Raw genomic sequence first — 144179 nt, 5'->3', positions numbered from 1 at the left:
GTCATTGGCATTATTGACAGATAATTGACTCACTGGTATAGGGTTGTCAAGGTGAGGTGCAGAATGAGAAGAGTTGTAGGGAAAGTCTGAGTCTCCAAGGGGAGTGGAACCTTGCAGGTGGAACCAGCCAGGGTGAGTGAGGTAGGCAGTAGCAGCTGCCACGTTAATAAGTATTAATCAGCGGTGCATTCCCCTACCTCACCAGCCCATCTCCAGCCGTCACTTCTAAACTCCACCAGAGTAGAAACAGGGAGCTGGGGTTTGATCAGAGCCAGCAGGGCCGCACTGTGTCACTTTGTAAGGTGACTGTAAGGTCACTTTGTAAGGTCACTTTGTAACATGACAGTACATGTTGAAGGTCCATCCTTGTGGACATGGCATCTCCCCACCCCCGCCCTGTGCTCCATAGCGCTGCGGTCCAATGGATACACCATGCAAGTCCCACATGTCAGTTTCAATTCTCAAGTTTACAAAAAGTGGAAAGAAACAAGTGAACTTACAAAGAGTAGTTATTGAAACACTATGATCCTGCCATCAAGAAAGACACCAGAGGGGCAGAATAGAAAATGTAGAAATAAATCTATGTGTATATCATCAACTGATCTTTCATAAAGGTGCCAAGAACAATATGAAGAAAAGACAGTCTCTTCAACAAATGGTGCTGGGAAAACCCGATATCTACTTAGAGAAGAAGGAAAGAGGAATCCTATCTCAGACCACACAAAGGCCTGAAATTCTAAAACTCCTTGCAAAGCAACATAGGAGGGAATCCTCAGACTTTGAGCTGGACAGTGATTTCTTAGACAGGACACCAGAGCACACACAACAAAAGCAAAGGGACAAGTGGGGCCTCATCAGGCTAAAAAGCTTTGGACTGAACAGCAAAGGAAACAATGAGCAGAGTGAAAAGAGCCTACAGAATGGCTGTAAATATTTGCAAGCAATATATCTGGTAAAGAATGATAGTCAATATATATAAGGAACCCTTACACCTCGATAGCAAAAAAATAATAAATAACTATTTGGAAAGGGATTTGAGTGGATATTTCACCAAAGAAGACACACAAATGACCAACAGATATATGAAAAGGGTTTCACATAACAAATCATCAGGAAAACGCAAATAAAATGATGATGAAATATCACTTCCCTGGGGGTGGTGGCACACACCTGTAATCCCAGCACTTGGAAGGCTGAAAATAATATATGTGCGTGAAAATCACCTTTGTTTTGTTAATATGGTTTATATTAAAAAGATAAACATTGTCAAAAACACAGAAAAATGAGAAGCCTAACACATTGTTGATAGCAATGCAAAGTAATGTAAGCGATGTAGAATATAGTTTGGAGGCTTCTCAATAAATCAAAAATAGATTGCCATATGATGCCGCAATCCTACTTGAGGAGTATATACCTCCCTAAATTGGATTTAAGATCTTAAAGAGATAACTACATTTCTATGCTTATTGCAGTATTATTGACAGTAGCTAAAATATGGAACAGTCCAAGTGTCCACTGGTAGATTAATAAAGATGTAAATATATGTTATGTAACTCATATACAGTATATGCTTTCCATATATATATAAACATACATCTATATATATATATAAACATACATCTATATACATTTACGTATGTGGAATATTAGGCTTAATAAAGGAAGTCTTTCCCTTTGTGACAATATAATTGGACCTGTAAGATATTCTAGTAACTGAAATAAACCCAGTCACAGAATGGCAAATTGTATATGAATTTACTTATATGAGGTCAAATTACAGAAACAGAGAACAGAGCAGTGGTTACCAGGAACTGGAGAAAGGGGAAATCAGGGGTTTTTTAATTGGTAACCTATTTCAGTTATGCCAAAAAAAAAAAATAAGTTATAGAGCTCAGCTCTACAACATAGTGCCTGTTGTCAACAGTACTGTGTCACACTGTCAAAACGTGTTTAAAAGGTAGATCTCTTGGAAGTGTTTTTACCACAAAAAGTGGGGTGGGAGGTTACACAAACAAAATTGTTAAAGTCATGGCAAGTCTGTTAGCTCATGTGTGGAGGTGGATTCGTGAGTGTGTGTGTATGCCCAACCTCATCAAATTGTGTGCAGTAGCCAGGTACACTGGAAAACATCTGGACTCTCAGCTACCTGGGAGGCTGAGGCAGGAGGAGCACAAGTTTAAAGCCTGCACAACATCGTGAGAGCGTGTTTCAAAAAGAAAAATTAAAAAGTGTTGGGGACATAGCTCAGTGGTGCAGAACGTGCCCCATATGCAGAAGGCCTCTAATTCAGTGCCCAGTATTCACTTCTATAAGAAATAGCTTAAATACGTGCAATTTTTGTATATTACATTTCAAGAAAAGTGTTTCAATTTTAAAAGTGAGTTAATGGTAACATTTTATATTTAACCTATCATATCCAAAAATTATCATTTTATTATATAATTAACATAAAAATTGTTAGATATAGTGGATGCTCAAGTTATGACTGGCCTGACATAATAACTTGGGTTATAACTGAAATTTTAATTGTAGCTTTTGACCAAAGCCCTGAGTTATGACTTGAATGCCGGCTGTTTGTGTTTCCAGATGGTCTCAGGTATAGATTTAACCCTTCCAGCTTTCTGGAAGGAGTACTACAACATCCTTTCCTGCATGGGGTTAATTGAGAAATCCTGGGCCAGGTCTCACTAAGGACACTGAAATCTCCTGTACACAGGAGAGAGACTTTGAAGGTTCTCCATTGACAAGTCAAGTTACAATCAGCCCTTGGGAAGGAAAGGAGTTCATAAGTCCAGAGCCCACTGTATTTTATGGTACTTTTTTGGATGCTAACCCTGGCAATCTGATGCCTACTTTATACTTAAAGCCATGCCAGTTCTAACCAGCTGACTTCAGAAGCTCAGCAGCCACATGGGTTCACAGCTGCTGTCTTGACCAGTGCAGCTGCACAGCCTCCGTCGAGCACAGGCACAGGGGTGCTCTGCTTTAGAGAACTCTGCTTCTAGTAATTCATCGAGCTATGGGGAAATCAGAACTGTGTTCCTTACCAAGAAAGAACATTTGATGAAGAGTATTAAATACCCTGGGTCAGGTGGCTCACAGCCTTGTAGGACCACAGGTCCCTGGCAATATGCTGACATACAGCAAAATATATGGACTCTCGGGCCCCATCTCATCCACATTGAATCAGGATCTTGGACCTAGTCTGGAAATCTGTATTTCTAAAGCATTTGTGACAACAGGTCTTACTATGGTGATACATGGTTCCTGTTATTAATGGAGGAAATTGAATCCCAGAGAGAATAAATGACTCACTCGTGGTGTGCTGATTAGGGGTCACAGAGCCATGAAACCTCTGTTTGACTCCCACACTGTCATACCTGCTGCTGACTGTCGAGGCAACCAGCTCTGGCCACAAAATACATATTGGTGTGTGACAGGTACTCTGGTAGACTCCAGAACAGTCGATGTAGCTTTCCAAGAAGGCAAAATGTTTATTCTATATTGGAGAAGGAAGGATGGATTTTTTTATTCCTCTAATCCAGCCTTGCCACAGCCCAGGAGTGATCTCTTGTTCAAACACTTAGAAACTAATCATATGATAAACATAACAGGTCAAATGACACTCATGACTCATCATTAGCAGGGAGCATAGCCTTGGGACCTGTTCTTGTTACCTGTGCAGCAACATGCAAGCACATATCGATTGGAAAGTTCAGAGCAAATGCCTTAGAGAAGTTCCAGTCCCAGGGAAAAGCTGGCCAAATTGCCCACTCTGGCCACGTGCTGAAATGTTTTTCCGACTGAAGTGTGATACAGAAACTAGTACAGATCGAGCAGCAGCAGTGCCGTAAACATCCTGATGACAATGGGAGCAAACATCTGGGCGGAGGCCCAATCAGTTCAGCACATGTGCTCAAGCTTTGGCTGCAGTGCAAGACGAGCGGATGCTGGGGAGAAGGCAGCTGCAGCACAGCTGGACTCGGAGGCATGTGATAGCGTGACTTGCAAATCACGCTTGAAAAATTCATTCTACTAAACTTGGACGTGAACACAGTCACATGGGCCTCAATCAGCTCACACTCTGCAGCCAGGAGGGAGAACAAAACGCTACTGGGCTAATAAGAGGCACTAGGTTGGATGTGGCTGTCTTTCAAGGAAGGAATGACACAGGAAATGAGTTATATTTGGAACTGACCCTAGGTTTAGAATGATGGATTGAGTAGCAAGAGAGTTTGCCTGACAGATGTGTGAATGTATTCTTTCAGCAAGGAGGCATTTGTGAAGGTCTTGATCACTGTGTTTAACCCTAAAGGCTATGCTGGCATCTGCTCTTAGTCTAGCACTTCAGGTCTGCAAAGAGCCTTCCATTCACTTTCACTTCATAGACAAGTTAATGAGACGCAGTGAGCGCACACTGGATATGTGTGTGTGCACATAACAGAAACATCTTCATGTGTGCATGCAATATAGTTATTGCATGCATTCATAGTACATGTAATGTCACGTTCATATATATTTATAGTATTATAGGCATGCATTCAACAACTTCTTATTGAGCAATTATTATGGGATACTGTATCAGTACAAAATGAAGGTGCTGATCTTGCTGGAGTAATCATGGAATTCAGTGTATCTGGGAAGAAAACACTTTAAAAAAAACTATATATATATATGACTAGTCAAGAAGAAATGCTATGAGAGAAACTATAGAGCAACAGGAATGTATAAGAAGGGGCATTAGCATCCTGGGCCTTAGCATCCTCCCTTCAGAGGGAGTCTGGAAGCTGAGTTGTCTAGAAGAGCAGCTGTTTTCTGGAATCTATGCACTGTGAGAATCTGAAAATGTTAAACACTAATGCTGAGGGTTTTATCAGGTTCAGACGAGGAGGAATGTCTTTCAAAAATTATCAGTCTCACTAAGTTAAATCATGATTCCAATCTAAATAAAAGGAGGTGAGGTGAGAGTGTAGTGGGCTTCATAGAGGATGTAAGGCGCTGAAGAGCTGACCTCTGGGGACGGAGTGGCCTCCCACTGGCTTTTCTCTCTTGAAGCACACAGAGATGACAGCATGAAGTGCAGAGCTAAGATGCGGCTCTCCGAGCTATCCCACCTTTAAAGTTTTCTTTTCTCTTCTCTCCTTTCTTTCTTTCTTTGCTGCCTCTCTTCCCTCCATCCACTTTATTTCTCACTCTTACAGATTAGTACCTGCTAATCTACCAACCTTAATTATAAATACCTGTTATTTTCATGTTAAGCAGTTATCAATTATCTTCTATGACCTGAAATTCCAAAATACACATCTAACATTGCAAAACTTTTATTAGATGGTTTATGTAAGCTTTTATTTATATTTATACACACACACTATATACAAAGGATTGCTTCTATTTGCTGTCATCACATAGTTTTCTAGAGCTGTCCATTTGACAAGTGTCACAGAAGTTCTAGAAGCTTACCCTGCCTCTATAAATTAGTCTTGAGGGTCTTTTTTCTTAAGCCAACAATAGCATAAATACAGCGTTATAAACTGATTTTTTTTTCAAAAACAGACACTTGCAATTCTGTGGTAGTGGTTTTTAGGCACAGCAGGGACTCCATGGCCCTGGTTGCTCAAAATCAGCAGTGTCTGGGAGGTGAGGACATCAGCAATTTGGCAGAGAGAAAAATAAAAGCCAGTGAAACCCAAGTGAAGTTTCAACACAGTGACTGCCTTGGAACCCACTTGGAGGTTAACTTGCTCTTGTTTCTGCAGTGTGGCTTTGCTGGGGGAAATTTGTACTCCAGTTCTAGGAGTACAAGGTTCCCACTCCAATAAAACAGTGATAAGACGCCCTGGAGGGTTGCAGGCCAGCCTGGCAGTGGGAGCAGGGTCAGATCATATCATGGGAACGGGCTGGGATCTTACATCTTACATCGCCTTGGTGCTGACTGCTTTCCATTTGCCAACAGTGGGGCGTTTGTTCTCGTTGTTAAATAATTAAATAGGCAGTTTGTATTTATTTAACATACAGACTGTAGCCAAGTCCTGCTGACAGCTATCAAAATAACCCCACATTTCCTAGCCCAGAATGGCTCAGAAGGCGGCTCCCTGGCTGCAGGGGCAGCGCTGCAGAGTCCAACTCTTCTCCAAGTCTCAGAACACCTTTTTTCATCACTTCAAACAATAAATCAGTTCACAGCATGTGATCCAAAAACAACAGCCCAGTTTTATTGGATGAGATTCCATTCTCTGAGGCACTTCCCACTACCAGGGCTGAGCTGTCTTGAAACTATGCATGTCCCTTGGTAGAAAAAAAATTGCAAATTTTCCTCACTTGCGCTTATCCATTTAGAAAATGTGAATTTTGGACCAAACGAAGAAAGCAAAAAGGATGATGAGCTGGAGTAGAAAGTTGGAAGTTGGGGAGAACTCAGCCAATCCAGAAGTCAGGGTAGAAAAATATTTAAACACTACTGGATGTGTCTGCACAGCTTTAGAACTATACAGGATAAAGAAGCACTAGAGACCATCTTCTGAAATGGCCAACAGAGGACAGGAAAGGCAGCCGAAGACAGCATCCTCTTAACCAGTGGACGGCATACTGAGAGAAACACTGGTACTAGTTATATCTTATTTGTGCTTCACCTTGACACAGGCACATACAATGTCATTGGTGGTGACACAGCCCAGAGCCCTCCTGAGGGGCCTGAAGCTCATGCTTATGCAAAGTACAGCATTTAGGCTGTGCTCAAGAGGCACAATCAGAAGCCCAGCTTAAGACAAAAAGGTGACTTTCCCTGCCCTATTTGGCTACCCACAGCCAGCATAGTGAAATATGTGGGCACCGCTGTACCACATCCCTCTATTTCTGATATTTCCATCAAGTGGTCACCAAAGGATGAACCTGGTAGGAAGCAAGCAGAGGAGGATGCAAGAGGAAAAATCCAAGGAGAAGAAGAAAAATAACTTACTTAGTCCACTTTTTCACTGTGGGAAATGCCAGACACCTACAATTTAAAGGAGGAGAGGTTTAATTTGGGTCACGTTTTACAGGGATTCAGTCCAACATGTTTCAAGGCAGGAGCTTTATGGTGGAAAGGATGATAGAGTAAAGACCCTTCATGGTGGGCTGGAAGTGGAGCAAGCAAAATGCCAGAGAGGAAGAGCCGAAGGGCCAGAGAATGGCCCCCGAGGCCATGCCCTCCACTGACCTCCCAGACAGCCCCAGAAGTTTGTTCCACGGATACCCCAGGCAGATCCCCAAAACAATCAAGTCTACATTCCACCCTAACTTAACTCTTGCCCATCTCCTTATTTTTCTCTGGCCTCTTAACCCATCTCTAATGTGCCACCTACCTTGGAATGGCCCTACAGGTGACAGATACCATTAGATGCCTCTGTCACCCTTAAGAAAACTAAACATTCATGGGTCAAATGGCCCTCCCTTGTCAAGTTAGTTTGGCAACACTGTAAAAGATTAAAACTGAGGTCATTAAAACCGTTCACATGTGTCAAAAGAAGGCCACTTCTCAGAGTGGCACAAGTGCTTCCGCTAAAGTATTGTGTCTGCTGCCTGAGGCCACTCTTCTATTATCCGTGAGTTTTAAACAGGCTGAATTCGGTTCCTTCATCTGTGAAATGGGTTGGTATTGTTTGTCTTCATCATAGTATTGTCCTGAGGACTGAGAAGAAAAGTGGGAATGAAAGTGTTCTGTGCTCTGTTTTTCCTCATTAGTCATTCTATTCACCAACCTTAAAACACCACTAAATGCATTGCTACCACTTCTGGAGATAGAAACTGGGGATCCAACTTCAGAAGGCAGAATTGTTGTTTTAAAAGTCATCATCCTGCCCTTCTGTTTCTCACTGGTAAAAGTAGGAAGTGGTTCTATGTGACCATCAAGGTTTTTTCCAACTTTTAAAAAATGTCCATCATAACGTCTCGATCTACTTGGGAATGAGAGGCAACGTCTAAGTCACTCTCTGCTTAGTGTCAGTTAGCTCACCATGCAAGCACGTATTCTGGGTTTGGATGTCTCAGAAGCTGGGCCAGAGGTCTTGGCATGTTTTCAAAGCATAGTAAAATGGGCATGAAAGCTGAGAGTGGTGAATCCCACTAATCCCAGCATCCTGGGAGGCTGAAGCAGGAAGATCATAAGTTTGAGCCCAGACTGAACAACTTAATGACTTAGTAAGAACCTATCCCAAAAAGTAACTCAGTACGAAAGCCCCAAGTTCAACTTCAATAAGGTGGGGGTGGGGGGCGACAGAGGGCTGTATTGCACCTGCTTGTGATCTGAGGACTCATTCCTTGCAATTGTCCAGCTATTCACAGCCAAGATACACTTTTGACCATAGTCTAAATGTTCCTTGATTGCAGTCTAAAGACTTTCTGCAGAAACCTCCCTCCAGTATGTCACCTATGCTGCTGTCACCTGTTTGCTAGACAAGAAGCAAGTGACTACTGCCCCAAGCAATGGAGTTACTACACTGCTGACTTCCGGCCAGCCCTTTGTCTCTCCACATCTTATGTCTTCTCTACCCGCTGCCCCATCTGCTGGCTCTCCCTATATTCTTCTCTATCATTCTTTTTCTTCCCTACCACTCTCTCTTCTTTCCATCTTTGTCTCTTACTAGACCTCAGCTGAGGGCAGATCATGTTTTCCATACAACTGAGTTTCCATCAGGATCAAGACAACCAACTTCACTCCAATTTTCCATCCCTTCTTTCTCCCTGTCCTACTCCACTTCTTTCTCAAGAAGGCCTTGGGGACTCTGTCTAAACTGCAACTAAATCCAATTAACAAAGAAACCAATGGCTCAAGCCACAGCCCCATAATATATTACACTCCAGCCCAGTATCAAACAGGTCACAGAACCAAACAACAAGCCTTATTAGAATATAACATTTTTATTCCCTATGCAGACTTGGCATCTGTAATATAGACTGGACAAGGGAAAAGGAAAACAAATTTCAAGTTAGAGTTTATTGAAAAACAAGATTGGGAGAAAGAGCAAGTCAATATGAACACGGAGTGAAATGAGCTGGAGAAGCCCCGAGGATGTGGAGGAGTCCATGGGAGCTATGGAGTGATACAGGCACAGAAAAGAGTCGGAGAGAGAAAAACGGGTGTGGGAAGTGTTGCTGGGTCGTCAGATTCTTATAACTTTAAGACATTTAAATCAGAGGCTGAATTCCTTCTTGATTACTTTTCTGTTTGATCCATAAATCTTTGACTATAAATCTCTCCAGAACCTGAGACACATGGACCAAGGAAGCCCATGGGTGATGCAGGAGCCACACAGGTCACCAATGGAACTTCAGAGCTCTCGCTAGATGGAGTTTAGACCACTGAGGTTTCGAAGGTGGCACATCTCAAGACACCCTCCACCAGTGTGCAGACTGCATCTGTCTTGGCAGAAATGGAGCCAGCTAGATGGCAGCTCTGTGCGTTTGCTGCTTGACGCATCCTTCTGCCTCTGAGAAGAATGCCTGCTTCTGGGTCTACCTGAAGCTGTAGGAGACTGTCAAAGATGTAAAGCTCTGTAATCGAGTGAAATGCTGAAAGTAAGCAGAGTCAGTAATAGAGGAAGAATTGCCTCCCTCTGTGGTCAAATGGCACTCTGAAATCCAAATAATGTTGGTCTTTAAGGCAGAATCTGTAATTGTGTTCAATATTACCATCTGTTCAGCTTGATAATAAAACAGGTTACTCCTTAGACAGCCTGGAGTCATTAGGGAAAGTCTTGCTCTGCAGGGTAAAATTCTTCTTTGGAATAATAATATTTTATATTTGTATACCCAAGATTTCAAAGCATTTTAAAATAGTTTGGGGTGAAAAAATGTAATGTTTCATAAATTAAATTATATACATATCAATACCTTGCCTAGGTATTGAATTATTCCATGGAAGTTATGCTGATATCTAATTTTATCTCACACTATAAAAGCATCATTATTAATATCCTTTACAGAAAGAAAAATATTCGTTATGCTTGGCAGTGTGGTAAGTGTTTTACAAGTATTATTTCATTTAATCTTATGAATCTAGTTCAAAATCTAATCCTATTCCAAGATGATTCTATCAAGACAAGTACTAGCTTTATCCTTTTTTAAATGGATGAAGTAAATTAGTTTCAGGGAGCTTTTCTGTTGTCACATGGCTAATAGAAATAATGGGGTGCCTTTTCGTGGCACTGGCCAATTAGCAGTTTTCTGGTAATCAGTTTTGTTTTCAACTGTCGTGTGCATGCTCTTAGATCATGAAGAGACAGTCTTTTTAATTCTGGAATTGTGTGTCTAGAATCTTTGCCAAGTCCTGATTTGTGCCAAATGCCCTATTACCCCTCAATACCCTATAAGTAAAGAAAATTCAAGGGTAATTTTTTTAATATAGCAATCCATGATCCTTCTCACCTGCCAGCTGGTTCTCTAGACTTACAACCATAGAGCACATGATGGCCAAAAACTTTAGGATTTGAAGATGTAACACATCGTCTTTCCCCTGGATTGTTGCAGTAACTTTCTAATCGATCTCCTTGTGTCTAGTTTTGTCTTTCTACAATGTTGACTGAGCATTTAGAATGATTGTCTTAAAGTGTAAAACCAAGTTAACTTCCATGCTTATAATTACCCAGGGGTTCTTTAGAATAAAGACCATGGCTGCACCCTCTGGTTGATGTACTCTGGCTTCCAATCTTCCGAGCTCATCATTGGCCATCTCTTCCTGGTCCACTCCAATCCTGCCAGACTCACACAGACAGGTCCTAATGCCAAGTTCCTTGTGCCTTTGAACCATGACCTCCTGCTGAAGTCTGTTACACTAGTCATCTCCCAAATGCCTCCACCAATTTCTCAGGCCCCAGCTGTTGTCACTGGTCTTACACAGTCACTCTCCACACATGCAAATACCTGTACTCACACATCACATCAAAATTACATCTTTTCTTCGTTTTCCCCTAGCACTCTGCATTTTCTCTATTTATAATGTTCTGCTTTTTGCATACTTTTTTGTCTAATGAGTGGACTGTGAGATTCATGAGGGATAGCTATGTATTTCTTTGTTCACTATTTCATTTCTAGTGCCTGAGGCATTGACTGACTTTATTAGATGACAATGAGAAATATTCAATAAGGATGGTTTTCTAAGTTTAGTCCCTTACCTACCACTTAATTGCTATGCAACCTTCTGAAGCACATTTAACTTCATCTTCAAGTCCCTGTCTTTTCATCTGTTAAAAGAAGCTCATGGTACCAATATCATAGGACCTATAGAGAACATATCTGAAAATGTAGATAAAATGGTTGATATACCAGTGAATTGTATATTGCAACATTTCAAACTTTAAATTCATTATAATCTCTCTAGAGCAAAGGGTATTTTCTCCAGTCTACTGGGCTCAACTTGCACAAACTTTGGACAGTATGTGGGCAATTTCCACAGTTAAAATCTGGGCTCCCAGCCCAGGATACTCAGAGGTTGATCAGAGTGAAACAGGCTTGGCTTGTCCCCTGAGGACTGTATCAGTCCCTCCACTGAGCCAGGATGCTTATATTGCTCATTTCTGCTCCATAAAAAAAGCTACCTCCTGTTTGACTTTTTGTCAACTTTCCTAACTTCTTCTCTCCCAAAGCACCACGCCAAAGGGAAAGCCACAAGACTCTGTGTATCCATAGAGCACATGCCCTGTGATTATTTTAAGTGATGAAGCAATTTAAAAGCTTCTGTAGGCACCTACAACACACAGTTCTCATCTATATGCCAAGTAGATACCCTTCTCTGAACTGCTCCAGATATTTGGAAGGAAAGGCTACGTCTGATGCTGCTTAGAACCTTTCCCAGGAGTTTGATGTTGGCTCCGTCTTCTTGGTGACCTGCGTGTAAACAGCAGTACTATCAGCAACTATGTTAGGACAAAGGCCAGAATGTACGCAGGTCACTGACAGAGAAAAGGTCAGGGTGGATGGGAGTCACCCATGCAGCCAAAGTCTAGAGTACATATCTTTTTCTGACTTCTTTGACTTATCACTAAGCAGACTGGTGACCCAGGCATTGCTTGATTGGAACCTCTGGAAATTTCCCAACCCCCTCCAGAACTTTGAGGTAGACAGGGTTGCTCCAAGAAGACTAGATTCATGGCCTTTTGATTTTCCATGGGTTGATCTCTGAATTAAGAAAGTACTCCCGGTGGTATTCCAAAGACAATGGCCACTACTTGGTCCCACCTGGTAGGGAAAGGGTGGAGAGAGTTTTCCAGTTTGAAGAAGAGCCCCAGAGACTGTCAGCGGGAATCCTGCTTTCTTTTTCATCAAGTTAAATGACAACAGGGCCACTCCATTCTCCAAGTCACTCCCTGCCCCAGGTCCCCCGGCCCTGTCTCTTGTTTGGGCCACTAGCATAGACTCCTAAGTGGATTCCCTGTCTCTGATGTGGCCTGCTGATCCTCATCACCCCCAAGTCATTCCCCACATTCACCCAGAGTGATCTTTCTGAGGCAAATCTAATCACAACTTCCTGTCTGAAGCACTGTTGTTATCCCCCAGGGTCCCGTGATATAGCCCATAGTGAGCCCCGCCATAAGACCTGCCTCTCCTCTCACTGCCGCCCACCTCCCATTGTCCAGCCTTGCTGTTCTTCAGCAGCTCCCCAATAGGCTACCCTCTCCCGGGGTGCTGGATCTTCACACATCCAAGTCATTACTGTGTTTTCAAAGGATTCGCCTTCCACTCCTACACTGTACCTAACACTGCAAGACTAAGGCAGAATTTTCTCTTTGAGGAGCTCATAGCCACTAAGACAGATGCATGAACAAAAGATCACTGCTCCAATGTAATAGAGGAGAAAATGAACCCATGTAATAGGCTAACCAGGGAGGAATTAAAGAAGGCTTCACATGAAAGGAAGCAAAGGATTATCAGTAACAAGAGCTCATGTTTATTGGACCTGTCCTTAGCTCCGTGCTAAGTACTTCACTAAGTTTATTTTATACAGTTTTAAAATGGCCCTAGGAGAAAGACATTATCAGAAAGGAGTGAATAATGGTAGAGTTCACGAGTAAACTTCAGTTCAAACCCTGTCACCACCACTTAAAACTTTGTAACCTTGGGCATATTACTGAAGTCCTAAGGCATTCATCTTCAAAGTGAGACAAATTTTTTTAAGCATCAGTATTTCTTATGCTTTTAAAAGTAGAAAAATATATGTAAAAACTGCAAGTGGTACCTGGCACTTAGCAAATGTGTATTAGAAGTTGCCTACTATTAATATTTTTCTTGGCTTACAGAGAGGTAACTTTCCCAAGGTCTCACAGCTAAGAAATGCCAAAGCCTGAATTCAAACCGGACCTGTCAGACTCAGAAACCAGCCTCTAAACCAGAATGTTTCTCTTGAGTCGGAACAATGGATACAACTTTGTGATGAGTATTTGAAAGTATTTCTCAGAATAGGAATCAGAAAGAAAAGCAAAGCTTGCATTAACAGGGCACCAGCCTGGGAAAAGATATTTGGAACTGAGATCTGAACAACAGTGCATCCTGCCTAGAGAAAAACGTGCTGAGGCTGTTGGAGAGCAGGCTGGGGTCCACTGGCAAGGAGCAATGGACACTAAGCCTGAGGCTGCCCGGGGGAAGCTGGGGCAGCCTGAAGAGCACAGGAGCAGCTCTGCTCCCTCCTGTGGTCTCTCACCCAGACTGGTGCTGCGGGGATCTGCCCTGCCTGTGAAAGGAGCCGCTCACTGAACACCAGCCTGAGAACACCTGACTGCAAAGGAGCCTCTCTCTGCTGCTCCTGCTGGCTCTAACAGGAGCTGGAGGGATGCATTAAAACAGCAGAGCTGAGAACCCATTCAGCAAACTTTAATTGCTCCAAAGGAACAGTTATGGTACATATACATAAAAGACTATAATTATCTGCTAACCCGATAAAACAACTTTCAAAGGGCCCACAAAGACCTATTTACCAAATGTGTAATCTGTAATTACAAATCATCTGTTGGGCAATCAATAGAGGTTTGAAACCATTACGTGGAAGTTTATGTGCTTCTTGGGGAGACAGTTTTCCTGAATTCTTTCATGTTTGTTTTTAAATTGAACATATAAAGGAAAAGTTGGTCATAAAGTGAGCTGCCCACTGCTGTGGGGCTCATACCGGGATTTAATATATGAACTCTGGTGAGTTTACTGATAGAGATTATGATGTTGAGAATTGTTCCTAATGACAATATGTTTGGACCTTAAAAACTGTGAGACCATACTAACAAAATACACCTTATCCAGGAAACCAGAATGTGAAGTCTAGGGCAGTAGAGTGGCCCGAATTGGGCTCCTATGAACTGGTTTGTTTCATACAGTCATTAATTCAGTCAGAAGGTATTATAATTGGATGCCCATTTCGTGCTGAGACCTGGATTTATAAGGGACAAGATAGACGAGAGAAGACGTTTCAAAGGATAAATCTGCTGAAATCTGCTGAAATCCTCTTCCGAATGAGCTTGGAAAATTCTGATGGAAGTTGGAATGAAGTAAGCAAGCTATATGTAAATAATAATATCAAAGACTGATGGTTACTACTGAGAAACTAAAGAAATAATTACTCTTCCTAGATAGTAACCTCTAGTCCACATAATTACTCTGCAGAGGACCTCATATATATAGGTGATCACAGAAGAACTCTTAGAGGATGTGACTTTTTAGCAGAGCACAATTAATAAGAAAGATCCAGTACCATACAGACTGGTAGTGGGGCTGCCACTTTAAAAGCAAACAGAAGGCCAGTGTGGCTGGGGCATCAGCTGCAAACAGGTACGAGATTATCGCCAAGAGGCAGGCAGGGAGCCCCTCATCGAGGGATTGGTAGGGATGGTGGAGTTTGAGTTTCATTTTCAATGCAATGGGAGTAGACCTGAGGGATAGCTGGAAGGCGACTGCAGTAATCCAGATGAGAAGGGTGCAGCCTTTCACGGCATCTCTGCTCTGGAGATGGCCAGAGCGGAACCGTTTGGGACCTGTTTTGGCTTCTGAACCCACATGACTCCACGAGGGACTTGGAAGAAGGTGACACATGGAAGACGAATGCTGAGACTTTGAGCTGAAACACTGAGTGACTGATAGAGGCGTTCACTGAAATGGGGCAAGACAGGCGAGGGGCAGCTCTGTTTGAAACTGAGTTGAATATCACTGTTGGGTATCTAAATCAATGCCTAACAGTGGCACTGAGCGACTTAAAGCAGAGGGGAGAAGTCAAGGCTGGAGACTCACCCTTACTGAAAATTATCTTCATTTTAGGAAAAGTAAAACTTAGCTTTTGCTCTGTGGGCACCTGTACCCTCTGACGGCTCCCACGATGTGACCTCTCTGACTTGTCAGCCACATGCAGGACCGACTGGTCTTATTGCTTAAACCTCCAGCTACACTTCTTTCTCTCCGCTTCTCAGAGTTGCAGCGCTTCTTCCTGCCTCCCGCACACTTTATCTTTTCCCAGACATTCTCATAAAGCAACATGTAGCACAATCACTTCTCAGGAAAGCGCTTCTGAACCCCAAGACAGTCCATGCACGATAACTGGTTTTTCATCACTACGACAAAGCAATGCTAAAAATTAAAGTGATGAAGGGTTTTATTTGCCTCACAGTCTGGGAAGCTTCGTGGTCAGTTGGCCCTCTTGCTTTCAGGCCTCTGGCAAAGTAGCACATCATGGTATGAACATGTAGTGGAAGAAACCTGTTTACCTGACAGTGGCTGAGAAGCAACGGGAGAGAAGAAGGAGCTCGGGTCCCAGTATCCCTCTCAAGGGCACACTCACGATAACTTTGTCCCACTAGGTCAACCTCCCGGTAACACCACTGTCTGGCAACCAAGCTCTCAACAAATGGACAAACTGGGCATGGTGGTGCACACCTGTAAGCCAGCACTTGGGAATTTGAGGCAGGAGAATCTCTGTAAGTTCAAGGCTAGCCTGGACTATGTAGGAGTTCAAGGCCAGCCTGAGCTACATAGTAAGATCCTGTCTCCAGAAAAAATAAAGGCACTTGGAGGACACATGTATAAACTGTAGCACCATATATCTCTAAACCATGTGTTTACCACTCCTTTTCTGTGTTATATTTCATAATCAAATTTGGAATGTGTAAGGTGACACATGGATAATTAGAAAATATATGTTAATAGGGGTGACTGATAAATATCAAGAATAATAAGTATCTGCTGAATGAGTCACACATGGTTGAAGACTAGACAGGTGGATGGTTTTATTATCAGGATCATTTGAGGAAAGTTATTCAACTTTAATCATCTTCTACCAAACTGCACAAACTTTTTTTCTTTTGGTATTTGGGATTGAACTCAGGACCTCACGCTTGCCAGGCAGGCACTGTGCTGCTTGAGCTGTATCCCCAGCCCTGATCATCTTCTACCAAAACTTACAAATTTATAGTGAAACTATCTATTTTGGGGGGATAGTAAAAGGTTAAAGAAAAGGTGTCTTGCCAGTTTAAAAATAAGACCTGTGTAAGTCAGTATATTTTTAAATGCAGAGAAAATACCAAAGCATCATGCAGTTGATAGTCATAACCATCCCATCATACCCAATCTTGTCTTACAGTTTCCAACAACTGGAAGAAAGTCGTTTTCTTAGTGTTGTAAACAAGTTCATGCCAACAGATTTCCAGTATGCTCCATTCTGTTTTTATTCATTCACTTTTAGGAAATGGGAACTGTTGAAAATGCCTGAAATGTTACCAGTGTAGAGGGGTCAGGAATGTCCTAAGCAGTCTTCAAACAACCATATAATTAATCTCAAAGCAGAAGTTAGAACAGCTGAGTAGTGAATTTTTCCTTGCAGTATGCCTGTTGCTTCTTTTATTGATGGCCAAGAGACATGAGACCCAATAAAGCCTACATGAGAATCAGTGGGCCATGGGAAAGAAAGTGTTATTTGCCCTGGAGTCAGATGAAAGCAAAGTCCAGCTACCCTACTGGGAAGACCATGTGGAGAGGGATGGCTCGGAGACAGCAAGGAGAGGGAGAGAACAGCCCAGGGATTTCGCCAAGACAGCAGAGTTCAGCCCTCCTGCCTCCCCCACCAAGGCACCAGTAATGTGAAAAGGCCTGTTTGGGAAATCCTAGTCCATCATTCCCTTACAGGACTATTTGCATAGCTGGCATCGTATGTGAAACAGGAGAACTTCTAAGTCAACTCACAAAATCACATGCAATAATAAATTGTTGCTTTTTAAATCTCTGATTTGTGGAGCAATTTGTTCTGCAGCCAGCAATAATCAAATGTACATTGCTACAAAAAGTGGGAAGCATCCTTTACAAAATCCTAAAATATGAAGCTTTGGGACCAAGTGGCAGGTGGAAGCTAGATAGGCCTTTAGAATCCTTCTAATAGAGGCTGGAAGTGAACTGAGGAAATATTTATTGAAATTTACAGAAAAGGCTGCCTATGTTATACAGTTGCAGAAAGTTTACAAAATTGTCACCCATAGTCATAGGGAAGACAGAAAGAGTAATTAGTAGTGTGTCCAATGAAGTTTCCAGCCAAAATGTTAAAAGTATCAAACTTATTTCATCTGGCTGCCTGATAAAAGAGAGAGAGATGAACTGAAGGATGAACCAACTCATTTTCATGCAGAATTCAGGGAATTTTTCAGAATTTAGAAAACTTAAAATAGTCTTTGCAACCTGAAAAAGATTCTTAGATTCAGAAATACTCCTGAGCAAAGATCAAACCCAGGATGTTGCCAGTTAAAAATGGCCTCAGGATAGATTCAGATCCAATATGTGGTTGAAAGACTTTTTATTAAGACCATGAGAAAAATATGAAGTAGTGCCGCATAGACCAGCTAGCCGGATAAAAAAATTTTAAAGACCTTTATTCTTTAGACAAGAAACACCCATAAGTTTTCCAGTATAGGAGAAACAGAAAGAAAGAAATGCTTCCGAGAAATTCACCCGAAGTAAATGGAGGATAAGCTAGAGTTGAATCCATTGCTAATGGCAGTTATATTCTGTCACACCATTTAGAAGAATGCATCAGTTTTTGCACCTGTTAAAGTGCCTAGGACATAGCTGATGTGCGAGAAACACTGTTAAATAAATTAAAATAGGAGTATCTTAAAAACATCTAGGGTACTAACCACATAGGATAGAGCAGCTCATGCAAAGAGCCAGCTTCAAATCAGCACACTGAAGGTGACCTTGTCTTGTTCTGACTGCCTGCAGAAGCAAAAACAAACCTCTAGAATGAAAAACTGACACACCTGAAAGAGGAAACGGATTCACACAGAGGGAAATTTTAACATATCTCTTAGTTATTATGTAAGCAGATTAAATATTAATACAGATATAAAATATTTTAGTATCACTATGAATAAAATTGACCTAAATCATATAGATATAAGTAAATATGAAATTGACACACTTTATGTATATACTAGATCCAAATACATGTACTTTTAAGATGCTCGTGGCACATTTATTTAAAGTGTCTAACTGCTGAACTACAAAGCAAAACTAAAAATCCTTCAAAAGATTGAAATATTTTGGATACATTCTCTGAGCTCTGTGGAATTAACCAAGATATCACAATAAAAATATTCCCAAATGTTTGGAAATGAAATAAAAGACAATGGGAAAAGAAGAGAAAATTAAAATAAAGAAAGCAGAAAATGGAATAATCGAGATAAGACCAGAAATTTATGAAAGAAAAAAATAGGCAACATAAAGAAAAGTTGATTCTTCAGAAAAACTAAAAAAGGCTTATAAACTTATTGATAACCTGATTGAGAAAATGTGAGCCACAATATGAAGATAATTAATATGAAAAATAAAGAACTGATTCATTTTAAATCTAACAGCCACCAAAAATATAATCAAAGGATATCATGAATAATTTTTTGCCAATAAACAAAAATATTTAGATGAACTGGACAAAGAGCTAGAAAAAGACTTCCCCAAAGCCATCCGGGGCTGTGTAGAATGTCTGGATGGTTGTACATCTGTCAAGGTAAGTGCATGCACGGTAAAATCCTCTGACAAAGGGTGGTTTCATCAGGGAAAAAAATTCTTCCACATATTTAAGCTATTTATAAGGAAGACACTGTACCGCTCTTAACACAGACTCTTTTTGAGGATGGAAAGGAAAAGAGAAAATGATTTTAAACTGGTTTTATTAAACCAAAACTAAAGAACAACAACAACAAAATCTTTTGTACTAAATTCTAGCAAACACGTTACAATGCAGGCCAGAGTCTCTCATAAACATGGGTGAAAATTCTAAAAAGAGTATTAATGCTTAATGGGATATAGCTTAATGGCCCGTTGTATTCTCAGCTTCCTCCTCTACCTTAAAAAAGAGTATTGGCAAACTGAATAGGAAAGAAAATGCATCAAGACTAAGCTAGGTTTATTTCAAGAATGTAAAGTTGATTTAACATTTCAAAATCAATAAATATGATTTAGCATGCCAATGGAATAAAGGGAAAATCATATAATCATCTTAATAGAAGCAGAAAATGTACTCCACAAAATTGAACATCACATGTGATAAAAAAAAAAGAAAGAAAGAAAGAAAAGAAAATCAACAACCTCTCAGGAAACTTGAAAGACACACTTTCTCAGTCTGATGAAGAATAATGATAAAAATCCTAGAGAACATTGGGCTTTGCGATCAGAGCATTGTGATAAGAATCACTACTTGTAGTTAACATTATACTGCAGTCCTAGGCAATGCAATACACTTCATGCAATAATGGAAACTGAAAGAATAAAAGAAAATATACTGTGAGATAAGAAACGACACTGTTATTACTTACAGATGACACGATTTGTGTTCAGACCCAAGAAACTGATATATAAATATTTATAAATAATAAGTTAATTTAATGAGATTTTAAATAAAAGAATAGCAAAAGGCATTCACATTTATATATGGCTACCACAAGTAGCAAAAAAAATTAAATATATTTCACAGCTGTCCCAAAGCAATCAAATACTTATGACAGTCCAATAAAAGCTATTTGAAATCCACACACCAAAAGGTATTTATTGGTGCTGGGAGGAATTAAAGAAATTCCAAAGTAAAAATTGTGTGAACTTTCATAAAGCAGAAGATCAATATTATAAAGAGGTCCAACTCTTCTCAAATTGATTTACAGATTTAATGCAAAAGCAATCAAAATTCTAGGAGATATTTTCACTAAAAATCATCAAGGCAATTCTAAATTTTACATGAACTACAAAGACTTACCTTAATCCTCTCAATTAATTAAGAATTCCAAATTAAGAGAACTTTCCTTGCCAAACATCCAAACCTGGAAAGCTCTGGTAATAAAAACTTAATCTTGCGTTAGAACATACAAATCCAACAAAAGAATATAATTGAGAATAAAGAAATACGTCTACACATATTTTAGTAACAATAAAATACTTCATCGTGCCATACCTTATTGATACTAACGTAGCAAAGTAGAACAGAGGGGAGTGGAGTTTTGTTTTTTCAATAAGTGGAGCCACATTAACTGGTATACGTATTTTAAAAAATACTGCTTACCTGTTATCTCACACACCATATACAAAAATCAGTCTCAGATAGATTGTAGTTTTGATACGAAAAGCAAAACACGAAGGATTCTAGAAGATAAAATTTGAAAAGTAAACTATTTCTTAAAACACAAACTGAAATAATCATGAAGCAAGGTTACCATAGTAGACTATCTTAAAACTGGTTTCTCAAAAGATCATTAAGAAAGTGAGAGGACAAGCAACACAGAGGATATTTGCAATATATAAACCAACAAAGAATTCAAATCCAGAACACTTAAAGATTTTTGACAAGTTAAAAGAAAGTCTTAGAAAATTTATCACAGACAATTCAATAAAACAACTCAAAAAAGGTGTGGACAGGAACGTTAGAAACATTAATGACACAATGATCAAGTACTCAAAGAAATAGCCCTCAACTACCTGTTCAAATCACAGTAAGACTGTTCCACAAAGGCTCCAAATTAGCTAAATTTTTAGAAGTATTTTTACAAGTGATAGAGAAATTTGGACCAAGAGGAACTATGGACGTGATTGAAAGTTAATATAGGCATTCTGCAAAAATGTTTGACAATACCCACTAAAGCTAAACATTCATGCCCTGTGGCCCAGCAGTTCCACTTCTCAGAACACACCAGTGGTGGTGAACCTACAAGCATTCATACTGAAACAGGCTGTTTGTTATCACTGAACACTCTAAAAGGTTTGCCATCACTGGAATATACTAACAGAAGCACAAACTCATATTCAAACTGTATGTGCAAACTTGTACACTGCAGTGATGTTTCACCTAGTTCAAGCTTCTATAACAAAGTATTATAAAATAGAAGGTTTAGCCATTAAAAATGTATTCCCTACAGTTCTGGAGGACAGGAAGTCCAAGGTTAAGGTGTTATACCAGGGCGTCAGCCCTGATGAAGGCTCTTTTCTTCAGATGGTGGAGACAGAGCTCTAATCTCTGTCTATTTCTCTAAAGACACTAATCTCATTATAGGAGTTCCTCATCTAAACCTAATGATTTTTCATACACCCTAGCTTCTGTTTCCCTCATTTTGACAGCAGCAGTTTTCCCAAATTTTGAGAGGAGCAGGTATGCAGTGCATAACAGGTATTTTTCTCAATAATCCCAGTCTACCATCTACAATGTCAAGCAATTATAAAATGAAGAGGTTGTGGTATCTCTTAAAATGGAATATTATGCAGCAATGAGAATCAACTACAAGTATATATGGGAAGGACTCTTACAAACATAATATTGAGCTAAAGAAGCCAGACACACCAAAACACAAAGTTTTAAAATAATCCATATTAGCCTATGATGTTTGAAGGCAGTCAATTTCCTGTGATAAAAAGAATGGAGCAGGGAGGGTTATGGATACTGCTGATGTTCTCTTCAGGTATGAACGATGATAATAGGTGTGGGATCATTTTTGTGAAACTAACACAGCTGTCCACTTATTAATTATGCATTTTTCTATACACATACTACGATTCAATTAAAATGTTTAATTAAAAATTACTTTGCCGATGGAGGACAGATGGCCATCTTATGCCTTCAGATGTGCATCTTGAGATAAGCATAACACCTCTTATACAGGAGTCCACCTGGAAAGAAAAATCTGCATCTAACCTCAGGGAAACACCTCTCAAAACCAAAATGCGGAACAGTCCACTAAAAGAGGGGGTGGAAAATCATAGTCTTCAAAAACAATTCTTTTTACATTTATTTTTTTATCTTTTTATCAGTACCGGGGATCGAACTCATGACCGCCAGCTTACAAGGCAGGTGCTTATGCCACTGAGCTAAGTCCCCAGCACCTTTCAAAAATTTTAGTATTGTGGAAGATTAAGACAAGCTGTGGTAACGTTCTAGGTAAAGAGCCTGAGGACTCTGCTGAATTCAGAAGCATACAGAAAGGGAGAAAAGAACATTATAGGACTAACAAACTCAGAGACTGGGGCTTCTGGCCAGTGAACGCTAGTGATTGCTGGTAACCACCAGAAGCTGGGAAGGGCAAGGTGCGTTAGTCTTTCCTAGAGCTCTCAGAGGGATCACAGCCTTACTGATCTCTTGAATTTGTCTGTCAGTCCTTCAAAACTATAAGAAAGACATATTTCTATTGTTTAAGTTAATCAGTTTGTGGTACTTCGTTGTAGAAATCCAAGGAAACTGGATGTAACCGAGGACGTTGGAGACCAATGACATTATGCACCTTGTTCAAGTTCATGCAGCTAGCAGTTAACAGCACCGAAAGTTTAAAAAAAAATCTGTCTGCTCCAAGCTCATCCCGTCAGTTTCTATCTCTGACATCCATCTCTCCTGAGTCATACCTATAATACCCAAATGTCTACCTTAAATTATCATTTGAATGACTTATGGGCATCTCATTGCATGTAAAATTCATGTTCAAACTAAATAGATGATTTTTCCCTCTTCCCCCAGCCTCTCTATCCCATCCTTGTAACTTGTATCACCACTCACCTAATTTTTTTAATTGGGAAAACTAAAGTCACCCTAGATGACCCCAATTCCTTACTTTTAATCCATCAGTAGGTCATGTTCATTTCTCCTCAAACTAAATCTTGAAGCAAACCACCTCTTACTGCCTACACTGTCACCATATTGGTCAAGTCCATGTTATCTCTCAATGTCCTACCCCAGCCTCTGCCTTGCCCTCTGGCCCTGGAGCAATCCATTCTCCACCTCAAAGCCAGAGAGATCTTTCAAAAATATAAATAGGATCACATAACTCCCTATTTACAGTTATTCGGGGACTTCCCATTGCACTAAAATAAAAAAGTGGACTCAGTGATGAATGGACATTTGTGGTTTCTTTGGTTATCTAGAAATCCCTTTTATACCTGGGAAATTCCTTGTCTTTTTGCATTATGATGAGTGATAGACTCTGCTTCCCACTCAGGAATGATTTGTACATTGGCTTTCCCAGGCTTTCTCATCCCCAGGGAGTGGGTACCTGACCACTCAATCAGCTATGTTTGCCTACTATATTGACTTGACTGGGCTCTGGATGTCCAGGTATTGGCTGAACCATACTCTGGGTGTGTCTGTGAAGACATTGTTGGATTAGAGTAACGTTTGAATAGGCAGACTGAATAAAGCAGATTATCTTGACCAATGTGGGTGGGTCTCATCCAATCAGTTGATGGCCTGAATAAAACAAAAGACTTAGTAAGAGATAATTCACTCTCTGTCCTCAATCTGGAGCATTAATCTTTTGCCTGTGGGCTTGGACTTGGACGAGAACTTACGTTACCAACTCTCCTGGTTTTCAGGGCTTTGGAGACTTGGACTGGAACTGTACCATCTGCGCTCCTGGGACTTCAGTCTGCCAGTGCAGATCTTGGGGCTTCTCAGTCTCCATAATCATGTAAGCCAATTTCTTATAATAAATCACACACTTACACACATGGGTGTGTACACACGTACATACACATGCACACATCCTATGTCCTATTGATTCTGTTTCTCTGGAGAGTGCTGCCTAATATACCCAGTATTTAAATCAAACTCTGCTGACTGCAGGGACAGAACTCAGTGCCCAGGGTCCATGCTGGTAGGGTAGAAGCACAAGTACTAGCATTCCAAGTGTCTAGCTGTCACCTCTGTATCCCAGTCTCTTTCCCTCATCTGTCCCTGGCAATCCTGTGGACACCAAAGTTCCTTTCTACTAAGTCCAGGTCCTTTACGAGATCGACTTCGAGACACGGCTCACAGGCCTTATGTGTCCTCACTCTGTGGGTGCTGTACTCCATCCTGGGTTCTCCAAAGCTTCTGCCTCCAATCTTCGACACTGCCTTCTGCCTGCTGGAATGCCCTTCTTGGTCTTTTGTAGCTGCTGCCTCTTGTTTTTCAGACCCCATCTCAAAGGGTTCCTGCTTAGGGAGGACTTCACGACTGCAATTTTGATCAAACCCTTTTCCCACAAAGGTACATTCATGAATGACTCGGTTTTATTTTCTTTAGAGCACTCGGAAGCATCGGAAAGCATGCTGTCTGCACTTGCCTTTGCTTCTGGTCTATCTGCCCCTGAGAAGCTCCCTCAGGAGGGCAGGGCCTGTGATCTTGTTCGCAGCCCAGTCCTGAGCAGCACGGATGTGCAGGAACCATTCACGCAGTGGAGAATGAGGCCCTCTTGGGAGATGCCCTGGCCAGTCTTTCAGGCCTTTCCCTGGCTCGTGCATACTCTTCAGGCTGAGTGTTAATTCCTGACCAAGCTAAACTCCTGAATATTTTCTTTCTGAGGCTCCAGGCTTTATCTTCTTCAGGGTATCAGCAGGAGTGCTTCTCTCTGAGTCAACTACTGCTGCCATTTACACCCTGCAAACTGCTGGAGTCTGACAGTGAAAAGTTAGAAGACCAGAGCTACCATCACCCCCAGCTACTCGTGTCACCCAGGAGTCCTGGCTGTGCTGGCAGCCAGAAAACACCCACTGGCACTTTCCATGGAGAAACAAGAGCAACAGAACAGATTGATTTCCTTGCTCTGGTGCGTGAGAATCCACAGACTACACTTCCTGCTGGAGGGAGGACATGCAGTGAGGGGCTGCGTGCAGGAAGGTAGGGGCTGGCATTTCAGGGTCAGGTGTGGGGGGCGTGTAGTCACAGGGCCGGCTGGGGGGTGGCAGGGGGAGGAAAGCGGGGTACGGGGAGATGAAGAGGAGGAGAAACAGGATGAGAATAGCAGATCTCAGGAAGCTGAAGGGAGAGGACGGAGGGAAGGCGAGGAGGGTGTAGAAAGGTGGATCGAGGGAAAGGGAACAGCGGCAGGGAAGGAAGGAGGAAGGGAAGGAGGTAGAAGAAAGGGGGCGATGCAGAAAAAAGAGAGCATGAGGGCAGCCATGGAGAACAGAAAGAGACGGCAGGCACAAGGGACTATGGCTCCTCTTTAAAACACTTTTTAAATTACCTATTGACAAGTAATAATTGTACATATTTATGGGGTACAAAATGATGTTAGGATTTTTTAATACAATGATCAAGTCAAGACTGGCCGTTTTTTAAAAAATTCTGATCAGAGGAAGTTCCCACAGGGAATTTCTGAACATCTATGTTGTGTGCCCAGATCCCCAGCATGCTCCTGACCTCTCTTACCCTGGGGGCTTCTGTCTGCTGCCCGTGGTAATTAGCAGGACCAGGTGGTGCTGCGCTGTATGCTGGACCTGTTGGAAGCACTTACCTATTCTGTCTCTGGGTGCTTGCAAGCCTGCGAGATGAGATGGGCGATGGAGATACAGAAGTTGAGTAACGTGCCCAAAGCCACACAGGTGATAAAGCAGGGGAGCTGGGAGTCAAGTCCAAGCAGGACATCACCCCAAGCATCACATCCGTCAGCAAATGTTATTGAGGAGCCACTGCAGTTCAGGCACTGTGACAGTTCTTCCAACTCCCCAGGTGAAACTAACTGGCCCCTTCTCAGTCCTCCCAAGATCTTTTGAGGACCTGGGCTCCCTCATAATAAATTACATGGTCTGTCTCCCCCAGGGGACCATATGCTTAAGGATATTGTCTATGCCTCGTTGTCACTATATGGTTGACACGTGGACTCAGAAAATGTGTGTTGGAGAAAACATTATGAGGATTAGCGATTCATTAATATTATTTGCTGTGACTTTGGAGATACAGTCTTAGATTCTAGAATCACATGGCTTTACAAAAAATGTTGAAGCAGCAGATGAGACAGCCAGAAGGGAAACTGTGAGATTGCCTATCTGTGTCCTGATTAATCTACCTCAAACTTTTACATCCCAAGGCAAGATTAAGCAAAATACTTTTTAAAGAAAATGTTTAAACAGTGAGGGATAGCTGGGTAGGAAATGCTACATCATCAGCTGGTGCTTCCCCAGGAGCAGTCCGACCCCAAAGAAATCATCCTCCTGTGACATCTTAGGTTCTGAGCCAGTGGTGGGGCTCCATGCAGCCATCGTTGACATTCACATAAAAGAGGGGACCTCGCTGGGATGACCTGAGAGATACAGGTCATTCCCTGTTCTCAACAGGCCCTGTTTAGTCACAGATTCATGGATCTTAGAGATCAATCCATGCAACAGTTTCAAACTCTTTTTCTTTCTTTGAGTAGTAAAATACCTTTTCCCAACCAAGTGCGTAAACCACAAAATTGTCAGATAGCACTGGTTAACACAAAGCTAGGGACCAAGGTCCCATCCATTCCCATCTTATTTGAAAACCACTGATATCTACAACTATCTCAATTCAAAGACAATAAATCCAATCTCCACCCTGAGTTTAAATGACCTACACAAAGTCACCTGGCTGCTTAGTCCAGCATATTATTGGCGTTAGACAGACACAAATATGTTTGCTAAAAGTAATGATTAAAATAGTACTGTATATGGTAGTATGTGCAATTTCCAGGGCGGTCTCTGAGGTCTACAGACCAAATGCTGTTGTTTATTAGGATCAGCCTAGTACTACATCAGTTGAAAAGTGAAGCCTGGAATTACGCTCTGTGCATTTCTGTAACATTTGACAGGTCTAAAAACTCTTTTGCAGTGTGGCAGTATAATTTGTTGAGAGATTAATTTGGGTGACAGGCAGAAGTTGCCAGAAGAGAGCACATCTCCCTTTTGCAGGCTTCATTTTCTATAACCTGGTTCAGGGGAGGCACGATGATCATTCTCCCAGAGAGAGGAGGCGAGTGAGGATTTGAGCAGGGGCCACAGGGGCATTTGGAGAGGTTCCCTGAGACTCACGAGGAACAGGAGTTTCTTGATGTGGCAAGTAACTGGGACTCACAGCACTACAGCAGTGCAGGGAGGAGCATTCTCAGTGGCAAGGACTGCTGGGTCCCCAGGTGCTCTGATTTCCAGCCAAAAGACCCAGTTGTCCAGCTGGCACGGAAGCATCAGAAGTGCCTGATTTCAAGGGTCATGTATGACTCCTTAATGAGTGTCTCACAGTGGCCGGGGTGGACCCAACACAAAAGCCTCTCCTCCCTACTTGTGTAGGTCCCTGGGGAGGAAAAGAAATCCCGAGACTGGGATTAACCCTCTGGACAGCTGGAATAGGATGAGGGTACATAGCAGACAAAATCTGACTTAGAAAAATAAAAGTGATGTTCCTTTAAAGACAAAAATCATCAGATCCTTAGTGTAGGGGAATCTGATGAGGCAAAGTGTGTCACCTTCCTTGTCTTTCACGTTCGGGCACCATGATATCACGTGTGGTACTCAGGACAGGTGCTGTTATTACTTTCATTGTTGCAGTGAGAGGACTGAATCTTGCAATGGATCAGAGAGTTCCGTAGGCAGGAAGAAGTAGAATCAGAGCTCAGCGCTTACTTTGAATCTCCAGTCTCCTCCTTCCTAGAACTGTTACTTCTAATATTTTTCTCGGAAAAGAAAAGTGCAGTGGATTTGACATACTAGGATAATTTTCTACTTAAAAAAAGAAAACGAATTGTGAGGATTTTTTTCTAATATTGGACCAGAAATTATTTATGTCAAGTCACAAAAAGACTTAAGAATAACATCCTATCCCAGGAATATAAATCAACCATCCTTTCTTCCTTCCTTTCTTTTTTTCTGTGTGTCTGTCTGCAGGGTGTGTATGTGGGGGGAGGATTGAACCCAGGGCCTCACACATCCTAAGAAAGTGTTCTACCACTGAGCTAAGAAAATATGGAATATGCACACAACAAAATACTATTCATTCATAGTGAATGATAAATTTGAGTCGTTGGTAGGAAAGTGGATGTACCTTGAGACCATAATACTAAGTGAAATAAATCATACCCATAAGCATAAATATTGTATGGTTTCTTCTTATATAAGAAACCCAAAGCATAAATAATTAAAAGACCAAAATAAAAGATATCATGAAATAGGAAGATAAATCCTTTGCAAATGGGAAGTACATCCAGAGATATAAGGAAGTGAAGACAGGAGAGCTGTGGAAAGGAAAGAGAATTAAGATGTGTTACACGGGGCTGGGATTTAGCTCAGCAGCATAAGTGCCTGCCTGGCAAGCACAAGGTTAGGACTTCGATCCTTGGTACCAAAAAAAAAAAAAAAAAAAAAAAAAGACATGTAATGTACAGGTAGCAACTCTCTGCAATGAATATAATCAGTATGAACCACAAACATGTATAATAAACATTACAATAATATTTTTTTGAATAGGGTCTCCCTATCAAGGGTAGTTTGGCCTTGAACTCACTGTCTCAGCCTCCAAAGTGTTGAGATTACAGGTATGAAACACCAGGCCCAGTAATAAATATTTTAAAAATAGAGGATCTAGGGATCTTATTCAGTGGCATAAGCACTTGCCTGGCAAGCACAAAGTCGTGAGTTCGATCCCCAGTAACAGAAGAAAAAAAAAATACAGTATAGCATATTGGCTCAGCATTCTCTGCAACCTTCTTTTAGCTCACATGCAGCAGCACAGAATGCTCCACAAGGATGCATTTCTTAGGCTCTTGGGAAGCAAGTTCAGTGCCACCCATCAGGAGTGCTTGCGTGAGGTTCAGAAGGTGGAAGTGGTTGGGCCTTTGCTGTTGGCATCCATGGGCATGAGGACGTGTGTGCCTGCACTGCACTACACCACCTGACCCTTACCTCTGTGAATTTGGAAAGGCAGTAGCAGCAGCCTCAGCCAGAGCAGCTTTCTTACCTTCGCATGGTAGCTGTGAGATGATTTCAAAGCAAACAGCTCCAGTGGGAGCCTCTGACTTCCCTCAGTGCCCAAAAGAGCAGCACCCCTTGTGGGTCTCTGTGGCAGTTTCTCAGGGAGGAATTCTTAGACAGCAAGTCCAGAGCCTACCTTCCAGCTCTTTGAGCCTTGTTATAAGCACCTAATTCCCTCTGTTGAATCCTTCTCTGCTTAAAATACAACAATCGTGGATTTTGCATATATACCTTGAATGTTGCATAAAGTTACATAAAATAATCTAACCCCCTCCCAAGGAAAATGAAATGAGAGTGAAACAAGGAGTCTTGCATAAAATTAGAACAAAATACCTACTATAAAATTATCCTCATTTGCAAAGGATAAGTCACTGTTTGGTTCTAAGCTTTCCAGAGATGTCTACAAGAAAGGGAGAGCAATAATTTGATTCACAAAATCCACTAAGCCAAAACATTTTGATTCATGAAAAAGTACTATATGCTCTGAGACCAGAAAATATTTCTCTTATGAGTCATAAAAGTGCTGTTAATGATAATAATGTAGCAGAAATGATCTGGGTCCAGTAACTCACTGATTGATCAACAACAACAAAAAGAAACAAATGAACTGGTTAGAGCTGAGTAACTGTTTGGGAACAGCAGCACGATATGGACAGAGCTTAAATCTTTTATTTAAATTAATCCTAAGAGTATACATTCACTCCTCAGTCTTTCATTGGAGGGTACTGCTCTTTGTTTGATTAAGGGTCTTCTGGTTTGACTTACAGTACCACCATTTTATATAAATTACACCCACAGTACATCACCTGTGATTTGGAGTTTCTGCTCACTTAAGATGAAGTGTGAAATTAGATAATTTATGAAGCATTTGAGCATCTCTCCTAGGATTTTTTAAATAGTCTTTTCTCCATTTTTTGTAATTATTACTCTCACATATTCTTTGCTAATAACCTTATTTAATTCTTAACCTTTATAAAGTCTTTCTAAGCATTTCCTTTGGTTTATACTGTAATAAGCATGCCAGTCATATTTTTGGAATCATAATATAAATAATTATATAAATATTTCTATTAATCTAATATAAAAATGAAAATATATTCTCATAATAACAAGTTTGAGTAGCATAAAAGTTTGGGAACAAAATTAATTTCAGTGGGCACACAGCTTGGCTGGTGTGAGCACAGAGGCAGCCAAGGTAGAGGTCAGTGGCCCAGAACATTGTGCAAGTTTGGACATCAGTCTTAGGGTTCACAGCAGATGTAGAGGGTGCTGGTTAAAACAAAGATTGTTTGGGTAAACTCACATATTAAGAACTGCACTGTCATACTCAACACGGATTATCTCATCTAGGTTTGCAAATAGTCTATGAGACAGGAGTAGTCTTATAATAGATGAAGTAAACAGGGCTCAGAGAATTTATATAGCTCCCTTAAAGTTTAATGGCTAATACACAACAGAGACAGAATTAAAATTTAAGTCTTCATGTCCCTACTTACCCAACATTAATGTTCATAATAATGTTCATTCTATAATTTCCTCTATCTGGGATGGAAACTGATGGATCACTCCAAAATATAATTTAGCAAAAGCATCTCTGAGATTATGGAATTAACCCATGTGCATAGCTTTATTAGGTTCGTAGGTAGCCCTTGGATTTTAAAGGAGAGGGCAGATGAATTAATTTTTCTTTAGACAACTGTGCATAAGCATTGTTTCTATCAACCAACCTTTTGATGGATTCTGAGTGTCAGAGTGTTAGAGGTTGTACAGCCTGACAAGTACCTGGAGTGCTGCTATTTTCATGGCCGGTTAAGAGCAGGCTAATGCTTTACCGATCAGGCCAAACAGGAGTAAGGATTGATTGACATTCTTGGGAGGAGGGAGGCTACACTCATTGGAGAGCAATTCAAAGGTAAAGTGATAATCTATTGTTATCTGAACAGTGAACATCTCAAGTAACTTCTGTGGTTCGGCTTTATTTTAATCCTAGACAGCCAAACTGTAGAAGCAAGTGCGTGACTGGAAAATAACTCCTTTTCTTTCAATTTCTTTTAAGGACCTAACAAAAGCTAATAATCTTTTAAAATACATTCAGTTAAAAGCAACCCAGGCACACTAATATTCCTTCTATGTTTTTCAGTCCATTTTTACTTATTAAGTACATTATATTTCATATTTAATTGACTTTTAATGAGCACACATATCTCTCCCAGCACCACATCGGGCCCTCTCATATGGAGTTTTTTACTTAATAAACTGAATAAAATCAAATTGCACATTTTTTTATTTTGCTTTTAATCCCAACAAATATATGCTATCGTCTACATTTGGTAGAAATGGATCAAAAAATATAAGATCTTAGACTTCTTACAGTAAATGTGACAAGATTTTATAGGAATGTTAAATTTTTGTCTCACTCACACTATTGGAAATTAAAAGTTTAATTTATGTGTGGTAATTTGGAATGATAATCACAAAACACTGTAAATCAAAAATATGTTACAGAATATGTATAGTACAATCCCATTTCTTTAAATAACATATTTATATATGCACACACATGTAAAAATAGAAAGATGTGAAAAAAAACAAATCGAAGTTAATACTGATTATCTACAGGAGAGCATGAGTTGAACAAATCTCTTCCAAATAAAAGTATAATCAGCCCTCCTCCCATATCTGTAGGTTCTACATTTAGGAATTCAACCAACCAAAGAGAGAAAATATCTTTTAAAAATTGCATCTTTAGCAAGCATGTACAAACATGTTATTTCTCTTGTCATTCTCTACACAATACTGTATAGCAACTATTTGTTTAATATTTGCATTATATTAGGTATTGTAAGTATCCTAGAGATGATTTAAGGTACCCAGGAGAATATGCACAGGTTATATGCAAATACTATACTATTCATATAGGGGGCTTGTGCATCCTCAGGTTTTGGTATCTTTCAGGAGATCCTGGAACCAACTGCCTGCAGATAAGAAGGGATGACTGTATGTTAAATATACATTTAAATTTGCAAATAAGAAAGGACATTTGAAAATAAGAGCCTTCGTGCTGGAGAAAGCTGGAAAAACTAAAGACTCCAAAGGTGTACTTTTTTCCTATTTTACTGTTTGAGTTACTCAGGAGTCTGTAAATGGCTGGGAAATATTCCCAAAAGGCTCCAGAGAATGGAAGCCTTCCAAGAAGAGGAGACATCAGCCATAGTCAGCCACACTGCGGCAGGATGGGATTCCAAGCTGCTAAACTGCAGGGAACTTAGAGTGGTTTCCAAAGGGTAGTGAGTGAAGGGCTAGAGTGTCCCGGGTGGCCGTGGGAGGGGCGGGGCCTGGCAAGCACATTTCTTGCCCCCCCCCCACCCTGTTGCTTCTATCCGCTTGGTTTATTGGCATTTTCAGCCTATGGGATTCAGGAGTAACCATAACAACATAAAGTTAACACTTTCTGATTGCACTAGGAGGGACTTTGGAGTCAAAGTTTACCTCATTTCCTGGAGTCTTCATTTTCTCACCTTGTAAATTCCTGTCTCCTAGGACAGTTGTGAGGAAAGTGGGTAATGGCATTAAATGCTTAGTGCTTAATAAACATTGCTTAAATAAGAGGGGGTCAGCTTAGTGGTAAACAAAAGCACAGGTGAAGGGTGATGGGCTTGGGAATCCTTGCACTGCCCCGTCATCTTTGAATTTCCTCATCACCCTTATATACCATGCACTTCAGAAATCTGGGTAGAAATGTTTCCTACGTGCGCTCTGAGTGTCTATTCCATGTTGGGACTTTTTCTTTTTCTGTCGGTTTGGAAAGACTTCCTGTTTAGCAAGGCCAAGAATCTAAATCCTTGGCCACCTGGGAAGAAAGAAGGGCAAGGGTCTCACGAAGCTACGTCCAGTAGCATCGCGGTGGAAAAGACTCCCTCTTGTGTCTTAGGCCAGATGCAACTGCAAGAGTTTTCCTAAACTCAAATTATCCAGGTCATCTGTCTTGACTGAAATGGGAAAACACACAGAGAAACAATTTGACATAGTGGTTCAGAGTGGTTCAGAGCCTAAACTCTGAAACTAAAACTTCCTGTGTTTATGTCGTGTCTTGGCCACATAGTAGTTCTCTCTATAGTAGTTCTCTATCCCATTAAGTTGTTCTCTCTATCCCTTAGTTTCTTATCAATGTAATAATAACTATTACATATTGTTATAGACAAGATTAGATTATGTCTGGAGAACATGATAAGTACTACATAAGAAGAGCTCTACATCATGTTAGCATACATGATATAGTTCCCCATATCTGTGTTCAATCAGACATAACTAATCAACTATGGCACTTTTTTCTCATGGAACCTGTTTAAAATCTGCTCACTCCATGAAGATGTTAAATGATTAGCAACTCACCAAATGAAAACTATTACCACATCTTATTGTGTTGACTGGAATATCTGACTGGAGCAGGAAAGCAAGTTAATTCTCCCATATTGGTGCTTTATACACACATGCAATATAAATAAAATACACCCAAATTAGGAGCCAATGATACTGTGTGAGAGAGATTTGGCATTTGGGTTAGGCATCATCTTGTACAGACACAAAGTTTTCAGGTGCTCTAGGATGCCTGTTCATACCCTCAGACCAACAGCCATGAAGAAAATCCTCTTGCTTGTCCTCATTTTTCATTTGCAATGGAACAAGAGAAACTGCTAAGCCACAGACCACAAAGAAAAAGGTCAGTCTTACAAAGCACACCGCAGCCTTACTGATGTGCTTGAAAAACCATGCACATTTCAAAGCCAGTCATGGATGGAGACCCACAGGCCAGCCACTAAAGAATGTTTATTTCTACCAGGAGCATTTACCCAAAGGATCCAGCACTTGGGAGGTTAAACCTATCATAGAAGAACCCACATCAGAAAAGCTGCATTTAACCAATAAAAATGGAATCGACAGTGGAGGAGACATATGGGCAACAGCTTGTTAATTTATAACCAACAGTAACAACTGTTGGAGGGACAGAAAGGTGGTGTTTTCACTTACACTGGCGTTGATCTGAAATTCTTGCTTCACCCTGATTAGGGCTTTTCTGTACTCTTCAGATCCACACCCCTTTGTCAGTGGGGGACACTGTTTTAATTGTGAGGCTCAAGTGCACAAGACTGTTCTCTGAAACACAGAGGGAGAGGTGTTCCTGGGAGACAGGGGAAGTTCATATGTTATCCAAAAGACAGCAAGCAGATCATAAACCCATAAAATTAACAGATAGTTCTGGGCTTTCACGTTAGCTTTAATTTCAGTCACAATCTTACCAACATCTTGCAGGCATTGGGAATAAGTAGCAAAGTGGTTGATTTGATTTCATGAGATTTTCTTTGCTGAGAAAATGATAATAAAAGGGTCGTTCATATATCAATTAGACTGATGAAGCTCCTGTTTCAAAAGTAACTGTCTCAGTTACTTTTCTCTCATTGCTGAAACAAAATACTTGATGCCCAAAGTGAAGGAAGAAAAAGTTTATTCAGCTTACACTTTTTGGAGGTTTCAGAACATACTCAACAGGCTCCAAGGTAGGGTGGCATGGCTGAAGGTCAACTGCTCATGTGGCTGCAGCAGATACCACAGGCAACCAGAGATAAAGGGCAAAAGGGAAGGAACACAGAAAGAAGATTCTTTCTGTCCCTTATATTACACGTAGGCCACACCCACTTGGGTGTAGCGCTCACACTCCTAATCTCAGTACTGGACCACGAGTCATTCACAAACTCTAGAAGCCCACCTCCGTGACTGTATGAGGCTTTGTGGGGACATCCAGACTTAAGCTATAACAAGGACCTAGGGTTGGGCTGTGGGTGTAGTCCAGTGGTAGAGAGCTTTCCTGGAATGCAGGAGGCTCTGAGTTCAGTCTCTAGCACTAAAAACCAAGCAAATAAATAAAATCCTAGGATTCAGGGGTCACACTAGAGATTGCCACTAAGTTCCAGTGCTTGTAGCTATCAGGTCTAGGGGAAACCAGCAAGCTTCTCAGCGACAAAAGTTTCTTACATTTAAGTGGAGATAGATAATACCTATCCCCTAGGGTAGGCGTGAGGCTTAAATAAGGTAATATATGCAAAACATTAGATACAGATACATGTATATGGTAGGCATTAAATAAATGATCGCTATCACTGTCACTGATAATTATCAAAACAAGCAACCTATCAATAGCTTATTTGGTCAAAATACCAAGGAAGATCCCAGAGAAAATTATCGAGTTGGTGTGTGGTGTTATAAAAGGCAAATATGCGGTGTAATCTCAGGGAGCAAGAAAGTTAATTAATTAAAATTATTTGAATATTTTAAATAATTGGCATGAGGGAAATATTTAGAATAATAGCAGTGTTCTAAAACTGGGTTGTGGGGATAGTTGCACAACATACAACTGGAATGGTAGATTTTATGGCATGTCATTGAAAATGCTAAAAACTTCTACCTGGACAAGAATTAAAGGGGGATCTGTATAATACAAAGGACAGAAATTATGTTGCATACACATAGAAAGTCAAAAAGAAAGCAAACACAAAAGACACAGAGTAATGGAGGGTGGGATGGAAGGTCTAACATACACTGGAGTCTCAGAAGAAGAAGAGAAACAGAGTAGGGCAGAAGCAATTTAAAAACAACTGAGAACTTTCCAGTACTGATGAAAGACATCAATCCATAGACTCTAGAAGGTCATACAAGATAAAATACAAAGAAATTCATGCTTAAAGATATCATAGTGAAACTTCAAAGATGACGAGAACAGCAATAATGAAAGCCAGAAGACAGTGAATAAATGTGGTGAATTATATAACAACTACTCTGAGTTCCACATCTAGTGAGGACTGTTTTCAAGAATGAAGATGAAATAATTTATATGGCAAAAGCTAAGGGGGTATGCAATCAATTATAGGGCTTCACAAAAGTTCCTCTTCTGTATTTTACTACCACAGATATTGTATGTTTCTCACATTGTGCTAGATCTTGAATATCCAATGTTATGGATTAAAAATTGACGGGCAACTTAACACCAGCTGAATTAAATCAGCATGGTGCTGAGAACAGATGTTCTACCTGAGCAAAGCTGCCAGCATAGAGATGTGGAGAAGAAGAGTGAGCACTGTGGGTTTCTCCAAGTGTTGCTGTTGAGCCACTGGTTCCCCTGGAGGTGCTCATATAGCTTCCCCAGTGTGAGTTTGACCATTGTTATCGGAGGAGCTCGGAACCTTGTTGGTGAGAGTGGCTGTGGGTCACTTTAGGGGAGCTCTGGTTTTACATCAAGCATCGCTTCCTGGCTCCAGAGGGGAAGATGTGTGCTGTTTAATCTCCAGGAGAAACTCGTCATGCTGGCTTTCTGACATATACTCAACTGTTCTTATCGTCGGAGGAGCTTGGGACCTCTGTGTCACTGGGGATGGCTGTGGTACTTTTCGGGACAGTCCTAGTCCTTGTTTTGAGTGTGACTTCTTGGCTCTAGCTAGAATCCTCAACCTACCAGCACAGTCAGTTCCTGCTCTGCTGGCATAGACTTCCTAGCTTCCAGCGCTGACCTTTGGGCCTTCCCAGTGTGGATCCATAAAACAGGCTTGCATGAGTCCTTGTGGGCTCTAGACCTGCATTTGGACTCATGGGAAGCATTGTCATGGGCTCTAGGTTTTCATCTGGACTCAGGCAAGACATCACTGTGGCATCCAGGCCTTTGGCTGAATATTCTGAGTCTTTAGTGTTGTAGGCAGATTTCCCGCACTTTCTTGTGTTAAACTATGGGTGACCATCATAAAATAATATTATAAATTCTGAGTCCTGATTCTAATTTTTCTCCTCACAACTCCTGAATACAATATCCAATGATTAAGTGCAGTCTTTAAATCAAGATATACAGTCTCAAAATGCAAACAATGTGTACCACTTTAGCCAATAAACTAAAGGGCATCAAGTTAAATGTGAATTTCAGATATAATTTAAAACAATGCTATAAAACGGGCACTTTTGAGATCTTTCAAGTTTTTTTTTTTGGTCATTTTCCTTTTTATCGTACCAGGGATCGAACTCACGACTGCCTGCTTGCAAGGCAGGCGCTTATGCTGCTGAGCTAAATCCCCAGCCCAAGATCTTTCAAGTTTTTTGAGAGCTGGTTTTAGTACTCTGATGAGGACCAGGTCACTCAACACAATAAAGAGGTGAGATCTTTAGTTACGAGATGACTTGTGTCTCTCCCAAATTCCTATGTTGAAGTCCTAACTCTAAACGCTGGTATTTCATGATATAACCCTATCTGGATATAAGATCACTACAGAGGTAATTTGTAAAGATGAGGTCATACTGGAGTATTGTGAACCCCTAACCCAGAATGATTGGTTTTCTCATAAAAAGGAGAAAACGGACACAAATACCTGGGGAGAGCACTATGTGAAGGTGAAGGTAGAGACCTACTAGCCAAGAATAGCCAAAGACTGATAATGATCTGCCAGCAATGGAAGAAGGGCCTAAGAAGGACCCATCTGCACACTGATCTCAGCCTCCCAGCCTGCAGAACTCTGAGACCAGCTTCTAGTGGTTGAGTGAAGTACGGAAGCCCTCCAGTAGGCACAAGTTTCCTTTCTAGATGTTCATTGGAAGCCAGATCAGCTTAAGTGGTCCTGAGAGCTCTCCGATGGAACTGGTCCCCCACTGGTGCTGGCTCTGCTGATACTCTCCAAGATCAAGCCTTGGGCAGTACCTTAAGCCCAAGGGTCTCTGCTTGGCAGGTTCAGTTCCACTTCCCACTTCTGGGCCGTGAAGAGTATGTGAAAAAATCCCCTTCCTCCGTGCTCCTCCCCATCCACCCAAACTGTTTTCTTTACTTCCACCGAACATGAGAAGCTGTGTGGGCCTCAGTAACATTTCAGTATTCTTCCTTTCCTTGTCTTCTAGCTTTCCTTGTTGCTGTTTCTCTTGGTCTTTGAAGTTTCACTATGATATGCTTAAGTGTGAATTGCTTAGTATTTTATCTTAAGTCTCTTGAATCTATGGATTAGTGTCTTCAACAATACTGGACCGTTCTCAGGGTCCTGCCAAAGGGAGCCCCCCCCCCCATTTCCTCTCTGCTCTTCTCCCCAAAGCCTCACTTCCAAGCCTGAGTATGCAATGAGCTATCTTTTTAAGCATCTCTTCCCTGGCATTTTCTTTGTCCTGGGGCCATCTTCTCCCAGATGGTTTTCCCTGACTCCCAACTGATGGGATGTTTATTTCTTCAAAAGTACTAATTAAGCACTCAGGAAATACTAATCAACTTCAGGGGCACTGGTAGTAGGGAACACCTGTACCTCAAGAGCATGGCAACTTGGTTATCACTTAAGGATGGCAAGGTAGTCTCTCCTCAGCCAACCCTGGTTGACGTACATGGGCTCCCTAGTCGAAGCTGAGAGTCCCAAGGCACCTAGGCTCAAGGGAGGCACCCTGGAGTGGATGAGTGATGTTTCAGACAGGGAAGTGGGAGGGCCATCAGTGAAAAGAAGAGGCGGGTCTGAATGCAAGTTCTGGCTCTGTGTGCTAGTGAGTGAACACAGGGAAGTCTTAATGAATTTTTCAAGCTCTTGGGCTTTTTGATCTCTGAGCATCTACCAGCGATGGTAAACCTTTTAGATCTTCTAATGATGCAAACAGCCCGCTGCAGCATGTGTACCCTAGGTTGGCCACACTGGAGAGGATTCAAAGGTGAAGCAAAAATAATACCACTGAAACAAGTCTGGGTATAATGTCAGTGGGAAAGAGGACACGAGCCAAAGTAACTACATGGCAGGAATAGTTGTAAGAGTTTAAGCCATGGGAATTCAGAGGCAACTTCCAACTGAGATGATTTCACTGGTCTGGAAAATAGTGTGGTTTGTTGGAAAAGACAATATAGTCAGAGAATGGAAGCAGAAGAGTGTGGGGATAATAATACTCATGGTTCAATGATCCTGGCAGGAGAAGGCTGAAGAAACAAAAGCCTTCAATGATTGGCTAAAACATTAGAACCTTCATAAGAGCACATAATCACTACAGCAAAGTCCTTTCAACACTAGTGCAATACTGTTTGTATTCAAAACAGTAAGAAATAGTATCTGATCATATAATTCTATGTGAGACATGCCAAGATTATTGTTCATCTTTCCTCTTTAAGAAGCTTAATTAACCATAAAGCTACCTTGCTGTTGGTGGTGGTATACTAGGGATTGGCCCCAGGACTTTTGCACCGATCTACATCTCTAGCCCTTTTTAAAGTTTTCATTAGTATACATTTGAAACAACTAATAGTTACACGTTTTAGGGAATTTGTACCTACATATATCTTATTTTTGTTCCATTTACCTCCAATCCCAAGTCTCCAATAAGTTTGCCGTTTTATTTCTTACCATCTCTTTTTCTTTTCAAATTGTTTGAGACAGGATTTCAGTAAGTCACTAAATTGTCCAGGTTGGACTCAAACAGTCTTCCGCCTCCCAGTGCTGTGATGGCAGGTGTGCACAAAGTTACCATTTTTTGAATACTGTGTAGATCTTGAGAGCCTTACACAGTACTGTGATAAACATTACTACTATAGAACTGAGATTTCTAGAATAATGGTAAATGGTAGATAGATCTGTCACCAGAATTTGAATCCACTTTGAGCCTGGACACTAAGCATGCAACTACTCTGCAATGAAAATCTGGGTCAAGGAGGACTGGTAACAGGCTTGTAACTCAAGATCTTACACACACACCCCTAAGTTGTAGTGGGAACATTTGGAGAGAAAGGACTTCACTCTTGTAGTCATTTAGCGTTCCTGTCTGTAACAAAGTAACAGCAACCTCTTGATTGAAATGGGCGTCTGCATTTCCCTGATTTGGCACATCCTTCTACCTACAAGTTCCCCAGGATTATTCATTACAGATCACCTTTTAGCCCCTCTCACTATTTGCAGAGGACACTTCTGTGGGCATAGATGTCACCTCCATAAAAGAGGTTAATGGTGTTGGGGTGCCTAACTCTCTTTATAGGATTATAGGTTTTAAGGTGTGCGGGGGCGGGGGGGAGACTCAGTGTCTGTCCGAATTGCAAAACTCTGGATAGGATCTTCTGGTCCTGTAAGATCCTCCAGTCCCAGGACAGTACCTAACTCTAAGGCACAATGCACCACCCTCCAATATGCGATGGGATTTACCTCTATGTGGAAGCCAGTAAGAAGAAAGATTGAGACCAGAACAGGAATAGTGCACAATGAAATTATTTCTCTTTGAAACCCAAAGCACTAAGAATATAAACCACTTTTTTGGTACTGCTGATGTCAACTCTGGGCATTACTTTATTGCTCCAGGTTAATTTTTGGACAGTCTCTTTTAGGAAACCTGCCATATACATCAGATTGGAACACATGAAAATTGTTATTTTGCCAACAAAAATGATCACCTCCTAAGAATCATCTTAATAACCATAGCTATGTGCAAATCCTCAAAATGTTTACTATTTTTTTCAATTTAAACAAAGACCTTAGGGTATAAAGAATAATAAGATGTAATATATAGTAAAAATTTTAATAAATATTTATTTAATCTTCAAGCATGTAAAACTTAGTATGATTTGATAGTCCTCAACATGTTTTGTATGAACTGGGTACAAAATTTTCTGCAAGGTTGGATGCACTTTAAGAAAGAAAAAATTCTCATTTGATTTATATATTTACATTTTTATTAGAATTCTTCAGAACTGTCAACAACTGGACAACATATCGGGAAAAAAACACATGAAAACACAACAACCTTTAAGCTTGCACCGCTTATATATTTACACATAAAGTTACTGTATATATAAAAAATATTTTTAAGGACTCGTGGGGTTGGGAATATTCAAAAGACATTATTGCTACATTTCAATATTTACAAAAAAGCCACAAAATAATTTCAAACATTAGGCAACTGCAAAAAAAAAATCAGATGTAAAAAAAAATTATAAAAATATAAACTTTCAATAATATCCAAGACAAAACTCTCAATGAAGTGCCCCTGAAGTACCTAGACAACTACAATTAACTTTTCTTACTATAATCAAAGTTAATAGGAACACAAAGGTATTTTTCAGACAAAGTATGGCAAATGGGAACAATCTTTTACATGACAACACAACCCCGAAGCTGTTAACTTTGGAAAGGTGCGAGAGCATCGAACTCCAGTGCAAATGGTCACTTCCAGATGAAGGGAGAAACTGCTCTAAATATGGGCTAAGGATGGGTAACAGGAAACCATGGAGGCAACAGACCTGAATCTTGCAAGACAACACACAAATCTTGCCAAGTACACATTTACCTCTTATATTAGGCAGCAATGAGGAGAGGGGGAGAAAGAAGGTAAGCTACCAAGAATAATATCCAGGCCATGGCCTAAAGCTAACACATCTGTTTCAGTGGATAAAGTCTAGGGAATGGGTACAGCATGTGGAGTATAAATAACAGTGCCTTAGGTGTGCAGGATTGCAGGTAGGCATGCCCCTACGCACTGTCCACTTCTGACAAGTTTCTACGTGAGCTCTTGGTAAGCTATTCTAGGCAGCTATGTGCAGAGACGCAGGACTGACGATGAAAGCCAAGTTACTTCTTAGATACTGAAGGACCTTCTTGGACTCGGGGAAAGGATCCCCTCAAATATGCCTCAACTTGTGCAGGTGTGCGCACACACACACACACACACACACACACACAGACACACACACGCACGCACGCACACACACACCGATATGAGATACTGGCCCAATGTCCAAGACATATCTGTAAAGAAGACTGAATCCAATTAGCTTTTTGCTATTCAAGAATCCAAACTAAGAGAGCACTGCCTCGGCACGCCTGCAGAATCATGTGGTAAATCTGTCATGTCTTCCAACAGCACCAAATTCACGGAGTACAATGCTATTCTGAAGCTGGTAGGCTTCTTCTGGGCAATTGACAGGCCAAGTTCATTGGCTAAAAGGGGACCTTTTTGTTAGGACTATACTTGGCAGTTACAGTCTTTCCTTAAACAAAAAACAGTATTAACTGTTTCCTTCAAATTGTATGGCTCAATCTATTCCTGTACACAGCAGACATAACACCAGGGTTGTACTCAAAAACTAAACCTTGTGGGCTCCCCCTCCAATGTATGAACATGCACAATCTATAGATGAGTATATACAGGTGCTGGGCTAAGGAGGCCTCATCTCCAGTTCAATTCTGAGTAAATTCTATTTAAAAACCAGGCCAGGCATACACAAAAGCTCATACAGTGGTCCAGGTTCAGGGGCACCTTTTTCTTGGCCTAGGTCTCATTCTCAGCATGAAATGTTAGACTTTTTAAACCCAGATTAGGTTTCAATTGTCAATCCTGATGTATCTTCTTATCATCCTGGATCCTGTCTTCAGGCCAAAGGTGAGTACACTTCTCTTTATGCAAATAAAAACCAACCATACTTTTCAAATAGAACTGGAGAAGCAATGGAAAGAAATCTGGGCATCTAGCCCACGCCACCCTCCCTTTGTCTAAATCAGAATATTTTTCTGTTTACAGTAGGAGCTACTTTGCTTTTGGGAATATATACAGTTTGATAGGTTGGTGGCTGATGACAAGGAAAGCATCAGCCACTAAAGTGTGCTCATCAAAACAGGATTACAGTGGGGGGCCCACTACCCTGGCGCAGGATGCAAATGGAAGGAAAACAAAATAACCATCATGGAAGCAAAAAGAATGGGGATCGTTCCCATAGGGGAGATGATCCCGAGTGGTCTTCCTGCTCAGACATCTTCGTGCACAAGGAGAGGCTGTGTGGAGGAGGCACTGCTGCCAACCGAGTTGACCCGCACAGAATGGTCCACCACCACGGGGTTCTCTGGGTTGAGGGTGCAACTGGCCAAGTTGGAGTACATCTGGGAAAACAAGGCCACAGTTACTACAGCAGTCCCTACAATGCAAGGGGCATGCAGAGCTTCAAAACCACAAGCAACAGACAAGGACTTGTGAAGAGAAGTGGTTTACAAGACCTGGGTGGATAAAACCCACATCATAATGTTGAAACAAATACAAGCTTGGCTTTACTCTTTAGTTTCCCCAAGGAAATCAGTTTACATGAGAAGTGGCAGCAAAACATCTGCAAGCCTTGCTCTCAGTTCTGACGGGACCTATTTGGGAACAGGCACTACCTAACCTATTAGAAAGTTTTACAAATCCCTATGGCCAAATGCACCCCAACTGCTGGTGTGATTTGCGGAGAAACTTATGGCTCTTGCAGGGGTGTTCAGTTGGGAAATTAAAGCACTTGGGTGAAAAATACTGTTTCATCTGAAATATAACCTGACACCCTCAGAACAAGCTGTAACCTCGAAGTACAGTATAGTGGTGTGCTGTAAGAAAAGACTTCCTCCAGCACACAGGCTGGGAGGGGGGAAAGAGTAGCTTATAAAAAATCCAAATCAAAGTAAGGATCATTAATTCTTCCTTAAAAGCAGGGGAGGAAATAATGATTTGAGCTTTCATCCCTTACTCCTCAAACCACTGGGAGGGGTCTCCCCACTTCAAACAGCTCCTGCTTCTCTGTGGCTTGTGGGCCTGACAGCTATCGCCATGTGCTGGCTACGCCTGTGTGAACAGGAGGCTGACTCCACCGCGGTAACAAGCTGCCTTTCATTCTGGTTCATAACACAGCAGCCCGCCCGAGGATGAGTGGACCCGACTGGTGAGGGGAGAGCACACCAACCCCATGATCTGCACGCAGGGTGGAGGAGAAGCACAGCGAGCGCTCGTGGGAACTTGTACTTGCAGACTTCTAAGCACAAAGCCTTCCCTCTCCCCCTCCTCATCACACAGCCTTCTCTGCTTGGCTCAGAGCAGGAGGGCTGAACAGAAAAAAACATTCTAGTCACCTCCCCTGAGGCCTAATTTACAACCCAGACCAAGCAAAGAAATGGGGAGACACAGGTCCTCAGTCCCAACTGCTGAGGGTCATGTACCTGGAAGGGAAGGGAGACTGGGGCCCGAGGTACTCACGTGAATGGTGCTATCAGAAATCTGCTTCTCAATGAGCTGGACAATCTGCTTGAATGTTGGCCTTTTGATAGGATCAGCATCCCAGCAAGTTTTCATTATGTCATACCTGCAAAAAGAGAGCCACTGTCATTCCTAGGGACCCATGATCTGTCTTACAGTGCCTGTCCCACAACAACTTTGTGGACACATGAAGTGACACATGCATAATATAAAACAGTGTATGAGATACTGTCAAAGCCTTCTATATTCTTGGCAGAAAGAGATTATGAAAAAAAGAAAAATTACAACAATGACATTTGATCAGGGTGTCAAGAAAAGAATCAAGTGACATTTCAAACTGCACTTGCGAAAACCCTCAACATCTGGGCTTCTGTTTTTAAAAAGAAAACTATAAGGGGAAACGGTTATCAGAAGGAAACTACTCTCATTGGCCCTTACATTTCAGGAGGTGCATGCTCGGGGCTGAGCATCCGGAACCCTTCCTTGATCATCTTGTAGAACTTGGAATCGACCGGCATTCCAGGGTAGGGGCTGCTCCCTGCAGCACAGACAGGTGGCAAATCACAGCCAGAAATTATAAGCAAGCAGGACAGTAATAACAAAGCCAAGAAGATGTCCCGTGTCTAATGAGGGTGTCTTCAGAAAGGATCATTTTACCTAAAGAGAAGAGCTCCCACAGGAAAATCCCATAGGACCAGACATCGCTTTCAAACGTGTACACGCAGTTAAAGATGCTTTCCGGGGCCATCCACTTCACAGGCAGTCGGGCCTAGGAGGAAAGCACACAGGTTCAGCCATGTTAATGCAGAAGCTTCAAAACGTGAATGGGAAACATCCTACACATGTTGTCCCTGCTGCTAGGTTGAGGGTGAGAACTGAGGACAGTTTCACAAGACTTTTATCTACATGACTGCAGAAGAGTCGGCAGCTTCTGAAATGGATGGTTCATGATTATATTACGCTCATGTGTGGCAGCTCATGTCTGTATTCCCTGCACTTGGGAGGCTGAGGCAGGAGGCTTGCCATGAGCTGAAGGCCAACCTGGGCTACACAGTTCAAGACCAGCCTGCACTACAAAGCAAGACCCTGCTTCAAAGAACAAACAAACAAGCAAACAAATGTGGGGACATTAAGTCAGCATATCATAGTGATTAAGAACACAGAAAGCCTGGGCTCAAAAACTGGCCTCAAACAATGTAGACACTTGTTTACTTGCCACTGAATGTACTCTTCCTCTTTCTTAGTAACAGAAAAATGGCCTTCCATAATTAAAACTACATTTCCCATCCTGCTCTGCAGCTAGTTGTAGCCATGTGATTGGAGCACTCAGCTGTATTTGTGGAGGAGATCAAGGCATGTATCCTTCCTTTCCTTCCCTCTGTCTTTCATGTGAAATCCAAAGTATCCCTCACTAGTACACTGAAAATGCCACTTAAATCTTGCTAGATAAGCCTCAGAATCTTCTGCAGAACAAAAATAATACTTCTAGCTCCATGAGTAGTTTTATGGTGTATATGAACTGATGTGGGTAAAAATGCTGAGTACTGCCTGACTCATTAATATTTGAAAAACCAGCCAACATAACTCACTCAGTGGTAGTGGTGATGGTGTCTATTGGGGGTGGTATCGGGACATACACCCAACAGCTGGACTTTGTATTTTCAACTCCTAAAGTCAAGTCAAACTGTCTGTGACTATTCCTAAGAGACTCTCTGGATTTCTGGATATTAATCTACCATAAAAATCCAAATCAATGTTAATCTGTTTAGGATAAAAACTAGGAAGACAGTTTTTTCTAACCTTAAAGTTATTTTAGTAAGCTAAAAAAGTGTAAGCTTTCCAACCTCTATCCCTAAGATTCTGTGCTAAGCTCAATATGGGGCTGTTAGCCTGAAAACTCTAGGTGGCTTGAACTTGGCCTGTATGTACACCTGGAAGGTACAAAATGTCATCCGTATTTTCATTAACTTCTACGGGAGGTCTAGCTTTAAAAAGCAAATTACAGGTAAAGACAGTACTGTGATTTTGTCTACAAAAAGTACAAAGTAGTAAGCACAGATATCTTCAAATCCTATTCCAGTTTTTACAGGTTATCTCAAAACAACATTTACATTCACCACTACTTTGAAATTACAGTAGCTTTTAGAATGATCCTCTGGGTAATAAAGAAGTACATATATTGATGTATCAGCTTTACTTTTTAAAATTTAATAACTGTGATCCAGCATAATCGCTTTTCTTTGTAATCCTAGGTAACAGCGGTGCACACCTCTAATCCCAGCGGGGAGAGGTGAGGCAGGAGAATCACAAGTTTGAGGCCAGCCTGAGTTACATAGGAGAGCAATCTCAGAAACAAAAACAAAAGTGAAAAAAAGCAACAAAAACTACATATTTAACCTCATATTCAGACAAGGGTCCTGTCAGCTTTCTTAGACTGTGAAAGTGTCCATTGCCTAAAACTGTAATACCCTGGGCAGTATGAAACAACATTCAGAGAACCTGAAGATTTCAAATGACTAGGACGGAAAATTAGGGGCAGTAACAAGTTGTGCTCTTTTCCTTGTTCTAACTTGTTTCTTAAATTCTTTACCCAGTAACTTGGGGAGAGTGATGTCTGTGATTGGTTAGTTCAACTGCTAAATCCACAATTTAAAGGTCCGGTAGGTTCTTATCCACCATTGCCAATTACAGTAACAAGTCAGTAAGAAGCTGTGGCAAAACCATTGTGATTTTCTGGATTCAAACAAGGCATTCAGAAAGCATAATAACATGCCTGGTATTATTTGAAGCTCGTGGCATACAGTAGCTGGTTTAAACCTCACAACAACTTAATGAGGCAGGGGCCAGCATTATTCTCAAGAGGAGAAAAAGCAAGATGTAAAGCCATCTGATTAATTCTTGACAAATATCACACAGCCACTAAATGATAAGGTTAGATTTTAACTCAGCAGGACTAAGCCCAGAGGTCTCTACCTCCCTTCTCTCGCCCTTTGCCAGAAGCTAGAGGCTTCTAACTAGAAGACACATTTCCATCTTTCTTTCATTATGGTACCAGAACGGAAAGAAGTTGGTTTTCTCAGCCTGCCCTATGATAATACCTGGGCTGGTCGAGCCTTTTCAGAAATGCGTGCTCAGGTCAGGAGATAAAATCAGCAGTTCTTATATAGAATCATATTGAGCAGAGTTCTACCAACAGAGATACCACAGTGATGGAGAAAATATTACATTACTATAAGGGACATAAAAATCTCCTCCAGGGATACATCTGTACTGTATAAATGGGCCTGAGAAAATAGATATAATATCTAACCATTTCCCATACCAACAGGCTACTTCTTTAAAAACCATGAACTTGCTTTTAGCCCCTTATGACGCATCTCATCTCAGATAAAAATCACTAAAATATACTGTGCCTCAGTCTCTCCTACTATTAAAGTGGAAAGATACTGCATTCTAAAACATAGATTTGCAGGACATAATGAAAAACGGCAATGAAATGAAACATTTTGAAAAAAATTACAATGTTCTACAAATCAATTATTACTTATGAATCTACTCAAAAGCCTCTGTTGATTAGATCCAACATTCTACACAGCTAATTTCAAACATGATCCTTAGATTTCAATCATTTTCACACAGTGTGTCAATCTCCCAAGAATTATCCTGCTGTGACCTTCAGGTCTACATTTGTTACACTTCAGCAAAATCAAGTTCATTGCTATTCTCAAGCTATAATGAAAATTAAGGCTATTTCTGTTTCCTTTACATGCCCTGTAATTACACAATTAGAATTAGGAATTCTAGCATTAGCAAATGCTAGTAGTCGTAATGTTCAGCATTCCATGCAAATTTTGCTGAGGTATACTTAATTTGACTGCTAAAATGCATGATATTTCAAGGTAGGATTTGCATTATGAAAATCATAGAAAACAACTTTTATCAAAATTTGAGGCTCAGAATCCTTTGCAGAACTGTCAGACAGAGAACGGGTACTCACATTTCCTTTAACCACATAATTAGAATCATTCTTGATGTCTCTGGCTAGACCAAAATCGCAAATCTTTGTGATTCGACCATGAGTAAGGAGGATATTTCTGGCTGCCAAGTCTCTGTGAATACACTATTAGGTTGAGGGAGAAAGGAAAAAACCATTTAAATTCATTTTAACTTTCAAAGAATGAAAAGTATTTTTAATTCTGAAAATGTTGTTTTTATCATTACAAAAAAAACACTAAAACTTTTGTTTTAATGTCTAAAGTACTCAAGCACCAAAAATAAAAATCAAAATTACGCCTTGAATGACACATTTCGTCAGGACCCTAATTACTATAATCGCTCTCAAAATCAATTCTAATAAATGCTGCTCCCCTTTCTCAGCAATGCTTTCATTCATAGGAAAATATATTATAGATAGTCAAATTGGAGTTTTTTTCCAAAGGAAAATTTATTTTGCATGCATCTCTTTTTGAGTGTTCTTTGAAAGAGTTCCTAAAATGTCTTCATGACTTCAATTTGACATCTTCCAAGGACACAGGAAAATGGTCTTTATTCCAGCCATCCTATATGCTTTTTTAGTTTGGTAATTGTTTGGAAATGTCACCAGTGACGCTGAAGGGTAAAAGTGTGACCTCATTTACTTCAGTCTGTCCTACTTCCTAAAGAATTCCTCTCAGTCTTCCTAACCCATGCTCCTTGTTGCTTTCATCATTTTCTTCCCATCCTCATCCTTTCCTCCTTATTATTCTCTGCAATGCCCATTTCTTGATATTTTATAAGCCATATGCATTAATATTTAGTGTCTAACATCAATAAAAACCAACTGTATGTTTCTCCATGCATAACTACCATGAGGTACACGCCTGCTTCTGCTGATAAAATGATTATCTATTTTCTAGAAGCATAGCCCATATCCTAAAGCTAAAAGTTTCAAATGAATTCGCTGCATATAAAAGAATATTCATGGAAAGCTCATTTAGACAGGTTTGCACTTTAAAGCTTATAAATTAGAACAGGAATTCCAAAGAGACAGCAGTTGGAACATGAAGAAACTAAATTTCCTCTGCTTTTGGTTACCACACTTCAAAATGACACTCTGCATTCTAACTAGGGCCCTAAAATACTCCGTTCTTTATTAAAAAAGAAAAAAAAAGCCTTCTGAGAATCACTCCCGCTTACATTCTTTGAGGCGAGGAAAGCCATGCCCTTTGCCACCTGATAGGAGAAGCTCAGCAAGTCTTCTAGGTCCAGGGCCAGCTCATCGTCCTCCATGATGGCGGGAGTCACGTCTCTTTCTATGTAGGAGCCTGCTAGGAAGAGAGGGGCTTAGGTAGCAATTAAACCCTGAAGGTTAGTACACCACTGGTAACAACAGTTTCTGAGGTGAACATGCAAGACAATCACCTCCCCAGTGTGGAGGAAAGAAAGTGCTGAATCACACAATCAATAGTCAACATTTTTTTTTTTAAAGTCAACACTCCTGGGCTGGGTCACAAGGCAGAGCGGTGACAACTATTTTTTTTAAAATTACAAACATAGTTAAAATGCTCAGATACAAAAATATATGCTCCGGCCCCAATACCAAGTGGCAAACCCTCAGAGCACTGACCCTTCCTTGGCTTTGCCGCAGAGGGACTCTACTGGGAATGACCTTGTATTCCACAGCACATGACAGAACCTCTGTAAATAATGTTACTCCTCCACGAGCACCTACCTATTCTTGCCGATCTCCTTTTGTCTGCCTTGGTTGGGACGACATAAGACACTCCAGGCTTCATATCCATGTACTCACTGGTACTGTTGTCACTGCTGGGACAGATGAGGTAATCATCAGATCAATACTGATCAGAGCGAGGACGAGGTGGGGAGCTAAGGGGCCCACTACTCTGTCACACAACGGACTGATTTTGAGAAAGCAACATGGTACTGAATGAAGGTTTATAAAACATGTTCTGTAAAACATAAGTTTTTAATATTCACTGTAAAGATCTAATCCCCAGGAACTAGATGTCCTTTCTTGGGGGACTCAGGTTAGAAGTGCTCCGTTTCTAGATCTGGTGGATTTTTAACGAGAAACACAGAGCCAAAGGCATTATTTCATGTTACTCCAAACTCTCAATTAGCCCCCACAGAGACAAGACAAAAGACAAAAGGACAGAGCTTCCAATATGTGCTGAGGGGGAGATCGTTAACATATAGCGACTGATGGAAGGAGGTTTAAAAAAACCAAGTTTGGTTCAGATAAACACCAATAATTTGGATGATTTTCTGAACCATCTGGACCTCTTGAATCTGCAACATTTGGCTGGAGGCTCTTCAAGATTTCTAGTACTTCCTGCTTCTGATTAGCATAGAAACACCATGACAACAACCTCCTTCAGAGTGTGCTGGGAACTCCAAACCCATATGGGATCCCAAAGCACAAAGAACACCATACAGGACTGAACAATTCCGGCCATTATTTTTCAAAGTTAAAGAAAATACACAGAGTGCCAACGTTTGGAAATAACATAACAGGGCTCAAGTCTTCATATACAGAATAGTATGTTTTCAAAGCAAAAGGTAGCTTTTACAGTATTTTACTACCACTATAAAATATTCAATGTTACAGACTAAAAAAATAAAAATAAAAAACTTCACCCAGGGTTTTAAACAAGCCAGAGGCATGAAAAATGGCTTTAAAAAGTAATTGTCCATCAATAATATTCATTGAGGTCTCCTTGTGGGCCTATGTCTAGCAATCAAGAGATGAAGTCTTATCATCTCAAAACAGAGTCAAATTCTTATTTCCTTATTTATTTTGGTCCTGGGCCTCTTATATGCTGAGCTGTGCTCTACCACTGAGCCACATTTCTAGCTTCTAGGGTACATTTTAAAAAGGACTGGGCATGACTATAGTTCCCACAGGAGCAGGTAATCTAGGAAATCGTAAGTGGCAGATATTAACAGCATTCAGGAAAAAAAAAAAAAACATTAGGCAACATGTGGCAGAGAAGGTATCTGTCTACTCCAGTTGTAAACCAATGTAATTCTTTATAAAGAATCTTTACACATCACTCAACCTTAGAAAGCTATCAATGATGAAAGAGATGACAATAAGGCTGAGAACTGTTTTAAAATGCACTAGAATAAAATTGCTATAGTATGATAAACCAAAGGGGAAGCAGGTGTAGAGGAATATTCAGGGCATGACAGCAAAGGTTTCCATGTACCGCAATGTTCATTATTCTTTGCCATTTGGCTACAAGATTTAAAGGACTTCTCTGTAACAACATGACAGCCTTAGCGTCTCTCCTATAAAGATTTTCACTGTGAAGAAGCATACAGAGGCTGGGCATGCTAATGCATGCTGGTAATTCCAGCCCTTAGGAGGCCGAGACACAAACACTGCCATGGTGAGTTTGAGGTGGGTCTGGACTACACAGTGAGACTCTGCCTCAAGATGCACAAAGGACCACGCTTAGCAGGATAAATGTAAATACATGTAAGAACAGAATCACGATAAAAGAAAGAGGTACAGAAGTATCAGATCTCATTGAACTAAGGCTAAGGAGAAAGATTAAACATGTACATTTTAAAAAAGCAAACATCTAACATTTACACCATTTGAATCTTTAAAAACACTATTTGAACTTTCTAAACAGTTAATCACATTTAAATAATTTAATAATTCTGATTTCACACCTAAGAGTACCTTGGTTCATTTTTTAAAGAATCAGCCTTGATTGCAAACCCTTATGACCCCATGAACTGCCTGTCAACAGCTGACTGTTTATGCAAATCAGCCTTACCAGGAAGACTCCTTTGAATGCAAAAGGTTCTTATAAAGTGCTGCTTCTGCCTGGTCTTCCTGCTTTGAGCAAATAAATGAATCACGTTTTCTTCTCAAAAAATTCAAAAGATCACCATAGCAACAATATTCTGTAATGACCAGGGTGGGCCCTACAAGGACGTAAGAAAAGGTTAACAAGAGGTGAGATGCATACTATAGAGAATCCTAGCTCCTGTAAAAATACACAGGTGATCATGACTACTAACATTCAGCTTCAACGACTGTCCCAAAACAATTCTATTAATATCATTTTTAAAAGCAGCATTATACATAGTATAATTAAACAAGAAAGATCCATTTTACCTTTCTTTCCTTTTCTTTTTTTTTGGCGGGGGAGGGTGGCAGAGGTACCAAGAATCAAACTCAGGACCTCGCCCTTGCCAGGCAGGTGCTGAGCCACTGAGCTCCATCCTCGGCTCTCCTTTTTATGGTTCTGGGGATTGAACCGAAGGCCTTCACACTGAGTTGTGTCTTTAGCCCTTTTTAAAAATAGGGTCTTGCTAAGTCACTAATCTGCCTAAGGCCAGCCTCCAACTTGTGATCCTCCTGCCTCAGCCTAAATTCCTAAGCAATATGAATGTTAGGAGCCAGGCAAGAGTACTGATTTTGCAGACAGAAGTTAATGCTTCCAAAGGTTCCTATGTGAATTCTTGATTTACTTCTGTTTATGGCAGGGCTTCACAACTCACTATAACGAATGCTGTTATGGAAATGAAGAGCTCAGACTGCAGCACAGTAGGAAAATCAGCCACATGGATCAGCCAGCTGAGAGGCAGACTAGAAGATGGGCAAAGTCCTGAAACGACCCGTGTTCTGACTGCTTCCAGGAGAAAAGAATGTTGCTTAAAACCTAGTTCTGAAGTGAACAGGCAACTAATTGCCTTGGGTAGAACTTGTCTCAGGAACCATTCATGGTAGGGCTAAGAATCACTTATGGACTTGTCAGGGCTGATTTTATGATGTTATCTAAAGCTGCCAACTTTCCCATGATCTCTCTAGATCTCTAGGAACAACTAACCTTACGCATCTTTATTTCTTTAGACCAAAATGCCTTCTTGAAAACATCAGAGACATCCTCAATGAAGCCTTGACCAAGACTTCAGAATTGGAAATTGATTTTTACAGAACTGAAATGCCTGCTTTGTTTGCTGTGTATCTGAGAAATGTGCAATTTGGGGGGCATATTTTAAATCATGATATGCAAACGAGCATTAACTCTTTATTGACTGTGATCCAGCAATACAAAATGATAAGAAAATTTTTCTGGCTGAGGTGGGACATTGAAGAGATTGAATCTTTTGATATAACATATTTGATAGTAACTAGTCTATGTTCTGAGCTGTTTTTTATAGGATGATAAAAGTAAAATTCATATTCTTCCTTAAACTTCATGTAGTTATCAATTTGGTCACTCACTTATGCTTTCACTATAAATTCTCGAATGTTTTATTGATATATAATACCTGCACTTATTTATGGCATACACTATAATAATATGCTATATATATATATATATATATATATATATATATATATATATATACCCATGTGAAGTGATCAAATCAGGATTGTAATAGGTCAGCACAGAAAGACAAATACATTTTCACTCATTTGTAGAGAAAATAGAATATAGGTCACTAGAGGCTGAGAGGATGGGAATGGACACCAAGGCACACTCAGAGGGAAGGAAGTGGCTGTCACATTCTATAGCACAGTGGGACAATGATCGTCTACAATCATAAGGATATATTTCAAAATTAATAGACTTGAAAGTTTTCTAGAACACAGAAATGATAAAACCTATGTCCTTAAGAACAATGAGGAAAACAAAAGCTAGCAACAGAGAACAAAAATCTGGATAAAAATCTTGCAAGCGGTTTGTCAAAGTATTGTCAACATAATATGAAGCATTCCTTCTGTGGTAACCTGACCTAATTGAAGGCCGTTAGCATGCAACCTCACCTCCAACAGTGCATGCTCCAAGGAGATTCACGATGTTCATATGATTCCCCAGGTAACTCAGGACCTTGAGTTCAGACATGAGGGCTTCTCTTTCCGTTAAGTGGGCACTTGCTAAAGTTGGAAATAGCTTATTTTAGCAAAATAAACCAAATGTGGCAAATGGGTATTAGGCACGTCCTTTAACACAGAGACACTTACGTTTGAGCATCTTGACAGCAACAGTCATGGCTGCATCTGATTTAATTAGGCCATATGCAGTGGCCTCTACAACTTTCCCAAAGGCGCCGGCACCCAAGGTCTTTCCTTTAGAAAAGAGGACAGCACGGTGAGAGGCAGCAGGGGAACTGAAGAACCACTTGTGAAGTTTCAAGCTCTACAAAGGAACTCAGGACAAATGCATTTCCCTGTAATGTTCCTTCTCCCCAACCTATTAATGTCTGTGAAGCTTCACAGCAAACATTTGCTTCAGGTGAAATAGAACAAAGGAAGCCACCAGAGTTCCCTAAAAGCATTGTTCTATGCACACAAAAAGCCTGCACGGAAAGCCCCTGTTTCATACTGACCAAAACTCAGCCTGTTTCTGGGAAACTCCCATTTGTGATCATAAGGAAGTTGTGTTGGGTCTATGTAAACATAATTGTTTCCATTTATCTCCTCGACAACCTTCCACTGCACTTCATACATGGGTTTCTGGGGGAGAAAAAGAAAAGATTTATCACCTTTTAATGATTAATGCTTGGCCATTAGAGCACTCAGGGGAGAGAACAAATCGATGGTTACCTGTAAATATTTGTAGGTGAGAATCATCACAATGATGCACATCATACCAGCTGTGATCACAAAACCAATCAGCAATGGGGTGAACAGGGTGTGGGGATGGGTTTGTTCTAAAATGGAAGAGAAGAGAGAACCACAAATTATTAGCAAGACAGGGTCTTTGGTCCAACCATCTATTCTAAATGGACCCACCTCCCATCTCTCAGCTTATGCAGGATATACTTGGTTACCAGTGACTCTTGCTATTCAAAGGAATCAAACTGAGGCCTTAAGAAGATGGACTGAAAAAGTTTCTGTACTACATAATTTTATTCTGTGTTTCAATGAAAAAAAAATCTGGATGGACTTTCCCCTTCAAAAACCTGCTTTAGACAACACTAAACTTCCTTTATGAACAGTGTGTATTTTGTCCTTATGTTTGCAAAATTTTCTATGTTGCGCATAAATGTCTTTCACAACTAAGAAAAACACTTTCAAAGTATTCTCTTTCATGACCCTGTCTGGAAAAATCAATAATGTACAAAAATGTGAGATTCTCCCTCTCATTACTAAAAAGTTGAGAAAATACTTTTTGCCACAGTCATGCCAACTTGGAAAAAAATAAAAGACCACAAAAAACTGAGCCCTAAAATTTTAAGTGCCATGTTTGTCTTCTAATTTTATACCAATTCATTTAGGATCAGTTAAGTTATGCTAAAAAAACCTAGTTAATCATAAAGCGCATTTTAAGGAAATTGTTTGCTGGCATACTGACATCAAGGTCAGTGTTGATTTTCAGTTACAGTATCTGGCAAAGTCCTAACTCATTTTAAAGAACTGAAATGTACAACTGAATTTAAATTTTAAATTTTTGTAATTATGCTCAAGCATAAGGTAAGTATACGTGATTATTTCTTTCCAACCCTTTTCTAATGGAGACAGTTGTGAATATATATAGAGACACCTACATGTGTGATACACACACATAAAATATATAAAGAAACATATGAAAAGTATAAACTTCATTAACAAGGTAGTACAGAATGAAATTTAGTGACTTTGATGACAGTATGGTGTGATGCAGGTATGACCAGACATGAAATGGCTAATGCTGAAATGGACTTAAGTAATGATTGGCATGACAGATGAAGTCTAATATCCCCTTAAATTGGAGTAAAAAGAAATATACCTTTATTGTTACCTTTAAATGCAAAGTTAAAATAGGCAGAAATCTTGCCCACATCGTTGGAAGCCTTACACTCAACCGTGCCATTGTGCCGGAACATACTGGAATCTACAGAACTCTGAACCAGGAGTTTTCCAAACGGCGGCACAGAGGAGTTTTGAATCTGGACATCCACTGGTTGAACAGAGTTAGAACATCTAGGGACAGAAAAGAACAAGGCAGGCTTACTGCAGGGAAACAAATACGTGACATGCCTTGGATTTAGCATATGTTTACAACAAAGCTAAAGTTTCACGCTCAGTAATAATTCCCTCCTGGCCATCAGAGTCTGAGTACTTCTGTGGCCCTGAGAAAGATACAAAGTCCCGCAGAGGAGAACAAAGAAGGAGAAGCAGTTTTGGAGCTTTGGGTTTGAATCTTGACTTAAACACGCCTATTCTGTGCTGTGTACGCTAAGACTAGGGGGCAAGCTGGCTGTGGTGTTACATGGCCTAGCATCTCACTCTGGGAGGCTGAGGCAGAAGGATCTCAAGTTCAAACCTAGCTTTGGTAACTTAGTGACTTAATGAGATCCTCTTCAAAATTTCGTAAGAGAATACTGAAAATGGGCTAAGGATACAGCTCAGTACCTATGCCCTGCGTTCAATCCCCAATACTGTTAAAAAGTATTATAGGTGCAAAAGTTAAACTTAGACTACACCATGTTCAATGCCTGGCTACTCCCCATTCCCTCCGTAACACCTACAGAACACAGGGTAGTTTTGGCCCTGCCTGTCACCTCTCCACATAGGACAGTCTGCTAAAGGCAGAGACCAGGTATGCGCTCTTCACTAGACCAGCGCAGGCTGGCTCCCGGTTGGCCCTCCATCACATTTGCTGAAGACAGACTGTGACTATGGGGGCTACTTCACTGGGGTCATGGACACCTGTCTCTGATTGCCCTAAAGAAAACATTCTGCTGAACTCCTCCCAAAACAATCCTATGTACCCTCTTCTCCCAAATTATCATAAAAGGATCCAGTCCATGAAAAATAAAATTTCTACTAGAATCCTGATCATTCAGTGATGGTGTTAAAACTGGGCTTCTAAAGCTGGAGCATTAAATAGCATTTAATGGATAAAAATGGCAATGTTGACCCCGTTTTCGTCTTCAGGTAACGTGAAAGGACAATTTAAGGCTTAAGTGTGGACCGTGAGGGAAAAACAGCACAACGCCAGATGTTCTCTGTTCAGGGCCTGGGTACCTAATCAAGGAGAAAACCTTTTTAAAACCCATCGCTTACAAACGCCATATGTATATTGTAATTGTGCGATCATTACTTTTTGGTAACTTGGCAATTAACTTGTGAGGTAATTTTTTCATGATAACTGCAGCCACATTTCCCACACACATTACCTCCTGTGTATAGAATGGAAATCTAATTACTCTGTCCTGGAAAACTGCTTTATCTACCTGCAGGCTAGAAATTGCATGATAAATCCAAAAAGATAACCACCAAAATAGAGAAGTCAGTCAGTAATCATTTTTCAGCAAACAAAATTAATGTCTATCAGGAAAAATATGGTCATTATGCCTCTCTTAAAAAGCCACATGGATTAAAAAAATAATAATCAAAACAAAGCTTTTCATTAAAAATATCTGAAAACACAGTTGAAATTCAGCCGAAGTGCAGGGCTTCCCTTCTGCATTTTAAGCAGTGCCAAAAATAATCATCTCACCTCTGCTCTGTTCCTGGACAAAAATACCAATCTATTGTGGGCTCTGGGAATCCCGCTGCCACACACTGGAGCATGCCATTCGTGAGCCTGTCGTAAGTCAGGATTTCTGGTTTTGCTGCAGGAAAAAAAGAAAAGCAACCATATGTCAGACTGCTGAAAGGCCTCAGAGATTCATGCACTCTTTTTAATCTTTACAACCCCGGGATCTGCCTATGAGATGGAGGGAACATTTGTTAAAAGAGGAGAATCTGATCCAGAAGGGAAAGATAAAGGCAGGCAGACAGTGTCCAGTCAGGAAAGACTTAAAAAGTCACTGCTGTCCTCCATCTGCAGGCAGGGAGGTGGTCCTGGGAAGCAGGGGGCTCAGGACCACCATGTTCTGCTTCCACGGAGCGGGGACCTGCAAGGCGGCTTCAGTCCAGGCTCCAGGATTCCAAACTGCCCTAAAGTGGATCCTGATCAAAGGTTTCCTGCAGTGGGGATTTCAATCATTGTACCTGCAGTGGGATTTCCAGTGACTGTGTGAAGTAGGATGGATGAAATTAGGAGTCGTTAACAAAAAAAGAAAAGCTCTATTCTCTTTTCAAGGGGTCAGAAGGATGATAAAAAAGAAACACCCTGTTGATGGGGAAGCCAAAATACAAAAGAATAAAAACAATATAGGCTTTCAACTCCAAATCCTAATTTCACATACAAAAAACAAACAGAAAATCAGAAGTAGAAACTAGCTCAAGCATTTTATTCATACTTGTATCAAGAGTCTGAACATAATCAGGAAAAACATAAATTGCATCAGCAGGAAGGCTCTAATTTGACATTTCTGTGTAGCTATAATAATGGATATTCAACAAGTTCAACTTCTTGAAATTATTTCTAAAGTGAAAGAGGATGCATTTAAACTACCTGAAGCCTCCTAGGCCTCTGAGGCTGAGTAAAATGACCTGTGCGTGCCCTGCCCCTGAAGGGGCAGCTCTCTCTGCTCCAAGCCTGAGGGCACACCCTGGAGGGTGGTGTGTGGCACACAATCTAAACACCAGCTCCCACACTCATCCATTCCTTGTCACTGATACTCTATTTCCCATGTGTAAAATGGGAAAAATAAAAAGAAGGAAAGAAAGAGCATTCAAAAAATTTGAGAGTAACTCACAGAAATGTAACAATGTATTTATTATTAGTCGTATTGACTCCGTTACTATCCCAAGCAGAGTACCAACAGGGCAGCCTCCCTGGTTAATCAGTTGGCTACAGATAAGTGAAAGAGCCACTTTTACTATTCCCTTCAATGATCTGAAAATTGCTTTTTAAAGATAATATAGCCATGTGGGTGTTTTAACCGGATTAACTGCGAACTCAACATCAATTTCCACTGTAGCTGACCAAAAAATACACACAGTGAGAAAGAAAGACTGATGAATCAGAAGCTTAAGAAGAAGTTTATTTTCCCAAAGAAAGGTAACACTAATGAATGATCCTTTGGAGAATGACCTCTCAGCATTCACCTCCCTAGAGGCAAACCAGTTGGCTGGGACCAGGGTGTCCGCATGCATGACACACCCACCTGTCACTCAACCTGGCCTTGCTGATGGGCAGGCCATTTGGCAAATACACACAAAAGATGACTCTCCAAAGCAATCTCAAGGTAGGAGCATCCTTGAGAGTTTGGATCCAATGCCAGCTTTCACAAATAGAGCAAGAAGACGAGCCATCATCTTGCAAAAGCATCCATCTGGCAAGTTTCATTTAATTATCATGGGCAACTGTGTGATCAGGCTGAAAGTAGGACATAACTCAAAAAAAAAAAAAAAAACACAACAGTGGACTCTTAGGAGAATGCTATTTTTCTGGAGACTGCAGGCACCATACGGTGGGTCTCTCTGACTCACTTTACGAGTCACCTTTTAATCCCAAGTGACCTCTAGTTCTCCAAAGCCAAGCTGGCTGGTCCTTCTCCCCATCCTTATGGTGCTTAGGAACACCTGACACTCAGGTGCCAGTCAGATCCTGGTCTGCCACTTCCTTCTGCCTCTGTGTCAAGGGCAGAAACCTTGCTGATCAGAATTGACTCATGCGCAAAGTTTGACCCCTGGCAGACAGAGGTAAGAGCTACTGAATGTTTACAATCCCCATCAAAAGAAAAAGTCTCTAAGACCCCAAAGGCATTCAAATAGACTCACAAGAAGGGACCTGATGGTGATTTTCCTGAGTAGAAGAATTATTTCCACTATTCTTACAATAGAAATAATAAGAAATCCATAGGTGTTTCTAACCATGTGATTTTTTTTTGAATACTGAAACTAATAATGAGTGAGAAATCTACACATAGAGAGCAGAGCTACATGGACACCAGAATTCAAATGAGATTCAAGTTTATAACACGAATCTATTCAAACCTACTCTCCTGTTGTCACTTATCCTAATGCCCACAGTAACACAAGATGGACTTTACATGAAATTAAATATTAATTTGATAGAATAAAAAACTTTCTAAAGGCTGAAAAAATACCTTACAATATTGAAAGTGGTTTTATCTGGGCAGCAGAGTTATGAATAGTTCCTATTTTATTGTTTTGACTTATTCTCTAATTTTGTTTTAGTCAGTCAACATGTAGACAAAAATCCACCTATAAAACAGTTTAATGAACAATTGAAAGGGTTCAAAATTCCAGTCAATTACATATAGTTTTGGTGATGCGCGCTCTGAGATCCAAGCTGTCTAAGCACTGACACCTGGGAACAGAACATGGCTGGTGACAGTATGGTCTGGCTGGCCTACCTCTGTCTGGGGGCCAGTTAATTGGACGTTATATTTTAAAGCTATCATCTCAGGTGGGTTGTCGCCTGAGGCCAGTGAAGCAGCTTTTGTCCTGATGGGCTTTAGATGACCCCAAATCTTCAATGTGCCTTAAATTAAGAGGAGAGATTACATGCAGGCTAACTGGGTCCTGTTCCCGTAACTTCTGCAAACTGTGGATCTGACCTGACAATGTGCTTTATTCAAAGCAACTTTAAGCAATCCTGATCAGGGCCATGACTAGTGAGAGGCAAGAGAAGCGTGCAGGGTGAACTTTCAGAGGCCACTCACTCTAAGGCCCTTGCAAATTGGCACCTGCAAGTTGGTACCTCCTGAAAATCTGCAACTCTCTTGCCTCACCATGGTCTCAGCCTTGTCCCCATTGGTGGCGGTGTGACACCTCATCTAAGAAGGCTAAATTACACGGATCCAGTGTGGGCTGTACATGACAGGCTGCATTAGGAAAATGTTTTATGCATAAAGAATGAGCTAGGTAGAAATCTGATCCTAACAGAGAAAATCTGCATTTTGTAAGTGCCTCAGTGCACCATGTAAGGCATTAAAAATACATTTTGCTGCTAAAGATACATAACTCTCTGCAGTTCTCCAGGTTAAAGCTGAGCTGCGGTTTCTCAGATATTCTGCAATAAGCAGTATACCGAATGACACATTCCCTAATTCCTCCCAAGTTGGAGGTTTCGATAAGCCTAAGAGGTGCATAAGTTACATATTTTCCTTAGAGATTAAAAAAAAATAGTCTTTTCTCATCTCAAAGCATTGTGGACCTAAGTCCACAGATCAGCTTGTAGTCAGTAATTCTACTGAGAATTTATTGCTTGTACAATTAAAAATTCTAACTGTTCACTGATTTGCCCTGGATTTGTGATCTTAAAAAATACTCCTTTCCCTCACCATCAGGTGCAGGTGGAAGGCAAGAACAAAATGAATTTTAAGAACGTAGCACAGATAACAATAGCTGGCTGCCGAGGGCTGGGAGGAGAAACACACAGAACTATCTGGTTGGGGAGGTCTTGCCTCCATTCATCTCCGGGTGGCAAAGCACTCAGAAGTAGAGCTGTTCTCTCCTCTGGCTCCATCTTAACCATCTCCCGCTACAAAGCACATCTGCCCACACTCTGTAATCAGCAGGACAAAGAACACAGTCTAAGCCTCCAAATAATAAAAGACTAAGCGGAGAGCAATCGGAGAGATGAATTTGGGCTCCTGCGACTCCACGTTTGCTGGTGTGTAACAGAGATGTCACCGCACTTTTCACAGCTTGTCACTATCCTGGTTTTTAGTCTCGGTGAAACCTACATTCTTGCCATAACACTTAAAATAAAGGAATTTAAATCTGCTGAAATTGGGAATGTAAAAATAACTCAAGCTAACTTTTTTACATACTAAAGAAATATTGTATTTTTTTTTTTTAGAAAACCCCCAGAGTGGGTATTTTTGAAACATACTGTATGTTTGCATCCTTAAAGGTATCTAGAAATTAGTATATGGGAGGCTTAACAGAAGTTTAACAAACAAAACAAAATTTCAGCTATGATCTCCTGTACCCAACTATTTCTAACAGAATACCTATTTAAAAAAAAAAAAAAAAAAAAAAAACTACTGTCGTAATGAATAATGTGCGTAACAAGAAGATACGGGTAATCTTTTATGATACAGGAGGAGATGACAATTTCAGGTGAATATTTTAGGTTGGTATGCCATCAAGTCTGCCCTATCATGGAAGTACTAATGTAGCGAGACATTTCTGAACACATGGGCATGCACACGTTCCAGTAGACCTTGACTTACAAATACTGAAACTTGAATTTTATTCTCATGCCTCACAAAATTTATTATTGTTTTTCCCAGTACCCACTGCCAAAACCCTTGGTTTGTGGATCATTCAATATCAGGCAGCAGGATAAATCTCAAGCTTTTCTACCATATACATTTTTAAAAAGTCAGATCACACAGCAGGTAAGGGCTTACAAACCGGGACAGGTCACTTTGTTCCCTAACAGGTTTGGCTTTCAAATAGATTCTCCCCAATTAGCACACCCTCTGAAAGATCAACTTTCTTAGGAGATTATAAAGGAAAAATAATGATACCAATGCTATACTTGGGGAGGGAGGGGTTGTCTAGTTTAGTTCAGAGTTACATCTGTTGGATTTTTCCAAAGAAGAGAATCAAATTTATAGCCCAATTAAGCCACTATGTATTTTTTTCCAATTTTAAACGTCTATAATCAAAGTCAGGCGTGGTTGTGCATGCCTGTAATTCCAGCCCTCAGGAGGCGGAGGCACTAAGATCCCCTTGTATTTGAGGCCAGCCTTGGCAACATAGTGAGACCCTGTCTCAAAACAAAATAAAACAAAAACAAAAAGTCTATAATCATTCTTGCATCCAGTGATTCTCTCTTTATAAGAGGAAAGAGATATTGAGTGTCACACCACAAACAATACTCATAATTCTCAACCAGTTTGAGAACAAAAACTCATTTCAAGTTCAAGAGACAACAGAGTTCAAACACTGCAAGGTATCTCAAATAAATACACATTACCTATAAAAAAACTAATGTGAAAACACAAATGATTATTTTTACGTATTTTGCCATCACACTAAAATCTGAAATTATTTCTTCATTTACAACTGTTGTAAGAGCTGGCATGGCGTGATCATGCATGTATTCGAGGAAGACATAGGAGAACACGAGAGACAATTATAAACTTTCAATAATCATCTGACAGGCTTCTTTTAAAGCTCAGCCACCTCATTTCAAGATCCCACCTCACTCCACAATGTTTCAAAATTGCATCAGCCATGGGCTAACGGAATTATGAAAGATTTACACAATGAGATACCCAAACAACACTGTCACAGCGTGTGTGCTGACGTGGAAAGATGCTCACAGTGCATCTGCGGCTCAACACCTGAAAAAGCAGGTTGTTCTGAAGCACTATCATCACAGTTTTATTAAAAAATGTCTCCAATGGTCTGGAAGGATATACATAATTCGGAAAACTAGTAATGGAAAACCGTTAAATGTAAATAAGCTTCAAGAGTTCAACTTAAAACCCATTTTATTTTTGTTTCAATACATTTTATGAGATTGCTACCCTTCACATCACACTTTTATAATACAAAAACTTTTAATTTAAACACATGTGTACAAAATGTTTGCACACACCAAGCCATGTTCCCGTTAACTGCTGCAGCCGCACAGCAAACTCCTGAAACCAAGTATGTAAGTCAGAAAGAAGCTCTACTTAGTATCAGCCTTATTTAATGGTTAAGAATTCCAAATATATAGTGTGGGGTTAAGTGTAATAGAATCCAGTTAGTGGGAGAAAAACACTTAAAGGCAATGCCTCTTGGGCAAAAGCCCATAGAGAGATGTGTTGAAGTTTCAAAATTTTAGCCTCCAACAGACATACGGCTTGGACATTCATGTTTGAAAAGTCTTAGCATTTAAAAAAAAAAAAGAATGAAACAGAGATAGGGGTGCAGCTCTAAGCTAGAACATGTGCTTTATAGGCATGAAGACCTAGATTCGATATCCAGCACCAGGGAAACACCCACATATATCAACGAGGACACACTAAGAGGTTAAGAGGCAGAAAGACATTTCCAACTTCCAAAGGAGGCCACCAGTTTTAGAAATTCTGCTCTCTTCTTTTTCTTGATGGATACAGTAGCCCAAAGACCCCAAACTGAGCAGGTCCACAAAGCAAGCCAATGATTATTGTTGTCGCCCGGCTAATGTCCCTCAGATTCCAGCCAGGTGGCTGGCAGGAAGTCTGAAGCCATCCTCATGACAGGCTCCCCAGGGCCACTGCCTTCACTTGTGGCAAATGGCAGGACGAGCACATGCTCACTTGCAGGCCATTGTCCACACCGTGACTTCTACCTAGAACTAGCTCAGCCACCCGAAACCGCATTGAACTATAACCAGAAATACATAAACGGCAACCCACGCTTTGCAAACACGGTCAAGGGGGAACTTTGTCATCAAGAGGACTTCTCAAGGTGATGTGTTACTTGGCTGATTTTGGTATGCTGTAGGATCTATAAATAATTGCTAACACCAGGCAGGATGTTCATTATACGAAGCAGTGATTTAGCAATAATACATTATTTAGCATTTCCTTAAATTGTTTCTCAACCCCTCTGTTAACACCATGCCATAATGGAGTGAAATTGGTGACTTTTGAGAGTAAATGTAGTGTAGTCCAGAAGGCATTTGGGGTGCCATGCTAGTACATTTTTAAGTATGTTCTATATAAGACCAATGATGGAAAACACAACCTTTGGCCCTCTATGTCTCCTCTCTATCCCCATAATTTGTGGACCATAGTAGTCTCAACTGACTAAGATGTGTTACTATTATATCTATAAAAACTGGAGAGAATTCTATGTATGATACCTGCATGCCACTTACCACACATTTTAATATACAACACTGACTCGGAAACGCGATCAGATAAATTTGGAAATATCATTTACTGGATCTTTTTAAAATCACACAGATGTTTGAAAAATAATTGATTTACCATATCATTCACAATTTCTATAATTACGTAAATGACTTTAGGATTCACATGGGCATATAAAATTAGAAGCCAAAGTAAATTTGTGAAATATTTATTTTACTGACTGCTATTTAAGACTATACCAATTTAACTATCCTTTATTGTTAGCCTTAATGTACCTTAGATCTGGTAAAAATCTTATTGAACAAATCTGTTGTAACTAAAGAGACAACAGATAACAGATTCCTAACTAAGGAACGTGGGCTAAATGTGGAATCTTAATGATTTTTTTTTTGAGTAGCATTTATAGGAATGTGGAAAATAGTAACGCCTATGAAGAAAGCACTTTTGGGTAAGGTTTTAAAGTTTTTAGAACTCTATCTTCCTCTCGATTTTCTATTTATTTACTTGCTTATTTTGGTATACTTAACAGGGACATGCTACATCAGTTATATCCCTGGCTCTCAATTTTCCTTTGCAAGGGAAACAAATCACCATTTTCAGCAAAGTATAGCAACTTTTAGTATTAAGAATTTGATTTATATATATATATATCTTGGGTAAGCAATTCTAATAATTATTATAACATAAATCAATACAAAGAACCACTGATTGTATTTTGATTTTTTTCATGAAACTTCCCATCACTTTCCAGTGGAAGCTTTATTCAAAGATGGAAGTTTATCCAAGCTCTTGCCCACTAAAACCATTTTGAAAGACACCAAGTTAGTCTAACATAGGACCCATGTAAGTCATGGCGTGGGTAGTTAAAATAGTATCAAAACAGGGCTGGGGATTTAGCTCAGCGGCATAAGGGCCTGCCTTGTAAGCGTGTGGTCATGAGTTCGATCCCTGGTACCAGTAAAAAAAAAAAAAAAAAAAAAAAATAGCATAAAAAGATTTTCAAACTTAACACTTTCCATATTTAATTGCTCTCAACACAAATGGTCAGAGCACAGTATTTTAAAAGTCTTCCACATAAGGGCCTAAAGCCCTCACTCAACCTTAAACATACTTAATATACTGAAATCCATATGTGGAATTTCTTTAAAGCAAATAATTTTTTCAACCACCAGATACTTAACCATTCCAAATCAAGAATGTTCACCAGCATTTCTTACCACAGAATCTATTAAGTGATTATGCATCAGTATCTCTAAGTAGCCTGAATTTCTGCACTTATCCTATGCATTTATTATCTTGGTTTCTATTAATTCTAATTTTCAGAACACAGTTCCTTTTACCCTTGAAGCTAAGCTTTTTTAAATAGAATAAACCATGTAGTGTGCCTATGTATGTTAGTGCCTCAGCTAAATTGATGTAAAAATTGTTCCAAATTCTAAATTTTATAGTAACTCTGGTTTTTAATCTTAAAATTCAACGTAAGAAGTTCTACCTACCCTACAATACTGTTACCTACTAAAAATCAGAAACAAATGAGCCATTACTTTACAAAGTGAGTGAGACAGAGAGACAGTTCATATAAAAACACCACCTTTGTCAAAACACTTGGAAATCCAATATGCTAAGTAAGTGAAATAAATGCCTTCAGTCAGCTTAGTTTTTGTAACGAACTGCTATCGATGGACAGACTTCCTGAAGAGCTTACTCTCGGAGGACAGCGCCTGCTTCCCCCTTATCTGTGTGCCCAGTGTGAGCAGCAGGAGCTCACTGGATGGCTGGGTGGATACTGCAGACCCCGGCCTCAGAATACAGGAGAGGCCTCCTAACTGAGAGCAGTCACTTTAGAAAGTTAATGGCCTGTTTTATCTAATTTCAAACAGGCCAGCAGAAGTGATTAAAACTGATCCTGTCGGATGGCAAATTAGCCTGGTAAGTAAAATGTATAGCAATTTGGGGTGCTGTCAAATGTCTCAAGTCCACAGATCCCATGGTGGCAATAGAAATTCGAAGAAAAGGAGGACTTCTACATATGTCCCTCTGGTCCAGATGCCAGGGAAAGGGAGGCACTTAGCACCTCATGTTACCAAGTCCCCACTGCCTAGCTTCTCCAAGTGAGCTCTAGCAGCAACCACACCTGGATCTACTGTCACTGGCCCCCAGGAGAGAAGGTTTGGAAACAGAGAAGCACCATCTGGAAGGGGAAATTTGGCAGTCATTTTATATTTGTGGTCTCCAAAAAGGTAAGAGGCTCATGTTGTATTTTGTGTGTCTCTGTTGCTTTATTTCACTTTTCTAGTAGCTGGTTTTCACTGTACTTTATGAGTAATGTTGATCCACATGAATTGAGAATCTTGGGGCAAAATGGAAAAGCCGTTGGCAATAGATAGGTAAAGAAGCACAGACTCCACCCAAAATAAAGTTCTCTAAAAACAGCAGGCTTGTTACACTCGGAAGAATACTGATTTGCCTACAGTCTTCTCTTACATCAGTTAAATATTAAGATTTTTGAGAAGCAGATAATTTTGCCCATGAGTAATACACTAAGCTCCTTTGATTAACATCTGAATTAATCTAGAAATATTTGAATTGAGGGCCAATGAGACACCAAATAATCAAAACTATTCAGATAAATTGAAATATTAATTAACATGTTTCACTTGGAAAGGGAAAGTTCTGTGATCAAACGAGTTTGGGATAATACATTCCTCCCCCTGGCTTCTCCAAGGGAAGCATAACACATATCAGTATTAGGGATCCTAGAAAGGGCAATAATTTTTTATAACTATATTTAATTATAGTCATATGATCCTCTTATTACTACATTATTTAGAAAACACCACTTTGGAAATGCTGCTAATGTCAAAACCCTTCTAGATGAACAATCAGAAACTTTTCCAGAGTATCATGAACTGGCTCTTTGCTTCACCTATGCATAAATTTGCCTACCCACCTCACCATCCTACTGAGCTGCCACATCAAATGAGTAAATGACCTAAAAGAAAGTTCATTCTGGGCACAGCCCTTGTTGTCCTATAACCCTCACCCCTGTAGCCCAACAACCAGAAGTGCGAGCCAATTTCCAGTCGTTCTGTAGAGCGTTCAGTGCTGTCTCCCCATCCTCTACCCACCCACTTCCAGCAAAGATTACTGTGCTGCTTCCCTTGAAAATCCCTAGTGTTTCCTACAGGTCTCCCTTGACAGATACGGTTGGTAGGCACCTGCCCTGCCCTTTCTTGGAAATGCAGGGTGAGTAGAATCAGGAGAAAGCTCTGCATTTGGCAAAAGCTCCAGCTGGGGCTCATGCCCACTTGGGCGGGTGCAGACATGTCTCAGAAATTGTAAGAAGTGAGAGATGGGTGGGACCACAGTACTTCGGGACTGTGGGTGCTCCTTGGAACACCCCCCTCCAAATCACCTGCTACTGCACCTACAGTACACAGGGCACTCAGTGATGACCTGCTCTGTGGGATCAATACTGCATCTCTAAGCAGGAGAACCATCAAAACATGAATGGTATCACAGCCTTGAACAAGAAAGCACTGTGACAAAGCACTCGTGTCGGGGCTTTGACAGCCTCTCTTTCCCACCCAATGCCATAACCCAGTTTCTATTCGACACTGAGTTCCCTGTTTCAACAATCAATAATACATCTTCCCTCAAATGACTGTTACTTTATAGTTCTGCTGCTCTTCTGTTTACTTCACAGGGGCCCCCAGAATTTGCACTACTTCTACAAGGTCATGTGGTCAGTGAAATGCAGAACAAGGAATTGGCTTTCCCTTCTAATCGCCAAACCACAAGGTCTTTGTTAAGGTCAAAATTACCATGAAACATTATTTACATAGTACACAAGGCACTCAGTTCTGCAGCTGTTACAAACACTAGCCACAAGGTAAAATAAAAAAATAAATAAATAAAAATCAAGAGATAAGGAGCCCTTCACTTTACTTACTGTTCACGTAAACAGTAAATGTCATGGAAGCATTGACATCAGAGTTAGACACGAAAAATGTGTAAGTGCCTCCTTCGGTCGCTTTTAGCCGGGTTAGATGAAGCTCATTGACATATCTATAAAGAAAGGACAATAAATCAACCCCTGCAGACAGCCTGCTTTTTTCACAGTTTCCACCTGGAAATTGTATGTTTGGAGGAAAATATGATTAATTTAATGTTAACAAAATCTATACTAAGAAATGTGCAATTTGGGACAAATGCCCACCATGTGAGTGAACAGAGTGTAGACAGGCTACCTGACCACTCCGTTCCCTCCCCGCCTGTGCTTTCTGCCACTTGGTTGCCCTGTGACCACCTCCTTCTTTGCCCCATGGTGCTTTCTCCAGCCTCCCTCACACCAGTGCTCTGAACTCACCTGGCCCGCCTGGCTTTGTGCCTCCTACCTGACGATGCCCCTGGCATTCACAAATTCACCATCTTCTCTTGTGTCACCCCCACACCTTGCTTCCTTCAGAGCCACGAGCCCCTGGTTTTCCTCACATACTGTACTTCTCCTCCCAGAGTCTCTTGTAGTATTTGTTATTCATGTGTCTGCTGGTGTGGAGAATGGGCACCGTATGATCCCTGAGCAAATTAATGGTGTGGGCATCGAAGTGGTCATCCCGGGGGGCAGTGCACAGTGGCCTTGCACACTCTTCTGCCATTCCTCATGCCTGGTTACCTATTCTCACCGAGCCACCTGCTGCTTACACACAACCTTCCAATCTCCATCTCTGGAACAGACTTCTCTGTCCTGCGCCTCTGAGCTGCACACGGGCCCCCATCTCCTTGCTACAAGGGGCGGCTATCATGCCTCACTTCACAATCTTCCCCTGACACCACCCATGCAAGTTTAGAGCCATTGGAAACCAGACAGCCTGACCCCTGTAGTCCAAGAGTGACCATGATGGACAGATATAAAAGGATCCGAGGTCACGTGACCCAGGGCCCTACTCGGTGCCCTTCCCTACCAAGTGTCTGGTCTCCTGTTCTGCATAAATTCTTTGCCTCAGAATTCTTATCTCAGCTTCTGCTTGTAAGAGACGCTTCCTACCTAATATACTTCCTGCCTGGACATCTTCACTCAAGATTACCCTGTCAACCTCCAATTTAACAAACTCTAAACTGGCCTCACCATCCTTCTCCGTCTTCTCCTTGTAGGATATGACCTCTTATCATCTAGCCCTTTAAGAGCATTTTTAGTTCTTACCTCCTCTGAACCCCTGGATCACCTGGACACCTCAAATTCCATTCTCTCCCCCACCTAATCCTTAGTCCTTGGCCCAGGATACCATCACTTCTCTCCTATAATCCTCTAGCAGTCAGACAGCTCCTGACCAGAAAAGTACGTGATCTCTCTCTCTCTCCAAGGACCTAATTCTTATCAGTAATTTGCTCTTGGTCAAATTACTTCACCCTTCTATACTTCAGTTTCTTCTCTCAAAAACAGGGAAATAAGAGTGTCTACACATAGGGTTTGTGAGCAGAGACATTACTGAGTAGAATGTGTAAGGGACTTAGAGCCATGCCTGACAGACACAAAAGCACGCAAATACTATCTTTTTATTACAATACTTTGAAGATCAAACGAGAACTCTGATGTAAAAGCTTTTGAGTTCACTGCCCAGCTCAAAGCTACTGTACTTAATGATTTTGTTTATTTTTTTCTCAGAGTTTTAAGAAACAAATAAAAAGTACCAGCTTACTTCTTTCTGTGCAGAGAGTTACTCATCTCACCCTCAATATACGACCACTGCTTTGGGTTATCCTCAGAATTCTAGGAAAAAACTGTCTCTCATTTTACAAATAAGAAAACTTAGGCAGAGACTTTCTTTGTGTGTGTGTGTGTGTGTGTGTGTGTGTGTGTGTATGCAAATATACTCTAGAAACACAGCAAAAGGGAATATATGGATGAGGACTCAAGTCTTCCTTTCTTACCTGGGGGTCTTCTCTTGCACGGAGGGGTGACAGATGTGAATCTGAGAAGGTCAATGACAAGAAGGACACAGGCATAAGCCCCAGGGCAAGGCCCATTCTTACCTGATGTTACTTTCATTCTTAGACTTGGGATAATCGTCCCATTTGTTGGTGGAGGTCCTGTTCATATATATCCACTGATGGTGTCCAGGTTTGGGGTATGCCTCATATTCAACAATCAAATCTATGTTTTCTCCATCATTTACAAATACAGTGGTGTTCATCATGGAGAAGATATTAATGAATCCTTTATCTAATTAAAATAAGACAGAAGCTGTTATCTACTACTATCCTAACCAAAAAAAAAATATACACATATATTATCCCGTTTGGAGTTAAAAGATGAGGGACTGAGACTGCCAGTACTAACTGGCAATAATAACAACTAAGAAAACCCTGACTGGCTATGTTACCGCCCATTTTGCTCGTGGAGACCCACTCTCCTAGTGTGAGTGATGGGCACTGGAAATACTGACTCTCCCATCTCTGAAGCATCATCAACTCTAAGGTCTTCTCAATCCACTATGCCTTAACATTACTAGGTTTAAATGTATTTGGGTTAAACAGCCCAGACTCAGACTCAGTAATAATTGTTTATGTGATTAGAAGGTGTCATAAGTGAAAGAGACATCCTACCTAATAAAGATATTCAAAGAATGTCATTTGATATATGAAGAAAAATATAAACCTTCTGATATCATTTATTACTGAAAACTTAAGACATTTTAACAATCAAACCATACTTTTAACCAAACCAGAGTTGACTCCTGTCTGACTTTTAAAGAGGGGATAGGTTTTGAGGCTTTTGGAAGTACCAGAGTAAAAAAGAAAAAAAAAATGCACAAAAGAGTCAACTACATAAACATTTCCACTTAGTAAAATTAAATAGTATAACAGGGGAAAAAGGACATTAGAATACAGAAGGAAAATTGTTTGGCTAAACTAGTAATTAAAATTATGATACTGAGTTTCACTTATTAAAAATAGCAAAACTAATTTAAAATAAATTCAAGAATCTTGCAAGTATGATAAAAGTAGCACACTGAATTACACACTGTAAAACTGGCAGTTCTTTTAGGAAAGCATTTAGCCATACAGTTTTTTTTATATTATCTATTTTTAAATCGAATCCTGTAATTTCCATTAGAGTGTTTTTAAAAATGGGGTGGATGGAGATGCGTACGGAAAAGTGACGTTTGTACTGTTTACAATTTTTTAACTAACAAAATAAAGAACTGGTTAAATAAATAATACAGAGATGGACACATAATAAAGAGCCTGAAACGGGGCACTAAAATAATTGCCAATATTATTTTTATGTCACTATTTTTAGTGTTTACAAATGCCAACAACTGTCCTAAGCATAATTTTATTTAATACATAATGTGTATCCTTCCAACAATATTGAAAAGTAAAGCTTTAACCTATTTTATAGACAAAGAGGTTATAGATTGAAAACTTCTAATTTGTAGATAGAGCTTATAAGCTCTAACTTATAGATGAAATAAATGGTTTGCATTTGGCTCAAAAGCTACATAGCAGAGACTAGCTTTCACTACAAGTCTGAGACGTCAGGGCTGGCCCCTTCCTACTGTAGCATTTCCTGAAGTCTATATATTTTAGGTGAGAGACAGTAAGAATATAAATAAAATCGTATGTATAATTAAACTCTTACATACAAAAATATAAGCAATGTACCAAAACTCTTAAAGATGGTTATATCAAATTAATGGGATTAGGAAAGAATCTTAACTTTATTTTTTTTCAAACTTTTAATATGAATTATAAAATTATCATTCATTAACAAACAAAATATATGGTTCAACTGTCTTTTTCCCATTGTGCCAATTAAAAAAGGATTTTTCAGGTGAGAATGAAAATCATCCAAATGAAAACTGGAGAAAGATGGAAACTCCCAAACCCGAACATGAATCATAAACAATATACTCTCTACCATTCATTAAGCCAATTAAGGTTAATTTTAAGGAATAAATGTTTCAACCTGCATGATACATAAAATTATTAGGTTCTCAAACTCAGACATTCATAGTACACAATGCAAAATACTCAGGTATTTCAAGTAACATTTTCAGTGAGATTATTTCTTTCACAATAGTCATATATAAATACTTAAGTCCTCCTGATTTTTTTAAACTCTCATTTGCTCAATACAGAATTATGTCTTATAATGGAACACAGCTTCAAATTCATAGCATGTAAAAATTATTAGAACTCTGGATGCTACAAGAAAGAATCAAAGAACTGCACTCAAGTTGTTGTAATATAAAATAGTTTTTCATATACTTCTGCATTAAGAAATTGGTGATATGTTAGCAAGCAATCAATGCAACCTCTTCACCTGCCAGTTTCATGAAATCTGCTGCCTCTTCTCCTTTGCACAGGTGGGAGTGATGAAACTGTGTTTCTCAGAAGAGAGGAATGCGGACAGAGCTAAAGCAGGGTACACTAGAAAGTCCCACTGGCAGAGCCCAGCACTCAAAACTCTGTCAGCTCCTAGCCCCTCTTGTCACAGCTACCAAAAAGGCTGTGTGGGATGATGCACGAAGTTAAAACTCAATCACCTTTTTACTGTCTACATATATCCCATCACAGCACACACATAACTCAGCTATAAATCGTTGTTTTAAAATTATCTGAAAACAAAACAACTCAGGGTGGTCCCCCATCCCTCTTTCCCCATTCTATGTTGTACCCAAACCCTATTCCTAGTCCCTAAATAATACTTTTCTCTTTGTCCCTTCCTGTTCCTGTTCCACCACACCTCACTTTCCAAACAATATAAAACTAGATTCAGATTTCACAGCCACAAGTCTTTCCAGTCACACATTTCTAATTCTTGGAAATTGATGAATGGATTTTTAAAATCCGATTACATACAACAATATGCTCAAAACATCCTTACTAATTGCTTTCTGGAGCTGAAGCTGATATATCAACATGCTCCCTAATCAACTTAGCAAATTAGTGCTCATGGCGTTTAATATTTTAAAAGCATAGCCTTCTATTCAAATTAATAAATGGTTCACAGTCACACTTAGGGACAGAGTAGTACTCTTTCTGTGTGGAGACTCTATAATTGCAAGTGAAACTTGAAATCTTTTCAAGTTCAGTCTGGTGAGATATTTTCCATTAGAACATGGCTTCAGAAACACCAAAACTTTATGAGATTATTGTGGGAAAAATCAGCGCTCTAACACTGCTACATAAATTATTGAAGAAGTTGGAGGAGGAGAAGAGAGATATGAACACATATTGGTAGTTCTAGTACTACTCATGATGGCAAATTTTTCATTACCTTGGAATATTTAATCAAAGCCAAGCACTAAGACTACAGCTGCATTAAAAAGACAGGAAAACAAACATTTAGTGGGATTTTCAGAGTAGGGAAGACAATAATAAACCAATTATGCATACCAGATATGATGGGGTCAGGGGTAGATGATTATGTTTTCATTGATGGTATATAAAATCCATGTCACAATGAGCCTCCTTCCTGAAGGTTTAGGCTACAATCTTTATGGTTGCAGAACAGGGTGAGGGAGAGGGGGACAAAAGGCACTAGATGCCCAGCTCACCCCGTACTAAAAATGCACAAGAGCCAACAAGTGACAAAGGCAGGAAAGCTCTAAACTAAACAATTCAGAGAAACATTTCAGGCCCTGGGCATTTGCGTTCTCTGACAAAGAAAGTCTACAGCCACTTCCAAGCTCAGATCTTTCATCAAGGACCAAAATTTCAGAAAAAGCTCAACTTATACTTGGCGTGATGGGTGGGTGGCACAGAGGAGGAGAGGTTTAACTTCAGTAACACGTTTCTGCTTTTCTCTGTTAAACCAGTACAAGGCGCTTTTGTATGCTAGTGTCATGATAATACTCATTCATTCATTCATTCATTCAGTGATAATAAAATTCTAAGAATCTGTTCTTAGAATTCCATTTGCATAAAAAGGAAACTGTCTAGTAATTTCTTTCACTTTTGCCAGTAATTTATACATTTCCATAGATATTTACCTACTACTTTCAAGGTTGTTGTGACATTTGCTGATCCAAAAGTATTATTGGCGTAACACATGAACACTCCAGAATCATTAACTCTTGTTGGGCTGATTGTCAATGTTTCTTGGCGCTCATAATTGAAGTCACCCCGATGCCAGCTATTACGTTTCACCTGGGCTTTAGTTAGCTGGTTTCAGAAGGAGGAGAAAAAAAAAATCAAAGATTACCATATAATTTATATTCAAGATCTTTCCTAAATTAAAAATAGCAGCAATTAACTTCTTCATATTAGCATTCATTATACATGACTTAAGTAGGAATAAAGCATCATGACAGGCTGTCATTGGAACCCTTCATATTACAGAATTATATTGAAAGATAGTCATTATCAGTGATTACAAAAAGACAGGAACACTAATTTCAACTTCTCTGCAGTATTAGATTTTAGAAGTAACTATATTAAAAAATTACACAATACTGACATTTTATGAGTCAGCATACTTTTATTAACATTTCCTCTTATTTATATCTTTCTGTTGTATATTCCAGTGATGAAAGAAAATACAGTGCTACTAACAATAATATTCATTTTATTAACATTTCTTATCTGCAGAAATGAAAACAGAATCAGACTTTATTCAAATAATTCATAAATTCATCACACCGCTCTTAGAAGGGAGTGCCAAGGTATATAAAACACGTAAGATCAAGCCCCAAAGTATTCGAGCAGTGGCTGATGAGAAAGGACTGTCAGGTTACCCTTGTGGTTTCCTCCCACTCATTATTTGTCCACAGACAAGACAGGAGATTGCTTGCATTTAAAATATTTTTAAAAAGTAATAATAACAAACCACAGCAGAAAAGATTAAAGAATTGAATGAAAATAGCTTTCTGCCTGTTCCAATTTTCTGCAATGTACATGCATTCCTATTATAACGGGAAAACAAAACAATTAAAAAATCAAAGCAAACAGGAGCTGTTACAGACATGAAATGAGACCAAGCACAATGACTTGGGCAGGCTACGGTGGCCCTAATTGGAGGGACTGGAAGCCAGTGTGGTAGTCACAACTTCCTTCTGTAGAGCAACTTGGTAGTGTAACACTCTGTTTATTTCAAGAAAACAATTTAAAAGACAAAACTCTAAGATGTCAACTGCAGTGAAAGCTTGAAATGACCTAAGTGTCTTATCAGGTAGAGATAACAACAAAAATTATGACTATGTGGCAAATAAATGTTAATGTTACATAAGAAGTGGGTGTGGAATGTATCTTAATACTACAACCGTGTGATAAAATATAAAAAAAATTACAAGCAGCATTTATAAAGACAGCAACTTGTGACCACTAAGCACCATGTGACAGCCCACATTGAGTTATGCTCTCAGTATGTTTAAAATGCCCAGATTTTGATGATTTGGTGTTAAAAAAACTAATGCAAAATACCTTATTAAAAGCTTTTATATTAAGTAGAGGATAAAGTAACATTTGGATACACTGGGTCAAGTAAGATATATCATTAAAACAAATTTTACCTTTTTTTTTTTTTGCTTTTTGTAATTGTGACTGGCAAATTGAAAATTACATGTGAGGTTCATTCACATTTTATTTTTGTTACACATTATTACTTTCTACAAAGCTGGGGCTATACCTATTTCTATTTTTTTACTAATGATATTACATTTTTGTAATTGTTTTGGTGGGGAGATTTCATGCAGGGCCTTGCACTTGTTAGGTGGGCACTTACCACTAAGCTACACCCGCAACGCAATTTCTAAAAAACATTTTACATCAAAATGAACATGAATAAATGTTGACTGCTGACCATGAATGAAAAGCAGAGAAACTTGCTTTGCTATAGCTGTGAACTTGTGGGCAGGTCGCACACCATTAGTCTTAGCTTTCGTCCTAGAAGGGTGTAAAGGAACAAGTGTGTCTTTCTAGGCCTTCCGGCAGGCTAAGGATTTGAAGCCACCCCTGAGCTGCCTGTTTAGTTGGCAGAAATCTGTCATTTTGCTGCATAACAAGATCAATAGCTAAAAAGAGGCAACAGCAAAGCCAAGTGACATTTTCTTCCTGGCCCTTCTGAGGTCATTGTTTTTCAGATGTCTCAAAAAGCAGTGACAACGATTAGACAACACACTAAATTCTAAAATGAACTATCTTCCCTCTGCCTCTTTCATGAGGCCAAGAGTCAACAGGGAGGTAAACAAATAGTTAGAGTGGTCAGTGCCAGACCAAATGGCTTGGTCCTAAGCAAAGCAATATCCAGAGCCAAACCAAAAGATCATAATTTAGGATACTGTCAAACTCAGAGTTAAAAGCAAGTAGACTACTAGACTTCAGAACCATTAGAAAAGCTAACCAAGATTAACAAATGTTGAATCAACTTCAAGGTTCTTTTTATACTTAAGTAACTACAATAACCCCAAAACTCACTTTCACCCTATATTTCATGATGAATTAACCTTATTCTAAATGATTGGGATCAAATGTTAGGATTTTTAAGATAATTTAATAGTGCTAACAGTATTCCAAATTAAGCCAAAAATATCAATAAAAAATTCATGGGTGAACGTTGGCCGAGAGCCAGGAGCCCCATCTGTGAGTCACACATCACATATTGTTTGCACGTGATTTGGTTTTCTTTAACCCTTGGCAGTGCACGCTGGGATTTCCCCAAAGAGCTCCCAACACTAAAGGTTTATCTACCAGCGCCAGTGGATTAATTGGGAATGGCATGCAGGGCTCCTGGGAAAAATGGTGCAGAACCAAACCGCCTGGGGCAATTTAATTTCTCATCTCAAAAAGACTAATTTTCAAGTAATACAGAGGCTCCAATGGACACACACAATCTAAATTGTTCTCTCATCTGAAATCACAGATTATAGAAAGCCAATTAATATGGTATTGTTTCCTGTAAAGTTAGCCAAAAATCCATATGGAAGCCATTATGTTTATTACATTATATGATATGAAAACTAAAACTTGTTTCCCTGGGCCACTGGTTTGAAAGAACAAGTCTCTGAGACAAACTATCTTCCCGATCAATGGCAGGCTTGATGTAGCGAGATATCATCCATCACGTCTCCATGAATATCACCACGATGTCTCTGCAGTATGCTAATAGACACAGCTGGTTGGTTTGCAAAGAATCTTTAAATAGGCATGAAATTGCCAATGGTGAAAACAGGGAATGAGGGAGACGAGGAAGAAGAGAAATTAGAGTACTTTTTTCTAATTTATATATATATTTGTAATGAAGAGAAACCAGTGTGACAACTAGCAAGTAGGTGACCAAGACTATCCAAAAAAGATTAAAATTTCACTCAATCAGAATCTTAAGGTGAAAATATTACAGACATTAAGAAAATTTTAAAATCCTATTGTTAATGTAAGTTTAGAGATAGAGAGGGGGGAAAAAACCCTTCAAATAAAACCAAAATAGGCACATGCCTGTAATCCCAGCACTCAGGAGGCTGAGGCAGGAGGATCACTGAGTTTGATGCCAGCCTAGACTACATAGTGATCAGGGCAAGCCTGAACTACAAGTGAGACCCTGTCTCAAAATAAATAAATAAGTAAATAAACCTACCTAACTGAAATTGACCTGGGATGCATCTCAGTTGCACAGTGCTTGTGTAGCATGTGTGAGCCCTGGGTTTAATCCCCAGCACTGCATGCAAACACACACAAGATATGGCTAACATGGTACTAACACACAGTAGTCATTGAATATGCATTTGTTAAATGAGATCGTAAACATGTCTAAATGTTTCAGCTTAAAGATAACTGTCTTATTAATCATAACTATAACAAACAGAAAATCATTAGTAACTTATTCTCAGGTAACCAGCTTCAAAGGAGGGAATCAGAGCCCTACCTTTCCTCAAAAACATCTCAAAAGATGAGGCTATTTTGGAGCGGGGGGAAGACCTTTCTTGTGCATGTCTGAGACTGTTTAGTCTTTGAAATTATGGGGAAGAAAAAGGCCACTCTTTCTACTATTTTAAGTCATCTGGCTTGAGCAGCACAATAGCTTTAACCCAAGCCATTTATTCACGCAGTTAACCATTCTTTTTCCTTAATGTCCCTAATAAAACCATTCAAAGAAACACATTAAGTAGTAACACGAGGCTACCATTCTCTACAATTTTCTCAGAATTTACAACATGACAGCTACCTGTCACTAATGTGGAAGTACGTAATGGGCAAGCGCATCGGAACTCTCCCAGACAACTTCAACTAGACAGACACACCAGTGGGCTCATGCCAGCACACGCTTTCACAGGAAGCCCTCACCGTCTCCCACACAGACACGATACATTAAGACAAACGAAAGAAGTAATCCACTCACCTGACTGTTCTCTTTTATCCACATTGCACCCACGGAACTAGACACATCTTTTATTGTGCATGTCACTGTAAATTCTTCCCCTTCCCTCAGAAGATAGCTGGGTTTAGACACAGACACAACTGGTATAGCTTTGATGGCTGGAATAAAGAGATGCAGAGCTTTAAGAATTGGCTCTATTACCACAGGAAATCTTAACTTGCCGTTTCCCCTTATGATGGTCACAGCTTACTCTGTCATCTTTTAAATAAAACACAAAATGTGGTACAAACCTACTTGTACTATTTGTACATCTGAAGACTTGTATGTATTTAATCCACAATTAAATCACATATCCTATACTGAGTGACGAGGCAGGTATGTCTACATGAAATCATACTGTTTCTGGGAAATACCTTTTTAAAACAGGAAGCCCTGGCATTGTGAAGCAGCTTTATGATTTCGTGGGATCTGACTTATACCTAATTATATTCTTTTAACCAAACAGGCACCTTTCTCACTTGTTACACGAATAGTACCTTGCTCTCTTCTGAAGATCCCAAGTCGGTTTTGTTTTGTTTTTAGTTTTTCTGACAAGACTTCACTATGTAGTTCAGACTGGCCTTGAACTCATTTTCGTAGCTGAGGTTGGCCTCGAACTTGCAGCAATCCTACTAACTCAGCCTCCTGAGTGCTGGGACTACATTTATGCACCACCATACCCAGCTAAAATCCCACGTTTTAAATAATCATGTTTTCCTTAATTTAAAGAAGCATACTTTTTCAAAAGTCTTAATAAAAATTCTACTCCAAATTTGAATGCCAAATGTTATCAAATTAGGTACTTTCAAAATCTAGATCATGTTCAGCTACTGAAATATTGTTTAATATGCCACAACAGTATCCAGGCCCACTGTCACTTGTTACTCTCCTTTTTGATTCTCAACTAGTTTGAGAAGGCATCAAGATTAATGGGCTAGGGGGCTGGGGATTTAGCTCAGCAGCATAAGCGCCTGCCTTGCAAGCAGGCAGTCGTGAGTTCGACCCCCGGTACCCATAAAAAGGAAAAAGACAAAAAAAAATTAATTGGCTAAAGAGAAAAGCCAATTCACATGTCAATACCAAGTTAAAGAATGAGTTAGTAATCCCAGAGACTTAAGAGGCTAAAGCATGAGGATCACAAGTTTCAGCCTCAACAATTTGGAAACTCTGTCTCAAAGACCAAGGGCTGGGAGTGTAGCTCAGTGGCATCTGCTTCGCACATACAAAGACCCGGGTTCCGTCCCCAATAGTGTGGGAGAGAGGGTGGCTCACTTATAGGTTAATTGTTTCAAAAATCAAGTGTGATTAAAGCTTCCTTCCCATTGGGTTCCTCACTGTGCAAACACACGATGCAACCATGTAATGTGAGACGACCCAAGTCAGTGGGTTTATGACCACCCCACGATGGTCTAAATGCGGGTACACAGCCACCTGAAAGTCACTGACCACCACCTGGGTTTGGGAAGCAGCCATCTCTATCTGGCAGTCTGAAGAGCTCAAGAGCCTGGGCCCTGCTTACCTACACGAAGGCTGACCAGTAAGGAGACAGAAAATATCTAGATGAACAGTCTCTGATGCCCAGAAGGAAGGGACCATACCTGCCCTCACTTTCAGGATGAATCTGTCCGACTGTATCAACTTGCCCTTCTGATAGGCAGTGCAGCGTAGACAGAGTCGATGATAGGCACGCTGCACGTTTCTGATGGTGATGCCAGCCTTGGGGTCGGGCACAAACGTGAGGTCTTCGGGGAGAGGCTTCCCATCGCACTCCTTGAGGGAATAATTGGTCACCTCTGGGTCCGTCAGAGGACAGCGGACCAGCGTGTCATTGTCTTCTTTCCCATACAAGGGAAGACCAATAAGGAAAAGTCTGGCAGGATCTATAAACACAGTAAAAATCCGTGGTTTAAATGACTGGTCACAAGCATTTTTAACCAGTTTAAAATGCTGCCCTTTGGGACAGTCAAATCTGTGCAAACAAGAGAAAAAAATGTATCCAGACAGTACTAACAAGTAAGAGTTAACACTTACTAAACACCTCCATGTGTCAGTGACTAAGGTTAGACCCCTACATACATCCTATCTTATTTAATTTTCACAATGTCTCTGTAGTATAGGTTGAGTAGCCTTTTTCAGAAAGGTTTCATATCAGACATTTCAGATTTTGGAATATTTGCATAGACTTTACCAGTTGAGTATCCCTAATCTGAAATCCACAACCCAAAACTTACGTCATGGTGTAGTTGACAATGTTTCAGATTTCAGAGCATTTTGGATTTCAGATTTCTGGATTTGGTATGGTTCAACTTATAACATCCTCACCACATTATGGATAAAGGAACAAATCTCAAAGCAGTGACACTCCTCAGGTGACATACCCTGGAAAATGCTGTGCAGGCCTCAAATTCAAATCTGAATGATTCGAAAGCTTGAACTCTTATCTGAGAATACTTTAGTTCAATAGTCCCCCCCCCCCAGACCCACACACAAAAGGAGCAGCATCCATGAGTGAGCCAGTCTGATGATTCCAGCTGAGGGCACTGGAGGGTTTCACGGTCTCTAACCCCTCTGTGCGGGACCTTTCCCCAGAGCTGCCAGGATCTAGACTGGTTCAGCTCCTGAAGGGACTCTCAACAATTCTGAGCAGGCTTGGCAGTGCAAGTAACATGTCAATCTCCCTCTATTCACATTCCTGCAGAGAAATACACAACATCAGGAAAAGATAATCTCAAGTGCGCAAGACGAGCTGCAAGTCTCCGAAACACCACGGCAGACACCGTGCTCCCCAAACCAGGACTCTTCTGAGTGCAAAGGACAGTTGGATCATTACACCATGACATCAGACCTTGCCAGGAATGGCCCAGCAAATGGGGATGAGCCACACAAAGACAAGCCTATGTATTTCATGGGCACAGTTTGCTGCCACCCGCTCCCTGTGACTGGTAACACAGATGAACGGGGGGGGGGGGGGGGTCCACTGATTGCATTCAAAAATCTGTTTTCAAATTGTCCTTTCCATATGGAAATCAGGTGTCCTAACAAAGTCAAATTTGACATCCTTAAGATACACCTACATTTTATCAATTAATTTTTAAAACAATGACAGAAGTGAAGTATATACCTGTCAGCCTTACTAATTTCCCTGTGAAGAACTTACAATATGATCGTCAAATTATGATTTGAAGCAAGAGTTGCTTACTGTTCAGGCTGCTCATCCTGAGTCATCAGAGTCTATCTCTTACAACAATGGCCTGCTTTCTTCCATGGCTGTGACACAGATTACTTCAGAATCTGAATGTCTTAACGGTAATAATTATGAGTAGACCAAAGTTATATAGCAGTGTGTGCACTCCGTGAACCAGCTGGCTAATTCTGCAATTTTCCTCAGGTATTCCGTTTGCCACCCATCCTAATACGCAGAAGGATTATTTCATTACACCCAGAAATTACAGCACCCAGGCTGCTTCAATAATGATGGAACTGTAGCCCAAAGCGAAGCTATGGCTTATCTGTGTGTCCTTCTTCTCAGTCACCACTTAGGAAAGGACAACTGATAACTTAGGAGTACAGGAGATGTCCTGGCTATCCTCAGGGTCAGCTTATTAACCCCTGATACTGTGAGCTAGAACTTGCATTGTTCTCTCTCTTACAGTTTCCTAAGGCAGAGCGGTGCAGGTCACCTTACCCAAAGACTGCAAGTGAAGAAACATCCAGTACTCATCCATACTACCATGGATAAGGCTTCTCACCTCAGGCCCCTCTTTAATGACAGCCCCAGGCCTGGAACACCCAGGACTTTTATTTCTTCTCCTGTAACTTGGATTTGTCTTTTAAACTTCCAGTAGTTTAGGTTTTAGTCAACCAAAGGACACAGCCCTATCCAGCAAGATAGTAAAAGCACAAACAGATGAGTCACTAAATATGTCAAAGGAAATGAATAGAAAGCCAGCGTACTGTTTCTTTTGTTTTTAAGAGATCACCTTTTTTTTTAAAAGGAAATCAACTCTACAAATAACCTGTGGCAGACAGCAAAGGCCTAGCTGATCAAGATGGTTTGTTTCTGTTTTTCCATTTTACTCCCTAAGAGTGGGCCAAATCTTTTGAAGTGCTGGTCTATTGAGATTTTACAGGACTTTGGCTCCCTGAAGTGTTTTCACTAAGTGAGAATATCTAGAATCTCAAAGCATTAAGATGCCTCTATCCCAAAGGGCATAATTTATTCTCAGGTTTTACTCAGAGCACTTGGACAAACAGACTAAACATACTGTAATCTCGTTAGGAAGAACATCATAGCCTTGCACACCTCCAGCTGTGGTCACACTCACAGCCACTATGCTTCAAAAGCTGGTGGAAACCAATGAAGAAATACTTCACATTTAGGCTTTCTCAACTCAGCCCCCAAAATTTTAACCTAAGGCTTAGTCATCTAATGTCATTCAAAATTAAGAACCAGACACCAAGTCCTCTAAAGCATAGCATCACAGGAAGCAGGCATTTACCTCTAACAAATACATAGATGGAGCTGCTTAAGCCGTCTTTGTTGATGCACGTGTACCTGCCCGTGTGGCTAGCCTCGGCCTTTTCTCTGACCCACTCACTGTCCTTGTTCTCGCTCGTGTGATCCAGGCTCTTGAAAGTCCATCTGACAAAGGCTGGATCCGTGCATGTCAGCCTGATCTGGTCACCAGCGTTGACTATTAACTCTGATTGTGCAGGCACGATGGATGGGGGAGACAGTTCCCCTGGACTCACAGATGGTTGAGAAGAGCCTGCCAAGAAAAATAAGAATCGTGTTGAGTTTGATCTCCTTCCTTGGCAAAATGAAGCATTTCTTCCAATACTGAGTTCCATCTTCTATGCACTCTACAATAAAAATAGGATGAAGCAGCCTTGCTATTTATGGCTGGAGAGGGAATTATATCTAAAGTTCATCTAGAAAAAAAAAATTTTTGCAACCCTTAGTTAATACTCAGGGTCATGGTTTGGTATGCAAGCTGGAACTTGCTGGATAGCACGGCCTTCATAGGGTTAAACATACAAATAGGTCAGCTTTCCATTATGATTATGGGCCACTGTCATGGTGCTGACACGCTGACAACTTAAAAACGAACTCTCATGCTGTGGAAGCAGGAAAAAAAACTATCAGCCAATCACTCTTTTAGCAACAGTGTACATGGCATGACATCTCAGGGTTTTCTTCAAGCTTTATGAATTCACTTATTTCCACCTAATTCTCTTTATGATACAATGTTCATCAAAGGAGAACTACTCACAAATCTCTAAGCAATTAAGACAGAAAACAATCATCCCCTTAATATGATCAAATCATGAGTTACTTGATGGCATATGCTCGCTTTCAAACTCAACAATCTAATGCCTAGATAAGCTTCTTGAATAAGAAACCAGTGTATCTAATTAATAAAGACACACATTGTAGATGCTGAGTATAAAACTTGAACCTTTGAAAGTTTACAGAACAAAGCATTTATTCATGCAGATACAAGCATGCATCCGTGTATTTGAATATCTGCAAAAGCACTGTGCTAGGTGCAAGGGAAAGTACATGCAGGTGACACATGATCATTACACACTTCAGAGCTTCAAAAACAAACTACTTAGAATAACTGAATTAACAAACTCCTCTAGAATAATGGAATTAGAGCTGTAAATTTAAACTGAATGAAAAGAAGTGTTCTGCACCTTGACCATAACAGGAGACAAAGCAGAAGGAGGAGGTGGCTCGAGGAGAAGGCTGGCACTGAGCTGGGCATGTGAGGCCTTCTGAGCTAAAAGAACCAGCATGGTTGGCAGCCAGGGCTCCTTGAGGAGGCTAGGAGAGGTAGGATGGAATGGAAACAGATTGTCCAGAGCTTTGCACATCTGGGTGTGATACCTGCAATGTACCAGAGGCCATGCAGACTCAACACATGCTCCCATCCAAGAAAAGGCATGGGCATGCACCACTCTGCAAGCAAGGTGATAAATTAAAGAGTATGATGACACTGTCATAAAAAGAACCTGCTAAGGGCTATAAGTTTTAGTGGAATAAAAAACCCAGAAGGCTGACTCACAGATGATTTGGTGAAGGGGCAGAAGAAAAGGTTCCTGGGGGAGAAAGCACAGGGCAACAGCACAACAGAATTCCTGAGAGGCTTTCAATTGCTTCCATAGGATTATCCAGAAAATGGGTTGACATGGTGGCACATCCGTGTAATCCCAATGTTCAGGAGGCTGAGGCCGAAGAACAGTGTGAATTTGAGGCCAGCCTGACTACACAGTGAGCTCAAGACCAGCATAAACTATACAGGTAGGCCTGATATCAAAAAATTAAATTAAATTAAAAATACAGAAAAAGTAAAAAAAAGGGTTCATGTGTATGGGACTTGTGGCCCCTTCTACACACCTACACCAGCCTGGAGAAAGACTGACTTGAGTTCTTAGGCATAGCAAAAGCCATTTAAGCCAAGTGAAAAAAGGCACAGATGGGGCAAAGAGCATGGGTATAAAAACTGCAAGAATAAGCCTCACGCTGGCCATGACAAGTTCAGGATAGCAGAGGCTGAGGACACAGTGTGACCCAAAAAGGACTGGGACAGGGCGGCACAGCCCTGATAGCACCTGGTATGGGCTAGATGAACGGACTTAGTGGATTGCTTTCGACCTGAAACTCAGATGGTCATAGCACAGGGATGAGTTTGAAGTTTAAAAGAAAAAGAAATGACCGAATCATTGAAGAAAAAAAAGCAAGCACCAACTTCAAAGGGCTCTAGGTTGTACTAGTGAAGAGCAATCAGGAAAAGAATCACAAGAGAATTTATAAAGAGGACCATTAAAAGGAGGGAGGGAGCCAAGGAAGACCAGACATCAGAAAGCTGCAGACAAGGGGACGGTCCCGAGGTAGGTGCCAGAACAAGTGCCCTCCCCGACACAGGGACCGCTGGGAATCCAAGAGCACAGTTCAGGGGCGTGAAAATTTCTTTTTGCTCCAGAGTTAAAGGTTCCAAGTGCAGACCTCTCCTTGGATGCCGATAGCACTGGAAGAAAGAAAAAAATGTGTTGCCAAACAAAGCTGAAAGATAAGAAAACAGAACTGCCCACATGAGAGAGGTTAGAAGGAAGGGACAGGGTCCACCCAAAAGTGCTTAACAGAAGGTTGGCATTGTTTCCTGCACAAGAGTACAGAGATGACCAGTCTCATTTCCTGTTTATTATCCAAATACTTCACACCTAGAGGCACTGATATAGCCCCATTGTGTCAAGCAAAGTACACCTGAGACAAAGAGACTCCCAAGCAGCCTTGATTTGCTGAAAATAATAAGGTCAGTTATAATCATTAAATGTTATTAAGTAGCAACGAGGTGAGAAGTGCTGTAAGGTGAAACAATCTGTGTCCACCAGGCTTTGCATCTAAGTGGAGCAGCCAGAATCAGGACACACAGCGGCTAGGATTATTCCCAGAGCTGTATAGAGCAGTAAATGTTGAAAACAGAATCAGCGACCAATCAAGATGCTACTACTGCATTCCCATTATCCAGCCCTCTTTACAAAGCAGCGGTTCAAACTGAGTCTGCTCCTAATATTGTTCATAAATTTGATCCAAAGTTCTCAAAGGACTTATATTGCAATATATTTCAATCATTCAGTTTTCTCATGAGTTGATCTTATGATGTACGTGGGACATACACAGGTAAAGCACTTTAGCAGACTAAGTATGTGTGGTTCTTGAATTAAGACTGTCTAGATTTGCATCCTGGCTGTGCCCCTTACTAATTCTGGGCCAAGTGACTACTCAGTTCTGAACTAGGTTCTCCCTGTAAAAAGTGGGGGTGGCAGCAGCCCCTGCTTTATAAGGCTTCTGTGCAAAGCACTAGAACTTGCTTGGATACACAGTGAATATATAACACATACTACACAACTTACGCTAGAAACAGAACCTCTTATCGGCCCCACAAATCAGCTTGGACTCCCCACTTCCTGTTTCTGCGAAGGGCTCCCAGGTTGGCTCACACGCTCCTGGGCCACTTCTTCCCACAACAGCAAACCCTGGCCATCTTTCCTAGGGAGCCTGCACTGCATGCCCCAGGTTCCTTTCCTCCTGCTGCCTTACCCAGACAAGCCTGCCCATCTCAGAGGGAGAGAATAACCCACCTCAAGCACTTCCCTGCAGCCCACCTCCTAACCTGAGATCCATAACCTCAGAGCTCTTTACCACTCTGGGCCAGCATCAAAGCGTATAACGGTTGCAGCAGTGTCAGCAGCAAACACTGGCCTTGTGGATGGCTTGAAAAGCACTTCATGGGATTCCTTGACAGCTGTTTTCCTCAGACCCAGCCCTCCCTCTCCTGGCCTAACCAGCTAAGAGTCCTGAGAGCATGCTTCACCCCTGCCTGCCATGGCCGAGGCACACGTTCTCCACCAGTCCCCTTCCTGTCACAGGACAGCACGGCGGGAACCCTCCAGGTCATGACGACCAGCCCTCCCTCCCTAAATCGTTCCAGCATGTCAACCACACCACCTACTACCATCCTGACGCTCAACAGTAGACCTAGTTCATCCAGTTTAGTTCATCCTAGTTCATCATCTAGTTCACCTCATTTTATTTGGTAATAAAATAATTACCACCAGGAGCATGCAAGGTTTTAGTTTCAAAACTGTTAAGTTCAAACTTCAAACTTATACTATAAAATAAAAATAGTTTTATTAGGATGGGACTCTGTGTAATGTGTATTCCCTTGTTTCCAAATTATCTCAAATGTTGTTATAAAGTTCTTGCAATTAGGATAAATGTGGCAATTAATCAAAGGGAGGAGACAGGTTGATTGATTGGTTCGCATTAAAGGGATAACTTTCAAAAGGTAAATTAACTGATATTTGAAACTGCTGTGAAATACATTAAGAAATGGATCTTGCCACACATGGTGGTACATGCCTATAATCCAAGCACACAGGAGGCTGAGGCAGGAGGATTGTTATAAATTTGAGGCCAGCCTAGACTATACAGTGAATTCAAGGCCAGCCTGAACTACATTGTAAGACCCTGTCTCAGACATCTTCCCATCAGAGGAAGAGGAAGAAGAAAGGAGCAGGAGGAGGAAGAATTGTATCTGATGCACAGTAAGGCCCCAATAAATGTTTGTTGAATTGTATTTTACCTACCTTAAGAGTTGTGTTAGTAAATGTATTCTCTTAATTACAGTTAGCCACATTTGTTTAAAAGTTGTTTTCAGTCATGCATGATGGTGCACGCCTATAATCCCAGCACTCTGGGAAACTGAGGCAGAAGGATCAGAAGCTAGAGCCAAACCTGGTCAATTTAGTGAATTAGCAAGTCCTTGTCTTAAGTTTTTTAAAAATCCCAGAATATAGCTCGGTAGGCCCTGGGGGCTCAATCTCCAATACAAAAAAGCCCAGTTATTTTTGTTCCCCAAATGTATGTTAACAGAAAACTACATGACAAGACCCCACACACAGCCACTATAGGGACAGATTCCTGTAATGAACACTTGACTAGGAAATCCAGGAATATTCAGCAAGTACTTATCTTGGTGCTCTGCTAAGGTGTTGAACTTCCAAGACAGTCCCTCCTCACCAAGAACAGAGAGAGAGTCCTTCAACAAAGGGAAGTACTAATGAACACTCAATGATATAGACTTTAAAAAGCAATGTCTAAGGCCAGGGGTTTAGCTCAGTGGCACAAGCACCTGCTTGGCAAGCACGAGTCCTGAGTTCGATCTCTAGTACCAAAAAAAAAAAAAGGAATATCCACATGTCTGTTGCTCACAGATTCTTCAGGCACTTGCAGGATCTATTATTTGTATAAAATTAAACTATACTCAAGAATTCAAGAGACTCAGACAAATACTTGGGTACGAATAGTCATAGCAGCACTACTGACAATACCCAGAAAGTGTCTATAAACCCAGATATCCGACAACAGAGAAATGGGTGAGTCAAAGATGATCACCACGTGCAATGCAGTACTACAGAGACACTGATACACACTGCAGCACAGAATAATCTAGCAACTATTGTGCTAAGTCAAGCAAGCCAGACAAGAACATTGACTGGTCCTGTGTACAGGTATCTAGAAGAGGGTTAATTCACAGATGCAAAATAGAATTGATCTAACTGGGGCTGAACGGCAGAGAGTTAGTGCTTAATGGGTGGCATTTCTGTTTGGGATGGTGAAAAATTCCAAAAATGGATAGTAGTGACAATTGTGCATAAATATACTTAATTCAGTATTGTACATTCTATCACAAATCACTGTCTTTGCTAAATAGGGTCTTGCTAGATCAGGTTGATGTTGAACTCACTATGTAGCCCAGGCTGGCACTGAACTCATGATGATCCTTCTGACTCAACCTCCCAGGTACTGGGATTACAGCGCCATAAATCTTTTAAACTCAACAATTTTTCAAGGCCTAAAGCCTGCAACCCTCCCCAATTGCCCTGACTCTTTCACAACTGAGTGGTCCCAGCTCCAGAGAAGCCTCTGTGACTCCTCCAGAGATGTTTTAAATCACATTAAAACATTATGTGTGGAGTCCGGGCTGGCCAGGAGGCCCCGCCTCTGGGCAAGCAGCCCCGCCCCCAGAGCCCCACGGGCCTGGGCGTGTCCAGAGCCGCACGGCATGCTGGGAAGCCGGCGCACGGTGGCCATTTTGTCTTGTCAGCTCATCTGTGGAGAAGGCTCTTAGGTCTGAGGGAGGGCTGAAGGGGTGGGTGACTGTGTCACAGGGGTTTGCGTTGGCGGGACTGAAACCTCACCCCAGATGAGAAGCGCAGCAAGGGGCTGCGGGACTACAGCAGCGTCCCTGTGAAAAATTCATGATGAAGATTTAAGAAGACAATATGAAAAGAGTTCCTCTTTTATGAAAGTTGGCTATGAGAAAGATTTTTTTTGCAATACTTACAGTTTACTTGCAGAACACAGAATCAGACAGGGCCATGCTTGGCATTATCTCAAAACCAGCAGTCCTCTGGGGCAACTGGCACAACAGGCAAAAATGAGGAAAAAATTAAGGTTGTAACAGATAAAACGGATGTGCTCCTGCGTTAGGATTTGAAGGAAAGGTAGAAGACAACCAGAGAATGATGAAATCAGTTGAACAACTAACAGAAAAAAGAGAATTGCTTAGATCCACAAACTCAACTATTGAAAGTTTCATTGTCCAAGAAAAACAAATGGAAGTTTGTGAAGTGTGTGAAGCCTTATTGGTAGTAGGAGATGCCCAGTCCTGGGTAGATGATCATTTGATGGGAAAACAATATGTGGGCTATGCCAAAATCAGAGCTACTGTAGAATTAAAAGAAAAAGAACTGAAGAAACTCATCAGGATGAGCATCTAAAAAATGAGAAGCAAGAAAGAGAAAAAAAATGGGAGAGAAAGCAAAAGAAAAAAAGACGAAGAGGAGCAGAGAGAAACAACGAACTTGTGATAAAGAAGTTGTTCATGAAGTAGACACTCAAGCCGAGCGTCTAACTGGAAATACAGCAGGTCTCAAGACCACAGAAAACCACTACCTAGGGAAAGAAGGTGAAGCAGAAGTAGAAATCAGCAGAGAAGCAGAAGCTATGTCAGGTCACAAAGAAAACATAGATCTCGAAGTTGGGATTGAAGAAGGTCAAAAGCAGGGAGCAAAAGCTGGGACAGAGAACAAGATCGAATCCTAGGAGAAAGCAGAAAAGAGGAGATGATCTGAGGATTAAAAAAGCAAAAGTAGTGGGAAGTCCAGGAATTGAGAAAACAGTGAAGACACAAACTCTGAATGGAACCTAAGTGATACTAAGAATCAGGTCCACGGAAGCAGTGAAGACATTAAATCTGCAGGTGACACTCAGTCCAGTTAAAACTGATCTAATAAGACCTTAGATCAGATAGAGGACTACTGTTTGAAAATTTGAAGTATACTGAAAACAGCAGATCAACATTAAAACGAGGTAAAAGAAAGTTATAGGGGCACTGAAAAATTATAAAGCTCAAATAGCTATGTTTTGTTTTTTAATTAAAAATTAATTCAGAACTGGTGTCACCTACCAGGTTTCAGAACATGTGTTAATAAGTATATATGCTCTGAAAACTTAGATCCTGTATCATATTTTTTAAAGACTTTATAAGAAATACTACCTAAACATGTGGCTTACTCAGTGTTTTAATTGTAAGTTTCCATTCCTGGACTTTGCTAACAGGATTAAATGTTAGTATTCTTCAGACTAAATGGGATTCCATTTTTACAATTCTGCTAAATTTAGCTTTTGGGTTTAGAAGTGAAAATAAACTATCTCCTGTTACAGAAATAAATAAATAAAACATTATTTGTATAACCTGTGATTATTTTTAGTTGTCCCATATAGTTGTGCTTGAGGGCACAAACCACATCTTCCTTCCACATCACCTTATACCAAGCAGGCACTGATAAAATTTCTAACTTAGAATGGAAGGAGCTGGAAGCTCTCAGTCTCAAACTTCAAGACCAAGGAAGGATATGAGCCACATCTTTCCTCTTGTACTCATACCAGGTTTTATTTCCAAACCTGTTAATACAAGTTGAGTTTGATACATTACACATAAATAGCATGTAGAAAGTATACGCTATGCAAATCGACAAAAATGAGTGTGGGGGGAGCTAAGGACTGACTAAGGCTAAATGGTTGACATCACCATAAAATTCTACATAGAACCCAATGTGAGTGAAACATTAGAAGGCTTGGTGGGGAGGGCTCTATGTAACAAAATTCTAGAGAAATTTAGTACTTGGCTGTTCCTGAAGGCTGCCCTTAAGAAAACTGAAACTATAAACTACAGATCTTGCACTCCTGGTGTAGCACTCTTGGTGTGGCACATGGCCAGAATGGCAGCTTGGAACTCTCCTGATGGCTTTCAATCAACCAAAAGCAAAAAATAATAATAATTTTTAAAAATTCTTTAGCTCTCTATCTCTATGCCTGGTGTCTATTCTTCTGTTTTTCAAACAAAATTCCATACTCGAGACATGGCCAACAGTATAGCTCGGCAGCACAGTGCCTGCCTGGCAAACATGAGGTCCTGAGTTCAATTCCTAGTACCAATAAATAAATAAATCAAGACATATTTGTATTTCTTTTGCAGTGTGTCAATGTAACAGAGTAGTCAAGAGTCCAGCCTGCTGTTCTGAGCTGAGGGAGCTGTGCAGGGCATCCTACTGCCTGAGAACGGGGTGCCCCATCTGCTGCAGTGGTGGTGGGCCCATGGTAACAATCACAGCCAGATCACTGCTCCCTGCATGAGGAAATAAAAGGCCTGGACTTAAAACTGGTGTGAAAACAAAGAAGTCATTTCAAAACCTGCCCTCCTTTGAATGCAAATATAAGGAACCAGGTAAAATAATGGCAGAGAGAGCGAGAGGCTGAGCCTGATTTTGGGGAAGTAGAGCAACGCAACTTCAGCAAAGCCCGAACTTCTAAGCTGCAGTTCAGCTACTCTGCACCTCACGTACTGTTTAACCACAACTCATAATAAAAAAGCTAACGACTTGGATGGCACATTGTTGCTGACATACTTTTCTATCCCCATAGGAACACAGTGGATAAAAACCAAGATGGAAGAATCTTAGCGATTGCCCACAACACCCTGGAGGGTTTAAAAAACAAAGAGATGATACTGGAAATAGAATAAAACAGGGAGGAGGAGTAAGAGCTCAGGGAAAGGCACACACTGCGCTTGTCCGGCTGGCAGGGAGGCTGGAGGGCATCACAAGTCACCCACACATGCAGCCATCCACACTCCACCATGGACAGCACAGCACATACCACCCTCAGGGTCAAAATCTTCTGTCATTGCATACCTGCCACAGCAGTAAAACCAAGTGCCTGTAAGATAAGCACATAGTCCATGCAGGAAAACAATGAAAATCAAACAAAAAGTGGACAAACATGACAGAGGAAGCAAACATAAAGCTGTCCAGAAAGCCTCTGGAAGGCTGGAAGGGGTGGGGGTGCCCAAGGAAAGGAGATGAGGTCTTGCTCAGCAGGTCCACGGTGATTGGGCAAAAGCTAGTCCTAGGAGAACCCTCCCCCATCATCACCCTCCAAACAGTGTGCTCTCAAAATCCAAAGCAAGCTCTGTGTCTGTCTCTGAGTGCCAGGAATACAGCAGGAGCTCATTAAGTACACTTTGAAGGGATGACAGCATACAGTCAATGAACAGCTGCAGACAGGAGAAGGATGGAGAGAATGGGGTCACCACCCTGCACAGCACTGCTCCCCCAATCTAGGCAATCTGCTTATGAACTTGACTTAATAATGTCAGTTTCACTTGGCAGCAAACAATCTCAAATACTGTTTTACATCATTTTACTTATTATAAAACATGACATAAAATCAAATGCACTTTTGGGGGCAGAAAGTATGCACTTTCAAGGAAATCAAATCCAACTACAGACATCCAAACTCCAAGGACCTCTGACCTTTCAAAGTGGATTTATGGGCCAGTGTGAGAAAACCCCTAAAAGGCTTCACACAGGGACTCATCACTCTGTTTCCAAAGGATGTTCTGTCTAAGAGAGTTCAAGTGTATCTTTAATCCAGTAATACAGAAATGAAAGTACTTATCTGCGTAGAATTCATCATGAAAATCTACACAGGTGTAGACATGAGATAAATACTAAGTAACTGACATAATCTCACTGTCTTTTAAGTCTCTGACTGCAATTCTCTTCTATCCAGAGCCCAAAAATATTTCTTCATGGAGTGCGAATTTCTATTTAGCCTTTAAAACTAAAGACATTTTCTACTTACATGCCAGATTTTCATATTCTCTTAGGTATGAGTTATTCAGTGATTGCGCAAAATCTGCTTCAATATCTGAGCCAGTGTAGGCAACAGTGATACACTATTGTAATATGGTGTAATATGATCGGTCATTTGAAAGCTCACAAAATAACAAAGACTTCTTTGCAGCATGTGTTTTCTTTTTCAATGCAACTCCTTAAGTACATTTCAAGATTGGTCTAAAGATGACAAAGCAATTGACAGAAGGGGCTAAAAGGCACAGAAATAAAGCTAAAGTTAGAGTATCCATAATTAAAGGCAAACAAAGCTGGGTCAGTAACAAAGCAAACACTTCTGAACCACATCTTCATAGATAAAAAGGCAACTGAGCTCCTGCCATTTGACCTGTGAATACAAAGAGGGGCTCACAGCCCAGAGCGGGGATAGTCTCAGGGATAATTACCATACAATAAAGCAAAGGCAGGCGAAAACACAGAGCAAAGTACCAGTATTGTACTTATGCTGGTTCAATTTAGGATTTTTCGCCTTTAGGATAGTGAGAATATTTAGCAAAAACTGTATTTCAGCAAATTTTGAATTTTTACCTTTTCCCAGCACAAGGAATTTGCAGTAGGATATAGATCCTTGCACTGGCTCAGCTATCTGAGGTACTCAACAATTCAGAATCACATAGGCTTTGTGTTAGATTGACAAAGAGACCACCACAAGGACAAATGACAAATAAACCCCTGGGCCCTTAACATGTTACTCATTAAAAGCAGGATTTGTGTTTTCATTTGAAACAGTCAGGGACCTTTAAAAAAAAAAAGCCAGTTTTTGCTAAAGCCTGCTACTCTTTCAACAAGTCAGTGGCAAGATGACTTTGCCCAATTGTAGGTTAAGGTGTTTTCAGAGCATGTTCAAGGCAGGCCAGGCTAAGCTAACTGTCTGCTAGTCAGGTGAAGTAAATCCAGTTAGGAAGTCCAATACCTTCAACATAGGATGGACACATCAGGACATTACCTGGGCACAAGGCAAGGACTACCTGTACTAAGGAAAACTCAGCTGAGGGTAGGGAATAGTCAAGGAGAGGAACTAGGAAAGGACTCCTAGAGCTCAAACTGAAAACCATTTGTGGCCTGGCCAACGGAAGATTAGGAGGTGTCTATTAGATAGGACATGGCACTAGAACAAACATCTCAGAAGAATGGAGTCAAGGGAGTGCTTAGGACTCACACAATCATACAGACCTGCTGGAGATGCAAGGGCCAGAGATCTGCGGAGGGCCGGAAGCACCATGGTTCCTCCTTGGCCATCAAAAAGGCAGCAGGCCCCAACAGCCCCAAGGGGAACAGGACAGAACCCAAGGTCAGCTCGTGCCAAGGAGTGATCCATACTAGAGCAGACGGGAGCCTGAGCCGGCTACAGCAGGAAAAGCCAAGAGGAGATGGGGTTTCCGGGTGAGCAAAGGGCCTTGGGATGGACCGGCCCTGGTCAGTGATGAGGCAGAAAACAAGCCAACCTTGTTTTGGCTTCCATGGTGAGGAGGCGGAGCACCAGAAGGTCGGGGGAGGAACATGAGATTTAGGGGCAAGTGGCAGCTACAGGGTCCTGGGAGTTGGGCTGGGGAAGGGCCAGGACTAGGACACACTCTGGAGTCTTACTCCAGACAATGGGTGGTGACCCAGGGTGTCCATGAATTCACCCAGGAAGGAACAGAGAATACACAGAACAGGGGAGCAGAGGAAGAAAGGAACGGCAGGGCCTGAAGTGGATGAAGGAGGAAGATGGCAGTGATCCACTGATAAAAGAAAAGGATACTCCAGCCCAGATGATGCAGAGAGCCTTCTAGACGGTCACTGGAACAGCTAAAGACATGGCAGCAGGTCAGGGAGGATAAAAGGACAGAGAACCAGCCCATGTCTTGAGCCTGCAGGCTTGACTGCTTATAGTAATGAGGAGGGGTAGTCATCTACCACGTCTCTCAGCTGCACAAAGGAATCACTAGCAAAGCTTTAAAAATACAAATGCTGGCACCCCAGTTCTGTTACAGTCACACCAGGATGTCTGGGCATAGAGTCTACTCTGGTACTCCAGGAGTAAGATCTGGGAGGACAGCCTCGACCTTCCCTGGCAGGGTCAGGAGAGTGGCAACCTCATTCCCAGGTTCCCCAGGGCCAGAGAGGGAGCCCCACTGCAAACCCAGGTCCCCCTGCTCTTGCGAGCACCACTCTGCCCCACCTTCTCGCCCGTGCTTCTGTGTGGGCCTTCAGCAGGGTGGATCCACCTGTGGTTTGGGCCCTTCCTGCCTCTGCTACTGAGAGCTGTTTCCTCCTGAGGGCCACATCAGCCTCTCTATTTTCTGTTTTAACCACATGGAAAAACCTGGCAGTAATAAATCACCTGTGGCAATCACACCTTTCCTGTAATATTTGCATTTTCTGCTTTATTTTTGTGATTTCTGGGTCAATTAGGCAGATTTCATTTTCTAGTATAAAGCAGTTCCCCACTTGGACTCCTGGACATAGCCAGTTAGGGGTTTCGCCTTAGTGCTACCCCCAACTTACTCCTCCTCTGCTAGGTTTCGACTTACAAGTGTGCCATCTGGTGGCCCAAGAAGATGCCCTTGGGTTCCTTATGCTTTTCGCAAAGCACACTCAAGATCAAAGAGATGTCAGATGCTCTGCTGCTTCTGAGGAAATTAACTTAAGAGCACAGTTGGCTGCAATGATTTCCTATGGGGGCCTTGTAAAGTTGTGACATCCATCAAAACTACTCTCAGGTTGGAAGACGTGAGCAAAACTTAAATGTTGGTGGTTCATTGCGATGTTTAATATTCGTGGATTTTAGGAAAAACTGTAACTCGCCTCAAGCAATTATTAAAAAAAGTAAAAGGGGAAAATGTACTGAAAGTGCCACAGGACTTCAGGACTAAAAGTTGGTCATGGAAATAAGGCTCTTTAGGCCTCAGCTGCCTCATCTGAAATTAACGTTAAAGAGGTCGTCTGAGGCACCCAAAGCTCTGAAATTCTAGGGTCTGCTAAAGAAATCCCTAATAAGATACTTCAATGCTTGTGTCCAGAGTGAAAAGCAGTGATTCTTACATGACAAACATAAATAATATAAGTAATCACTTTCTTTGTTTTCACATTACTGTTTGGACACAGAATAATAGACTAAACATAGAATTTGATCAATGGCTGTTACATCTAATCAAGTCCATAACTACTTGAACATGTGTGAATCATTTAATACTCAGAGGAATAAGCTCATTATTTTGAAGAATTTCTTCTGGAAATTTGTATATCAGTAGCAATAATGATTTTCCTAGGAATGCTCAATATATTCCCTCCCTACCCACTCATCCTAAGAAAAGCAGAACTCAGTATTCAAGGAAGTAGGACTTCCCAATCCTGATCTGAGATGAAGATATCTTACAAGAGGAAACCTTCTTCAGGCCATTAGGAAGTGAGTCCTTGGGGAGTTAAGGTCTGGATTTGACAAGTACATGTGAGGCCACATCCGTGAACAGAAAGGAGGGACTTTTCATTTCCAGCATGGTTTTCTCCAATAGTCTAGTACAGCTTTGTTGTAAATATGTAGACTTCCACGTTTTACTTCTGGAAAGCACTTATTGAAATGTGAACCAGATAAGACACACTAAAGACTCAATTCAATAAACACCAGAACGAAGCCCTGGCTATCTGTGAAGCTTGGTGCATAGGCAGGGGTTCTTCACTTCTTTCAACATTAACTTCCTTAACTTAAAGAACAACTAAGAACAAAGCAGAAAAGAATAGGTCAAGAAGAGCATGGCAAAGGTCAGCCACTCCAGTCACTGCCCAGCTTGACCCCAGAGCTGCAGCAAGCACAGAGGAGCTCTGCTCCCTCCCAGCAGATGCTCCTGGCTGCAGGATCTGCAGATGGGGCAGCTGGATCTCTCGTGATTCTGCTGGGGCCAGGACAGAGCACAAAACCTTCCTGCTGGTGCTGCCCCGTGCAAGCAGGGCAATTGTGGAGCCCAAGAGCTCCGGTATTCATTGACTAACTTGCCTTTTCCTCCTCCCTTGAGCAAACAGAATTCTGCAAAGTGCCAATTCCTGTAGCAGAAGAGGACATAAGGTTGTGATGGTGACATGAAAAACCTTAGGAAATAAAATGTGGGCACTCAAACTGTAGTTCTAATTCCACAGCATTTAATTCTAATGCAATATCAGTAAGTGAGGGACTAGTTAATATCACACTCACATGTATATGTGTGTACATATATGCATACCAATGTAACCGGGACATTTAAGAAATGTATAATATGCATAATAGATAACTTACCATTTTAACTATTTCTAAGTGTCTAGTGTAGTGACATTAGTTCACACTGTTATACAACTATCACTATTACCATTATCCATTTCCACCATTTTTCATCACCTCAAACAGAAATGCTAGTAGTATGTGTTAGGTTATTACCCCCATCCCTTCCTCTAACCAGTGGTCACCAAGATTCTACTTTGCTTCCAGGATTTGATTTTTCTTGGTACCTGATATAAACTGAATACTATTTTTCCTTGTGTGTCTCACTCATTTAACTCAACACCATGCCAGAATTTCCTTCCTCTTTAAGGCTCAGTGCTATCCCATTGTATGTCAATGCCTCGTTTTATTTCCCATTCATCTTGACATCTGGATCATTTCCCTGAGGCAATTTTTAAACACCATCTTCAACTAGATACTTACTTTAGAAAAACCTCTCTGACTTTCAAGCTCTGAAAAATGCCAGGAACTGTACTTGCCTTAAATAGTTAATTACGTTAATCTCCATCATTATTGGCAAATCTATACATTTTACTGGTGAATATACTCTAAAATTCCACTTTTAATGGGCCTGTCAGATAAGGAAAATTGCACCTTCCTTCCATACCACACACTGCGGGCACAACAGTCTTTCCTTCTGACTTTCAAAATGTCATCTTATAGCCACAGGGCTGTCTTATACCAAAGGAAGTAGAAACAAAAGCACTTCGTGTGTGTGTGTGTCTGTGTGTGTGTGTGTGTGTGTGTGTGGTGCTGGTGATCAAACCTAGGGCCTGGAGCATGCTATGCAAGTGCTATACCACTGAGCTCCATTTCCAGCCCCTGGTTCTCTTTTTCTAGAAGGGATTTTATCTGAGGCAGTTGCTGGAGAAAAGGGCACTGGTATTGATAACTCTTCCGCAGACAGACGTGCACTACTCAGAGGAAAACAGTTTACCTGCAGCTGTGGATAACAAGCCAGGGTGAATCTCCTTCCTTTCTTTGTTCAGAATATGAGAAACTGCAAGAAGCCCCTTTCTTACTTGCTTTTGTACTATCTTGCCAAAGAAGAGAATCTGTTTTTTAGGCGTTAAAGAGATTTCCAGAAGACAATGAGTGCGTTTTAGAATCTGAACTGAAATGAAAGGTCTCAAGCACAAGTAACCAGCTCACTGGAGAGCAACTCAGAGCACCAGGCTTAATGCAGAAACCCAACGATGCAGAGAGAGAGCACCTCGGGTCAAGGGCAGGGGATTCTCCCTGGGTGGCCCTTTTTCAGGTCCTCAAAGGGGCCAAGAGGTACAGACTAGGTTAGCAAATTACTCAAAAGGTTCCAAAAAGAATAATGTATAGAAACAGACAAAGCAAAATGTATCCAAATGTTAACAACCACTGTCTGGAAGTCTTTGTACTTACCTTGCAACTTTTTTGTAAGGTTGAAATAATTTTCCAGAAAGGAGTTTTTGAAAAGGTAGGTCCAGCTTTGCAACTTTATTTAACAATACTTTCATGTCTAGAGGCAAGATCTGAGGTTGCACATGATGGTGTTTCCCTAAACTTGAGTAAGCAAGTGAACAGGAATATAATGCATCAGATGTGCAGGGAATTCCAATCCAAGCTACACCAATGCAGACATGACATCTATGAACTGAGGCTGAAACAGCTCAGAAGCCTCACATCACCTCTAAATCCTTTAAGAATGTTATGTTCATTGAGCATCCCTTTTAGTACTGCTGGGATCACTGCATATGATAGCAGCAGAGGACATGGGGACATAGACCTGTGAAGCACCAGAAAAGCATCTGGGAAACAACCTCCCTGGCACTCAAGAAGGAAGGAGGGGGGCACGAGGGTACGCCATGCACTGAGGTTATGAGAAAAAAAGGCATCTGGTGAAGATATATTATTAGTCAGGGCAGGTACCAAAACACCAAGGTACACTTCTTTGTGCTCTGAACCCTTCTTAGCCAGATCAGCAGATTGTCGCTATTCTGACATAACTCTTAGAAAATTGTGTTTATGACTTTTATCTCCCAATTTTCTATTTTATTACAATTTATTTAATCTGGTTTGCAGTAAGTATGAGAGAGTATTTTGAAACAGACACAATTAATTTGGCAAATAACACGTCTATCAAAAGCAAGATTCTATAAGCATCTTGAAGCACCTTTTAAAAATATCTATAAGCCCGCACTCTCTACATATGCATTTTTATGAATGACATACACATATGTTCTTTCTGTATCAAATGTCATGAGTTTCTTATTTCAGACAAATGACTACACCTTGGAGCTGTTTGCTACCCTGGGAAGCAGTTCACTTTCCAGAATATGAGTGCAAGTTTAGCATTTGCCAGACCAAGGCAAACTGACTACACAACAGACAGAAGATCTCTCTTCTATTAACTAGATTTGAAATGTCTGCCAAAAACACAGGATCACCTGTGAGCAAAGATGGCAGTGATTCTCAAAGCCTCAGGAAAGATAGGTCATCAATCATTTCCCCAAATATTTCCCCCATTTCTGCCTTTACTACTGGGGCTTCCCGCTTCTTATTCACATGCTGTGACCATCTTGAAAAAAACAAGAAGACCTTTCTCTACCGTATTGCTGTAATACTAATACTCAGGAAGGTCATCTCTCAGGTGCACTAAAGCCAGACCCACATTTAGGACCAAATCATGAAATGTCACTGCCATGGTGCAAGGGACCCCCATTTTCAGTGGCAGGATTGGATCATCATTAGGTGATGCCTCTATGAAAACTGGATACACTAACCAGCCTATGTTTCCTCGAAATATAAGTGAGGACTTATAGACCACCACAGTTTGTCCTTTTATTCATTCATTCATCTAAAAATAAACACTAAAGGCTTGCATATACTGGATCCCTGGGAAGCAGTGAACAAGCTCAGACCTCCCCACCCCACCTATGGAGTTTCTGTTTAGCTTCAGGGTGAGCAAGACCAATAATTATACAATTATATAATTATAATATGATGAGTGCAAAGAAGTAAGCTGTACAGTAAAAGCTGAACTGACCCACCCTGGCAGGTCAAAGAGGATTGCAAGGGTGACCCAGGAACTGGACTCCAAGGTACGCCAGGAGGCCAGAAGGAATCCAGTGCCCTTCCCACTGGACACAGGACAGGAAGCTAGACATCTTTATGGAGCAAAGGGAGCTGTGAAAGCAAAGGATGGCACAAGGTGTGTTGTGCAGAGAGGAAACTGGCAGACTTCAAAGGGACCCATACAGATATGCTTCATGCTAAGAGCTGAACGGTCTTCAAAGGTTGTAACTGAGGTGGGTGACAACCACATTTGTCCTTTTAAGCTGCAGCTCTAGAGAAACCTCCCATTCTTTTCCTCTTATATATACATTTCTGCACCCCTTAGTGCTGTCCCATAGTATTGCAATTGTCTGTTTTCCTGTCTGGATTAACAGAAACACCTCTCTCTCCCAGTCCCACAGAAGAACTGAGAGTTCCATCTGACCCTAAAGGAATCAAGAGGCTTCTAGTCTGGTGCTGTGAAAAGCCCCATCATTCTGGCACCTTAACAATTGTTTCTCAAACTCTAACCTTCAGGGGATTCCCCTGGAGGGCTTATTAAATAAAGGAGATTTCTGGGTGTCACTCAGGAGTTTTTAGTGCAGGAGGCAAGGGGTTAGCCTCTCTCCAGATGCCAGAATTGCTAATGCTGTAGGTTCAGATGACACATGAGAAATGATAACCCCTACCCCACAAGGCAGACAGCTAGGGGATGAAACCCAAACTCAGGGCATTAGTGCAACAAGAAACTGTACCAAGATCTGTCTCTTGGAACTCAAAGCGAACCTGTAAAAACAGATTTTCTTGAGTGAACGGATCTGCCTGCCTTTTACACCTAGAAATCGGCCTCGTGCTGGGTCCCCCTGACAAGCCTTGGCAGCTAGTCAGGCACAGATTTCTCAAATTCCTAAGCTTTCAAAGTGGGAAATGTTGCAGAATGCACTAGTCACAGCTACAGGAGTCCAGAATGGTGACACTGGGTGGCAAAGATAACTTCTGCAGCACATCAGACTGCAATCTGGTGCACGAAGCCTCAGGGCCCAGCACTCATGTCCGTCGGCAGCCCATGCTACCTCATGGTGGTAGTGGTGGGGGGCTATTGAGCCCCACTTGTAGTTGCTGACAAGCAGCAAAGAGTACAGGTGTTTCCTTATTCGGTCCATGCTTTATGGCGCAAGTGCGTACCACACAGCTCTTGGTGAGTAGCAGATACCACTCACCAATTTTCTAAATTGCTAATCAGATAATTGCTGCAATAGTTAATTCTTCAGCCATTCTCCATTTGAATAAACAAAATAGAAAATAATTAGGCCAAAACAATCACATTGGTTTAAAAGCACACTAATGGACAAAATTGGTTTATTCAAATTTGTTTCAACATTCATCAGAACGCTTGCTGGTCAATTTGCTTAATGAGTGTTTGCTTTTCTCTTAATTTTTCTGGGGTGACACTCACTTAGAGCAATACAGTAATCCTGTTTCCCTTTTACAAAGAATTCTTAATAAGCCGGCCTTGTGTGCAAAATGATCTCTTCCCCATCACTTTGCAGAAAACAAGAGGAAATGTCTGAAAACAATCTTCCTCTGATTTCCACAACTACTAAAAATAATAAATAAATAAATGCTTCCCGTATTTCTACTGAGAAGCTTCTGCTTCTTCCTTCTATGACTTTATGGAGTAATGACCACACCGAAAAGCGAGGGATAAAAAAGGACAGTTCTAAAATTATAACCTTTTAGGATAATAATTTAAATCAATGGCCAACGGGAAGACTATGTTGGAGGAAGGAAATTTAGTATTTTTGGAAATCTAAATTAATATTATGTCAAGCCATGGCAGCATTTTTTTTTCCAAATGATTGTAATTAGAGATATGTAAATTTTTCACGGGGGAGGAGGGGGAGCTGAGAGAGAAAATCGTACCTAATTAAATAATGATGTTACCTATACTCAACAGTATTAAAATACATTACATATGTGGCTTAATACTTTCAGAACCATAAAATTATACTTCTTCCTTCAGAACTCAAAGCATCTTATGCCTAACAAATAACAACAACCAAGAAAAGTCACATCTTCAAAGTTTTCCTCCAAAACAACTTACCACTGCGTTTCTAGGTACTCAGACCATTTCAACCACTGTCGTGCCATAAACAAGAATTAAGAAGGTTAATGTCAAGCGAGCATAAAATGTTCATTTCCATGCTAATCAGTCTTCAGACACAAACTTTTAGAAACTTATTTTGAAAGAAAATAATTTTTAAGGCAACTACCCTGCAATTTAACGTTTTGCTTTGACCTGGATTTGGTAGATCCAAAAGTTAACACATTTTATGGTGAAAAGTCAATACAGACCTGGGGAGATGATACAGATCACAGGGTGACAGCACAGTTGTGGACGCTCCTCCACCATAAAAAATGGGCAAACATGTGGAAGCAAAAACCATGGCCAACCTCTACAACAAAACTAGGTGATAAGGGGTCCCAGAAACCCTATACAAGACTAGGGACCAAACCACCAGCTACAGGGATTATCAATGGGTACTCATTGGAAAGCACCTAAAAGTGGCCATAGAAAGTGAAAGGGGACATCGTAGGTTCCAATTTTACTAGTGAGTACAGAGAAGACCGTGATGTCCATGTGTGCATCTGTTTTGCTAAGAAATTTTCTCATCTGGGAAGTTTGATCCTTATGAGCTAATAACCCAGGATAAAGCCTGACCCTGAGGTGAAACTTTTTTAAAACTTAGCTATCTCTTTTTCACATAGGAAGTACGGGGTGGATGAAAGTTGTCTGAATGTGTACCAATTCCCCAGGATGAACTTAATCATTAGGTACTGCAAACACATACTAATAATTTCTTTTTAATTTTAAAAAATTTTAAAGAGGTGGGGATATAGTCCAGTGTGAAGGCCCTGCCTGGGTTCAATCTTTAGTACTGAAAAAAATAAAGGGACAAGGGTACACTCGATCTGTCATGCTAGAAAAGCCACAGTGGCCCACCCTCCTAAAACTGTAAGAAAATAGCAAGTAACAGAATCCCAATTGAATTCCAAATGGTTACCTTCTAAGAAAAAGTGAAGAACCAGACAAAAATACATTCCTAGGATAGATTAAATCAGGCCAGAAAGATGCAAAAACAAATCTAGAATGAGAATGTTTCAAACTGAATAAAAAGAAATTAAGCAAATGAAAGCAGCTATAAAGAAGAGCATCCATCAAAATTTTCAAAACTCAGAAATGAGCTGATTGGAGAAAATGAAGATTTTAACGTGGTAATGACAAAAACTAAGAAAGAATGAAAGAAAATCATTTCAGAAGTGACAGACAAATAAGACGCAAGAACACGTAAAAATGAATAGTCCCTTAAATGAAAAATGAAAACTAAAATTTCTAAAACCAAATTAGAAAAGGACTAAAATGATCTGAGCAAACGATAGCTATGGAAGACAGGCAAAGAAGATCTAACATACACGTAACGGTGGCTGTTGAGTAAATGAAAAATAGAACAAACAGTAAATGCTATGCTTTGGAAATCTTTAGTGGGAGAAATGAAAATAACACTTGAAGTTACATATTTAGCAACACATCATGTCTCTGGGGAAAAAAAAAAAATCTACCCAGACCAGTCATACTATAAAACCATTGGCTTCAAAGAATAAAGGTAAAAAACATTCCCATGGGTATCTCAGCAAAAATATCAAGTCTACTGTGCGAGAAAGAAAATTAGATTACCCTGACACTCTGACAACATTTCATGGCAAAAGACAATACAGTAAAACATTAATGATGCCTGAGCAAAGATAAGACAGGGCAACATTTTCCTAAGAGCCCACCTGATAGGAAACCTTTACACAGTACAGGCGAGCTGCTGAGAGCCCAGTATCCAGGAAACACTTGCCATAGAGACCACACAGGACTGGCAGTGCACGCCTTCAGTCTCAGCAACTTGGGAGGCTGAGGCAGTAGTGTCAGAGGTTCCAGCCCAGCCAAGACAACTTATCAAAAACCTGTCTTATGATGAAAAATAAAAGAGGGTAGTGCTGGGGACATAGCTCAGTGCAAAGGGCCTGGGTTCATTTCCCGGTACCACCCCAAAAATTTGCCTGCAGAATTAAGGGCAAATGGCAGGGATGAAAGTATATGACTGTTATGTGAGCTGACAGGGTAGTTTTAGTACACCCTTTGGAAAAACACAGAATGGAGAAATTTTGAGAGGAGGATGGGGAAATTTTGAAAATAGGTATGCTATCTGTACAGAGAAAAACCAATGGAAGAGTCCCCCCAAAGAGTAGAATATTACACAAAGGTTAGCAGGATTGGCTCAGTCATTAGAAAAAAAAATAAATCTTTAAAAACACCCAAAGATATATCAAAAATAGATTGTAGAATAATAACAGAAGAATACACTATTTATCTAGTACTCTTGTTTAGAAAGAAAAAAATTGAATATGATCAAACCTCTAAATCAACAATTTACAGGAAATGCAGGGAAAAGAACATGTTAATTACCACAGGAATGCAATCAGCATAATTCAGAGTAAAAAGTGCATGCACAGAATATAGTTTCTTCAACAAAAATATGGGGCTAAATCCTACAGAGAAGCAACAGCATAAAGGACATATCAACTGATTACAGTGTGTGAATCTTATTTGTTCTATTCAAGTATTTATGTTTTTGTCTTTATTTTTATATTTATTTCCAGTAAGGGAAATGTGAATATCATATACTCCATAATGCTGTGGAATTATAATTTGGAAGAATATGATACTGATATCATCTTTATACTTATGAAAGGGAGTCTGTATTTGAGAGCTACATGGAGAATATCTTTAGATGCATTTTTTCATTTTTTATGAACAAACCAAAACAAAATTTCCTAATAAAATAATGGATCATAACAATAGTTAACACGGATGAATCCTTTGACACTGGAGACACGCTTTGCTCTGGGACAATGAACTGGATAAAAGGAAGGCAAAGGGCTGGCTATGCTGCTAAGCGTTAAGCTGAATAATGGATATGAGGATTCATTAAACTATTCTGTTTTAAATGCTCCCACAATAAAAATGTGCGTTTTTAAAAAATTAATGTGAAGTTCCACTCCTTCCTATTAAAATGAAATGGCTGCTAATGGGTTTCCAAACAAGCCAGAGAGCAGCCTAGAAATCACAGGCTCCCTACTGATTTTGAAAATTTGTTTACCCTCCTCTAGTCACCTGATAGTAAATTTAAACATGATCTATTTAGATGTGGGCCATGAAATTCTCAGCCAGAACAACACATGCAAGTCAATAACAATTACACTAAAGAAAAGGAACTCTCAAGTCTAGGGCAAAACAACTGATTTCACAACTACTTTGAATACCCAAACATGCATACCTGCCCTCAGCCAAGATTGTGGTCACCAAGGACGGCTTCTGGCCGGAATTCAAGCGGCACTGCTTTCTGTGCTTGGACAACCTTAATTTTGGATTCTTCCTGAGGACCAGAACAACATAGGCAACAAGAGTCCTACACTAGCACTTAAGAACTGGCAGAAGACCCTGCAGTCCTAGGAAGTCCACCATGTGGACTCTACCTGGGCAGACATCTGTCAAAGCTGGAGAGCTTGAAACTTTGTGGACCTCTAGAAGGCCATCCTAAGGCTAATGAGATGCAAAAAGTCAGATGCTGTACTCTCTGATGTCACCTCAACCAGACCAGCCATTGTAACAGGAGCGTGGAAACAGCACACTGTGGTTCGACTGATGATGCTAGTGGTAGCTGGAATGTTGTCATGTAACACAGCTGTGAATAAAACTGAAGTTCTTCAGATTTTTAACAAGAAAAAAAATGGAAGAATTCTAGAAGAGGTGCAGAACCCCCTGTCTTTAGAGAGATAGATCCCCAGGAGCATCCAGCTGGGGTTCCTCAAACCATTCTCTTAGCTATGAAAGAACACTCTGGTATGTTCTAGAAAAAAAGATTCCAAACCATTGCATGACAACACATCTGGATACATTAAAGTCTCCCACAAAATCCCGGACAGGAGTGCTTTTCCTGTGTCACCTTCAGATTCAATCACGCAGCAAACCCTTCATCAGGAATACCTGTTGGATCAAGCATGAACCCACTGCTTTTGAAGCTTCAAAGATCAGAGACAGAAAGGCTGGGCTGCTCGGCCCTTCCACGGGGTGGGACAGGCCCAGTGGCAGCAGTGACAACCAGCCCACCTTATCTCCTCCACCCCCAGACCTACCTCCTCTTTCTTTCTGTTTTCCATCTTTCCTAGACCTAAAAAAAGATCCAGAAAAGAACTGGAAGGAAAAAAATTCACTAGAGCCTAAGCTGCCAGAAGACTAGGATTTGGGTCTAGTGTTCATTGCTATCAGATCCTTCAAGAATTACAGGTGATTTCCATGGATTTCTATGGCACCCTCACAAGGCACCCTAGTGGTCAGCAGGAAGTCACACCTCTGTCCCAGGTCATCCTTGCCAGGGAGGCAGAGGGAACATGACCCAGCGCTGCCACGGAGCAATCCCCACCCTCCACAGCCTCTCTTGGAAGGGTCGTAGATCTGAAACTGCAGTGATCATTTTAAATAATATCCCTCAAAAATTCTGGAATGTAAATTAAGTAACAGATTCAGATCTACTGCAAAAAAATTCACAAACCCTTCTACATATGCTAGTTTATTTTAAAAAGCAGAGAAAGGGATCTCTTCTATCAAAATGGTGCTTTTCTAGTTCAGCTGAAAACTTACCTACTATTTCCCTGCATTAAGTATACAAATTGACTAAACGAAAACAAAAACATTTAAATATCTGAATCAGGCATTTCATTGTGTATTCTAATGACCTGTTTAGAATAAGGATCTTGGCTTAATATCACAATGACAAGAATTCCTAGGAATCAATTTACATGTGGCGGTTTTATCAGTCAATTAAATATCACCCATTTCTTAAAGTGAAAATCTTTCAAACATACATGCAAGCCATGAAAGGAAACATCCACATTGTGAAAATTAGGGTGGAAACATATTTAAAATATTTAGCCAGCACTTAGGAGGTGGAGGCAGGAAGATCACCACTGTGAATTCAAGGCCAGCCTGAAATGTATAGCGAAATCCTGTCTCAAACAAGCCCCCCCCCCAGACAAATTTACAAGCTAAAAATTATTACTGTATTTCTAAAGTACTATAATTTTACTCTTCATCGAAGTCTTTCCAGGTAGAATTCTCAAGTTTGTTTAACACAGTGTAGTTTTCTTTTTAACACACACTGGCTCCACTGAATCACATCTCTAAAATCCCCAGTAAATATTTTCTCCCAAAGCCAGTAACTACATGGATTCCTTTCTCTAAATGTGCCCTTCAAGGGAGACACATTCTTCTCCAAAGTATGCACAAGCTATGATATTCCCATTACTGGGAACCCCGGATTATGGTAGTTAGGAATTTTCTATCTTTTGAAATAACCTGGGTCATGCAGGGTAACTCAAATGAACTAGATATTCTTGGCCAAATGAAGATGTCAGTTTCCCCTCTTTCTTTTCCTCTTACCTGGTCAGGACAAGGCATGCCTACGCCAGTATTATCAATTCTATCTTTCCTTAGGTGACAGAATTCTAACCACCACAGCCACATACCCCTGTGGCACTTGGTACAGGCACTGGTGGGCCAGCATCCGCACCAACTCCTCCTCCTAACGTGGGACTGAGCAGGAGTCAGAAAAGGATCTCGAGGTGCCCCAGACCGCCGGACCCCTGATCATTACTTTCCACTGCTTCACTTCAACAAATGAGTTGACATAAGCGACAATTGGTTTATAAAGCTTGTTACATGCTATTATTTATCATATTTACCATACTATTAAAGGTTTAAAATTTGTTAATAAGCCAAGAATCAGAGATCATCTATTGCCAATATCAGATACTGAGACCACAAAATCTGTAATTTTGACTGGAGACAGGGTTATTAGAAAAGAGAGGATGGCATTAAGTTTTGGACTTAAAAACAACTCATGCTAGATTTCCATTGTACATACAACATGTGTAACTACACGCAGAAGTGAGATGCATATTTTTGTTTCTTGAAGTTATTTCTCTAAAGAACCAACTACTTGACCAGGTTACATTTTAAAACTCTTATCACATATGGCACCGTAGGCAATACTTCAAATCCTGAAAAATAAAAATCCAAGCACCCTAAAATTTGTCCCAGCTCACCTTGTACTATTTCCTCCAGAGATTTTGTATGAGTTTTTTGTCTATCGCTCACCCTCTACCTTGTGTTCAGACAGTCACTAAATCCCATCCCACAAGTCAAGATTTACTTCAGGTCACTTCATAATTCCTGTTGAATGAACCATTCATTCTACATAGGAAGTGATGCTTACATCACCCAACCCAATCATAATGATTATGAGCAGACCACTGTTTAAATCTTATTACAAATGGTGTGAAATTAACACCCACTCAGCATTGATCTCTTTAAGGTAGGGACCCCATCTATACATCAAACATTTCAATATGACAGGGGCAAATGATGTTATCAACTGAATTGCAATTCTGTTCCTACTGCCTTCCCCACTGGATCACTGATGGCGCTAATGTGTGTGATTAAACCTAACCATGAAATGCCCAATGGGAAAGGGCAGATGGGAAGGAAGTAAACCACAGGGAACAATCCATCCCTGAGTAATCAAGGGGGCAGGACCGCAGTAGCCCATCCTTCATCCGTTCAGACCTCTCCACCTGGCTGCAGGTTGGGCCATCTCACAGCATGGCCACCTAGGTTAGCTCGAAACAGTTGATTAAAGATTTCTCCAGACAGCAACTTTCCTTTTATCTCTCTTTATTTTGAAATTCACTTCAAGGACTGCACTATACGATTTGTTCTGTGTTTAGATTCTCTACCCCAATAGATCAGTAACTGGTAATAAGTCCCTTACTGGCTATTTTCAGTATAGCCAAAAACTGTCTCTACCCAGGATTTATGAGAAAATGAGAAAATGCCCTATCCCACGGCAAGAAACTTGACTGCTTATTTTGCCACTTTTGTAATTATTCAGAGAGCATTTTAGACAAGCCTTTAAAGGGTCATCAAGGCAAGTGAGTTGGGCAGGACCTAACATTTCAAAATAGTTATTTACTCTCCTCACATCTCCAGCCAAGACCCTATAACCAGTTCCAGGAGCATAATGAAGTCTTTTTCAACTCTTCCCATTAGAGAATTTTTCTTACACAAAATACAAAATAACAACAACACTCAATTTCCTTCTGGGGCAATTTAAATTATGTACATTTTGTCCCATTCTTCACTAACGCTGAACAAATATTTGAAAACTGCCTTCACTAACACTTCCCTCACCTTATCTTTCCTAGGCTTCATAAATCCACTTTCTTTTAAGTTGCCTTCAAAGGGTCTGCCTGCCAAAGCCACCAACTGCATCCTCCTCTACACCCAAAAGGTCCCCTTCACTCTCTGAGCAAAATAAAAGCCATGCTTTCAAAATGGACTCATGCAACAAAATACATTATCTTCCCATCACATCGCTCTTTTTCACGAAAACTTCTTTTTCCCTATGAGTGCCATGCACTTGACAGACACTTCTTTATAATCTCTAAATGATACCACAGAGCCAGCTTCTGTGACTTCGCAGTTTTATTTTTTTGTATGGATGTGACTCTCAGAGGAATGTCATTCATATGCTCTACCATGGTGCCTGTGAAACGGAGTTTCAGGTAAATGCAGGTTGTAAATAATCAATGAACAAACCCTAGCAGAGTCCATCAGCACTTTGCCTCCCTCAAAGAGCCTGCCTCTGTCCCCTCCCTTCCTCTCCCTGACTCCCCAGGACCACCCACAGTCACCCCCACCCCCCGGATTGCCTGTTCCCCTTCCCCACTGTCTCAGCAGAGCCTGACACACAGAAGGTACAGAAGCAGCCTGCCAAGTGGATAAAGATTATCATCTTCCTCACACCTCCCTGGCTTCTCCCTTCTCTCCTGAGCAGACACTTATCACCCGGGCCCTCACCCAACCCTGCTACCAGACACACTTTAAAGGTCCACAGCATCAAGCATCCTGAGTCCCCACCAAAACTCGCCCTCAGACACCTGGACGCTCAGATCTGTAATAGAATCCTGCATACCCACCAAAAGCTGGCAGCAAACTACATGTCCATTGGTTGATGGAAAGGTGAGTAACACAATGTAGTACCACATACAATGCAATAGTATTCAGTCTCTAATACATTCACAAAAGGGCTATAAAAGGGCCATAATCCACAGCTGTTGAGGGACCTAAACCACCAGTGGTACATGCACAACTGGACCATTTCTAGCACTAGTGGTCCAAGCCATTGGCTGGGATAGTCACTAGGTTCAAGCACTAAAGAAAAAGAAATTCTGACCTGTGCTACAATGTGATGAACCCTAAGGACAATACACTAAGTAAAATAAACCAGTCAGAAAAAGGCAACTACTGTCTGGTTTCACTCTTAGCAGGTACCTGGTATAGTCACATTTGGGACTGAAATTACTAGTGGTCGAGGCTATGGGGGTAAAGGAAGTTGTTCCTAAATGGGTACAGAGTTTGAGTTTTGCAAGATACAAGTGTACCACATATCAGCTGCAGAGCAATGTGAATGTATTTAGTGCATAGTTAAAATGGTTCATTTCATATTGTGTATATTTTACCGAAATTAAAAAAAAAAAAAAAAAAAGAATCCCCTCAGTCTTGAATGCACCCAGTAAACGAGCCTCTGGAGCTTTCCTGCAGGACACGGCACGGTGCCTCCCAGGAGGCAGGGCGCAGTGTGTGCTTACCTGACAGAAGAGTGAGCAGGTGACCCTGCTCCTGGATCAGATCTACCTTAGCCTGACTTCAGGGGCTTTTTCATAGTCTGGGCCAACTCAAGGCTCCAGACTCCTGTCCAGCATTTCTTGGGCTAATCAGGAGTCCACTTTCCAGGCTCTTCTTCCTCGACTCCTTAGCCGAGCCATCTCTTCAAATGAAAGCTCTGACAGTCCTAAAATCAGACCTTTGCACCTGGCTCCATGTTCCTGCTGCTTTTCCCAAGCTTCAATTACAGATACTCTACTCTGTAGGTACAGAAATTAATCTCAAATATTATCCCTGAAACAGACACTTGTACTGATCTCTGATCTCTAGTATCACCTGCTCACCAAGATCTGGGCTCCTCATCTTGAAAGTCCTGCCTAGTGCCAGGTGTGGGGACACATGCCTGTAATCCCAGCACACAGGAGGCTGAGGGAAGAGATCACCCTGCAAGTTCAAGGCCAGCCTAGACGACATAAGCAAGACCCTATCTTTAAAAAAAAAAAAAAAAAAAAAAAAAGTAAAATGCTGCCTAGAGCTTGTTGTTCTACAGCTGGGAACTTGTGAACTTGGTGCCATCTCGCGCAACCCCTGGCCCCTGTGTGCAGGCCTGCAAATATCCAGACTCAGGACTGATTAACCTTTGTTAAACTGAATCCAAACTTTTTTTCCGTCCAAGTGCTAGAATGGGACAGCCATTAGAATGAGAGTTACCGGGCACCACTGTGTCTAGCTCAGGGCAATAAACAAGTCCAACTTGGTTCCTGTACACACACATACATATGCACACGCACACATGCACACAATCAAGGAAAAGCTCTCCACTTGTCACTCTCAGTGGTTTCAAAGCTATTTTATACAATAAGGAAGTAGTTCATAAGCTGTAGATGGGCCGCTACCTAAAGAAAAATGGCCATTTAGAGATTCACAGTTCACCTTCCTCCGAACTTTTATTCCAAACTCCTTCTCACGTTTGGAAGAAAGTCAACTAAGAAGACAGGTTATAGGGCTGGGGTTAGCTCAGCGACATAAGCGCCTGCCTTGCAAGCAGGCAGTTGTGAGTTCGATCCCCGGTACCGATAAAAAGACAGGTTACATAAAGAACCAGAATGTACTACCTAACTGGCTGGACTTCTTGAAAAATGGCCATTAAATGTACAAACCTGACTTAATGCAAAAAAAAAAAAAAAAAAAAAAAGAAAAAAAGACCTTCATGATCTGGTTTCATACCATTTCCATTTGTTTTTCTCAGAGACAAAGCTAAAAGAGGAACCTGAGAAAATCCTTCTGATGGTGGAGTTCACCGTTTGCTCTGAGGAGCTCTGAGTGAGCACATCACAGGCAGAACCCGCATTTTCATCTCTCAGGAGCCCTCTGCCACCGGCCCCACTTCACAGATGAGAAAATGAAGCATCTATCCTAGATCTCACGGCTGCAAGGGGCATAACTGGGATTAAAAACTCAGGTGGCCACTTTCAGAAACCAAGCTCTCCACTCTACTGCCACATGCCCCGAACAATAAGTTAGCTTAAACCTTAAATTCTACAGGACTGTTGGCATCCCAGCTATCAAAGTATGCAGTGGAAGCTATCTAAGCAAAGTATCATGTACAAAATGTAAGCATGAAGACTAAAGCACAAGATGAATGGGAAAATTATCAGGTGTGAATAGTTTTGTTGGAGAAATTCTCTGAATGTGCAGGAGGTTGTTCTAGGGAAAAAAAAAAAAAGTCCAAGATCTGTGCACTTCTAAGACCAGTAATTCTCAACTGCTATATCAAAAGCTGTACGAAACTCAACTGTTACACCAAAATAACATAAAAGACAAAATTTTAAAGCTCACCTCATTTTTAAAGCTGTTAAATTAGTATTTACTGATATCCATGTGTAAAGGATAAGTCGTAAAGGAACATAAGTCAAATTTTACCTACCAGAGGAATTCACTCATTTATTAGATGCCTCCTCTAATCGTATCCAAGCACTTTTACAAGAATTCTTCTAATCTTTAGGCAACTATACCAAGAGTAGGTGCCATTCCGCTTTTAGGGATCATTATTTATTTCACAATTAAGAAACATGGCTAACATGTTGAATACTACCCTGAAGCTCCTTTCTACAAATTTTATGCTCAGCAACACATTTACTGGCACAGGGAGGTTAAATAATTTATCCAAAACCACACAGAAAATAAGTGGCAAAATGAGGGTGAAACACCAAGGGCCAGAAAGGTTAAGCAACTTGCTCCAAAGCCACACAGCTGTCAGATGTCAGCCATGGGCTGGTGGGCCTTACACTGCAAGCACCTGCCTGATTTCACTCTCATTCACTGGGGCCAGATGAGCGCAGAAGCCAAGCAACCCAGCTGCCTAACTCCCTTCCTAATGGACCAGGCTTCAGCTCTTCAAAAGAAGAAACTGAGTCCTTGATAAAAATTCTCTACATCTTGAAATACTGAAATACTCACTGTTTTCTGAAAAAAGCACCCTGTGAGCAACAAATATGCACACAGGCGATTGGCGTAAAACCACTTTTACTTATTAGAATCTTAAGTCAAAATGTGAGCTACACGGTCACATCTAAAAATGTCAGAAATTAGTCTTTAGGCCAACCTTATTCTCAAGTCTTCTACAGTCAACCAAGATTTACACTGAACTTGCCCTTGACTGAAACTTTTACTTCTGTTAATTCCCTACTAAGCAACCCCCTCCTTTTGGATTTGCAGCCGTGAAAAATATCTATTTGAGTTGCTGAAACTACATATGAAATTTTGCATATTTGGATTCCTGCAAATGCCTTTTAATCCCACTTTGGAAAAGTTACCATACATGAATGCAGCAAAATAAAGCACTTCCTACATCCTAGCCTGCCAACTCCTACATGGAATTCATTCCCGAGAAAACGCTGCGGCAGCAGCCCAGACCACTTCTAAGGGTTCCTGAGCTGCCCTTCAGGACGCCGTGGCTCACTAGGCTCATTTCCTCGTGTCCTTCTTTAATCAGAAGACTTGAGGAAATGAGTCAAAATCCTATGGTTGACTTCTAACGGCTGTCAACAACAGCAGCAAAATTCATCACCACAACATCTGTACACAAATGCGCTACAAGGGAAGTCCACAAAATACTGGGCACTTTTCTGATGAGAGTATCTTTTGGGAAAGGTAGGTGGGAAATTGTCGTTTTTGTCTCATCATGCTTATCCAATGTCAAAGCTACTGGTATCTGCCACTACTAGGGGCTTTCTTTTTCACAAGTAGGTGTACAAGTCTATGATACTAAAGCAGTTTTTATTTTTCAGCCTGGGGGATGAATTTCAACTGACGTGCACCACTATTGTGCAGATAGCTTATCTCTCTCTAGGGACCCTAACACCTAAAACCTTCACACCGCAGGCCAGATGCCTGCCTTCCCCAAATGAGCCCTTCCCCAGTGAATATTTCCCTAAATTGAGAGCACTTTAATTCAAATGCCATAAAACAAGCAATCCAAGGCCCTTTTCAGGAAAACCGGCCATCCTATAAGGCACACATTCAACATTTCTGAATGAGCCTCATTTTACAACAGATTCTGGTGAGCCATGTAAATGGATGTGCAGTTAGGCATATGGAGTTGAGCTCAGTCTCTTCTATTGATTATTTTAGGCAAGTGACTTAGCCACTTTCTCTAGTTGTAAAATAGCAGCCATAGTAATAGTACTACTTCCTGGGGTTAGAAGTATAGTAAAAAATAATAGGTAAAGGCCTCACTCAGCACAGGGCCTAGCACAGTTTGCAGTTATGAGCCAGGACTAAGTACAACCCACATGCAATATATATGAAATTTAAGGCAGGTTAGAAAGCTCCTTGCGAAAGTCCAGCATACATGATTTATAGTCAGAAGGAAAAAAAATATGTGGATGCATAGGGAAAAAAACAGAATTATTTGAGAATCCTTACAAAAGGATCATTTTATTCCCAGAAAAAATGATCCAGAAAGCCCTGCACCAGGTGCCAGGAGGCCCTCCAGCCTCACATCTGCAGGAACAGGGGGGAGAAGGCATGATTCACTGTTCATGGCAGGTTCATCCTGTTGGTCCCTGCTGTAACTGCTGAGGGTGCCAGGAGGTGGTGATGACACAACTGAAACCTCCTAACCCTTAGACAGCAATGCTTAGACAGGGACAAGGCAGTGGGATACCCGCAGGCACCACTATCAGGGTCTGGGAAAGGACTGAGAAAGCAAGCTGAGCCTCCACTCAAAAATCTAGAGGAGTATTCTAAACAGGAAGAGTCCCTTCCTGGCTTTGACTCCCTGCAGTTCACTCCTGAGGAAACTGGACTCCCTAAAATTGGCATGACCTGCCCAAGGGCACACAAACAGTGCATGGCAAAGGAAAGGAATCAGAAGCCCACCCCAAGGCCTCAGCAGCACAGCATCAGCCTGGCAAACAGAAGGTCCTGAGTTCTATTCCCGGTACCAAAAAGTAAGGGAAAATAAAAACCACCTGAGGGGCAGAAGGCTGTCACTATACCAATAGGACAGATCTTAAATTTTTTGCCAATAAGCTATTGGACAGACTAGGCTAATCATGAGGGGCATGGGGACTATTGACATCCACAGGGGTCTAGTTCACGTAACTTTAATGACATTTAAAAAGGCAAGGCAGAAAACATATAGACCACAGGGCTAAGGCTTCCGGACACTCTCTGGTGGCCCCCCATAACTCCTCCTCGGGCTCAGGGGTCCTGATGGGAAGCCTCTTTCCCGGAGGAAAGCCCGCTTTATGTCCCTCAACAGTGGGGTAGGGTACTGGGTCTTGAGACTTCACGGAGAAAAACTGACTAGTTGTCTCACAGCAGGTCACTATGATGCTCCATCTCCAGCGCTGGATTCCTCCGTAGACTCACTTTCTATCGTTACATCATCGGGTAGTCTAAACGTTTTTGTTTTTTAATAACCAGAGAAAGAGCAGTGCTTGGGGACTAGCCAGGCACGCACACCAGCGACACCTGGACAAAAAGGAAGAGAGGCAGGAATCTGACTCAGGGGCTCCCGAAGCCTGCAGATTCCTCTTGTCCTTGAGATCCGAGTTCCCGCGCCCATACAACTGGATTTCCCCAACAGCCAAAAGAACCTAATGAGAGCCGCAGGAAGTTCTTACTCCACCTCCCACCCCTCACCTCCGGCAGCCCGGAGTGTAAATACCACGTGGGAGGAGGTCCGAGAATCCCAAAATTACAGACAAAAAGAGACACCTGCGATTACAGGTCACCGACATCCCCCCACCCCGCCCTGGGGCGCGGGCTTCCAGAGCCCTGTCAGGCTGGCTGGGCATCCTGGCCGGCCTTGCGAGGTGGCAGGGTCGGGGACCGCAGCGTCCCAGCGCTGCTGTCCCTGCCTCCACGGAGCAGACGGCCAACACAGCCTGCAGCCGCTCCTCGGCGCGTGGCAGCCAGCAAACGGCACGGCTGCAGAAAAGGGCGAGCCTCCAGCACAGAATTTACAAAAAGCACAAAGTCTGCAACCTAGCGGCTGCTTGCTACACGCCCTGCTCAAGTTGCCCGTGCAGCAGCCACCGAGCTCGCGGGGTCCCACCCCAGAAACGCACGCCGCGCGCTGCCGGTGCAAAAGCACATCCCGGCGCCTGGAGCGCGGCCGCCTCACACTCGTCTCCACGCTCCACGGGTGGCGTCGCGCGCGGGCAGAGGCACCAGCGGCTCGGTCCCCACGCTCTGCGTACAAAGACCGCCCGCGGTTGGAAAGCAGCCGCCGCAGAGCGAAGAAAAGGCTCTCCAACTTTGCCCTCGGCGCCTCCGAGGACCTGCGGGCTGGTCCTCCAGCGCGCTGGTCACACACACGCAACTTTTAACAAAAGGAAGCTGTGGCCGCGCCTCGCTCGGCGAGATAATGCGCTCCGTGCTAACTCCGGGCCCCCCGCCTCCGCCAGCCGCGCACCGTCGGCACAAAAGCAACCCTAACTCCCCGCAGCCTGCAGCCTCGCTCGTGGCCGAAGTCCCCTCTCTTCCCCTATTCTAGGAAGACCCCGGACTGCGCCCCCTGCCACCAGTCGCTGGGCTCTCCTAGCGCAGGTGAGCGAGGCAGGGCGCAGGAGTGTCTCGGGGCCGCCTGGACGCTTGCTATAGCCTGGAGTGCACCAGCGCCGCAGCCGGTGAACGGCCAGCAGCCGCTTCTCGGGACGTACCCCGGCGGGCTCAGCCCTCCGCCGGCACAGGCTTCGCCTGCTAGCGCGGCCCAGGTACCCGTGCGCTCTCTCACCTGGTTGGACGCGGAGCAGGAGGTACAGGACGCAGAGAAAATCCCAGGCGCCGCGAGCGCCTCTCATCGCGGTGGCTGTGGCTGCGCTGGCTTCGGAGCTCCGCTCCACGTTCCAGCTCTCGCCCGAGTGCACCGAGCGCGGCAAAGCCGAGCCCCCAGAGCGCCAGCGCCGAGCAGCGCCCCTCCTCCTGCGCCCTCCCTCGCGCGCCGGCCACGCCTCTCCCCGGCGCCCCTCCTCGCCTGCCCTTCTCGCTCCTTCCCCGCGGCGTCTGGCCCCGGCCCTCGGACGTGCGGATCCCGCGGCGCTGTGCCCGCGGGAGGGTGCACGACTCGCGAGCCCTCTCCACGCACCCTCGACCCCGGAACCCCTTCATCTCTGCGCGTCTGCTCCCGGGTGATGTGGTCCGACCGCCCCAGACGGCTCCGGCCGAGGGCGGTGCTGCCAGCACGCTTTGTGAAGCCGGGCACCCCGCGCGCTGCAGGCACCGGCCCGCCACCTGGCAGGTGCTCCCCAGATAACAAAGCTTGGCCGCCGTTCCTGGACCGCGCTCGGACAGGAGGAGGCTGAGGCCTTAGAAAGGGGGAGGTGGTGCAGGGACGGGAACCGCAGGGCACGGGGTCAGGAAACCGGGTCCCAACGTTCTTCTCCGTTACTGTTAGTCGAGGGGCGCAAGGGTGGCGCCTGGCACCACGGCAAAAGGCTGGGCCGGGGTTTAGGTAATTCTTTAGGCTCAGTTTCTCCATCTGCTCCGTAACTTGTAGAACACAGTTGATTTCCATGGTTCGAGTGGCCTTAGCTCCCACCAAGCTCCTGCTGAGACTTATGCAGAGCCAGGTGGGTGGGCGGCAAGGAGGATGGGCGCCTTGTGGAGTTTGCTCTGGAAGCCCTGGTTTAAGTCCATTTGCTTCTGAGACCCTTTCATTTTTTCCTTCCTTTCCTCCTTCCCTCCTTTGTTTCTTTCGTTTTTCCTTTTCACATTTTTTTTTCTTTCCAGTTTCTCTGCCTCCGTTTCACAGAGCATTATGGGTCTGGGGGTCCTCAAGGACCTTTAAACTATCTAGACCAGGAGCAAACTAAAAATAAAATGTTTCTCATCAGCCAGACTCTGCAGCCTAGGAAGTGCTCCCTCCACTTCTGGTAGCCATCCTTGATTCACCCTACCAACCCTGTCTGTGTAGGGTGTTGTAGTTCTTCTTATCCTGTTACTGCATCCTCTCAGTGGCAGCTCTGTAAGTATGTAAAGCATCAGGATTTATTCTAGAAGCGGCCTGGCAAACAGAGTTAACAGTGGGGAAATCCTGGGCTTGAGCCTTTTCTTTAAGACCTATTCCTAGTATGCCAAGCATTCTCCATATGTTCTGATAAGCCAATAAAACATGGATCCAGAGATTGGAGGGTGGAAACTACCCATTAGGAAAAACAGAACTAGAATAATTTCAGTATATCATATATAATTTATAATTTCCAAGCTCTCCCACCCCATTTAATGCACCCTAAGACTCCTAAACAGATTTAAGAAAAATAGTTTGCAAAGATAACTACTAAAAACTTGTCAAACTAGAGGATGGCCAAATGATCGTTGTGTTTTACTGCCTACCTTTAAATTTCGTTTCATTTATTCATTCAACAGCCATTTTCAAAGGGTCCTCTGTGTGGCAAGGAGGAGCAGAGATGTGGGCCCTGTCCTCACAGGCCTTCTGGAAGACCACCCTGAAATATGCTAGCAAATGGTTCAACTTACACAGCTATGTGGGAGGGTCTCATCAGATAAGGCTGATTCCTATAGTGAGGGGGTACTAAGAATTGAACCTAGCACCTTCAGACCCAACCACAACCCTCCCATCTTTTTACACTTTCAGACAGTGGCTCACTAAGTCATCCAGGCTGCGCTGAAACTTTCAATCCTCCTATCTCACAGACTTGGCTAGCATTCTTGTTTTTTAGGATAACAAAGTAAAAGATACTACTCAAAGCAATCACAGGTTTCAGGGATCTTGATTTATTTCTAAAATCCATTTTGTAGTGAAGAAATCACTATGAGTTAAAATATCAACATTATGCCAGAGAGAGAAAAATTACAATTTTCTTCTTCAATCAACTGATACTGGAGAGGATAACGTATTCAGAAGAGTGGGTTGAAAAGAGACCATATTGCAATTTGATTCAAGGCAACAAACTTCTATGGGGGATAGGGAATTATGTGATGCTAGATGGTTGTTTCTGTTTGTTATTCCACAAACATTTATTGTGCATCCTAGACACTAAGACCGACAAAAATAAGACAAAGCCCCTGCCGAGGAGAATTCACAACTCAGGGTCGAACATAGTCACCCAGATAAGAAAGTAATATATCTGTTAAAAGAGCTCATGTTCAGCCAGTGAGCACCAATTCACCCATATTGGCTGGTGGAATATATAAATCCTTCTGTACTGATTTTCAAAAACGCATCCCCTAAATACCGCTTAAGTCCCCTCTTTCTAGCCTACTCTTGAGACACCTGAAGTCTCCTTAGATCCAGCAATTATTGATTCAATGCTGAGCGCAGCAGAAAGCCTGCAGTACCTGGGCTTTCAGGTTGTTAGAAATTTTTAATAAAACCCCCTGCCTTGTTTATAGTGAAAAAAGGGACCTACAAGGTGCTATTAGTGAAGAGCTCTGGGAGGAAGCCGTATTACCGATCAGCACTATCCAACACATTTGCAATGAAGGAGATATATCTCAGGTAGGATGTGGCGATGGGCTCTGTTCTGTGTTCCATGATAACTTCTTAACTCATGAGTTGTATTTTATATATTGTTTTCATAATTTTAGTGAAAACAGTTATGCAACTTATAGTAACACAGCACAAACCAACATAAGCAAGCAAAGAAACCTAGAGTTTGTCAGCTCTTACAATTGGAAACCTGGGAATGATGTGTTTCAGCCTTTCCTCGATGCAAGGACTCAAAAATCATCAGGACTTGAAGGGTGGGATATGACACAGGGTGTGTGTGTCCCCATGAACACCTCCGATAGAAGAGTTCTACAACTGCAGGGTGGTAGCGTACGCCTTTGATCTCAGCACTCAGGAAGTTGAGGCAGGAGGATCTCCGAACCTTCAAGGCCATCCTGGGCTACATAGTGAGTTCAAAGCTAGCCTGGACTATACTGCAAGACCTTGTCTCAAAAACCCAAAATAAAACAAAGCAGAATGTGCTGTGACACATAAGATACAGTGGTGGTGCTATGTTCAATTGAATAAATGTACTATAATTCTGGATTTTAATCATTTCTCTACTTTTTTCTGCATTTTGTTTTCAAAGAACAAAACTAAATTTAATCTGAATTGTTTACAGATTTTTTTTTTCCTTTGGGAGAGGAGCTTTTTGAAATTGTCTCACAAGGTAATTCAGGCCAAACTCGAACTCATTTTTGGAGGTGGAGGACAAAGTCTCACTATGTAATTCAGGCTGGTTTCGAACTCGCTTTGTAGCCTCACTTTGTAGGCTTACAGTCACTTTGTAGCCAGTCTCACTGTGTAGTTCAGGCTAGTCTTGAACTCATGGTGATCCATCTGTGTTAGCCTCCCCAAAGCTGAAATGACAGGCATGTGTCACCATTCCCAGGGGTTTCTGGGCACATGCCTGAATCCTAGCACTTGGAGGCCAAGGCAGGAGGACTGAAAATTCAAGGTCAGCCTGAGCTACAAAGTAAGACACTATTAAAAAAAACAAAACCAAACAAAAAAGATGCTGGGTGTACTGGTTGCATGCCTGTAATCCCAAAACTCAAGAATCTGAGGCAGGAAGATCACTATGAGTTCCAGTCTAGCCTGGGCTAACCAGTGAGTGAGTTCAGGACCAGACTGAACTACAGAACAAGACCCTGTCTCCAAATAAATAAAAAAATAAACAACCCCATCTTACATGGAAATGAATATCTTGTTGAATAAAACTTGCCTGCCTTAGATTCCTAGAAAAGAAATCACCAAAGTTTTCACATTCTTCACCTTTGCTATTCAATAGTCTTTTTTCAGTAATCATCTGACACTTTTCTCCATAAAGCTAAAGAAATGAATCTGTGAGCCCCATTGTAAAGCTCCATGCTAACAATAACTGCGTCGTGGTTTGTGCGGATGAAAGAAGGCAAAGCTTGGTCTTCCCTCCAGCCTGCTTTTGGTATTCAATGAACATGCGCCCTATGTGCTGCATGAAGCCCTGCGATTAGAAAGTCCGAGGAGACACAGTCGCTGCCTTCCTGGGGAAAGGGCACTGGAGGGGCCCAGACTACATCGCTCTAAGTTGTCCACACTCCACATGGGGCAGCTGGGAGCCCCCAGGAGCACTTATATCATCTGTGCATGACTTCAGCCTTCCCCACAAAGGGTAGGAAGGGAGGTAGGAGAGGAAGGCAGTGAGATTGGAAACACCATGAGTGATGTAAAGAGCATGCACGGTGCTCGAGGACAGGGCTAAGGCTACAGAGGTGACTCAGAGCTGTGTATGGGTGGGTGTCGGGTTGCATATCTGTAATTCCAGCACTCTGAAAGGCTGAGGCAAGAGGATCACAAATTCAGGCCTAGCCTGGGCAACTTAACAAGACCCTGTCTCAAAATTAAGAAAAGAAAAAAAAAAACAAAAAAAAAAAAACAAAAACGCAGTGTTTGGGTTCAATCTGCAGTACTGGACAAAAACCAACTTGTAAATGCTGCAGAATATGACCTTCATCTTCTGGACCTCTGGAGACCAAGAATCACTAAGGAGTTCAAGCAGGGGTCTCATGATGTGAGTTTGTGCTTTGGAAAGATGACTCAGTGAAGGATGCATTGAAAGAGCGCAACACTCAGGCAGGAAGAGAACGGTGAGGAGCTTAATAGTGACCCATGGGAGAAAGGGGAAACTGAGGTAAGCGCAGAGGTGATAGTGGGGCGGGGAGCAGCCTGATGGAAGGTGGACTTCTTACCGCTATTGTGTGGGAAGGTGTGTGGGAGAGGGGCTCCAGGGCTGTGGCCCTACCTGATATGAGCTACCTGTGTCCCCCCAAGCAAGACGTGGAGGTAGGTTGGCAGAAACACTTTGGAGTTGAACCTAAGTTGGATCTGAGATGTTCATGAATTTCTAAAAGCCAGATATGCGGACCTGGGGCTCCACATGGGACCAGGTGTGGAGAGGCAGCTATAGCCACAGGTCTGGGTGAGGTCACCTGAGAGTTCACCACGTGGAAAGCAGAGGCAGATGTCATCTCCTTAGGGAATATGCACATGAAAGGGACAAACAAGTAAAAATCACAAGAAACTAAAGGCCTAGGCTTTGGCCCTAGGCCCCCAACAGACCAGGCCAAAAATCAAAATGGAGTGATTCAGGTTAAAGATCTATGCGTCAGTTTGCTTAAAACTAAGCCATTAGTGTGACCATCCTAAAAACAAAACAACAACAAAAAAAAGATTACAGAATGGACGGCCAAATTCCCCATACAAACCAGTTCTGCTCAACCTGATAATGAAGCTCCCTCTGTCTTAATCCTTACGTGAAAAATTAAAGCAACCCAGCATTAACCAATTATTTTTCTATTCTGCCTTCCTGACCCTCCTTTGCAAAGAAAATAATTCTGAAATGATCAATCGGCCTTTCTTCAGACTTTTTTTTTTCGTCTGTAAAACCAACTTCCTCTGTTTGGCTCATTGGAATCTTTATTCTATTTTATGGACTTAGATGTTGCTTGATTCTAGAATAAAAACTAAAGCCAACTAAAATCTTTAAATTAACCCAAGGCCCTACATTTGATCCTTAGCACTGAAGGAAGGAAGCAAGCAAGGAAGGAAGGAAAAATCAAGACGTTGTAATTTCGTCCCCTGGCAGGAAAAGAGAATCTCAACTAGCAGTGATCAGAAAGACAAAAAAGGGGGCTGTGGCAAAAAGAGATTTTCAGGAAAGTAGAAGTGTCCAAATGATCATACCCTTTAGGAAGGTGAGACCAGATAAGAACAGGAAAATATCAGTTTGGAATTATAAGGACTGACAAGCCTAAAAATATTCTACATTCTTTGTATACCCTAAGTCACTGAGTCCTCACACTAGGCAATGAGATGGGTTTCCTTGTTCTCCTCCTGTTACAGGTAAGGAATCTGAGGCACAAGAAATTAGGTAACTTCCACAAAATGTGAATCAGCACAGGAATCCTCAGTGGGTAGCCCCTATGCTTGGTTAGTGTGACATCTCCTGCCCCCAGTGAGCCTGGAAGTCTTTACCTGCTCTCACACCCTCCCCACCGTGCACAATTTGTAGGGCCAGATCTCAGACGTCAGTGGGTTAAGCAGTACATTCAAGTGGAAAAAGTGGACCCAAGGATTTGTTTTGTGAAGAGCTTTCAAGGAGTTAGGTGGTATGAGGAAGGAGAGGATCAGCAAGATAACTAGGGAGGACCAGGGCCTGAGATGAGTCTAGGATGTGCAGGACCCTGGGTTCCGTCTCCAGCACTGCAGAAAAAGGGAAAAACAGGAACAAGTCCCGTAACAAATGGTGTCAGTGTTAGGCTCAATTTTTAAATCCTGCAGAAAAAATTACACACACACACACACACACACACACACTATACATAGAGAATAGGGGCAGTGTTCAAAAATCAATCATCAACCCATAACAACAAGGTCTCTGATCTGAATCCTTCTTGCCTCTCAGAATGAGAAGCATTTCTAAACTTTTACAGTCACATTCACAGTTCCATAAATCCCCTTAGCACATGGCTCAGACCTCTCTGAAGTCATATCTTTCTTTGCCTTACATCAGAATTATTTGTAACCTTGTCAGTCTCTCCACTAAATAATAAATTCTTTGAGGAACTACACTATAACTCAACCATGGGTCTGACTGAGGGACCTGCCCAAAATGAAGCCATGCATTGCACTGTGTGTTTGAAAAACTGAATTACTGACAAATTATGCATCTCAGTGCTTTTAGATTTTTTAAATTTCATCAGGATTTGTTGTAGACCCAGGAAATCTAACATCTTGTATTTATCATCATCATTATCATCATCATTATTATTATTATTATTATAAATTTGTGTTACTCTTGGAGAGAGCACCATGAGTTCTGATAAAGTAGTCATGTTGCATTGCTATAGAGGAAATACATTAAAACTCTGATGTCTAAAAGAACTGAGTACATACAAAGAGTAAATATGTGTTTAACACAAGAAAGGGCACAGACAAAGTTTCCTGGTTCAGGGAAATCAGGAGGCAGAGTTGTTTATTATCTTTGTGCAGATCTTAAAATTTGTAACCAAATGATCTCAGATTAGAAGGCCATCCTGACTGATAGGAATTAGTCCCGGAGTGGACAAGATAGCAATATGATCAGGCTCCTCTTCACATCTGGCTGGGGCACAAACCACTCCTAGTCACGAAGAGGCTCTGATCAGTGATGGTCCCCAGGCCTCCAGTGGTTAGAGGACTCTGGAGAAGAGGGTATTTATGGCCCTGTAGAGGCAAGGGCAGGAGAAGGAGATAAATTCACAAAGGATGAGTCTAAAATGTATGCTTTTAGAAACACACCTGATGTTTCCAGCAGAGTATTGGGAGGTGATTGTATAATCTGTAATCCTTGATGACACACTCCTGGGTGTGAAAGGGCAAACAGGCATAACTGGGCGTTTCAGGAGGAATGTTATCCTGAGCGTGGAACATAATGACACCTTTACTGCCAGCATCTCAGGAGTGAGCTCCCTTCCACCCCTGGGGCCCTAAGGGGAAGAAATGCCTTGGAAGCTTGGGATTTACCTCAGTGTCTCAAGCACCTTTCTGACAAGTGCAAGGTTGTGAGTTCATTACTGGTACAAAAAACAAACAAACAAAAATGCTTTGAAACTGTGGGAGCAGACACTGAGAGCTTCTAACCTCAGCTCGGAGGAAAAGAGAGTGTAAGGGCTCAGGGAGTATAAAGCTGCCAACAGCATTATACGTCAGAAAATAATAACCACTGGCCAAAGTCATTATCATCATCATCACCATCATAACATAATTATAATTATATGCTATTATTCATCGCTTGATAACCAGAACTACCCACCTTTCTTCTACTGTACAAATGCTTCTAGTACTGATTAGTGGGTCATAACTACACCAGGATTTAATATTCCTGGTGGCTCTTGTTTACAGTATTAATTATGATATTTCATGTACTGATCCAAGTGTCTGAATTTCCAAGTAGATTTCTCCTTCAAACAAACTTTGGAGCTAGGTCTGTTATTAGCCTATCTCACAGGTAAGCGGAGGAAGGTACTGATCGGTTAAATAATGTACTTAATGTTACCCAGTTAGCAAGCAGTGGCACAGGCTGGGACACACGCACCCCGAGTGCACCCCTAAAGTATGTCACCGGCTCAGCACCACAGTGCACTACTGTTTCTTTTTTCTAACTCGATTGTTCAGAACCAAAGCATAGGAGTTATTTTCTAAACTATCCTTGCATCCTCCACAGTGTCTTACGCCAGACGAAAGTTCAGAATTTGCCTGCCACAAGCCAACTATTAAATAATTAAATGTGGGCGAGAGGGGAAAGGGAAATAAAAAGAATTAAGATGTGTTATGTACATGTACCAACTCATCATGATGAACGTAATCATTATGCCCTGCAAACACGGACTAATAAAAACATTTAAAATGTGTGTAATAAATAGAACAGTTTGAACCATGGCAGGATATCTGTGGCTTTAAGCAAGATTGTTATTTGTAAGGTGTGATAATATCACTGCACTAATCATTTACAATTTAGAGATACATACTGTGTTTACAGCGAGTGGTGGGGTGTCTGAGAGTGATTTCCAGCTTTTCTATTGGGAGGTAGAGAGACAGAGTGGGGCAGGGAGTGGGTGGAAATACAGCGAAAGCAAGTTTGGCCAAGTGGTTGTTGAAGCTGGGTGGCATCATACTGCTGTAGATGTTTAACTTTTCCTAGTAAACAAAATTGTTTGTTGAATTTAGTAAAATGGAGAAAACCATGGGAATGGCCCGACCACAGGCAGCACCCTCATAGGCAGGACTCCTGTCAGTAAGCTCAAACCCCACCTGAGTGGCCTGAAATGCTCTGGGCCCCGAATCTTCCCGCTGAAAATGAGAGGTTTACCGTGATAGTCTCCTAGGTTTCATCCCATTTTAAAATTTTGTGTATCTTTGATCTGGGAAAAATAGTTGAAGGAAAAAGTTGTCCACCACTCCATCCTGCTGAGCTCTGACCCAGAGAGGTGCCTTTGTTTCCCAATATGCACTGTACCTCCCGCGTCCTTGCTCTCCCTGGGTGTCTGTGCACCCTTGGGCACTTAATGAACCTCTTCAGACCTCAGTTTCCTCAGCTGTTAAGTGGGGTGAGAACAGGACCTGCCTACCTCCTAGTGCTGTGCTGACAATTACAGGAGCTGATAGGTGTAAAGTACTCAAGGGATGCCTGGTACAGTCAACACCCGATAGGAGCTTACATCTTTCACTATCCGCATATGGTAGCTATTAGAACTAATTGTGGCTCAGCGAGGATGCATGATTTAGCCAAAGTCTATCTGTTTTAATAAACAGTGGAGCGGACATTTATTTACGTGCAAGTTTCTAACCATAAATCCAGTGTTGTTTCCATTCAAATTGCCCTCCAAGGGCATTATTATGAAAAATAGCAAATGATAAAAGATTATGCTAGACAACAATCTAGGAGGAACAGGTAGTAGCCTACGACTCCAGCAGTCATCGGAAAATAAGTTAACGTTTGTTGTTAACACAAAAAACTTAGTCTGAGTCGCCTCTGGGTCTTGGAGCCAGTCAGTCTCTCTCCCAGACAGCCTGGAGCCCAGCACAGAGTGCTGGGTCGCTGGAAGGTAAATTACACCAGCAGACCAGAGCCAGCCAGCCCAGAGAAAGGGACAGGGCTGTTCTTTTGTTTGCTGAAAAGCTTTGCAACCATGCACACTGGGTCCCTTGGAAGAACTGGGTCTTCCAAGCACACTGACCTCAGGTGACCAGGAATTATTTCTCAAAACGTAGCTTGTGATGAGTAATTTTTCCAGCCATTCTACCAGTGCCAGAATCTCCTTTTTTCTGTAGCCTTAATCTGTCCTCTCAAGATTTTTATTACGCTGTTTAGAGATGTTATGTGTTACAGAAGTGAGACTGATGTCCATTCACCTGACATTAAAATGCGTTGTGAATGGCCAAGAAGAGGTTACAGGATAATTAGTGTAAGATGGTTCAAATTAGGTTAAAGATTATGTTGAATCCACAAAAGGTGAGGATCATTTGACCTTTTTTGTATGGCTCTACCTAATATATGAACATATCATTGAAAAGGCAGGTACTCAGTTGTTCCTAGTTCATCTCTGGCTAACAGGGTAAAGTCAGGAGTTGGGGAGGGTGGATAGAAATGGTCACTTCTCTTTGTATCTTTGAACTTTTATTGAAATACAGTCCTACGTTACCCTTTTATGATTTAAAAATAAAATGAGTCACTATTTCCTAAGTTTGGCTACATCAAGTATTTTCTGCAATAAACATGGGAATTAATAAATATTTGGGAAATGAAATATTCTTATCTTCAAATGCTTTTGCATTTTGCATATGGGAGGACCACACATTGCAGATGTCACAAACATCCAGGTCCTTGCCTGATCGAAGTCTGTGTTTTTCTCAGTGTGACTATGCATTTAGAAAGGGAACCTAGTAAGGATTGCTCTCTTTTTCCTCTTTGTGGGGGGAGGTGGTTGCATTTGGGGTTTTTCTGTTTTTAGTTAACGCGTATTAATTGTGCCTATTAATGAGATTCACTGTGACTTTTCCATGCATGCACACAGCATGCACTCATTGTATATATCCACCCTTCTTCCACATTCCTCATCCCCACAACCCTAACAGCAACCACTATTCCATTGTCAGGTCAACTTCTTTTAAGTTTCCACGTACATGAGGGAACACGTGACACTTGTCATTTGGTGCGAGCTGATGTTCATTTACCATAGTGTCCTTCGGTGTCATCCATTTTGTTGCATGTGACAGTATTTCATTCTTTGTTATGGCTCAATGATACTGCCTTGTGTGCATGCAGTACATTTCCTTTATCTATTAACAGGCACCCAGACTGATTCTGTACCGTAGCTATTGTATCTAGTGTCACAATATCGCCAATCCCTAGAGAATGGGGTAGGAGGCCTCCGATGTGTTTCCACTGTCCCAGGTGCCCACTGACATACCATCAGTGTCTGAGCACTTATCGCACTGTGTTGTCGCCCCTCATTAACGTGTTTGTGTCTCTCTGCCTCCCCACACTACAAACAACTGGAAAATGAAGAGCCTGTCTGGGTCCTGAGCCTCCCTGGCACTGCATGTTCAGGACAATAGGAGCTCAGGAGCGTTTATTATATGAATGGATGCTTACATGCACAGGGAGAGAAAAGCTCTTGTTCACACATTGTCCATTTTTTCTTTTTAAAAACATTACATACTGTTGTGATAGCAATGACAAACCAGAGCTTTAAGGAAGTACTCATATAATAGTTCAAGGGCAGTGAGCTAAAAGCAAATCAGAAACTTCTTCATGTTTTTGTTCAAAGCCCACTGACACTTCAACATGTATTAAATGTTAATAAGCAGATATCTGGGTCAGTGGGTTAAGTAATAGCTGTGGTGCGAGGTGAGAGGTGAAGAGATACATGGAAATTACATTGGGCGACGCTTGGCTCGCCAGAGCGCAGCTTGGATAAGAGCATCCCAGTGTCTGGACCATGTTATCTTTTTCCCTTTGCTCATACAGCAAGCTCAAGTACCAAAATGAGTACAGTGATCCCATTGTCTTTACTTGGGCATCTCCAGGGCCTGGTAAAATTTGATAAATATCAGAACACGTCCACGGGTTTCAGGTTGGGTCACCTTCTTCCTAGTCAAAGAAACCACATGACTCCATTTAATTAAATTGTTGGGGAACTGATTAGAGCTTATGGCTCACCTTCTCTGCTCCCCACATTTGACCATTCTTCTGTACATTTGCATGAGGAGCAGAAATTGCACAAAGATTTTGTGAGTACAAAAATGCTATTACTTGGCCAGTGTGGTGATGCATAGCTGTCATTTCAGCTACTCAGGGAGCCCGAGGCAGGAGGATCATGAGTTCCAGGTCAGCCTGGGGAACTTGGTAAGAGCCCCTCCTAAAATAAAGGGTGAAAGGCCAGAGCATGTTGCTTAGTGCTCTGTGGGTTCAACCCCAGCACTGAAAAGAAAAATCACTATTCCTTAACAGTATAAAATAGTAGAATAATAGCTAATCTTTTCTGAGCACTTATTATGTGCCAGATAGATTCTTAAATCCATTGGTTGGGTAAAGTAATAGCTGGTAATGCCAGGGACATGTTTCATGGTGAGGACAAGGGAAAAAGGGAGGGCGAGGAGGAGACACTGACATTTAGTGGAGTGCAGGATGCTGCTGAACATCTTACAGTGAACGCAACCTCCTGCAACAGAGAACTATCCAGCTCAAAGTGTCAACTGTGCCAAAGTTGATAAATCCTAGATTTTTCCCCAGTAATACTGGGGATTAAATTCAGAGCCTTGGGAGGCTAGGTAAGTGCTCTGAGCTACACCCCCACCCCATCCTTTCAAATATTTTTACTTTGAGACAAGATCTGGCTAAATTGCCCGGGCTGGCCTGAGTCCTCTTGCGCTGCCTCTTGAGTAGATAAGATTACAGGCATGTGACATGTAGCCAGATCACAAATCTTGTTTTGATGAACTGTCTCTTTTAAAACTCAAAACGACTCTTGAAAATTATTGTCTCCATTTTATAGATGAGGAAATCGAGGCATTAAAAGCTTAGGTATTTTGAGCCAGACTCACAGCTAGTAAGCAACTGTCTAGTCCTCAGGAGGTGTCCACCTTGATTATGGTTTAGAGAGCATGGGGAACAGGATAGGCAATTTTGAACTGTGCAGTAGTTTTTGTCATTAAATAACCCAGGATTGCTGCCATAGTGTCCTAGTATCCATCACCATCACTTTTCAGGCACTTGGAGGGAGATGGCTTCAATGACAGCTCCTTTTGACTCAAACTGTGAATTCTTCTGGGGAAAAAAAGAAAATTTTGCATTAAAATTAAAAATGTGAATTCTGTGAGTATACTACCTGCTTTGTACCATCTCCCAAGCTGCAGCACTCTGAGATTATAATATTTGTATTAATATTGATTTATAATTAGAAATATTATTGTTTAATAAAAATATTCATAAAGGAGTTTGTCAGTTCTCCAAAATAATAAAAGTATTAAGCAAAATAATAAATTATTAAATTCAGCCTTTTCTTGTGATTGAATTTTATTTCATCCATGCATGCTGGTGACAGAGTGTCCCAAGTTATGTGAAATTCATGAAACAGCCTTATAATCCTTATCAACTGTCATTTTCCATATTCATAGAACTTAGATGTTTAAGTATGTCTGTACCAGAGCAGGGCCGTAATAGCAGGCCCAGCAATAAAACGTCTCACATGGGCATGATTGTGTTTTGTACATAAGGGCTCCCTTTCCCCTTCTGGTCCCCAAAGGACTGTCACTGGTAGACTTTACTGAAAAGCATCCATTTCCCATGAGACTGACCAGGTCTCATGTATAATGGCCCAGTGTAACACATACTGGAGATACTGGTATGTGGGTGTGTTTTTTCTCCCCGAGTGGGTTATGGTGATTTTGTATTCCTACTTCTTGTCATAATCAAATTTCCTGCGTAATGGCTTATTATCACACTGACTTACTAGTTTCCATCCTATGCACCTCAAAATAGTCTCAGCTTTCTGCAACAAGACTGAACACAGGGAGGATCGTTCAGTCCCCAAACAGTATCTAAAACCGACATTTCTAGTTCAAGTGCTCGAACCATGCTCTATAGCTCAGAAAGTACTACAAAACTGGACTACTGTGAAAGAGGGAAAGAGAAGGAAAGGAAAAAGCCCCAGGAAATTCAGAAAGAAAAGAAAAGAGGTTCTATTAATTTATAAAATTGGGAGATTCTTAAATAATTGAGCTGTGGGGAGTTTTTGGTTATACATTTCAATGAATTAATATTTAGAATATAGTATGTGTATGTGTCATTTATTTAAAAGAAATAATTCAGGGGTTGGGAGTAGATCTGAGTGGCAGAGTCCTTGCTTAAGAATCCCCAGTGTCTGAATTCAATCTCCAGCAGAAAAGAAAAGAAAACAAACATAAAAATATCAAATAAATTTATTTGGATCACTTTATTCAAATCTAACCCTAAATTAATATTAAACCATGCACTCCAACAAAATATCAATTAATAGGTATTTATTTTTTCAATTCAAGACAGAAGATAATGACAAATCCAAGTTAGAAACTTGAAAATGTCTGTAACTCTTTCCTACCTTCCTATTCCATTATATCTCCCTCTCTAATCCATGCTGCCACAGCAGAATTATTTTTCTTAAAAAAAATCACATAGTGTGGCATTGAAGACCCTCTTGGCATGGTTGTAGTTTAATAACAGTATGTCTAACAGTATGTCTTCTAATTCTCGGTCCTTTTTATTTTTCTCATTACCCAAGAAGCTTTAACACTGCCAAAAAGATGCCAAACATGTGTCAGTACCATCAGAGTCTTTTCCCCAAAGCTCTTTGCCGTTTCACCACCCAACACAACCTAACCTTCTAGGCCCAACCCCAGTGATGTTCTTAGCCACTTCCATGGACCATTGTTTATTTCTCAGCAACAGACTATTTTAAAACATGCAGAGGGAACCAGGCATGGTGGCATGTGACTGTAACCTCAGTGACCCTGGAGACTGAAACAGGAGGATCTCAAGTTTGAGGCCAACCTGGGCAACTTAGCAAGACCTTATTTTAAAATAAAATTTTAAAAAGGGCTAGGAATATAGTTTACCGATAGAGAACATGCTTAGCGTGAGCAAAGCCCTGGACTTAATCCTTAGCATAGCAAAAGAAATTTTTAAAAACTCCAAAAGGTACTTTCGTCACTTGCAAAATTTCTAAAGTGCACACACACTAGCTTCTTGGCTCAAATGCTACCTGTAACAGAGAATTATGCCCGCAATTGAGAATTAAAGGATGTTTGGTTTGAATGAAGTGACTGTAAGTAGTGTGTTTTTGACCTTGTCTTGAGAAGATGAGACTGATATCTCCACTGGCCTGTCTCGGCATGTGTATATTTTGAAAGCTACAATGGTACAAAAATGTGTTTTGGCTATGTGAATTCCTCCATTAACTGCGAGGCTGGATGAATCCACGAGCAGGTCAGTATCAGTTCAAGAGCATCCCAAACATACTCTGCCAGCGTTCTTAACGTTGAATCCTAAGATGTTTCTGCAAAAGTTGAAAAAAATTTTCCTATATTGGTTTTCCCCAAAAAGCCACTTCTTTTCAATAATTCCAGTCACACAGTAATTATTATACAAGGACTTTGGATTCAGTGCCATACAGCTATCATTATAACTTGCACAAACCTGGTAATTTAATAATGTCTCTCTTGCTGGAACTGCATGTAACTAGTGGTGCAAACATTCAGCCTAAATAAGACTCACTTGAGTGTACTGTGCTCAGAAATTTCTAAACACAGGAATTCCATGTCTTGGATTCGTTTTTGAAGAAGCAACCACCACATTCTTTCAGTCCTCACTATAGTTTTTTGCTTCTTCCTAGAGACACCCTATAGTCACAAAAAGTACCAAAGAAATGATCCTTCTGTCTCAAAAATTAAGGAAGAACCAGCAGTTGCTAAGGGTCAGTCAGGCACAGGAATACTTCAAGGTCCCAGCCCTTGGATACAATCTAGAGAATCAAGGAATGTTAGCACTGGAAGTGACCTTGAGACAAGAGTCAACAGCTCCCACATTTGCACGTGCCAAGCAGGAAACATAAATGGGGAGCAGGCTAGTTAGTGACAGAGGTAACTCCTGTCAGAATGTAAGAACCCATGGCCCCTTTAAAAGAACAAACACTGTTCTACCCAGCACCAATTACTGTTGGTAACAATGAGAACCCCACTGTTGCCCAGAATTTCCAACTTCCCAAGGGAAAATGAGAATCTAGAATTTTTTCTTTGATGAAATATTGCTATTTTGAATCTAATAGGAATCCATTTTCAAGTACTATATAGATTCAGGTAAAATCAGTCTGCAGGTTGCATGTGGTTGGCGGTCACCAGTTTGCAGTCCTTATCTTAGAGACCATTTTTCCCTCGTGCAGACATAATCCCAACTGAAACTGATTTCACACAGTGAGTTGGAAGCAAAATGCTTGGAAACCTAAGTCCTCTGATTGTCAATTCCTTTATAATCATACACGCCAGATTAGAACCTGAGACACTGGAATATATACAGTACCAATTCAGCCTGGATGGGTCTTGCCTGGTTTGAATCATGGAATTCCAGGCTCACTTGAGTTTGAAGACAACAGGAGGATGGATCCATCTCAGGTCCCCGTGGTATCTCTGATGTCCTCTGCACCTGGACACTGCCTCCCTAACAAGGCTGATCACCTCTATTACAAAATATAGATGCCTAGGTTTCAACCTAGATGAAGGCACTCACAAGTTTCAGAGATATTTATATGTTTAGTAAGCTTCTAGGTAATGTGCCTGCAGACCCAGCTACTTGGGAAGCTGAGGCAGGAGGATCACTTGAGTCCAGTATTCAGAACCAGCCTGGGCAATACAATTATTCCAATCGAAGGTTTAACATAGAACAGTACTACTGTCCTGTGAATGACATGTTAAATTTCCATGCCTTAAAAATTCACCCTTTTCTAATTTCTTATGTTTGTTTTCTCATACTTTTAATGGGCAAGAAAGAGAGCAAACTCTGTGGCAAAACTCCTGGTTTTTAATACTACTGCTAGAGCGAGATATTTTTATATAGAAATGAACCTGAGCAGCTGCAAAGAACTACTTAATTAAATCATGAATGATAAATTCCCCATAAATTATACTTAAACATTTTATAATTTTGATAGTTCTTATTTTTTACTATACTCTAAACATTTAAGTGGAACTATGAATTAGATTTCAAAATAGATGAGTAATTTTAGACTGTGACATCCATTTTCATAGCATTTAAGTTTATTTTAAGAGACAATTAGTAACCTTATAAAAATGTATCTAATTGCTAGGCAAACTCAAACTCAGCTGTACTACATATATTCCCCCTCATCAGGCCTATTTTTTGCTCACGGTGACCAAATAGGTCAATGGAGGCAATAAATAAATAATTAAAAATTTCTAAAAACAAATGCTCACAATAAAGCTAATTATCATTTTGAAACTGGCCAGATTCACTTGTGCCAAACTTGTTTGTAGGTCTCATAAATCACTTCTTCTGTTGACCGTGTTACTCACATAGCCAAGGTATTTCTCGATTAAATGTAACCGGACCTCTTTTTAGCAAGTGAGCACACAATTGTTTATGTTGTTCCCAGCTTAACTTTTTTCCCAACATCCACATTAAAGCTCAGATTTCCATATGATGATGGTGGTGGGTTGCTACTAACCCGCCCTCAGCTGGTAGCACACGCACTTCCCTTGTCTCATGTAGGCATTGGTGGTTTGCCAACTTGCAAGGGTGTGGCTCAGGAATAGGTGTAAGTATTGCCTTGATACTGTTCCTTCTTTTTGGAAATCTGTGGCAGGGTGGTTTTAAATAATGGTGAGTGGATTTAGCTTGGTCCTTAGAGGAAAATATCAGCTTAGCTTCTAGCTCCATTAACAGAATTCAACAACACAGAAGATCTCAAGGGAAAGTGATTTCTACTCCAGCCACTACCTACTCTGCCACTTGCAGAAAGCTTTGAACAAATCTCCAAAACACTCAGCAGATAGGACGCCATCTCAGACATGCGCAAGTACTTTCTGAATTAGTTCTTAATTTTGGGAGAATTTTCAGAAGAAGTTATTTGTTTGACTAGCTTAAAAATCCCCAATTATTATTCTTCTGTCAATATAATCTGTTAAAAAAAAAATAAAGCAAATGGAGCCTGGGTTGTTGCTCAGTGGTACAGTGTATGCTTGTCCAGTGCAAGGTTATGGCTTTGATCTTCAGCAGAGAGGAGACAGAGATGGAGAGACAGAGAGAAAAAAGAGAACCATGTACCTCACACTGCCAAAGGGGCAGGTGTTTCCCACCTTTGGTCCATTGCATAAGTGGCAAGGAAACCCTGATGCAGAGAGAGCTCACTTTTAAGAAAAGTTGGCATGGAGATTTTTATATGACATATCCCTGGTTTTAATGATTACCAACTGTGTTAGAACAATTAAACATATTAGGTCAAACTGTGGTGGAATATGCTTAGTTGGTATAATGCCAATCTCAAAATTCTGAGAGCCATTGCTCCATTTGTTTGTAATCTTAGTGTTAAATCAACTTAGACACTTCACTCTGAGTAGCTTCCCTGTAACAGCAATGCACATTTGCTAAGTGCTATACTTGACCAAGCACGGCTGTAGATAAGGGAAATGAAGCTGTTAACAAGGAGAAGAGTGTGAGCCTGCTTTCTGTGCTTCCTCTATTTTCCCCAGGACAGGGTGTCTGCAAGAGGAGTGTAAGGACACGGGCCTTTGGCAGGAGGGCCCACCGGAACCCCAACACCCATAACAACAGCGGGGCCCTGGACAAGTAGGTGTGCATGCGCTTTTGGAGGGCGGAGTAATCAGCAAAACCAGCAACGTGGAAGCATCTGAAAAGGCAGTGAGGAACCAGCTGTTGGGTTCTGGAGAACTCCGCCAATAGAAGACGAGTCCCAGTCTCCACATCCAGAGACCGAGATCAACTCCATGCCTGGCACATTTCTGGAATCTCACATGGACACTATCATTGACCTGTAAACACCAGAGGTATTTTGCTACTTTTATTCTCCTTTTTTGGTCTGATTGTCTAGTCCTTTCCCAGCTGATTGGAAGTCTTCTTGTTTTGTTTTGTATTCTGTGGTTAATTTTTCCACCACTGTGGTTATTTTTGTATTTATTTTTTTCTCTGTTCTGTCTTTCTCTGGTCTCTTTTTCTTTCTTCTTTTCTTTTTTATTCTCTTTCTTTTTCTTCCATCTTTTTTTCATGCTTAGGTTTCTTACCTTTCTTTTTCATTTTCTCCTCTTGATGTACTTCCTCTCTTTCCTCAACTGTTTCTTGAATTTAAACTTTCCAGTGAATAATCATTGTTTGTGCTCTTTCTGATTACTCCCTCACACGGCATTTCATTCTTTCCTTCCCATGTCCTCCAGTTTCCCAGAACTCGGGTGGTCATCCTTTGACCTCCAGCCTAGACTCTACTATATCTAACCTCACATAGACTTTTACCTGTGCCTTACCCATTTTAACTCTCCCACACCATATCCCTTGCAGAGGGGTAAAATCACTCCATTAAAGGGAAAATCACTGCATACAATTGCACAATATATATTTGATTTTATTATAAACCTTAGAATTTGCTGCTGTGGACAGAGGTAGCAGATTAATGGTTATCATAGTTTGTCAGTAGTTAAGCTGTTTTTGAAACTATTGTTATAACTAACTGTACTGCTTTAGCTGGTATGACATACACATTATACATTGTTTTTCTTCCCTGTATGATAACACTGTGATTGTATCTCCATACTGGGCAGTAGTCATAATCATCACCACAGCCCAGTATCAAATGATAGGGAGCTGAGCCAAATAGTAATTTTTTATCCTTTACAAATTGGGAAGGTAGGTTCTTGGGATAGCTATAAAGAACCATTTATCTCTGGAGGACATCTCTGAAGAATAGACCTCTCCTAGGGAAACCTCAATACTAGTGATGAAGCTATCTCTCATAAGAAATCAGCAAGCATCACTATAGAAAGCAAAATAAAATAAAATAAAAACATAGAAAATGACAATACATGGAAACAAAACACAACCCTACATATCCAGTCCACATATGACAAGGCCAGAACTCAATGAGACAGGTGAAATTGGAAGGCCAACACTGGAACTTTCTGAAATGATGACAACAGAAGTGAAAAAAGAAGTGGAAAGGTGATAGAGAAAATAGTCTCTCAGGTACAAAAAGAAATGATGCTTAAAATCAAAGATATTAGAGAGAACACAAATAAAAGAGTAGATGAGCTTAGAAAAATGATATAAACAAAAAATGTCCAATGTAGGAAAGAAATGAATTCATGAAACAGCTCCAATCAGAAATTTGAGGGATTAAACCCTCCATTGAAAATATATGCAACAGATTCAATGAAGGAGAGGATAGAATTTTAGCTCTTGAAGTCAGAATTGCAACTAATGATCATGAAAAGAAAGATATCTTAAAAAGCAGCAAAGGACCACAAAACATCAATCCAAGAGCCACATGATGAATAAGGAAGAATAACATAAGATTGATTGGGGTCAGTGAGAAAGCTGGAGACAGCACAAATGCCATAAAATACTCTTCAGAGAAATGATGGCAGAAAATTTCCCAAGCATGGATAAAGAATTTGACGTACAAATGAATGAACATGTAGAACTCCAAATAATCATGACCAAAATAAAACCACACAGAGACATATAAAAATCAGGATTCCAGAAATTCAGCACTAGAAGAGAACATTAAAAGCTCTTATAGAAAAGAAACAGATCACCTATAAAGGAAAGCCCAAATTAATCATGGCAGACTTCTCAACAAAAAACCCTCAAGTCAAGAAGAACTTGTTAGGTATGTCAACTTCTGAAAGAAAACAATTTTTAACCCAGATAGATGTACCTTGCATAGCTATCTTTCAAAAAATGGGGAAATAAGTTATTTCCATAATAAATAACAACTGAAGAAACCCATGAACACCAAAACAACTCTACAAAGGTAATTGAAAGATACTCCGGACACAGATAAAAATTACAACAATGCCATGAGCAAAGACAGAAAGAAAATACTGGGAAGGGAGGGCAATCAAATAGAGAAGAAAAATGCGGATCCAAAACAGGAAAATGAAATTATAAAGATAAGCCAATATATATCAGTTATAACCATCAATGTAAATAACCTCAATTCACCAATTAAAAGAAATAGACTGGCAGAATGGATCAAGAAACAAGATCCAACATTATGCTGTACACAAGAAACACATTTAACTCAACAAGAAATTCATACACTGAAAGTCAAAGGATGGAAAACAATCTTCTATACAACAGGAATTCAGGAAAAAAAAGCAGGGATAGATATTCTGTTTGCAGATAATGTGAACTTCAAACCAAGAATGATCAAAAGAGATAAAGAAGGTCACTACATACTTGTTAGGGAAAAAATTCAAGAGGAAGAGATGGCAATCATAAATATGTATACACCAAATATGGGAGCACCCAACTATATAAGATAATTTTTAATAAACATAAAAAATCAAATAAGCAATAACACAATGTAACAGGAGACCTTAATACCTTACTCACAAAGAGCTAGATGAACTAGATTAAAAAATCAGTAAAGAAATATCAGTACTGAACCAAATATGTGAACAAATGGACTTAGTAGATATTAACAGTGTTCCATCTAACAAGATCAGAATACATGTTGTTCTCAGCTGCACATGGGATGTTCTCTAAAATAGACCATATACTAATCCACAGAGCATTCTTAGATAGATACAAAGGACTTGAAATTATCCCATACATATTTTGTGACCACAGTGCACTGAAAATGGAAATTAATGGTAAGAGAAACCTGAAAATCTCTATAAACACATAAAGATTAAATAAACTCCTGAACAACCGATGGCTCACCGATGAAAGTAAGGAAGAAATTAAACAATAACTATATTAAATGAAAATGTGGAAAAAACATATTGGAACTTATGGGACACAATGAAAGCCCTAAGAGGGATATTTTTAGCAGTGGATTCTCACATTAGGAAAACAGAATGAGCACAGATAACCTAATGTTGTACCTCAGGCTTCTAGAAAAAGAAGAGGAAGTCAAGCCCAAAGCTCATAGAAGAGAGGAAGTTTTAAAGATCAGAGCAGAAATTAACATGATGGAGACTGAGAAGACAATACAAAGAACTAATGAATTGAAGAGTTGGTTCTTTTAAAGAATAAATAAAATTGACAAACTCTTAGCTAATCTTTTCAAAAAGGGAAAGAAAAGACTCAACTTCATGCACTGAGGAATGAAAGGGACAAAAGCACTATAGATCTTGTGAAAATTCAGAGCATCATCAATACCTGCTTTGAAAATCTTTACTCTCATAAGATAAAAAGATAAAAAACACAGAAGAAATGAACAGATTCCTAGATGTGTATGAATTACCAAATCAGTCAAGAAGATATAAAAATTCTGAATAAACCGGTATCAGTTAATGAAATTGAAAATGTACTTAAAAAAATTACCAACACAGAAAAGTCCAAGTCCTGAAAGATTTATTGCTGAATTTGATGAGAAATTTAGACAAGATTTAATGCCAATACTCCTTAAACTCTTTAATGAGATTCAAAGGAAAGCAATACTCCCTAACTCATTTCTTGGGGCCAGTATTATCCTGATACCAAAACCAGAGAAAGACCCAACCAAGAAAGGAAACTACAGGTCAATCTCCTTAATGAACATCATGCAAAAATCCTCAATAAGATACTAGCAAGCAGAATGCAGTAAATCATCAAGAAGATTATACACCATAACCAAATGGGAATCATCTCAGGATGCAGGTATGGTTCAAAATATACAAGTCAATAACTGTGACATAGCATATCAACAGAACCAAAGACAAAAATCACATGGTCATCTCAAAAGATGCAGAAAAAGGTTTTGATAAACTTGAGCACTCATTCATGATTTAAAAAATGCTACAGAAAATCAGAATAAATATCTCAATCTGATAAAAGCTATCAATGACAAACCAACAGCCAACATCATACTAAATAGACAAAAACTGAAAGCTTTCACTCTAAGATCAGAAATAAGACAAGGATGTCCACTGTTACCACTCCTATTCCATATAGTTTTGGGAACATTAGCTGGTACAATTAGATAAGAGAGAGAGAAATAAAATGAATAAGAATAGGAAAGGAAGGAGTTAAATTATTATTACTCACAGATAACATGATACTCTACATAGAAGACCCCAAAAATTCCATCAAGAAACTTCTAGATTTAAGAATCAAATTTAGTAGCATAGCTGGATACAATGTTAACACTCAAAAATCAATATCATTCCTATATACAACAAACTCACTGAGAGAGAAATGAGAGAAACCACATTCCTCACAATAGCATCCAAAAAAATGAAATACTTAGGAATAATTCTAACAAAGAAAGTGAAGATTCTGTATATTGAAAATCATAGTACTCTGGAAAAGGAGCTCAAAGAGGATATCAGAAAATAGAAAGATAGCCCTTGCTCATGGATAGAAACATAGTGAAAATGGCCTTACTCTCAAAATTGTTACAAGATTTAATGCAATTCCAATCAGAATACTATTAACATACCTCACAGAAGTAGAGAAAACATTCTTAAAATTCATCTGGAATAATAAGAAACCTAAAATAGCAAGGACAATACTGCGCCACAAAGTCAAGGCAGGAGACATTACAATTCCTTATATGAAGTTATACTACAAAGCTACTGTGATAAAATCAGTATGGTACTAGCAAAAACCAAAAACAACAAAAAACAGAGTTGAGGACCAGTCAGACAGATTAGAAGACACAGACACTACAAAGATACTCAGTCACTTTATTTTATATAAAAGGGCAAGAAAGATAGCCTCTTAAAAAAATTGTGCTAGAAAAAACTGGCTCTCTACATGCCAAAGACTGAACCTAGATTCATGTCTATAACCATTCCCTAACTTAAAGTCAAATGGATCAAATATGTAAATAGTAAAACAGAAACATTAAATCTCCTGGAAGAGAAAGTATGTAAAAATCTTGAAGACAGTGGTAGGCAGAGACTTCATACTAACAAAACCCAAAAGGCATGGAAAATACTTCAAAGAATCAACAACCGGGATCTCATCCTATTAAAAAGCTTTTGCACCTCAATAGAAATCACTAACAAAGTGAAAAGACAACCCACAGAGTGGGAAAACTTTAACCAATTGTCTGTCAAAGGACTTCTGTGTAGAACATAAAAAGCATTGAAAAAAATTGGGTTCCCAAATTCAAAGACTCCGTCCAAAAATAGGCATCTGAGATGAACACACTTCACAGATGAAGAAATACGGATGGCAAATAAATATATGAAAAACGTTTACTATCAGTGACCACTGGAGATATGCAATTTAAAACAACACTGAGATTCCACCTCATTCCGGAAAGAATGGCTGTCATCAAGAAATCAAACAATAACAAATGCTGAAGGGATTGTGGAGAAACAGTACTTAAAGCAGTTCTTCTCCCCTGTTGGTAGCAATGTAGACTGATACAACCATGATGGAAATCAGTGTGGAGATTCCTCAAAAAGCCAGGATTAAAGGTTCCATTGAACCCAGCTATTTCCCTTCTGTGTACTTCCCCAGAAGAATTAAAAAACATCATTCCACAGTGATATAATGTGTACCCATGTTTAGCACAATTTGTAATAGCTAAATCTTGGAAATAAGTCAAACGTCAATTAATTGAGGAGTAGATAAAACAGATATGGTATTTTATACGGTAGTGTAGCTATAAAGAAGGATAAACTTGAGACATTTATCGAGAAATGGATGCAACTTGAGACCATATTCGTAAGTGAAATAAATCAGACATATGTAAACATGTATTGTCTCCCTAGTGTAAGAAGCTAAAAGAGTTCAAAATGTACAATAGATACTATGAAATAGGAAGAAACTGTTCAAAAGAAAAGAAAAACTGGGATGAGGACAAGGAGAAAATGAAGGGAAAAAATATGAATATGGATGTTTATACACTCCCAAAGTAGTTAAAATTGCCATTAGTTCATTAAAAAGAAAGTTTTGTGCCTACACTGTTGAGCCATGTTTTGTGCCTATATCTTGTAATCTGAGCAACTACTTTGAAAATAACAGTAAATAATGTAGAAACCATTGTGTTCTCCCACAATCTTGTTTTGAAATCTTGTACCATTATTTTTTTTCTTTAAAATAAAAAACTAAAGCAGTTAACAAAACAGACAAAATGAAACCGATATTCACATTGGTGGAACTCACGAAGGACAAGGTAACAAAAGCTAAGGTATTGGATGGGGAACAGAAATCTCACAGAAATTACAAACAGTTCATCATGATTGACTGATTAAACTCACACACAGTTTAAAATAATTAAAACTTTATGAACAGGCTGCTTCATGGAAAGTATAGCTGTATTTAAAACTCTTGGCAGAGGAAAGTGTTTTTTGAGAAGGGAAGGGGATGAAAAAAAGAATTAAGACGTGTTTTGTACGTGATCCAACTCCCCATGAGCCGTGTTATCATTATGCACTGCTGACCTATAAAAAAAACACAAAGTGGCCCTTCAGTTAGCTGGCATGTGTTGAGTCCCTAACTCTGTGCTACATACATTGTTAAATACAAGAGATACATCGCTGGAAAATAAAAATGAGATTTTATGCTGCTGTATTTAAGCCTGAGAAGAAGAAAATAAATCAGAAAAAGAATCCAAAATAAGTAATAAATAATAACCAATGAAAAAGGTTATCAACAAGACTAAAATAGAGATTAACAGTAAGAATATGAATACTTATTTAACTAAGATAGTCAGGGAAGTTCTCCCATATACCAAGGTCAGGCATGGTGACCTAGACCTGGCATGTAATCCCAGCACTTGGGAGGCTGAGGCAGGACAATCATCATGAGTTCGAG

At 41.0% G+C, this 144179-nt stretch overlaps 1 protein-coding gene and 1 pseudogene across 6 annotated transcripts; one reads left to right on the top strand and one right to left on the bottom strand.

The window, feature by feature from the left end:
• Nucleotides 1–40865: 40865 nt before the first annotated feature.
• On the bottom strand, nucleotides 40866–118604 carry Kit (KIT proto-oncogene, receptor tyrosine kinase). 6 transcript variants are annotated; one of them, XM_063240703.1, is made up of 21 exons: nucleotides 118409–118604; nucleotides 83740–84009; nucleotides 80839–81120; nucleotides 79223–79359; nucleotides 74883–75054; nucleotides 70915–71104; nucleotides 68834–68949; nucleotides 57657–57771; nucleotides 55941–56134; nucleotides 54776–54882; nucleotides 54559–54685; nucleotides 54194–54298; nucleotides 53996–54106; nucleotides 51993–52143; nucleotides 49916–50007; nucleotides 49381–49511; nucleotides 48203–48325; nucleotides 44863–44974; nucleotides 44644–44743; nucleotides 44206–44311; nucleotides 40866–43088 (listed from the first exon to the last, which is right to left on the bottom strand). In XM_063240703.1, exons 1-21 carry the CDS (start codon nucleotides 118473–118475, stop codon nucleotides 42957–42959), a joined length of 2940 nt encoding a protein of 979 aa, XP_063096773.1. In that variant the 5' UTR covers nucleotides 118476–118604; the 3' UTR covers nucleotides 40866–42956. The 6 variants fall into 6 exon arrangements, with proteins under 6 accessions (XP_063096773.1, XP_063096771.1, XP_063096774.1 ...); XM_063240701.1 differs by having other exon boundaries at nucleotides 49916–50010; nucleotides 118409–118603; XM_063240704.1 differs by having other exon boundaries at nucleotides 49381–49508; nucleotides 118409–118603.
• Nucleotides 90070–91196, top strand: LOC106028058 (luc7-like protein 3; annotated as a pseudogene).
• Nucleotides 118605–144179: the final 25575 nt, after the last annotated feature.

Source organism: Cavia porcellus, unplaced genomic scaffold (assembly GCF_034190915.1).
Source record: "Cavia porcellus strain 051 isolate PalLab524CR breed Dunkin Hartley unplaced genomic scaffold, mCavPor4.1 scaffold_30, whole genome shotgun sequence".
Lineage (NCBI taxonomy): Eukaryota > Metazoa > Chordata > Mammalia > Rodentia > Caviidae > Cavia > Cavia porcellus.
The sequence above is the reverse complement of the archived record's forward strand: the minus strand, read 5'-3'. Positions and strand labels throughout refer to the sequence as shown.

What these genes read in the sequence shown, in the direction of transcription:
- Kit (XM_063240701.1), bottom strand. Translation starts at nt 118,475, where the DNA reads ATGAGAGGCGCTCGCGGCGCCTGGGATTTTCTCTGCGTCCTGTACCTC. An exon ending in ATTTAAAGGTAACAATAAAG is followed by an intron (nt 54,883 to 55,940) that starts GTATATTTCTTT and finishes CTTCCATTTTAG; the next exon opens with AACAAACCCATCCCCACACC. An exon ending in GTGGGAGCTCTTCTCTTTAG is followed by an intron (nt 44,744 to 44,862) that starts GTAAAATGATCC and finishes TCTGTGCTGCAG; the next exon opens with GGAGCAGCCCCTACCCTGGA.